At 43.6% G+C, this 144179-nt stretch overlaps 7 protein-coding genes across 11 annotated transcripts in view; 3 read left to right on the top strand and 4 right to left on the bottom strand.

Annotated features, from left to right (window-relative positions):
* Positions 1-2166, bottom strand: part of cog8 (component of oligomeric golgi complex 8) — a 4797-nt gene extending 2631 nt beyond the window's left edge. Inside the window, exons 1-3 of the mRNA XM_084360497.1 lie at positions 1623-2166; positions 911-1118; positions 1-651 (exon numbers count right to left, since the gene is read on the bottom strand). The exon at positions 1-651 is cut by the window's left edge and continues 174 nt beyond it. Of these exons, the coding sequence (XP_084216623.1) occupies positions 1-651; positions 911-1118; positions 1623-1990 (1227 nt within the window). The 5' untranslated portion in view covers positions 1991-2166. The remainder of the gene's footprint in view (positions 652-910; positions 1119-1622) is intronic.
* A 507-nt stretch (positions 2167-2673) lies between these two features.
* On the top strand, positions 2674-13411 carry katnb1 (katanin p80 (WD repeat containing) subunit B 1). 2 transcript variants are annotated; one of them, XM_084351883.1, is made up of 20 exons: positions 2674-2823; positions 4186-4359; positions 4749-4879; positions 5017-5134; positions 5215-5315; positions 5511-5552; positions 5832-5915; positions 6503-6618; positions 7514-7585; positions 7670-7820; positions 7934-8124; positions 8381-8529; positions 8688-8738; positions 8992-9056; positions 9628-9861; positions 9992-10141; positions 10245-10321; positions 10475-10549; positions 11582-11698; positions 12277-13411. In XM_084351883.1, exons 2-20 carry the CDS (start codon positions 4320-4322, stop codon positions 12416-12418), a joined length of 2106 nt encoding a protein of 701 aa, XP_084208009.1. In that variant the 5' UTR covers positions 2674-2823; positions 4186-4319; the 3' UTR covers positions 12419-13411. The 2 variants fall into 2 exon arrangements, with proteins under 2 accessions (XP_084208009.1, XP_084208010.1); XM_084351884.1 differs by lacking the exon at positions 2674-2823 and adding an exon at positions 2867-3015.
* Positions 13412-25298: 11887 nt separating this feature from the next.
* Positions 25299-73520, bottom strand: kifc3 (kinesin family member C3). 4 transcript variants are annotated; one of them, XM_084363248.1, is made up of 22 exons: positions 73258-73520; positions 50289-50409; positions 47454-47596; positions 45795-45942; positions 45183-45271; positions 44414-44479; positions 43990-44133; positions 42732-43013; positions 42421-42594; positions 38004-38151; positions 37782-37912; positions 36762-36873; positions 36194-36375; positions 34485-34589; positions 34196-34326; positions 32769-32892; positions 31706-31835; positions 31009-31238; positions 30646-30792; positions 30181-30310; positions 29004-29050; positions 25299-26334 (listed from the first exon to the last, which is right to left on the bottom strand). In XM_084363248.1, exons 2-22 carry the CDS (start codon positions 50368-50370, stop codon positions 26326-26328), a joined length of 2754 nt encoding a protein of 917 aa, XP_084219374.1. In that variant the 5' UTR covers positions 50371-50409; positions 73258-73520; the 3' UTR covers positions 25299-26325. The 4 variants fall into 4 exon arrangements, with proteins under 4 accessions (XP_084219374.1, XP_084219373.1, XP_084219375.1 ...); XM_084363247.1 differs by lacking the exon at positions 73258-73520 and adding an exon at positions 55410-55492; XM_084363249.1 differs by lacking the exon at positions 73258-73520 and adding an exon at positions 54723-55339.
* Positions 73521-76815: 3295 nt separating this feature from the next.
* On the bottom strand, positions 76816-99385 carry LOC311257061 (uncharacterized protein; the record flags this gene model as incomplete). The annotated part of the gene is made up of 37 exons (XM_084352507.1): positions 99239-99385; positions 98820-98859; positions 98683-98734; positions 98197-98296; positions 98065-98084; positions 96151-96384; positions 95098-95226; positions 94921-95009; positions 94769-94826; positions 94109-94138; positions 93896-93956; positions 93780-93807; positions 91932-92053; positions 91095-91186; positions 90402-90539; positions 90140-90181; positions 87454-87616; positions 87045-87129; positions 86325-86512; positions 86065-86185; positions 84372-84501; positions 83829-83912; positions 83594-83742; positions 83248-83490; positions 82733-82941; positions 82585-82635; positions 82251-82337; positions 81622-81686; positions 81311-81433; positions 80714-80855; positions 80389-80548; positions 80213-80310; positions 79990-80073; positions 79734-79852; positions 79275-79421; positions 77891-78074; positions 76816-77025 (listed from the first exon to the last, which is right to left on the bottom strand). Exons 1-37 carry the CDS (start codon positions 99368-99370, stop codon positions 76816-76818), a joined length of 4209 nt encoding a protein of 1402 aa, XP_084208633.1. The 5' UTR covers positions 99371-99385.
* Positions 99386-106182: 6797 nt separating this feature from the next.
* On the top strand, positions 106183-107787 carry LOC311261005 (nuclear factor 7, ovary-like; the record flags this gene model as incomplete). The annotated part of the gene is made up of 2 exons (XM_084359345.1): positions 106183-106283; positions 106379-107787. The coding sequence occupies exon 2, from the start codon at positions 106396-106398 to the stop codon at positions 107785-107787; it is 1392 nt and encodes a 463-aa protein (XP_084215471.1). The 5' UTR covers positions 106183-106283; positions 106379-106395.
* A 5206-nt stretch (positions 107788-112993) lies between these two features.
* LOC311261014 (annexin A2-like) lies at positions 112994-126124 on the top strand. The gene is made up of 13 exons (XM_084359354.1): positions 112994-113228; positions 116532-116593; positions 117229-117322; positions 118366-118460; positions 118614-118727; positions 119871-119961; positions 120804-120883; positions 121516-121575; positions 121804-121897; positions 123160-123255; positions 123434-123492; positions 123691-123813; positions 125904-126124. The coding sequence occupies exons 2-13, from the start codon at positions 116543-116545 to the stop codon at positions 125961-125963; spliced, it is 1017 nt and encodes a 338-aa protein (XP_084215480.1). The 5' UTR covers positions 112994-113228; positions 116532-116542; the 3' UTR covers positions 125964-126124.
* A 226-nt stretch (positions 126125-126350) lies between these two features.
* On the bottom strand, positions 126351-135431 carry LOC311257050 (protein NLRC3-like; the record flags this gene model as incomplete). The annotated part of the gene is made up of 10 exons (XM_084352500.1): positions 126351-127010; positions 129880-129926; positions 130055-130228; positions 130793-130966; positions 131060-131233; positions 131314-131487; positions 131582-131752; positions 131867-133605; positions 134264-134316; positions 135419-135431. The coding sequence occupies 10 exons, from the start codon at positions 135429-135431 to the stop codon at positions 126352-126354; spliced, it is 3378 nt and encodes a 1125-aa protein (XP_084208626.1). The 3' UTR covers position 126351.
* Positions 135432-144179: the final 8748 nt, after the last annotated feature.

Genomic DNA, 144179 nt, shown 5'->3' with positions numbered 1-144179 from the left:
AGGGGGGATGGTCCCTCCCAGCACCGAGGGCAGGGCGATGAGCGTGTACAGGTTCATGTCCTCCTGGAACTTGTCCACCGCCTCCTGCACGGCTCTGCGAAACGTCTCCACCGCCACCCGCTGGAACATGGGCGCCAGCTGTCCGCGGAAGTCCGCCCCCACCCGGCTGAAGGACAGGCCGAAGTACATGCACTGACCCAGGAGGGAGTCCAGGCGCCCCCCCACGCCCCGCTGCAGGTCCCTCTCTAAAGTCTCCAGGAACTCCGCCACCTTCTGCACCACCCAACCGTGGAAGATGGCGGCCTCGTTCACCGCCACCTGCCCGCCGGTGGGGGGCACCAGCGGGTCCTCGTCAGAGAAGATGGCTCTGTACTGCGTGATGATGTCGAACAGGTGGACTCTGCAGGCCTCGATGGTTTTGGTAATGTGGAAGTAAGGGTCGTCTTCAGAGATGGCGGCGAGGATGGAGTGCAGCCAGGTGCCACGAGCCTGCAGGAACTTCACTCGCAGCTCCGCCTCTGTGAACACGTCCATCCTCCGCAGGTAGCCAATCACACGCAGGCAGACAGGAAGCTGCGAGTTACTGCGCAGCTGCTGCAGCAGCTGGTTGAGCATCAGCTGAGTCGACTGACGCACCTCACGCACGATCCCCTGAAGATCAAAAAATATTTGTTGGTTAATCGGTGAACACGATATAAATCTGCAACTATTCTCATAATCCATCAATGATTTCAGTTATTTTTCTAGAAAATGTCAGCATGGTGGAAAACTGAAGCTCAAAGTGACGTCTTCAAGTCCAAAACCCAAAAATTCTGTTTAATGATGAGATGCTTTCATCGTCCTCTGAACAGTGTCACTTTCATCCCACTTGAGTTTGTATCTTAAACACCATATTTTCATGCTGACTCACCTGGATGACCGGCAGAGAGGAGTGCTTCTTCTCCAGCCTCTTGACGTACGCTGCCAGCTCCAGAGCCTCCTCGTAGTAGCCGTTGCGGACGCAGGTGTCCATGAGCTGAGGGATCTCCAGGATCTCCAAGATCTCAGTGTGACGGTTCAACGTGAGGCTGTTCATCCGGCGGCTCGCCCCGATCTCCTCCGCCTCCTTCATGAACCCCCTGAACACAAACACATCGCGAGTCGTGTTACAATTTATTCTGTGTCCACATTATGAATCTCAGTCTGGACACGATGCCATGTGGATGAACCAGCGACTGAGGGAGCTCCTGACATGTCATACATGACGATGATGATGAGAAAGAGCAACAAATCTTCACATTTAAGAAGCTGGAAGCAAACTGACTGAAACAACTGATCGATTATTCAAATTATTTGTGATTAATTGTATTTTGATCACTTAGTTTACTAACTGTTGACTCTCTAGCTTTACTAATGTCCTCTACAAGCTGGGGCCCTCAGGGTTAGGCGGTGTGCAGGTGTTACTGTAAGACCCCATCGTTAATTACAGTTAAATCATTTATTTCAGTGTCAACAGACAAACAGCCGTGTTGAAGCACCACGACATGGACCTGGAGCCTGTGGGTCCCTGTTGGTCCCCTGTGGGTCCCTGAGGGCCCAGGGGCTCCCGGGGATGTTGCCCTCCGTCTCTGAGCGGCACTGACCTGCATCTTTCCCCGAAGCTGGGCAGCTTGTCCAGCAGCCGGGACACGCTGCTCTCCACCCGGCCGAAGTCCCGGTAGATGTGCTCGGTGCAGTCTGCGGTGCGGATGAAGGTCTGGTAGTTGGAGAAGGCCAGCTCCCGGGTCTGCTGCAGGATCTGAGCCCGCTCCTCCGCCAGCCGCTCCGGCTCCCGGCTCAGCTTCTCCACCCCGAAGGAGCTCAGCTCGGACAGGTAGGCCGCGAAGTCCGGGTTGTCCCTCCAGCTGTCCGGGAAGCTGTCCTTAAAGATCGACGCTAAGATACTCTCGTCCTCCACGTCTACCGCCGCCATGTTGGACGGCTGCTGGCGGCGCGTCAGAGACGGACTCATTAACGGCTCACTGTGAGCGGGTTGATGTAAACTAACTGACTGTGAACAGTTAATTATGTTCTTTAATCTCTTATGAGCAGCGCCATATATTTATTTATAACTTTATATATATCTATGAGCAGCGCAGCCTGTTGACAACCACTTCCTGGTTCCTCCTCCGACTTCTTCTTCTTCTTCTTCTCTTGCACTGCGCCGCAGTGTTATCGCCCCCTACTGTTGTACTTTATATCGTTGTTTGTAATGAGTCCAGTGTATTGTAAATATTTTTAGCAGTTAAAATGTGTTCAATTAAAATGTTACTTACAAATAGGATGATTTTTGCCAATCAGATATAATTACAATTTATAAATCTGTCCGACTGAACTGGAATAATTTTTCCTTTTTGATAGAATATCACAACAACAGATCACCCATTGTAAACATGTTATAAGTATTTGTTAACTTGATTTAGTTGACATATTCAAATGTAGTAAATCAAACGTGCCTACATTTAATATTACATCACTCTGACGTTTTTCTTTTTTATTAAACAAATAATAAAATACAAATGGACACCATGTGGAATTGGGCAGTCGCCAAAAGATAAATAAAAAGACAATAAAATATGTTTTAAATAATAAAAAGTTAGTAAATAAAGTTTTGTTTAAAAAAATAAGGTTGTGACGTCAGCGGAAGTAGCGGGTTTGTGGCTCAGTTGCTAAGCTGCAGCCGCGGAGCAGCAGCCTGTCAACAAGTTGTCATCAGCCGCTGCGACAGATCAGCTGCCGGTGGTTTAACGTTTAAACTTCATCCTCCCGCTGCTTCACATGACTCACGGCCGCGGGCAGACGAAGGTAAACTGACCGCGACGTGTTTTTGTGTCTAACGTCACCGCTCAGTAAACACCTAGCCTTAATTAGCTATCCTTTGCTAACTGGCATTAGTTAACTGCTAGCTAACCTTGGCTAGTGTTCGCCAGCGACCGTCGGTTCAGCTCCCGGGCCGCGACCAGTTTCACTAAAAACAGTCGAGGGTTGTTAACTCATGTACGTTATTCAGCTGACTTCACTGACCCAGCTTCTTTTCAGTCTCTTACTTTGAGCCGTTGTTTTTTAGCGTTAGCTAATCTGTCGTGTAAAGTGACGCTCGATTAATTAGTTTAATGGTGTTTCTTAATGAGCTTACTGAACAGTTACTTAGCATTAAGTTAGCTTAAGTTAGCTACGTTATAATGACTTGCTGGTGTTTTGCTGAAACTTCCCTCAGTTGCACAGTTAATTCTGTGACCTGAGCTTCAGCTGCTGATCAAATACTTGATCATAATAAAAAACATGTTATACATATATGTATTCAGATATTAGAGATTCCCAAGTTCTGATATTAGTTCCAGTACTTGTGTAGTGCGTGTACTTCAGGTGTGTCTGCAGAGAGTAACAGCTCTTCAGACTTCACATCCTCCTGCTGCTGTGCCTCAATAACAAGTGTTACCTAATCACTTTGTACACGTTCATTTTCATGTATTTATGTCAAATAAAATAGACAAACAACTACATTACATTATTATTAATATTTAGTAACCAAATGATTCAAGAATGTATTTGAAAATTGTGTGTTTGGTCTTCATCTGTGTTTGGACGATTGATTTGTGTCCAGAACCACCGGGTCCCCAGCAGCACATCACACTGTAAGAAGATGATCAGTGTATGTTCGTCACTCACCTGTCAGTGGGTTTAAAGAGGCTCTGTGTAACTATTTGTATTAATTTACATGTTTTAATCACCTTTTTATTGGCCATATGTGAGTGGATTGTATTGTGACGTGAAAAATGAGACCCTCCCGGTCTCTCTTGGTTGTCTATACAAGCCTGTGGAGACTTTGTTAAAGTTGTTTAATGCTGCTGGACTAATTAGTGAAGGACTCATGTTGGATTTTCCACGACAGCCCGAAGGATTTTATTCACATTCTCGAGTGCCTCGTCTCAGAGCCTCTCTCCACTCTGCTCACAGAGCAGCAGTAGCTAACTAAGTTCAGAAATGAAGTTCGTTAACATTAACAATCAGCTTCCAGCACAACAAGAAGCTCCACAGAAAACCTTAAGTGTTGTGGCTGATCAGCTTGTGTGTGTGTGTGTGTGTGTGTGTGTGTGTGTGTGTGTGTGTGTGTGTGTGTGTGTGTGTGTGTGGTGTCGTATCATCATGTGTTTTGTGTCTCTGCAGGTGGAGGACGCTCAGTGCAGAGAGTGAAAGAGCAGCTGATGTCTGTCCTCACTGATCCTGACTGAACTTCATGAATTAACCTCAGCAGTCGACCAGCAGTTCAAACAAAGCAGCGAGTGTCCAGTGTGACCAGTATGGCTGCTGCAAACACCACCAAGATCTCATGGCGCCTGCGTGAGTCCAGCCTCCGTACATCAAAACACTGATGTAACAGTGAGATATAAAAAATAAACCTGATGTTGTGGCAGAAATACATTTTTCTGATTTTCTTTCCTGTGAATCGTCTCATGACACCTCAGATTTGTATGTGACCTCTCAGTTCAGTCTGACTTACATTGTGGACAATGTTGTAAATCACAGAGCAGGTCGGGTGAATGGCAGTACTGTGCTCTTTAACGCTTTAATCCTGCTGCTTCAAACACAGTACACAAAGAAGAATGTGACGCCGCCTCGTCTCTGTATGAACAAGTTACTGTATTCGAGTACATAAACGGTCAGTCAGTGCAGCTCTGCAGTAACACCAGCAGTAGAGCTAAATTTGTCCCTCGTGTGTTGTTGCACAGACGAGTTCGAGGCTCACACCAGCAGTGTTTCCTGTTCGGCTCTGGGGAAAAGCTCCGGCCGCCTGCTGGCCACAGGAGGGGAGGACTGCAGGGTCAACCTGTGGGCTGTCAGCAAGGCCAACTGCATCATGGTGAGACGTCCTGATCACCTGCAGACAGCTGACTGTGATCTGAACTACGCCTCTAACAACAATCTGTTTATCTGAAGCTCATTTTCTGAGAGGTTTCCATCCACTTTGCATCCTGACTGTGTGTGTTTGTCTCTCAGAGTTTGACTGGTCACAAGACCCCAGTGGAGTGTGTGCAGATCAATATGTCAGAGGATCAGATCGTCACTGGTTCTCAGTCTGGATCAATACGAGTCTGGGACATGGAGGCTGCAAAGAGTGAGACCCAGTTATTTCTCCGTCTGATCCCTGGTGCTCAGTGAAAGTGTCTGTCAGCGTGACTCTGTCTTCTTCTCCAGTTTTAAGGACTCTGACGGGACACAAAGCCAACATCACCAGTCTGGGCTTCCATCCGTTTGGAGACTTCCTCGCCTCGAGCTCCATGGACACAAACATCAAGGTGTGTGTGTGTGTTTGTTTGTGTGTCTGTGAAGAGAATGAGGGTGTTTCAGTGTTTCTCCCTTTGGGACGGACCTTCATTGAACTTGTTTGAGGGTTAGGACTTTGTTTTCAGGTTGTGACGGTTTATGTGAGGAGCTTGGGAATGAATTATGTCACTGTTGATGAAATGTCTCTCTTGGTTCCTGTCTGTCAGCTGTGGGACGTCCGGAGGAAAGGATACGTCTTCAGGTACACGGTAAGAGCTGTGTGTGTGTGTGTGTGTGTGTGTGTGTGTGTGTGTTTGTGTGTGTGTGTGTTTGTTACTGTGTAGCACATTTAAAAAATATATATTATATATATTACCTTAAATATTATATATATATATATAATATTTAAGGTAGTTAAAGCTCATGTCACACTTCCGAAAGACGTCAGAGCTTCTACTGTGTAGTGTGTGCAGCATCAGTCGTGTATTTCAGAATAAAAGCTGTGAACATCTGTGAAGGATGAAGTTGTGTTGGTGTTTGTGTTGCAGGGTCACACTCAGGCAGTGAGGAGCGTGGCCTTCAGTCCAGATGGGAAGTGGTTGGCTTCAGCCAGCGACGACGGCACCGTCAAGGTACAATCTGATGATTGATGAGCTGCTGATGGAGCTGAGTGTCAAACTGTGTCTGAAGAACTGAACATCAGAAACTCATAACTGAAATGTTTGGTCAGATTTGTGATCTCAGTCTTTGATCAGATATTTCCTCATTTAAATATTTGTTTCTAACTGAAGACTTAATTTTAAAAACAAAAGTTTTGCTTGTGTTCCAACGTTTAAAGGATCAGTTCTGATTTATTTCAAGTCTCTATAAACAACACATTCGATCATATTCTATATTCTCTTCGTCATCGGTGTTCAGACTCAAACCAACAGTGAATGTATCTCCTGTGCATCAGGGCTGATCAACTAATCCAGATACTGATAAAATCACAATATGGCCAGCTGCAGTATCCAAATCAACAAACGGCGTTATAATGAGACGTCCTGACCTAAAAAGACCCCACAACTTTTACATCGTCAGGATTTTAATAGTTTTCCAGTGAAAATGAAAACAGTGGTGTAAATAAGATCATTCCCACTGATCATGAATCATATTGTAGTCATCATATCTGTCAAAATAATCACAATATGAAGATAATCTGAGTGTCTCCTCTCGTCAGCTGTGGGACCTGATGCAGTCCAAGATGATCACAGAGTTCAGATCTCACACTGCAGCCGTCAACATCATCCAGTTTCACCCCAACGAGTACCTGCTGGCATCAGGCAGCTCCGACAGGTACGGCAGCACACCTGAACCTGCTCTCCACGGTCTGTCAGAGAGACAATACTTTGTTGTTCATTGTGAGTCAGTGGCAGAATCCTGAAGGATTGTGTGACTGAGTGTCGACCAGCACCGTCACAATTTCAATTCTAAATCAAAAGCAGGACCAGTGATTCTCCGCCGCCGCCGCCTGCACTCATCTCAAGGAAAACATTTAAAACTTTAAAGAGGACACAGCTAGCTTAGCGTTAGCCCTCAGCTAGCTTAGCGTTAGCCTGCAGCTAGCTTAGCCTGCAGCGTCACTTCCAGAATCTTCTCCTGTGTGATGAAGCCGATCAGCTGACTGGTACCAGAGGAAACTCATGTTGGCTTATTTTCTTCTTCAGAGATCCTTTATTGATTTGTTTGTGAAGAGGGTTCACTCTGGACAGATTTAAGGAACTGAACTTTGTAACAAACTTTCACAGTTCTATCTGTTTATTTTTGGTGATTATATGAATTTACAAATCCAGATGCAACAGTGAAACAGTGGCAGAGCAGTCAGTGTTGGAAAGTTTAAATGGAATCATGACCACAACAGTTATTAATAATGAAATGATTAATGAAGTATTTAAATTGATATATTGGACTGATCATTTCCGCTCCGTCTCATTCTGTGAATAAGTTCCTGATTTTCTCAGCTCAGTTGTTGTTTGTTGTTTCTGATGTCTGTTTTGGCTCATGAGTGATGTTGATGCTGTTTTATGATGAAGCTGTTCCTGTGGACTGGAGATAATTTCCCCTCAGAGTTTGATTATGTTGAGGCTGGTTGTTGACGTTGTTGACGTTGTTGACGTTGTTGACGTTGTTGACGGTGTTGACGGTGTTGACGGTGTTGACGTGTGTCTCTGTGTCTCTGTGTCGTCTCCAGGACTGTTAAACTGTGGGATCTGGAGAAGTTTACAATGATCGGCTCGATGGAGGGAAATACGAGTCCAGTCAGGTGAGTTTCTCACTTCAGAGTGTGACAGGTTGGGGAGCATGTTGCTCTCATGTGACCTCTGACCTCTGACCCCTGTGTGTTCAGGTGTATCTGCTTCAGCCTGGATGGCAGCTGTCTGTACAGCGGGGCCACAGACTCTCTGCGGGTCTTCGGCTGGGAGCCCGACCGCTGCTTTGACGTGGTCCCAGTGGGCTGGGGGAAAGTGTCCGACCTGGCAGTGTGCAACCAGCAGCTGGTGTGTAGCGCCACCTACAGGAGAAAACCTGTTCATTATAAAAGGTCTTTACAGGAAGCCTCCAAACAGCATCTGAAACCTCTCCTCCTCCCCCTCCTCCTCCTCCCCCTCAGATCGGTGTGTCTCACCAGCTCTCCAGTGTTTCGTCCTACGTGGTGGATCTGAAGAGGGTGAAGAAGAGCGGCGGCTCTGTGATCCAGGGAATCATCCAGGACAACCAGCCGCTCACTGAGCCGAGGGATCCTAAAGGAGCCGCACTGCGCCGGAACTACGAGAGACCCACAACCACCTGCAGCACACAGAGGTACGACGGCCTGCAGATGTTTGAATGCACAACAACATCTGCATCAACAGCAGCTGAGAACAAGAGTTCTGCCACAACACCAGGCTTCTTACCAAACAACATGTTAATCGTCCGTCTACACAAATGTATTTTCTGTAAATTATTATTTAGGATCTCCGTTAGCTTCTTGGAATAGAAAACTCCACACACAACATTCAACAAAAAAGAATTTTCTCACGTCATGATGTCACTAAGTCACATGTTGTGATGTCATCAGGGTGAAGCAGAGGTCAGACACTGATAGGCGGAGCCCTGAAGGCGAGAGGCGGAGCCCCAGTGAGGACGAGGCGGAAGAGAAAGTGTCGTCAGCTGAAATCCACAACGCAGAAGATTATAAAGAGATCTTCCAGCCCAAGAACGCCATCTGTAGGTCGACTGTCAGCATCACACCTGCAGTCACATGATCATCTCTGAATATAAATATTAACAGTTTGGATGAGATTATAACTTCAGTTTGTTTTCATGTGGATCACCTTCTGTTAGTATTTATGTACGTTTACTGACTCAGTACTTTTCTCTGTCAGCTCGAACTCCTCCCAAGATATCTGAGCCTTTCCCTGCTCCTCCAGAGGACGGTGAGTGCATCACAGAACACATCACACCGCAAACTAGATCACCGGCCATGATGGACGGATAAACCGTTAATATGATGGTCGTTGATCTTCTCTTTATGTTTTCAAGCTGGGAGAGTAGCTCACGTCATGTGACGGCTCAGTTTAAAGTCTGAGAGTAAATGAACATGTTGGAAACATCAGCCTCCAGATGTCTCGTGTGTCATGTGAGTCACGAGGACACTGAAGTCACTGTTCTGCTTCTTCTTCTTCTCAGAGACGATATTAGCGATTGGCCGTCAGCTAAAGGACATGATATCTCCTTTTCCTGACAAGCAGCAGGTCAGTGAATGCAGCAGTAGTTTGTCTCTGAGGTTCAATATCAATAATATGTACTTCGTTTTTTTTCTTCTGGGGATCCAGTTTCTAAGTCTGATCTACAGTAAATAGTTGATGGAAACAGATTTAGCAGGAAAATCTTCCTAACTTTAATAATTTTTTTTAAAAAAGAGTAAAGAAAAAATGTCTGTTTTTGTTTTTGTATGAAACTTGTATGAAAAACATGTTTCCATGTGTGGGAAAAGAAAAGAAAAGAAAATCCACCTGTTTCACATGTGAGGGGAAAATGAGTTTCTTGTTTAAAGAAAACATAAAAAAAAAAAAAAATGTTCTCACTTGAACTTTTTTCTGTTCTGAATTTCATGTTTTCACAGATGAAAAAGAAATGAAGGAAGTTTTTTGAAGGACAGATTATCCTGTAATATATCCTGTATTTGTTCCAGTTCAGTGCTGTGTCACAAACACAGGACAGAAACTCATTTAGATCAGACGTAGAAAATGCACCACCAGAATAAAAACATCTTCACTTGTCCCTCAGGGCTTCCGTAGTCATGTCAATTCATGTGTGTTACAGACGCCTCCGCTGGCCTCCTCCACACCTGTCCAGAGGGTGGAGCCTACAGTGGTCTCCTGTGTGAAGCGTCCGGCCCCCTCAGCTGTCGGCCCCGCGTCCTCCAACCCCCCCGGCCCTGCCCCCGCTCCGCCTCCTCAGCCTCCCGTCACCACGGCGAAGTCTAAACCACAACCCAAGATCATCCTCAGCACCCGGAACGAGCCGATCGGACTGAATGTGGCCGACTTCCTGCCTGTGAGTCAGAATAAACACACACACACACACACACAAACACACACACAGACTTTGTTTAGTTAAACTAAACCTAACAAACTGGAATTTGTGTGTGTGTGTGTGTGTGTGTGTGTGTGTGTGTGTTCCTCAGTCTTCACCCAACAACAGGGGCGGAGCTCTGAGCGACGAGGAGGCTCTGTCTCAGATCAAGAAGGGTCACGACACCATGTGTGTGATGCTGAGCAGCCGACACAAGAACCTGCAGACGGTCCGAGCCGTGTGGGCCCGAGAGGACATCAAGGTGAGACAACAGGTGTTACAAAAACAATCAGCTGTAGCCAATGAGAACGCAGCTCTGTAGTGGACTTCCTCATCTTCACTTCCTGTTTCCTTCCTCTCTACAGAGCGCTCTAGACGCTGCCGTCTCCATGAACGACCTGTCGATAGTTGTGGACATCCTCAACATCATCAACATCCAACCGTGAGTCTCACACACACACTCACACACACACACACGTGTGGTTTGTGTTGACGAGCTGGTTCCGACGGGATAAAGTCAAATCTAAGTAATAAATGAGTTCATGTTTTTAATGAAGACTCTCGACCTGTTTTTAAACAGTAACTATGTTTTCAGGTCGCTATGGAAACTGGACCTGTGTACGACGATTCTTCCTCAGATCGACAAACTGCTGCAGAGTAAATATGAGAGGTGAGCGGCTCCGTTATCGTCTTTATCAATCAGTCGGCTGGTTAGTGTCTCACTGGACTGACTGTTTCCTGTAAAGTGACAGAAACCCAGAAATATTCAGTTTACAGTCACATGTGACAAAGAACGGCTTTGGATCCTGATAACTTTTGGCAGTTTTGCTTGAATCAGTTTATCAATTATCAAAAACATTTTCTACACTAGTAGTGTTATCTGAAACAGCAACATGTTGGATAAAAGTAAAGACATTTCATTTTAAAAACACTAAATCTGAGTCAGTGATGCAAGTTTTTGTTCACATCCGACACATAGACAAGATTTTGAGTCTGTGATCATCAGATCAACTTCACATGAGACGTTTTAATTCAGAATGAACACCTCATTTCATAACTGCAAAGAGTTGAGATGAAACTTGTGAACCTGAATCATAAAGTCTCTACGGAAGTCCAGAGGGGCAAGTGAAGACGTTTTAATAGTGATGACTGGTGAAAGGATCATCTTTCTAAGTTCCCCCATGTGAAACAGAAAAATAATTTTATTTTTCATGTGTAAAGTCAAGAGGGGATAAAAAATATTTTTGTCAGGTTCATTTTTCTTACTGTTCTAAAAAAAATCACTGTTTCACATTTGAAAAAAAAATGTATCCTGACAAAAAAAAAAGTTCTATCCTGATAAAAATGTACATCTGAAAAGTTTTTCTCTCCTGAAAAAGATTTTTCACGTATGAAACTATCCTGACAAAATGTTTTTTCTGTCCTTTTCACTGTTTCACACATGAAAATTTAATTTTTTTTCTATCCTGTTTTCAATCATTCTGACAAAACTTATTTTTTCACACATGAAAAAGAAAAATCAGTTTTCAAGTCGTAAACACATAAACACAGGAAGAAAACAGTTCAGATCAGACTTAAAAAATGGATCACCAGGAAAACATGTCCTCACTTCTGTAAATCACAAACAATCATTATCTGTATAAAACTTGTGTGTGTGTGTGTGTGTGTGTGTGTGTGCGCGTGCGCATTAATGTGTGTTCAGCTACATGCAGACCGGCTGTACGTCTCTGAAGCTGATCATGAAACATTTCTGGTTGCTGATCTCTGAAACACTGAAGGCCTCGCCATCTGTCGGAGTGGACATCACACGAGAGGAGAGGTGAGTCACCGACTGCGTTTACAAGCTCAAAATATTCTGGACTTTGCCTCGATTCTGAAAAACACAATATTCCCACTATGTTGTGTTCGTGGCTAATGAAAATGATTATTCGACTAATATTCTTGTTTACATGCAGCGGTGGATAATCTGAATCATATGTTGTTTATCGCTGACAGACTTGTTCGACCAAACGAATACACGACTCGTATCAAATTCTGAATATTGTCACACTTGGGATAATAGTGGAAAGTGATTGTGCATGTTCAGGAAGCATTTCGATGCCAAACGATATATTAAACTTCATGCTGATGGTTTTGGTTCATCTGTAATGTGTAACCGAGTGGAATTTCTTTTTTCCAGAGAGTTTTTTTGTTATTAATAGATGTTTTTGGTGTGAGAAATTACGAGGTTACGCAAAAGTATTTCTAAAAAATTCTCTCCATGACCTTTTCAGGGTCTGTTGTAAGTCGCGTCGTCTCTCGTCAGTTTTGACGTCTGTCAAACTGAAACTTTTGTCCTCTGCAGCTTCCTGTCAGTGAACTCGCTGTTCATCTGATCTGTTGTTTTTGTTGCTGCAGACACCAGAAGTGCCGAACGTGCTGCAAGCACCTGAAGAACCTGAGCAACATGGTGAAGAACAAGGCGGCGCAGGTCGGTCGTCACGGCAGCGCCTTCAAGGAGCTGCAGCTGCTCATGGCGCCGCTCGACGACTTGCTCTGAGACCAAACACAGCAGGCGGCTTGAAACTGCTGACAGACAGCAGACTGAGATCATCAATACATGATCATCAATACATGTATCAGCTGATCAGCAGCAAGACGGAGCAGATCGATGCTACAGAAGCTCGTTTGAAGCTTCAGATTTCTGCACTTTTTAGTCACCAGGCCTCCAGACTGTGGGAGTAATGAGAGTGTTAATTAAAGACATTCTTCTTCTACTCTGAAGGAACACAGTGACATGTTGAGGACACTCAGAGTCAGAGAAGAAGAACGATGTCAGTTTGATGAGCAGTCTGACGACCGCCTCGCCACATGATCATCAGTCAGGGCTGAGCAGCAGGTGTGAATCCTGTCTGGACCGTCACTTCTTCCCCCCGAGAGAGACACAGACAATTAAGAAAAGTTTGGACGCGTCATCGCTAACTGAGTGAAAATAACACTGTCGTTAAGGAACAGTGCGGAGAGTTTAACTGTCACGTCTGATAAATGTGAAGCTCAAGCCGACAGGAAACTGAAGAAGAAGAAATAATTTAACACACAAACATTTGTTTTACATTATGTCCAGTTGAAACAATCCAGATACGACGTCAGTGAACTGTGGAGCTGCTGGTTTGTGGATTTTATTCCCTTTGAACAGAGCCATGCTGCCTCCTCTGTTTCCTGTCTTTATGCTAAGCTAAGCTAACCAGCTGCTGGCTGCAGCTTCAAATTGATCAGACGGTCTGAACATGTAACTCATCTACGAACTGTTCCTTTAATGAATCCAGGAGACTTGACTCGTCTTCACAGGAAAACTGAAGTAAAGTGATGAAACTATTATTAATATTTAATAATGAGCACGTATGTCAGTCTGGAGTCAGGTGTTGAGTTCACCTGAGACACTTTTAGTCCGTCAGATTTCACTGTGGTTTTCTACTTTCTCTACTGTTAGGCCTGTTTTAAATGTCCTGTTCTTACTGTTTATTTAAATAAAGTTGTTCATGTTGGGATCAGAGGAGAGTCTGTTTTGTACCAGCAGGGGGCAACAAAGACTAACTTTACATGACTGTGGAGGTAAACAGAGGCATAGGTGAACGCTGAGCAGGTGTGATGTTTACAGGTGGAAGCTCAGTGTCGAGTGGCGTGGCCGAACCTTCAGCCTTTGATTGTTTGTTTTGAGTTATTAATGTGCTGAAGATTGTGTAGATTGACTCAGGCTTTATTGTAAACAAACCAGATGAACAAATGAACACTGCAATTTGGATCCATGGACTAATTTCTGGCCAACCTACTTCAGGTAAATACTTTTATTTTCCTGATATGAATGTTTCCTATTGAGAATGTCAGGTAGTTGAGCACTGCAGCCCCGTGGTCCTGAAAGAATGTGTTTTTTCTGTCCTGGAAAAAATAGTTTTTTTCCTGATACAGCCCCTTGTGGTCCAAATGAGTTTTACACAAACCTGCAAATTAAAAAAGATTATATCCTGGAATAAATTTATTTTTTCTATCCTGGAAAAAAAAAAAATTCCTGATATGAATGTTTTCAGTGCTATTGAGAAGGTCAGGTAGTGGAGCACTGCAGCCCATCGTGGTCCGAATGACTTTTACACAAACCTGAAAATGAAATAAAAAATCTATCCTGGAAAAAATGTGTTTTTTTCTATCGTGGACAAAAAAAAAAAAAATCGTCTTGAATCTTCGGAAAATTGCGGAATTTTTCTGGAAAACTGCGGAAATCTTCACTTCACAAAAAAATGTCTGTATTGAAAAATGAAATCTTCATATTCCCCCCCCCCCCCCCGCAGTTTCTTTGGAAATTGAGGTTCAAGGACTTAAACTCACATCTCTAATCTCAGCACAATTGCTTATCTCACTGAGCTACCTATGCAGCTGCTTTGATATATATTGTTGTGTTTCTTATATTTCACACTTCTGAGGAGAAAACATGGAAAAGAGAGCACACAGAAGCTGGTCTTGAACACACAAGTTCAAAATCTACCAAGCTGGGTGCTTACTTGTTAAGCTATGTGTTTAGGAAAAACAATAGATGTTTTTTTTTTCCCTGATATGAATGCTTTCAGTGCTATTGAGAAGGTCAGGTACTGGAGCACTGCAACCCCTTGTGGTCCAAATGAGTTTTACACAAACCTGAAAATGTAATAAAAAATGTATCCTGAAAAAAGTGTGTTTTTTTTCTATCGTGGAACCCAAAAAAAATCTTCGTATTGTTCTAAGGAAATTCTGTGGAATTCTTAGGTTTTTCTGAAATTCTTTGGAGCTCCTTAAGAATTTTCGGATTTTCCGGAAATCTTCGGAAAACTTCGGATTTTTTCGGAAATTTTCGGAATTCTTCGGATTTTTTCGGAATTCTTCGGGAATCTTAGAATTTTTCGGGAAACTTCGGAATTATTCGGAAAATTTCGGGTTTTTTCGGAAAACTTCGAAAAAACTTCGGATTTTTCCGGAAAACTTCGGGTTTTTTCGGAAATGCTTTTTACCTTGGTTTCACTTCATAAAAATGTCTGTATTGAAAAATAAAATCTTCATATATTCCCTCTGCAGTTTTATTGAAAATTGAGGTTCAAGGACTTGAACTCACATCTCTAATCTCAGCACAATTGCTTATCTCACTGAGCTACCTATGCAACTGCTTTGATATATATTGTTGTGTAGTGGAGCACTGCAACCCCTTGTGGTCCAAATGAGTTTTACACAAACCTGAAAATGTAATAAAAAATGTATCCTGAAAAAAGTGTGTTTTTTTTTTTAGCTCCTTAAGAATTTTCGGATTTTCCGGAAATCTTCGGAAAACTTCGGATTTTTTCGGAAAACTTCGGAATTCTTCGGGAATTTTCGGAAAACTTCGGGTTTTTTCGGAAATGCTTTTTACCTTGGTTTCACTTCATAAAAATGTCTGTATTAAAAAATAAAATCTTCATATATTCCCTCTGCAGTTTTATTGAAAATTGAGGTTCAAGGACTTGAAAACTCACATCTCTAATCTCAGCACAATTGCAATAAAAAAATTTATCCTGAAAAAAGTTGTTTTTTTCTATCCTGGAACCAAAAAAAAAATCCTTCGTATTGTTCTAAGGAAATTCTGTGGAATTCTTAGGTTTTTCAGAAATTCTTTGGAGTTCCATAAGAATTTTCGGATTTTCCGGAAATCTTCGGAAAACTTCGGACTTTTTTCGGAAATTTTCGGTTTTTCCCGGAAAACTTCGGGAATCTTCGGAAATCTTCGTCTTTTTTCGGAAAACTTCGTTTTCTTCGGAAAACTTCTTTTTTTTCCCCCCGGAAAACTAAGCTGGGTGCTTACTTGTTGAGCTATGTGTTTAGGAAAAACAATAGATGTTTTTTTCCCCCTGATATGAATGTTTTCAGTGCTATTGAGAAGGTCAGGTACTGGAGCACTGCAACCCCTTGTGGTCCAAATGAATTTTACACAAAACTGAAAATGTAATAAAATATGTATCCTGAAAAAAGTGTGTTTTTTTCTATCGTGGAACCAAAAAAAAATCTTTGTATTGTTCTAAGGAAATTCATTGGAATTCTTAGGTTTTTCAGAAATTCTTTGGAGCTCCTTAAGAATTTTCGGATTTTCCGGAAATTTTCGGAATTCTTCGGATTTTTTCGGAATTCTTCGGAAAACTTCGGATTTTTTCGGAAAACTTCGGAATTCTTCGGGAATCTTCGGAAATCTTCGGCTTTTTTCGGAAAACTTCGGAATTCTTCGGGAATCTTCGGAAAACTTCGGCTTTTTTCGGAAAACTTCGGAAATGCTTTTTACCTTGGTTTCACTTCATAAAAATGTCTATTGAAAAATAAAATCTTAATATATTCCCTCTGCAGTTTTATTGAAAATTGAGGTTCAAGGACTTGAGCTCACATCTCTAATCTCAGCACAATTGCTTATCTCACTGAGCTACCTATGCAACTGCTTTGATATATATTGTTGTGTAGTGGAGCACTGCAAACCCCTTGTGGTCCAAATGAGTTTTACACAAACCTGAAAATGTAATAAAATATGTATCCTGAAAAAAGTATGTTTTTTTCTATCGTGGAACCAAAAAAAAAATCTTTGTATTGTTCTAAGGAAATTCATTGGAATTCTTAGGTTTTTCAGAAATTCTTTGGAGCTCCTTAAGAATTTTCGGATTTTCCGGAAATCTTCGGAAAACTTCGTTTTTTTTCGGAAATTTTCGGAATTCTTCGGATTTTTTCGGAATTCTTCGGAAATCTTCGGGAATCTTCGGATTTCTTCGGAAAACTTCGGAATTCTTCGGGAATCTTCGGAAAACTTCGGATTTTTTCGGAAATGCTTTTTACCTTGGTTTCACTTCATAAAAATGTCTATTAAAAAATAAAATCTTCATATATTCCCTCTGCAGTTTTATTGAAAATTGAGGTTCAAGGACTTGAGCTCACATCTCTAATCTCAGCACAATTGCTTATCTCACTGAGCTACCTATGCAACTGCTTTGATATAAATTGTTGTGTAGTGGAGCACTGCAACCCCTTGTGGTCCAAATGAGTTTTACACAAACCTGAAAATGTAATAAAATATGTATCCTGAAAAAAGTGTGTTTTTTTCTATCGTGGAACCAAAAAAAAATCTTTGTATTGTTCTAAGGAAATTCATTGGAATTCTTAGGTTTTTCAGAAATTCTTTGGAGCTCCTTAAGAATTTTCGGATTTTCCGGAAATTTTCGGAATTCTTCGGATTTTTTCGGAATTCTTCGGGAATCTTCGGGAAACTTCGGATTTTTTCGGAAAACTTCGGAATTCTTCGGAAAACTTCGGATTTTTTCGGAAAACTTCGGAATTCTTCGGGAATCTTCGGAAAACTTCGGATTTTTTCGGAAAACTTCGGAAATACCTTTTACCTTGGTTTCACTTCATAAAAATGTCTATTAAAAAATAAAATCTTCATATACTCCCTCTGCAGTTTTATTGAAAATTGAGGTTCAAGGACTTGAGCTCACATCTCTAATCTCAGCACAATTGCTTATCTCACTGAGCTACCTATGCAACTGCTTTGATATATATTGTTGTGTAGTGGAGCACTGCAACCCCTTGTGGTCCAAATGAGTTTTACACAAACCTGAAAATGTAATAAAATATGTATCCTGAAAAAAGTATGTTTTTTTCTATCGTGGAACCAAAAAAAAAATCTTTGTATTGTTCTAAGGAAATTCATTGGAATTCTTAGGTTTTTCAGAAATTCTTTGGAGCTCCTTAAGAATTTTCGGATTTTCCGGAAATCTTCGGAAAACTTCGTTTTTTTTCGGAAATTTTCGGAATTCTTCGGATTTTTTCGGAATTCTTCGGAAATCTTCGGGAATCTTCGGATTTCTTCGGAAAACTTCGGAATTCTTCGGGAATTTTCGGAAAACTTCGGGTTTTTTCGGAAATGCTTTTTACCTTGGTTTCACTTCATAAAAATGTCTGTATTAAAAAATAAAATCTTCATATATTCCCTCTGCAGTTTTATTGAAAATTGAGGTTCAAGGACTTGAAAACTCACATCTCTAATCTCAGCACAATTGCAATAAAAAAATTTATCCTGAAAAAAGTTGTTTTTTTCTATCCTGGAACCAAAAAAAAAATCCTTCGTATTGTTCTAAGGAAATTCTGTGGAATTCTTAGGTTTTTCAGAAATTCTTTGGAGTTCCATAAGAATTTTCGGATTTTCCGGAAATCTTCGGAAAACTTCGGACTTTTTTCGGAAATTTTCGGTTTTTCCCGGAAAACTTCGGGAATCTTCGGAAATCTTCGTCTTTTTTCGGAAAACTTCGTTTTTTTCCCCCCGGAAAACTAAGCTGGGTGCTTACTTGTTGAGCTATGTGTTTAGGAAAAACAATAGATGTTTTTTTCCCCCTGATATGAATGTTTTCAGTGCTATTGAGAAGGTCAGGTACTGGAGCACTGCAACCCCTTGTGGTCCAAATGAATTTTACACAAAACTGAAAATGTAATAAAATATGTATCCTGAAAAAAGTGTGTTTTTTTCTATCGTGGAACCAAAAAAAAATCTTTGTATTGTTCTAAGGAAATTCATTGGAATTCTTAGGTTTTTCAGAAATTCTTTGGAGCTCCTTAAGAATTTTCGGATTTTCCGGAAATTTTCGGAATTCTTCGGATTTTTTCGGAATTCTTCGGAAAACTTCGGATTTTTTCGGAAAACTTCGGAATTCTTCGGGAATCTTCGGAAATCTTCGGCTTTTTTCGGAAAACTTCGGAATTCTTCGGGAATCTTCGGAAAACTTCGGCTTTTTTCGGAAAACTTCGGAAATGCTTTTTACCTTGGTTTCACTTCATAAAAATGTCTATTGAAAAATAAAATCTTAATATATTCCCTCTGCAGTTTTATTGAAAATTGAGGTTCAAGGACTTGAGCTCACATCTCTAATCTCAGCACAATTGCTTATCTCACTGAGCTACCTATGCAACTGCTTTGATATATATTGTTGTGTAGTGGAGCACTGCAAACCCCTTGTGGTCCAAATGAGTTTTACACAAACCTGAAAATGTAATAAAATATGTATCCTGAAAAAAGTATGTTTTTTTCTATCGTGGAACCAAAAAAAAAATCTTTGTATTGTTCTAAGGAAATTCATTGGAATTCTTAGGTTTTTCAGAAATTCTTTGGAGCTCCTTAAGAATTTTCGGATTTTCCGGAAATCTTCGGAAAACTTCGTTTTTTTTCGGAAATTTTCGGAATTCTTCGGATTTTTTCGGAATTCTTCGGAAATCTTCGGGAATCTTCGGATTTCTTCGGAAAACTTCGGAATTCTTCGGGAATTTTCGGAAAACTTCGGGTTTTTTCGGAAATGCTTTTTACCTTGGTTTCACTTCATAAAAATGTCTGTATTAAAAAATAAAATCTTCATATATTCCCTCTGCAGTTTTATTGAAAATTGAGGTTCAAGGACTTGAAAACTCACATCTCTAATCTCAGCACAATTGCAATAAAAAAATTTATCCTGAAAAAAGTTGTTTTTTTCTATCCTGGAACCAAAAAAAAAATCCTTCGTATTGTTCTAAGGAAATTCTGTGGAATTCTTAGGTTTTTCAGAAATTCTTTGGAGTTCCATAAGAATTTTCGGATTTTCCGGAAATCTTCGGAAAACTTCGGACTTTTTTCGGAAATTTTCGGTTTTTCCCGGAAAACTTCGGGAATCTTCGGAAATCTTCGTCTTTTTTCGGAAAACTTCGTTTTTTTCCCCCCGGAAAACTAAGCTGGGTGCTTACTTGTTGAGCTATGTGTTTAGGAAAAACAATAGATGTTTTTTTCCCCCTGATATGAATGTTTTCAGTGCTATTGAGAAGGTCAGGTACTGGAGCACTGCAACCCCTTGTGGTCCAAATGAATTTTACACAAAACTGAAAATGTAATAAAATATGTATCCTGAAAAAAGTGTGTTTTTTTCTATCGTGGAACCAAAAAAAAATCTTTGTATTGTTCTAAGGAAATTCATTGGAATTCTTAGGTTTTTCAGAAATTCTTTGGAGCTCCTTAAGAATTTTCGGATTTTCCGGAAATTTTCGGAATTCTTCGGATTTTTTCGGAATTCTTCGGGAATCTTCGGAAAACTTCGGATTTTTTCGGAAAACTTCGGATTTTTTCGGAAAACTTCGGAATTCTTCGGAATTCTTCGGGAATCTTCGGAAAACTTCGTGTTTTTGGTTTCACTTCATAAAAATGTCTGTATTGAAAAATAAATCTTCATATTCAGATTTTTCCGGAAAAATCCGAAGTTTTCCGAAGATTTCCGGAAAATCCGAAAATACTTAAGGAGCTCCAAAGAATTTCTGAAAAACCTAAGAATTCCAATGAATTTCCTTAGAACAATACAAAGATTTTTTTTTGGTTCCACGATAGAAAAAAACACACTTTTTTCAGGATACATATTTTATTACATTTTCAGGTTTGTGTAAAACTCATTTGGACCACAAGGGGTTGCAGTGCTCCACTACACAACAATATATATCAAAGCAGTTGCATAGGTAGCTCAGTGAGATAAGCAATTGTGCTGAGATTAGAGATGTGAGCTCAAGTCCTTGAACCTCAATTTTCAATAAAACTGCAGAGGGAATATATTAAGATTTTATTTTTCAATAGACATTTTTATGCAGTGAAACCAAGGTAAAAAGCATTTCCGAAAAAACCCGAAGTTTTCCGGAAAAATCCGAAGTTTTCCGAAGTTTTCCGAAAAAAACCGAAGAATTCCGAAAATTCCCGAAGAATTCCGAAGTTTTCCGAAAAAACCCGAAGTTTTCCGAAAAAAACCGAAGAATTCCGAAAATTCCCGAAGTTTTCCGAAAAAACCCGAAGTTTTCCGAAGATTTCCGGAGTTTTCCGAAGATTTCCGGAAAATCCGAAAATTCTTCAGGAGCTCCAAAAAAACCCACACTTTTTTCAGCATACATATTTTATTACATTTTCAGGTTTGTGTAAAACTCATTTGGACCACAAGGGGTTGCAGTGCTCCACTACACAACAATATATATCAAAGCAGTTGCATAGGTAGCTCAGTGAGATAAGCAATTGTGCTGAGATTAGAGATGTGAGCTCAAGTCCTTGAACCTCAATTTTCAATAAAACTGCGGAGGGAATATATTAAGATTTTATTTTTCAATAGACATTTTTATGAAGTGAAACCAAGGTAAAAAGCATTTCCGAAGTTTTCCGAAAAAAGCCGAAGTTTTCCGAAGATTCCCGAAGAATTCCGAAGTTTTCTGAAAAAATCCGAAGATTCCCGAAGTTTTCCGAAGATTCCCGAAGAATTCCGAAGTTTTCCGAAAAAATCCGAAGATTCCCGAAGATTTCCGAAGATTCCCGAAGAATTCCGAAAAAATCCGAAGAATTCCGAAAATTTCCGAAAAAAATCGAAGTTTTCCGAAGATTTCCGGAAAATCCGAAAATTCTTAAGAGCTCCAAAGAATTTCTGAAAAACCTAAGAATTCCAATGAATTTCCTTAGAACAATACAAAGATTTTTTTTTTGTTCCACGATAGAAAAAAACACACTTTTTTCAGGATACATATTTTATTACATTTTCAGGTTTGTGTAAAACTCATTTGGACCACAAGGGGTTGCAGTGCTCCACTACACAACAATTTATATCAAAGCAGTTGCATAGGTAGTTCAGTGAGATAAGCAATTGTGCTGTGATTAGAGATGTGAGCTCAAGTCCTTGAACCTCAATTTTCAATAAAACTGCAGAGGGAATATATGAAGATTTTATTTTTTAATAGACATTTTTATGAAGTGAAACCAAGGTAAAAAGCATTTCCGAAGTTTTCCGAAAAAATCCGAAGTTTTCCGAAGATTCCCGAAGAATTCCGAAGTTTTCCGAAGAAATCCGAAGATTCCCGAAGATTTCCGAAGAATTCCGAAAAAATCCGAAGAATTCCGAAAATTTCCGAAAAAAAACGAAGTTTTCCGAAGATTTCCGGAAAATCCGAAAATTCTTAAGGAGCTCCAAAGAATTTCAGAAAAACCTAAGAATTCCACATAAAAATGTCTGTATTGAAAAATTAATCTTCATATTCAGATTTTTCCGGAAATCTTCGGGTTTTTTCGGAAAACTTCGGGAAATTTCGGAATTCTTCGGGAATCTTCGTATTTTTATTATTTATTTATTTTCGGAAAATTTCGGGAATCTTCGGATTTTTCCGGAAAACTTCGGAAATCATCGGAAAACTTCGGGAATCTTCGATTTTTTCCGGACAACTTCGGAAATGCTTTTTACCTTGGTTTCACTTCATAAAAATGTGTATTGAAAAATAAAATCTTCATATATTCCCTCTGCAGTTTCTTTGAAAATTGAGGTTCAAGGACTTGAACTCACATCTCTAATCTCAACACAATTGCTTTATCTCACTGAGCTACCTATGCAACTGCTTTGATATATATTGTTGTGTTTCTTATATTTCACACTTCTGAGGAGAAAACATGGAAAAGAGAGCACACAGAAGCTGGTCTTGAACACACACGTTCAAAATCTACCAAGCTGGGTGCTTACTTGTTGAGCTATGTGTTTAGATAAAACAATAGATGTTTTTTCCCTGATATGAATGTTTTCAGTGCTATTGAGAAGGTCAGGTACTGGAGCACTGCAACCCCTTGTGGTCTGAATGAGTTTTACACAAACCTGAGAATGAAATAAAAACTCTCTCCTGGAAAAAAAATATTTCTTCTATCCTGGAATTCTTTTTTTTTTTTTTCCTGATATGAATGTTTTCAGTGCTATTGAGAACTTCAAGTAGTGGAAGACTGCAGTCCACTGTGGTCCGAATGAGTATTACACAAACTTGAAAATAAAAAAAATGATTTTATCCTGGAAAAAACGTTATTTTTCTCCCCTGGAATAAATATTTGTTGTCTATCCTGGATTTTTTTTATATGAATGTTCTCTGTCTCATTGAGAACGTCAGGTAGTGGAAGACTGCAGTCCCTTGTGGGTTGAATGAGTTTTACACAAACCTGAAAAAATATTTTTGTGCAAATCTCATTTCATCACATCAGGACCACAGTGGGCTCCAGTCTTCCACTACCTGACATTCTCAATAGGACTGAAAACATTCATATCCCATCCTGAAACTTTCTTTTTTTCTGTCATGACTGAAAACATGTCCTACTGAGAACGTGAGGTACTGGAGAACTTCAGCCCCTTGTGGTCAGAATGAGTATTTCACAAACCCATCCTGGAAAAAAATATTCTATCCTGACAAAAATACTTTTTTTCTATGCTGAAAAATTGTTTTGTTTTTCTATAGAAAAGGATGTGCCAGGACGTTTGTGTAATATTTAATTTATTATACTATTTTATTCCCACAAGGGGAAATTCTTTTTATCATTCATATAATGTATAAAGGGGACTGAGTGAAAGGGCTGCCACATGCAACGTCGCCCAATGAGCAGTGTTAGGAGTTGGTGCCTTGCTCAAGGGCACCTCAGCAATGCCCAGAAGTAGTATTCTCCATTACTAGTCCACATCATACTTTTTTGGTCCAAGTGGGACTTGAACCGGCCACCTTTAAGTTCCCAAGCCAAGTCCCTACGGACTGAGCTATTGCCACCCCTAATACTCAAAATGACCACAATGGGCTGCAGTGCTCCATTACCTCATGTTCTCAATAGGACTGAAAATATTCATGTTTTCTTCCAGAGCAGTTTGAATTTCTTCGTTCACAATTTAATCTTTCTCCATTTCAGACACTTTGAAAAAAAAATCTCTTGAATTTTTTTTTCATGTTTTCTCAGACGGAAAGAAATCTAAGGAACTCTTATTTTTTAAACCGAGGAAAAATGTCTTTAGGGCATTTTTTTGTTGCGTACACAAATGTGAAAAAAATGTTCCTAGAAGGAGAGTAATTATCCTTTTCTGACCACAAGAGGCAGCAGTGCTCCACTACATTTTTTTTCTTATGCCAAAATTTTATTTCTCTGTTTCATGCTTGGAAAAAAAAAATGAGGAAAAAAAATAAAAAAATAAGGAACTAAGAAAATTTTCCTGGCAAAACTTTTTTTTCCACCAGTTCTCAAGTCATAAACTCAGGAGAGAAAACGGTACTTTAGTACTTTATTGTGATCTCCAGAGGCTTTTTAATTAAACTAAAAACTGGATTATCACAACAACAAAAAATCTGGTAAATATTGAACAGTTCATCAACCAGGTACGAGTCTGCCAGGGGAAGGGAGAGGCAGAGGCTGGTGCAGGAGGAGATGCGAGCTTCAGTTGAGGAAGAGCGAACCAGCAGAGCAGTGGCCATGAAGCAGCAAGGTGCTTGGATGAAGTGGGAACAGGCGGTGGAGCGGCGCATCACCTGGAAGGACATCTGGCAGTGGAACCCCCAGAGGATTAAGTTCTTAGTCCAAGGGGTCTACGATGTCCTCCCAAGCCCATCTAACCTGTGCACCTGGGGCAAGATAGAAACACTTGGTGGAGAGGAGGAATGTCGGCGGAACGGTTGGAGGACCAAATGCATGCCAGTGGAGGTGGGCAGTCGGGGATTTGCCAGCCACTCCCTGAACAAGGTGTACGGCATACTAGGCATAACAGGGGCAAACCGGAAGAGAGCCATGAACAACAACGCTGAGGCTGCAGAGAAAGCATCCAGGTGGCTCTGGCTGAGGAGGGGAGAGCGGTGGGGGCAGTAGAATGCTACTTGGACACAGGCCGGGGTCTAATCAGCCTTGGTCGGGTCGCCTGGTAGAGGGTGTCTGTTGTGAGACCCGAAACACCCAGTGACTCCAGGAAGCAACACTGATGATGTGTCCAAGTCAGTGCATCAGAGGATGTTTTGAAAACTGAAACTGAACAGTTGACAATCATTTGAGAACATGAGGTAGTGGAGCACTGCAGCCTCTTCTGGTCAAAATGAGTATTACACAAACAAAACTACCAAAACCTTTTTCCCTACTTGGTGTTACACACAAACAAATCTCCTGAATTTTTCTCTGAAAATTTCTCCTGAAAATAAAAAAAACAAAAACATTTCCCTTCATGAGAACTCTGCCTGGGGGAAATACATGGAAATGCATGGAAAAACTTCAGGAGAACATTTTTGAATTTAAAAAAAAAAAAAACTTGTTCCTGATATTTTTTTTCATGCGTTTTCATGGATGGGGGGAAAAAATGAAGGAAGAGAGATTATCCTGCAAAACTTTTTTCCACTAGTTCTCAAGTTGTAAACGGTTGAGATTTAGAAAATAGATAACCAGAAAAAACTTTTCTTCACTTGTCCCTCAGGGCTTCCGTAGAGTAGCTACAGGCTGGAGGTGTCAGCAGGATTAATGCCCTCTGAGGTGTCGTCCTTTAATTCCTGCTAACGGACACCTTGTCAGGCACTTAAACATTTCAGCAAGTCAACATGGAGGCCAGAGTCACACGTTAGTTTCAAGTGTTTATTAAAAAGGAATACAAAAAAAACAAACTGTAGAAATCTACAGCGGAGACAAAGCAAGCAGACAGGTTGATCATCAGGTCAACGACACACAGCAGCTCATTCCTGTTACTACAACTACAACTAACTACTTGCTCCACCTGCGTCAGCACCGGGTCAACAGCTACAGGTGTGTTCTGTGTGAGGTCAGAGGTCACCTGTGGTTTCCTACATTTGTTTTCTACAGAGGTGACGAGACGACAGCAGGAGCACACCGACGAGAAACGGTCGAGAAACTGAAGATCTGAGCGAGTTTTTGTTCAACGAGCTGAAGAAGCGTCTTCATAAATCCACAGGAAGAGAAGAAAAACAACAATCATGTACACAGGAGAGGATTCCTCGTATTGCTCACGTCTTATTGGACAGCTCGGGATCAGTGGAATACCCTGATTGGACAAAAGAGGACTGTGAGGACACAAAGACAGCCTCCATTAGAGAACTACAGGTGAGGATTCAACACGCGACTACGTGTGAGTAATTTTCATCTCGGAATATTAAGATTAACCTCAGAAAATGTTCACGTGGCCTCCAGCAAAAAGAAAAAAAGAATAAAATCAAAATTAAATCAAAATGAAACAAAAACAAGATTAAAGCATGTCAAACATAAATATATAATAACCATATTATGCATATATTATAATCAACCACATCTGGAATTGTGGGCTAGAAAATAATCTAGAAGTTTAAAGTGCAACTTTACAAAGAAACAGAAGAAATACTGTGATTGGAGTCGATACTGTTTGTCACAAATGATCAGAGGTTTCAGTTCTAATGTCCATCATCACTCCAAACATTTGGCTGTGTCCTCTGCCGACACACGACAGAGATTAAAGTCCGTTTCAGTTTGAGATTAGCTCGGTAAAGTTCCCATCAGTCTCTGCTCCTTCAGCGGTGGAGGAGGTGGAGGAGGTGGAGAGGCCTCAGGGTGCTGGCAGACACCCCACGCTCGTCTCCGGGTCTCTCAGGCCGTCAGCTTCAGTCGTCCTGCAGAGAAAACCAGAGCGTCAGACGGCAGTCATGTGACCCGGCTCACTGTCAGACCATGTCCACACTGCTGCCAACAAACAGTTTGTATCCACACCAGCAGACTGTAATAAACTCCTCCTGTAGCGCCACCATCAGGTCAAATCTGTCATCTGTCTGATAAACTAACTCCAGCCTCAGCTGCACTCGCTTAGTGCTAATTAGCAACATTTAACATGCTAACACGCTCGGGTTAAACACGGAATTCAATATTTTTTATTGTTTATGTATTTTTCATAAATTCTTTTGAAAAATCTGAAGTATGGAAGTAAATAACGGACATATTGAAATCTTTCTAACTGAATATTAAACATTTGAAAGAGGAGAATTCAGAGTGAAACATCAAGTTGTAATAATTATTTATTCAGTTGCTTAATGATTAAAATGTTTACGTCGATATTTGTTCCACGTGTCGTCCTCGGAGACACTGACAGTGACGAATGACCCGACAGGAGCAGCAGACGAGCTCGCTGTGTTTGATCCATCAGAACGTGGCTCAGAAAGAATGGAAGGAAAAACTATCTATAAAAAACTCTCAGGTCCCTTCAGGGACTCCGTAGTTTGAATTGAGGATAATCTAAGTAATAGTGCCAAATAAATTTAGGGGAAAAATATCAGGAGAATTTTAATGTCATGTGTGAAACTGGGTGAAAAGATTTTTGACAGGACACATTTTTTATTCAAAAGCTAATTTTTCTAAATGTTTTTGTAAAACTAACTTTGACCTCAGTTTCACACATGAAGAAAAAATGTTTTTTATCCTGAAATTTTTCCACGTTTTCAAAGATTATATATTTTTGGGAACTTTGAAATATTATCCTGGAGGAGGAAGTGAAGAACGATTTCCGGTGAACTGGTGGAAAAAACAACAACTGTCAGGATAATTTTATAAAGTTCCCACATAGAAAAAACTATTCAGGAGACTTGATTTGTTGTATGAATCTACAAGAAGTTTTTTTTCCATTTGTGAAACTGAGTGAAAAAAAAAGTTTAGGCAGGAAAATATATTTTTGTAATTCTCATTTTGACCACAAGAGGCTGGTCAAAATGAGTATTAATAAAAAACAAAACAAACACTTCACAGATGAAAAAAAATTAATTTAGAAAGATCATTCTGGCAAAAGAAATTCTCACCAAGTCTCAAGTCATAAACAAGAGAACAATTCAGATCGACAGAACATTTTTTATTTCTTCATTGCCCGTCAGCGTCTGTAAAGTGAGGACAGGTTTTTTTCTGCTGACGCGTTTTCTATCTGATCTGAATTGTTTTCTCTCAGTTGTACTTGTGAAAAAAGGTTTTGTCAAGAAAATCTTTGTAAGTTCCCCAAAATCTTTCATCTGTGAAAAAAATGTTTCAAGAACTTTTTTCCCCACAGGTGTGAAACAGATCTAATGTTTTCAAAGAGGATTTTTTTTTTCTTTTAATGTGAAAAAAAAAAGTTTTGGCAGGAGAATTTTTTTGTAACCTTAAGAAAAATAAATGAGCCTTTCACAAATTAAACAAAAGTTATCTTGAGAAAAAAAACAAACTGTTTCACACGATATATATATATATATATATATACATATACACACACACATATACATATATTCAAATTTTCACACATGGAAAAAAAACTTTCTGTGTAACTTTTTGTTATTCTGACGTCACTGAAGCGTCGGGACGGGGACGGGGACGAAATCAAAACACACCTCGTCAGTTGCTATGACTGTTGCTATGGTGACCTGCGGCTAGAAACTGATTTAGAGTTAAACTGTTGGAGTCATGTGACACGAGTCAAACACACAGCAGCCGTGTTTTCACATTCGTCAGTGTGGACATGGAGGTAACAATTCCCACAATCCTCGGCTCAACAGCAGGACACCAGGCGGGGAGGGGGAGGGGGAGGGGAAGGGGGAGGGGCATGATCATCCAGACGCCAACACACTCACAACACCCTGAAGTCACAAAGAAGAGATTCATGATTAAAAAAACTACAGCTGTTTTAAATCAGTGTCATCTGTGTGTCCAGGACAGAGTTAGCCTAGCTTAGCATAAAGACTGCAAGCAGAGGGAAACTGCTAGCCTAGCTCTATCAGGTGAAACAAGTATCTGTATTCCAGAGTCTGATTCACACGTCGTGTTTACTGAGCAGGTGCAGAGTCACAGACGTGGAGACTTTGTGGTTTTAACTCACAACATGTCAGTCAGACCTGGACCTTTTCTGTTTCAAAGGAGCTAAGCTAGCAGTCTTCATGCTAAGCTAAGCTAACAGACCCTGGACCGATCAAAGATGAAACACGTGGCCGCTCCTGAAATGTCGGACTGTCCCTTTAACTGAAACGTGAACTTTCTTTGTGACTTGAACTCGTTTCTTCACAGAAGTCGAGCTCTGATAAGAAACAAGACTTCAGCACTCGAACAGGCGACACAAACAGCACGACCCGCTGTGGGCCCAGCGGGCTCAGCGGGCTCAGCGGGCCCAGCGGGCCCTGCTCACGGCCCTGCAGGCGCACACAGAGAAGCTGGTGGAGCTCTGTGGGGGTTAGAGGTGGGGAGTGTTAGACAGATGGAGGGAGGGGGAGGCACCATGCCATGCTGAGCGCTTCCATGCCAAGCTATCCACCAATCAGCATACACCCCCACCTACCTGCCCACCGTCCACCACCAATGGGCTGGCTCTGTCTACCTGTCTGTCTGTGAACCAACCAATCAGACCACAGAATGAGGACACAGAAGAAGAAGAGGGACAGACTGACAGCGGCTGATGATCCTCCTTCATCATCACGGTCAGCAGCTCTTCATTTTAATTTAATTCACCTGCTTTAATCTCAGTTTCTGCTCTCCTACATTTCCCATAATGCCTTCAGTCAGCCTCCAGCATGTCAAAGCTTTAAATACTTTAAGAAGTTCACAGATAATCAATTAGAGTCAATTTGAATGATTAGTTGTGTTGCATTAATAAAGTTACTGGTAACATCTCAGTAAAAACATTCAGAGCAGATTAATTGATTAACTTCATAAACTAATCTCAAATTAAGCTGCTGTCAGTAAAACTATAAACTTGCTGCAGGCGTTGATTAATAAGTGTCAAAGCAGAACGTGTGACACAGCGATGATGTGAACCAGAAGAGGAGGCGACTGTTTAAATGAACATCAGACTGAATCTATGATGACGAACAGTAAACATGGAGGACGAGTCGAGTTTGGATCAGAAACAAATGAAAAGACGCAGAACTGACTGAAACAAACAAATATCTCTGCAGCTGAGGTCAACAAACACATTACTGACTCTGTGTGTGTGTGTGTGTGTGTGTGTGTGTGTGTGTGTGTGAGGATTATATAAATGTTTACTTCAACCTCATTTATGATAAATATATTACAGTTAATAAAAGTAGAGTTAATATAACTGCGTCTGGGTTTTATGCCTCTGTTCCTGAGCGGTGGTGTTGAATAAATGATGATGTCACAGTGAAGTTGACCTTTGACCTTTTGGAAATAAAATGTTTTACTTCATCATTTTTACATTTAGACATTTGTGTAAAATGTTTTGTAATTTTTGTACAAATTCTTGAGTTATGGCCAAAAACATAATGTGTGAGGTCACAGTGACGTCTGACCACCAAAATCCAATCAGTTCATCTTTGAGTCCAGGAGGACGTCTCCTCAGTGTTCCTGAGATCTCAACGTTCACAAGAACAGGACGGACAACCAGAAAACAAAATGTCCTCCGACCACGACGCCAGCGCAGAGGCATAAAGGTTTGTATTTATACTGCAGTTATATTGATACCTGTACATGTATTTATACTGCAGGTGTGTTTTTACCTGTGGACAGTTGGGACTGGGACCTCCTGCGGGAGCTGCTGGGGGTTCTGGAGGCGGAGGAGAGGGTGGAGCCGGCGCTGCTGGCCCGAGAGATGGGGAGGGGGACGGGGGTCACCGGGGGGGAGTCCAGCTGAGGAGGTCAGAGGGCCACATGTTGACATCTAAATTAATTCTGGTTATACTTTAATGACTTACACACACATTACTTGTCATTGCTTATTATTATTGTAGAAAATATTACAAATAATCTTTTTGTATTTTAATTGACATAATAAATAAATTCAATGTGTATAATTAAAACACATTTTAAACATCAGTGCCAAAAAAAGATTTATGAGTTTCACCAAAAACCTGTCAGTGAGTCAGCTGACAGATATAAATAAAAACAACAGACACAAAACAGGAAGTATGTGATGGACGCTATGTGTGTGTGTGTGTGTGTGTGTGCGTGTATGTGTGTGTTACCTCGACGCTGTCGTGGGTCGGCGAGGATGAGGTGGACGAGTTCTCGTGTCTCCTGGAGGACGAGGAGCTCAGCTCGACGCTGCGAACACGCTGAGCGAACTTCAGCGAACACACCGACTCGCTCATGTTACTGGGCAGAGGAGACACCTGAAGACAAGACAGAGGGGACAAATTAAAGGCAGGAAGTGTCTCACTCCAACACCAACAGCATGATTTTATCTTCCTGTCTCCTGTTTCACTACAACACCAGATGGATTTCCTTTCAGGAGGTTAGAAAATCAGCCTGAAAGCTTGAATGATGAAAACACTCATCATAAAGAGCCATCACAGATGTGAACCAATCAGAGACAGCCGTCTGTTTACCTGCACCATCATGAGTGTCTTGCTGTCTCCGCTCAGAGAGTCCTGCAGCAGGTAGGTGAGGCGCGAGTTTCTGAACGGGACGTGGGAGTGTTTGCTCCGCAGCGCGTTGATGACATCACCGAGCGCCGACAGTGATTTGTTGATGCACTGAGCTTCTCTGAGGCGACTGCCCTCCGCCCCCGACTTAGCGATCCTCTCCGAGCCCGCCAGGTCCACCAGGTTCAGCTTACCTGCAGCCAAAACAGATGGAGACACGGTCGACATGCTCAACACACCTGAATATACTGATATCACACCTTCTGGACAGGAAGCAGCGTCGAGATATTTAATCATAAACAATAAAATCCAGCAGAGTTTTAATCTACACTTTTATGCAGATGATACGATCTTATATGTTAAAAGCTCCTCTTCAACTCACAAGCTGCTCTGTGATGCTGCTGTCAGCTAAAGGCTAACATTAGCACGCTGACATACTGATGTTTAGCAGGTATGTTTACCATGTTCACTGTCTTAGTTTAGCATGTTAGCATGCTAACATTGGCTAATCATCAGTAAACAGCTGAGTCCAGCTGAGGCTGATGTGATGTTATCAGTTCTGCAGGTATTTGGTCATAAATTTAAGTATTGGACACATAAATTAATAAAATAATTAACAAGGTGTGTGTGTGTGTGTGTGTGTGTGTGTGTGTGTGTGTACCCTGTGTGCGGTTCCCAGTAGCAGAGTTGAATCCGGACACGGTGATGATGAGCAGAGCGTGTGAACGAGAGCTGTGTTCGTTCAGGTTGGTGCAGGCCGTCGCTCTGTTCATGTGACCCAACTCGAACACCTGAGGACAGGTCCACACACACACACACACACACACACACACACACACACACACACACACACTTTATACAAAGGTATTTCCTCACTCTTCTATTAGATTTTTTTTTTATATTGCTCTATATTACTCATTTTATACTTATATGTTGCTCCTTTTTCTATAATGTTGTTTAACATTTAAACTGATTTTTAATTGTTTAATCGTTGTTTGTGCTTCGTTGTCTCTCATGTTATTTGGTGCTGTAAAACACTTTGTAACTGTATTTTGGAAAAAAAAAAAATTGTTTTCTTTCCACGTTACATTTATCTTCTGCAACTCACCACTGTTTTCATTGTTAGTTCATCTGATTAATTAATTTGATTAATCAACTAATCATTTGTCTACAAAATGTAAATAGTATAAGAATTTCCAACTTTTTTAATCTTCAAACGTCTTGTTTTTGACCAAAACTCAGAGATTCAACTTAATACCAGTAATAAAATGTTGGGATACTGAGGTTCTTCTCATTTTGTGTGTTTCAGACACAAAGTGAGTTTATATTTACAAAAATAATCAAATCAAACAGTTTAAACATTAAATGTCTTTTTGCTGTATTCAATTGAATTTATGTCAAAAAGAATTTCCAAACCACATTTTGGTTTTATTTCGTCTCATTTGCGTTTCAACTTTTTGGGTCAACAGAAAATAACAAATATCCACATTTGAGAAGCTGGAACCATTTCATTGAAATATGATATAAACAAATAATTTATTATAAATATAGGTAGAGGTTTACTTTTGGTAAGTTTTTATTTCTTCTCAAAAAAGTTTTCAACATCTGAAATCTATCTGCCAAACTTGTTTTAAAGTTGATGTTACAGAATAAGACCAGAGAGCAGCAGCAGCTGCCTGCAGGCATTTTACTCTGAAAGGACCAGTGCAGCAGGAAGTCCTCACCTTGTTTATGTCCTCAGGACTCTGGACGTTGAACTCCGTCAGTCCAGGGACGTAAAGCTGTCCGCTGCCGTCAGGGTTCATCTTGATGTCCAGCTTGTCGGTGGGATTCTCCCCCAGCAGGTTCCTGATCAACAACAGAGACGTTTACAGCCTGCAGGCCACACACACACACACACACACACACACACACACACACACACACACACACACACTAAACTCCTCCCCCAAACAGTGACTGTCCAATCACAACCAAGGATATTTACACACACACACATTATTTATGGTCTTCATGTGAAACTTTGAGATTTTGAATCAGCTTTAAATAACGTTAGCGAACGTTAGCTCAACATGTTTCCAGCGACAGATTAAAATCCATCTTCTGTTTTAAAACTTGTTTCTGTTTTAAACTGAGCTTCTGATAATCTGAGCGTTTAATCTGACTCAAGTTCTCAGAGTTCTGCTTCTTTCTGCCAAAACCGTCCAGATGTTGAGCCCTCCGGGCCTCAAACAGATGTGCTGTTACACAACAGCTGGACAGATAAACAGATGACTTTTAATATGATCCACTTTTATATAACTGCTCTCAAACTGCAGGAGATCAGAAGCAGTTTGTAGTTTCTGACCGACATCATCAGGCTGCAGCGTTCATCGCACGCCAGACAACAAGAAGACAGAATAAATATTCATCACAAGAAGAGAAAAACTGTGAAACTGCGTTCGTCCTGATAAAAAGTCCCAGAGTTTGTACGGTGGCCTTTCAGGGACATTTCAGGTTCAGCTCTACTCTGTTTTTAGGCTCAGTTTTAAGTTTAATGGAAACGCTGTCAGACAAACTTTCTTATGTTTTAGACGTTAACAGTCGCCACAGATGTATCATCACACTACATTACCCACAATGCACCTCTCCCCGTTACATTAGTAGCAGTGGAGATGAGGAGCAGCTACAGACGTCTGTTCAGCTCCACTACAACACATTTATTCTGGCAGGAGATGCAGCAGGATCCAGAACACCTGGACTGTTTTCTGTTGTTAAAATCATCCTCCTCCATCGTATTTGGGTAATTTCATGCCAACTCACCCAGAACTCAGAACTTTTCCCAGTCCAGGTCGTGACTTTTCTTTAAAAGATTAACATAAAAAATTCTATAACATTCATGGGAAGTAGTTTCAACGGTTTTTATCTTTGTGTGATACCTTCAACAAAACTGTGTCTTCGCTGAAGCTCCACACACACAAAATCTCACAACGTCAAACTTTTCTACATTAATGTCGACACATTTCCCTCAAACTCAGCCGGAGTCTGTGCTTTTGTAAACTTTGAGATCTTCACTACATTTTAAGTAAAGTTTTGTGGGTTTGTTCTGACAGATTTATTATAACAATGTGACGTATCCGACTGACTGAGATCAGCTCGGCTCGTTTCTCACCGCAGCGTCTCGTTGTAGATCTCCACCATGCTGACGGTGATGTTGTAGTCCCAGTCTGGAGCTTTCTCCGTCACCTCGGAGAACAGCAGGCGGAGCGCTCGCTGGTTGATGCCGGGGTCGTCCACCACGCCCTACACACACACACACACACACACACACACACACACACACACACACACACACACACACACACACACACACACACACACACACACACACACACACACGTGTAATAAAGGACTGTTTGGTGGACAGCAGACAGTGAACACAACACCAGAACATAACTCACCTCCATGGTGTAAGTCTTTCCGGAGCCGGTCTGTCCGTAGGCGAAGATGCAGACGTTAAAGCCGTCGATACAGGAAGTGACCAGAGACTGGACCTCCTGGAACACCTGATGGACCAATCAGAGAGAAGGGAGTCAGAACGTATCACTGTCAGAATCTATATATATAAAAACATATATAAATAAACTAAGTCTCATTATCATTAAACAATTCATATTGAAACAACAGTAAAAATAGATTTTTTAGTGATGTGATATCGCTGGATGATAAAATCTCTTTTATCTTGTTTTTATAATATTTTTCACGTCAGCTTTTTTTACGCTTCTTGACTCGAGCACTTTCTCTATATTATCTCGTACTTTGTTTATTGTTGAGTAATATACTAACGTACGCTCCTTGTATATGAAAAACTTCTTGACTTCTGTGCTGTGATTGGCTAGTGCTCGTTGCCTGATGCTAGCTGTTAGCGTTAGCGTCCCTCGAGATGTGCCGTCAGTGTAGATGAGGGTAGTTGTGTTATTAACACATGACTTCACTAAGGAGATTTATTATTTATTAGTGGTGGACTTGATTAAAAAAATTAATCTAATGAATTAGAGGCTTTGTAATTAATTAATCTCAATTAATCGCATATCAATATTTGACACGAGAAGCAACATTTTAAAATTTGAATGGATTTTGCTCTATGACTGAATCAATGAACAGACACATAAATGAGCTTAAACAACAAAATCGTGTCTATTTTCATCACTGAGTGTTAACATAAAGTGCAATAGGAATAAAGAATATTCGATTGCATTGTTCACAAGGCACAAATTTAAATTCAAGTTAGCTTTATTCAAGCTTTTTCAGGACTTTTTGTAAACTTTCTGTCTTAAACACTGTTGTTTTTGTTTATTAAAATAAAATACAACACATTCCAGAAAAGTGAATCAGACGACGCCATCTGTAGCTTCTAGCCCCTGATCTTCTACCACGAGAGTGACCGACAGTCCACTGCAATCCACTTTGCCAGTGCGTTTGTTAATTAGTCAGTCGTGGACTGACTCATTTTGGCTCTGAACCCTGTCATCTTCTCATCTCGTCATCTCGTCAGTGTGGATCGGGACACTGCCTGCTCGAACTAGGAGCGTTGTCTGTGCTGGCTGCAGCATGTTTGGCACTGAGGTGGTAGCGGAGGCTGGAAGTGCTCCGGTGACAGGCAAATTCTTTCTTGCACAATTTGCACACAGCTGTGCTTTTATCCAGGTTTCCACCGGCAGTTTTTTAAAAACTAAAGTTTCCGCCCACCGCACCCAGCAACGACTTCTCATCGGTTTCCATTTCTCGTGTTGTGTCCTGTGCATCAGTATTACGGGTTTGCCGGGAACTCGTGCACCGAGCAACGTTCCGCGCTGTTCGGAGTGCAAAAATAAATTGCGATTAAATGCATAATTTTTTTGTCGCGTTATTTTTTCTGTAATTAATTAATCGTAATTAACGCGATAAAGTCCCAGCCCTATTATTTATATATTTTTTACTTCAAATGAATAAAAACAAAAGATTTCCAGGTTTCAGTCACAGTTTGGTTTAGTATCCACACGTTAGGAAGGTTTTCTAGCAGCCACAGGGACGACTCGAGGCAACGAGCACTAGCCAATCACAGCACAGCAGGGGCCGTGTTTGTGTTGTCGTGTCAACACTTCCTGTCGTGCTGTGAGGAGCCACCCACCTCTTCCTGTGTGGCCTGAGGAGAGAAGACTTTGTCCAGTTCAAAGGTCATGATTTTGCCCTTGTTGGAGAGGTAGAGGATGGCGTCATCTTCCGAGTCGAAGCTCAGCATAGTTTTGGCGTCGGCGGAGTCCTGCTCCTCCTGACTGACCGGCCGGACGCGGCAGAAAACACGGATGTTACCTTGGAAACAGACAGCGGGAACATGAGTACGTCAAAAACCTTCTGCTGTTCTGTCCTGGAGGACGTGTCCTCTGAATGCACTCTGAGACTTTTGTTTTTCAACGGTTCAAACACGTTTCAGGCTGATTAAAGTGTTTCTCCATCATACTCATATTTCTGGTGTTGTGGAGAAACAGCTTGTTTTCTTTCATGGAGGAGAACAAACATTTTATTTTATGGGTCTGAAACATCCTGAGAAGCTTTCTGGAGAGAATGAAGATCATCTGATACTAATCACACCTCAGTGTTTCCTGTCCTGCAAACTTCATCCAAACTTTAATGTGAAGTGAACACGTTCAAACAGAAACACAGATCAGCTGATGTGTGAATGTGAACAGACGTCAGACCTTTGAGTCGCACCAGCTCGTTGTGACATTTCTTCCTCAGGTTCATCTCTCTCTTGTATTTACGCAGCAGCTCCTGATTGGCGCTGCTCACCTCGCTGATCACCTGACAGATCTGACACACACACACACACACACACACACACACACACACACACACACACACACACACACACATTATTAATTAATTAAACATGAACAAACATCTCACATGTAAAATTCTTCACATACATTAAACATTTTTTCACTTTCACTACTCTTGTATATTTTTGAAGCTCGGTCGTCGAGTTACTTGAAGCATTTTTGTTAAATTTAAATTGCATCTATGTGTCAGGACGTTGTTTTGCACCTCGCACAGGTTACGCACACAGATCCATCTCGTGTATGCAGCATTAATATTCTATTTTATCTCATTAATTGATATATAGATAGATATTTTTACTTTATTCTATTTAATTTTTCTCCGACCTCGCGCTGCTACTTTTTGTTATTATTTGCACACTTAATTTCTCCTACAGGGATCAATAAATCTACATCTGATCTGATCCATGTTCGTTGTTTATTCTCATTATTCTTAAGAAATCTGTCCAGCAGATCCTGTAGACGCTTCAATTAACTTCACTTTAATGCACCTCCATCAAATCCTCACATCGAATCTCAAGTGTTAAATAATTTAATATTATTGATATGACAACAACAGGAGGTGACAAACAAAATAACTTCTTTGTCCTTTTTTATTGAAACGCTTTCATGTGTTCTTCCTGTAAAATTCAAAGTCACGTGAGCTTCGACCGATCACATGACGTCATCCACCGTCAATCATCTTTATCTTTAAGTAGTGAGCGAGTGTCGGAGCGGCGCCGCTAGTGACCTCACTGATGATAATGCTAATAATAATAATAATAATAATGATCCGGATCACACTTTATGAAGACAGTGTTTTGCGGCTGCTCTCCCTGAGGCCTCGCTGAGTTTCCTGACGAACAGCTTCACGTGTTACTAAAGTAACCCGAGCTCACTGACCTCCTGTTTGGCCTCTGTGATCGCTTTGTCCAGCATGAAGGGGAAGTCCTGCACCTGCCTCTTCAGACAGTTGTAGTCGCAGGTGAGCGTCCTGAGGGCCGGCTGCAGGCTCAGCAGGTTCATACGCACTCCTGAAACACAACAACACACACACACACTGTGAACACACCGAGTCCAGACACACACCATCACACACCACACAAACAGGAAACAGCGTCTGACCCGCCAGGTTCTCGTGGACGGCCTTCATCTCGCTCTCGGCTCTGATGAACGCCTCCTCGATGACCCGGTTCTTCTCCTCCTCCAGGTTCTGCATCTCAGCCTCCAGCTGACCCTGAGCTCGCTCCATCTCTCCTTCATACACCAGGATCTGGAGGACGAGGAGGACAAGATCAGAGACGGCACACAGACACACAGACATACAGACACACAGACACACACACACACACACACACACACACACACACACACAGCTGACAGCAGGTGAGACGGTCACGCCGTTCTGCTGCTCACCTGCTGATGATGGAGGATAACATGACAACTTGATGATTATAATAAATGACATCCTGTCTCAACCTGTGTTCATACAAACACACAGACAGTAAACGACTTAAATATTCATCAGATGTGTTTTTATACAAATATGTTCTCGTCTTTTCCTCTAGAAACCTTTTAGATTAAATCTCCAGATTCATTCATATAAAACCAGAAACGTCCAGTTCTCAGTTCTCAGTGAACAAAAGTCACCTTCACAAATTCGTTAACATAAAAACTGTCATCACATTTAACATGAAGTCAGATGTTTTCTCGTACATGTGTTTGTAAATATTTTCTTTTTCCTTGTATTAATTTTTTCCTGTATTTCATTGTTATCATTTGTTTTTCGACTGATCTAGTTTTTCTGCTTATTGTGTGAAATTTGCCTTTTTCCCCCGTAAAAGCCAGATGGCTGACACATGTTATTTTTTCATCAAAAACCAAACGTACGAGTATTACAGTTATATAAAGAGACAGATTATCAGACCATCGATATCTGTTTGTCTAATTTATGATTAAATGGTTGACACACGTCAGGAGTCCAGGAAATCTTCTAAATATTGAGAGTTTCTCAAGTCACCAAACTCTCATCAGCCCAGAAATTAGACAGACGTCAGGTTGATAATTAGCAGTGTGTTTTACAGTCGGTGAGGGAGCTGCAAATTAAAATAAATACACATAATACTGTATTAAATACATTAATAAATCTCAGCCGATAGAATGTCACTTTACCTTTACATGATTAATACATGAAGAGATCAAAACAATCTTTAATGTAACTTTAATAATTCATCATCTCTCGTCCAGACACATAAGTAACAACACATAAATCATCTTCACGTCTCTGGATTCTAGTTTTCTGAACAGTCTAAACTAAAAACATCAACACATCAGCAACACAAACAGCAGAAACTACAATGAGGCAGCTAGTTTCACTGGAGGACACAGGTGGATCTGATCACAGGTGTACAAGGTTCAGGGGGCGGAGCCTGAGACACAGGAAGGCTACGTTCACGCTGCAGGTTAAAGTGACGTTTGTGTTTGTTTCAGCAGATCAGCTTCATCTGTGTCCAGAACATAGACAGGTCCAGGAGGTGTTAGCCTAGCTTAGCATAAAGACTGGAAGCAGGGGGAAGCAGTTAGCTTAGCTCCATAAAGAAAGAAAGAATCCACCTTCCAACCCGTCTGTTGAACAGGTGTGCTGTGGTGTTAGCAGTTAGCGTTTGAGTCACACTGAAGTTTAAATACTTGATCGTATCCGTTTAATTTATTTATTGTAAAGAATAATTAAATGGCGGGAGGTTTGTAAAGGCAGCTTGATGTTGTCTGGTGTGTTTGAGGGAAACAGAGTAGCTAGCTTGTTTGCTAACTAGCAATCATGCAAGTTAGCAGGACAGAAGTAGCTTATTTAGGCTGTTTAAATGGCAGCGGTGGTGACTGCACAGCTAAGTGAAGCTAACAACAACATACAACATGTAAATTAGACGGACTAGCAGCTAGGCTAACAGTTCCCCTCTTCTTCCGGTCTTTGTGCTAAGCTAGGCTAATAGCACATCGTGGCCACGTTGATGAAATAAAATGTGAATCAGCTTTAACTGTTGGCTGCAGAGTGAAGGAGACCACAGGGAGCACTGGGACAGATTTACTGGGTTCATTAACAGTAACTGGAGTCTGACAGGCTGCAAAGCTCCCAGTTAAACCAGTAAGACCAGTTAAACCAGTTCAAACCACATTCAGTCCTCTTCAGTGATAAACTCAATTCATTTATTCACAAGAAACAATTCAGAGAAAGAAATCTTCAAATTATTTCATCTCACTTTCAGACTAATTCACAGATTCACTCCTTATCTTTCCAAATGTCTCTTCATCAGAAGTACTAGTAGTTTATTGAAATGCAATTTAGACTTATGTTCTATATATAATTACTCAATTATATTAATCTATTTTATTCAGCCTTTTTTCCACTCTTGCTTCAGGATTATTTAAAGTAGATTTTCTTACTAAATTCTCTCTGAACTCTTCTCACTGTCTGAACATCACGGTCCAGACAAGAGATCTGAGTAATTGTATTTTATGAGCTGCGTCTGTTTTTATCTGGAGGTTTTTTTAGACAGTTGGCTGCAGACACTACTCAGGGATGAAAAATCTATATCTATATTTTAATTCTAAAATATAAAAAGTTAAATGTCAGGACGCAGCTGTGTCTTAAAGGCGTTATAATAAAAATGATAAATAGATTTACAGTCAAGATGTCAAAGTTACATTTTCAGTTTTTACAGAATGTTTTTAACTGTAATTTGTTGAGTGCGCAATTAATCTTAATCAATAATATTTTGTTTGATATTAAAATTATTTTACTTTATTTTTATTCTTATTATATTAAAACTATCGTGCGTCCGATCACTGAAGTCTCTCTACATGATCAGCTGGTTGTGAACGAGCTGGGTCTTTGTGGTTCTGGAGCTTTGCAGCCTGGACTCTCAGTCAGCACAGGGCCTCGCTCTCGCCGTGACCTCAGTGATGTCACAAGGGAAGGGAGGGGGCGGGGCCAACCTTGGACAACCTGCGAACCACCTCGCTGTTGCCCCGGCCGACGGTCTTGGAGAGGAAGCCGCACAGACGGCTTCGATCGGTGACCAGCTGCAGCCGAACGCATGCAGAGAGAAGAAGAAGAACTGCAGAGGTGAGGAGGTTAAAGTGACCTGAAGGATGACATCACATCATCACCTGCACCGCAGCTCAGTCACACCTGATGACATCACCACATCATCACCTGCACTGCAGCTCAGTCACACCTGATGACATCACCACATCATCAGCTGAACGGCTGCTCAGTCACACCTGATGACATCATCAGCTGCACCGCAGCTCAGTCACCTTTCGGGTGATTTTCATGGTTTCCTATAATCGTGGATGTCGTGTTGACTTTGTTCCCTTTGAATTTTCCAAATAAACATTTTATTTCCTTGAATCAATCAAAACGTTTGTGTCTGACAAAGTAAACACAGGACGCAGACGCCGTTATGGCTGCAGAGGGAACCAAACCCAGCTCAGCTTCAACACCGGGCAGAAAAATAATTCTGATTTTTCCGACATCATCAGCTTCCTCACTTTCAACCACAAGAGATCACCATGGTAACCTGAGTAGATCACCATGGTAACCTTAGGTTAACTGCAACTTAATTTAATCAAAACCTGCCAACAGTCGACCTCCGACCAATCAGATCACTGGAAAAAAATGAAGCCGTCATTTGTTTGTTTATCAAAAAGATCCAAAGTTTCAAAATCGATAGCAACATTTTAATAGATCGACCGTGATAATCTGTAACGCTGATTTAAATCTCAGGTAAAGAATAAAACGTGACCTCTGTGGATTTAAAACTCGGCTCCTAACAAACAGCGAAGTCGTTCACTGACCCACATTATTAACAGACACAAAGGAGATTAAAGCAGCTTATTAACTGTTAATTAGTGTGTTAATGAGACCGGCTGCAGGTCGTCACAGGCTGTTTGACAGCAGAACAACTGACCTACATATAAAAATATCCTGATTTTAAGACTTCAGGGACAGAAAGAGAAATAAAACAGCTGACATACAGAATACAGACGTTAGTGAGGCAGTGAAGTGAAATGAGGGCTTAATGGAGCATGATGGGAAATCAGGGTCCAGGTCAGACATGGCTCCTTCAAAAATAGACTTTCCAACAACTCTGACACATTCAGAGCTCCTGGAGGTGTGTTTTTAGTCTACTGGTGGAGTTAGAGGCTAACAGTTCCCCTCTGCTGCCAGTCTTTGTGCTAAGCTAGGCTAAACACACCATCTCTGCACTGAACACACAAAACTGACACCAGTCTGAAACGTCCGACTCTGGAGACACCGAGAACAAGAAGATGGTGTACAGGTGTGAAACAGACAGGTGTGAAACAAACAGGTGTGAAACAGACAGGTGTGAAACAGACAGGTGTGAAACAAACAGGTGTGAAACAAACAGGTGTGAAACAGACAGGTGTGAAACAAACAGGTGTGAAACAGACAGGTGTGAAACAGACAGGTGTGAAACAGACAGGTGAGCTGCAGCAGAGTGAGTTCCTGTGATGTTACCTGCGTCCTGAGCTGAGCGCAGGTCCTCTGCGACTCGTGCAGCTGCGTCTCCAGCTCCCTCAGCAGCTGCCTCTGAACAGACAGCTGCTCCTGCAGGCCGGCGTTCTTCGTCTGCAGCTCAGCCAGAGCTTTCTGAGAGTCGGCCGACTCCACCTCCACCGTGTGCGTCACGTACTGAAGGACGAGAAACATTCAACACGATGGTTTTAATGTCCATGTGAGACTCTTCACACTGCAGCACCAGTCTCCACGCTGAGCCTCACTATCACCTGTCATGTAGTCCCTACACCTTCTGACCAGCGCCTCCTCACCTTGACTCTGGGGGGCGTCGCAGCCTGCCTGGCGAGCTCGTCCTCACACTCCTGCAGACGGAGGCTGAGTTTCTGCTCCGTCTCCCCCTGCCTCCGCCTGGTCTCCTCCAGCTGCCTCCGGCCGTCGTCCAGCTGTCGGGTGGACTCGTCCAGCTGCAGGCGGAGGCTCTCCACTCTGGAGGTTTTCTCCAGCAGCTCTCGCTCCAGCTCAGCCAGCCTCCGCTCCCTCTGCCGGGCCTGGTTCTCCCAGCGAGACACCTCCCTCCGCAGGGACTCGGCATCCTGCAGCACACAGACAGGGTTTATATGAAGGCATGTGTGTGTATACCTGTGTATACCTGTGTATACCTATATATGTGTATATATACACCTGGCTGTGTGTGTACCTGGCTGTGAGTATACCTGGCTGCGTGTGTGTACCTGGCTGTGTGTGTGTACCTGGCTGTGTGTGTACCTGGCTGTGAGTATACCTGGCTGCGTGTGTGTACCTGGCTGTGTGTGTACCTGGCTGTGAGTATACCTGGCTGTGTGTGTACCTGGCTGTGAGTGTACCTGGCTGTGTGTGTACCTGGCTGTGAGTATACCTGGCTGTGTGTGTACCTGGCTGTGAGTGTACCTGGCTGTGTGTGTACCTGGCTGTGAGTGTACCTGGCTGTGAGTGTACCTGGCTGTGAGTGTACCTGGCTGTGTGTGTACCTGGCTGTGAGTGTACCTGGCTGTGTGTGTACCTGGCTGTGAGTGTACCTGGCTGTGTGTGTACCTGGCTGTGTGTGTACCTGGCTGTGAGTGTACCTGGCTGTGTGTGTACCTGGCTGTGAGTGTACCTGGCTGTGAGTATACCTGGCTGTGTGTGTACCTGGCTGTGAGTGTACCTGGCTGTGTGTGTACCTGGCTGTGAGTGTACCTGGCTGTGAGTGTACCTGGCTGTGAGTGTACCTGGCTGTGTGTGTACCTGGCTGTGAGTGTACCTGGCTGTGTGTGTACCTGGCTGTGAGTATACCTGGCTGTGTGTGTACCTGGCTGTGAGTGTACCTGGCTGTGAGTGTACCTGGCTGTGAGTGTACCTGGCTGTGTGTGTACCTGGCTGTGAGTATACCTGGCTGCGTGTGTGTACCTGGCTGTGTGTGTACCTGGCTGTGAGTGTACCTGGCTGTGAGTGTACCTGGCTGCGTGTGTACCTGGCTGTGTGTGTACCTGGCTGTGAGTGTACCTGGCTGTGAGTGTACCTGGCTGTGAGTGTACCTGGCTGTGAGTGTACCTGGCTGTGAGGGCAGTGGCTGCAGCTCTCTGCAGCAGCGTCGAGGCTGTGAAGCTCTGAGCTCCTGCATGACTTCAGCTCCTGCTTCAGACGCTGGTTCTCCACCACCAGCAGCTCCAGCTGCTTCTCCAGGTCTGTCGCCCCCTACAGGACACACACACACACACACACACACACACACACACACACACACACACACACACACACACACACACACACACACACACACACACACACTAAATCAATACCTGTAGAGTCTGTAGCGAACATGTACAATCAGTTCATTTACGTTCTTGCATCCATGATACCTGAAGGCGGCTCGTGTGTGTGTGTGTGTGTGTGTGTGTGTGTGTGTGTGTGTGTGTTTTATATGAAGGCTGTGTTTTTCCCAGGGTTCCTCAGGAATGTGGTCCGGCAGTCTCACCAGTTCAGAGCGAAGTCTCTCCACCTCCTGAGTCTGATCCAACAGCTTCTCCTCCAGCTCCTCCACCTGCAGACACGCCGACATCACATCGAACTAAAACTCCTTCAACACGTCTTTGTGTTACAGACACGTTTTTCTGAGAGCCTTTTTTTACTCCATGCAAAAAAAACAACATTTTCAAAAAGAGACTTTTGTGACAGAGTGGTCCTGTTTAAAATGTTCTCTTATATCTCCACTGCTCTGAATACAGATGAATAACAGCAGCAGTTTGATGACATCAGTGAAACAAACCTGTTTAAGTGTCAAACTGGTTTCACGTGTCGTACTTATATGCAGCCTGACAGTTCCTGACATCACCTGTAGATTTACCTGTCAGAGAACGTCGTTACACACCCTCGACTCTAAAACTGAATGTTTGTTCACAGAACCGAAACAGAGACGTCAAACAGACTCAGCTCACACTCGACTGACTGACGCTGATCCATGTTCAGGTCAGGAACTGTGAAGACGCTGAAATGTTAAAATATTAAAATGCGAACAACTTCCTGAAGAACTACTGGAAGTTTATAGAGAAGTGATGAAGACGTGATGCGTCTCCTGTCAGCAGCTCTACATGTGTGATGCGTTTCCTGTCAGCAGCTCTACATGTGTGATGCGTTTCCTGTCAGCAGCTCTACATGTGTGATGCGTTTCCTGTCAGCAGCTCTACATGTGTGATGCGTTTCCTGTCAGCAGCTCTACATGTGTGATGCGTTTCCTGTAGACGTACCTGTGTGCGCAGCCGAGTAACGAGCTGCTCTTCCTCTGGACAGCTGAAACGATCTAAAGGTTGTTCACCTGGCTGCAACACCCTCACACCTAAACACACACACACACATACACACACTTATTATCAGTGGTTCCCAGTAAAATTTAGTTTTCATGAAAATAAGCGAGCAGACACTGAGAAGGAGAAGAAGAAGACTGATACGTTCGTTCGATCTCACGGCTGAAATGAAAACAAACTGTTTACAAGAAAACTTCACGGAGCATCTTCAACATGTTTGGTTTCTGATGATGATGATTTCTCGTCATCAGTGACCCACACAGTGCTCAGCTGGGTTCTGGTGTCAAATACAACTCGACCAGTTCTGAATATTTTGTCCAACTGTAATTTTTACAACAAACACAGGTTTCTTTCAACGACTCAGACCTAGTTTGACATTTCTTGTAACTGATCAGTTAACATTTACACTGACCTGATGTGTTTGCATTAAGATCATTTGTTAGTGTTTGTCTGACTTGGTGATGAAGACCAGAGGACAGCACGTGTTCTCTGTTGTGTCTCTATCTGTTCTTAACTCATGGTCCACATCAGAACCTCGTGCAGCTGCGACCTCACCGTTGGGCGGAGCAGACGTCTGAAGGCCTCCGACAACACTCGTCTTCTCCTGGACGCTCTGCTGCTGCAGCTGCTGCAGCAGAACGTGACGGGTCACTTCTTCAGAGCGGAGACGAGCCTGAAACTCACACACTTTGTCCTGTAGAGTCTGAACACACACACACACACACACACACACACACACGATGATCAACCGTCATGTGGACTTCAGACTAAGCTGCTGTTTCTAAACACCTACAGCTCTACGACGTCAGAAGAGAGGAGGGGTGACAACACAAGGACGCAAAAGGACACATGAGCTCTGAGTGAAAGCTGCAGCAGCTACGAGACAGTGAGGAGCAGAATGAAGGTTTTTACGTTGACAGGAGTCCACCAGCAAGACCAGGTGACCCTCTGAGACGGAGGACAGCGTGGAAAAGGGGAAACATGGAGGACAGAATGAGACGAGACAAATGAAGACAGAAACGATGATGAGACAGTGAAACATTTAGTACAGACAAGATGTTGGTTTGTGTTCGGCTGCTGAACAACGAGTCAGTCGTGTTTCATCCAGACGTGTCACACATTTTAACCAAGTTTCAAGAAAATTGGCAAAAGAAAACGTGAACGTTTGTTTCCATCCACTGCCGTCATGCGGTTGTTAGGAGAGATCAGCAGCAGGTGGCGCCAGATCGCCTGTCGGAAAACCATCACAACGTGCTGGAAATTTGCGTTTGTTTCATACATTAATGTGAAGATGAAGCCGTGAAGACGATTACATCACGGGAACAACAACAAGGTCCACACAGCACGAACAGCTGATCAGTCGCATGAGTTAAATGATCGTTAACTCTGGTTTTTAAAGTTCGTCGTGTCAATCAACTTTTTTCTAAAGCGATACTTTAAAAGATGAATAGGAACACGTGGATGGAAACAGCTGCAGTGACGCGAGGTGAACGTGAGCGAGGACCTCCGAGACGTTCACGTCGGTTTATTTTATACTTTTAGGTCGTCGGTTTGTTTTCGTCTCTGTCCACCTGCTTGATGTGCACTCAGGTGTGTGTGTGTTAACCCTCACACACTTCTCTGTGTAGGGTTACTAAGATGTTTACATGAATCTCCATGGAAACATAACTTCAGCTTTAGGTGTGTCAGTGAGACGCGACCGTGAGTCACCTTCAGCAAACAGTCAGGTTAAGTTTCACTGTGTTCAACAACTCGGGTGTTTTTATTGATGGAGGTATCAAACAGGGACGTTTCTGAATGTTCCTGTCGACGCACCAGAGTCTGTTTTTCATCTGTGGTCCAACATTTAAACTGTCATGAACTCTTCATCCAACATGAGACTGAACTTAAGATCCCGATGCTGAATAAAGGCTGAGAGGTTAATGAGACTGAAGACAGAAAGTAACGCAGTTCATTTCATCCTCGCAACGCGTGACGACACCGAGAGCTCGATGAGCAGCCAAGGTCGCCGTCACCACGTGAGGATCCACTGAACATCACGCAGTCGCTAAAACATCAGAGTGGATCAGCAGTGATGTCACAGATGTGATGGGCAGGTGACAGGAAGTCTCCCTGAGGTGTCAGAGTCGGTGCTGATGTCAGCTGAGAGTCAGCAGTCTGTCACTGCACACGCACACGCACACGCACACGCACGGCGTCCACCCTGTGTGTTACCTGGATGAGCAGCTGCTGGCTGGGTGCGTTTGTTTCGTTCAGCTCTGCGGTCAGAGAGGGGCGCTGTGAGAAGGCGGCGGTGGGCAGAGACAGGAAGGAGCCGTCGTCTTCACCATCACTCATCAGGAAGTCCACTGAGCTCGCTACGGACACACAGGAGGGACAAAGTGAGCAAAGGTTTGGCAGGAAGCCGTCCGTAGAAACTCGATCTGAGCTGAAACTGATTTTTTCTATTGCCGAGTTCAAAGGGTGAAATGACCTGAGGAGTCTTTGTCTGCGTTATATCAGCCCACATCATGCTGCACAGAAATACACGAGCTTCATTAACAGCGGCTGGTTGAACTCCACATACCTCCTGATGTACATGTGGACGAGGTTAAGTCTCCTAATGAGCAGAATCCATCAGCAGCTCAGTGATTATAATTAATGAGGTCAGAGAACGAAGCGACAAATAAAACCTGAACTCGACCCTCCTCCTGTTCCCCAGTAAAACCTGCACTCCTCCTGAATACCATGGAAACCAGTCCGCCCAGATCACAGGTGATAACGGCTGCTGACACATTAACCTGCGTGTGTGTGTGTGTGTGTGTGTGTGTGTGTGTGTGTGTGTGTGTGTGTGTGTGGGGTCACAAGTTTTCTACGAGGCCTCAAATCTTATCAACCTGAGAACAATCTGCACTCTGTGAGAGAAATCTGAGCATTAAAGACTTAACTCACACACACACACACACACTCACACTCACACTCACACACACACATACACACACACACACACATACACACATACACACATACACACACACACACACACACACACACACACACACGAGAAACCTGTTTTAAACTAAATACTGTTCTGACCCGAAGCGACACACTGACAGACTGTAAGACTGGATTATAAACACACACGCAGGAGAAAATGCTGCGTTTGCGTTCTGTAGATGACACAGTGAATGTTGACTCTGCTGAAAACATCTCACACACACACACACACACACACACACACACACACACACACACACACACCCCCCCCCCCCCCCGGCAGTTTCTATAATTCATGTTTTTTTCAGTCAAACTCTTCAAAGAGCTGCGTCTGTTCTTCTTCTACTGTTTCTTATCAAACAGCCTGAAGACGTCACTTTGGAGGACTGTCGTCTGATCAGAAATAATCAATAACTGTCAAGGCTAATCAAGGCTAATCAAGGCTATTCAAGGCTAATCAAGGCTGGATGATGAAGCTTTAAGTTGAGCAGTTAGTTCTGACAGTACCAGTCAGATTTCTCCTGACTGAAATCGTTCACGTCGTCTTTTATTAAGTCAAAAATGTGGAGCAGCCGTTTGTGTTCAGTTTCAATTTTAGCTTCATCTGATAATTGATAAAAAGGTCAGGGAGTTAAATAATCAATATTTTGGTATGAGACTGACAAAAAGTGGTCCAGTAAGTGTTTCACATACTGCAGGCAACAGACTGTACTTGTTAGAGCAGCTGCAGAACGTACCGACAGTACTGTGATCCTGAACGCACCCTCAGTCATTATCTACTCATCCCCATGCTGAGGAAAACTAAAAGGCTCCATTCAGCTCGTAATCCAAGAGGTCTGCAGAAGCCCTGAGACCCCTTTATTAAAGAGGAGATCTTCTCTGTAGCTGCTGAGCTAACAGTGTTAGCATGCACCCCGTCTGAAGTGGGTGCACGAGCTCGACCGCAAGTCGAGGGAGTGAATAACGTCTCCTCAGATCAGGTCGTGATCTCGTCTCTCCTGACTGTGATCACAGCAGACGAGCTGAGTGGAGACGTCTGATGTTTCTTTGGTTGTTTTTCCGTTTTAAAACAAGTCTCCAGTTACTCCACAGCTGTTTTAAAACTTCACCAGACTCCATTATAAAAACCATCAATTTAGTGAGTTGTTGAGTCAGAAGAAACTTTATAAACTTTGTGAACACTGTTCCTGACAAAGTCTTAATTATTTGTGACTTCTTGTAAATTCAGCATGTTATAGCCTCGTGTTAGGGCGCTGCAGCCTCCTCACGTCCCCAGATCCTGCGTCCATGAATTAATAATCCACGATAAGTAAAAGACTGAAATTTAACATAAAATCTCCCATTAAAGCTCTGTTATCACAAATTATCTGCATTTGATTTAAAGGAAATGTTCAGTGAATCTGCTCTCTTAATACAATCAGGATCAATCCTCCACAAACGGTCAGAAAACGGCCAAAAAATCTCCAAAGTGACGTCTTCAAATGTTTTGTTTGGTCGGACCAACAGTCCAAAGAGAAAATCATCTCATTTGAGAAACTGACAGCAGAGAAAAGTTTAACATGTTTGCTCCAGAAATGACTGAGAGCTAAAATCATGAAGATCGTAGCAGAACGATCGTTAAACAAACCTGAACGTCTACAAACGCTGAAGTAAAGCTGGACAGAGAGAAAGAAAGAGGAAACACAACGTGAAGGAAAAACTCTGCCTGACTAAAGCTGCAGTGTTCAACTGATCTGTCGTCTCCTGAGACTGAAACACGATCAGCTGAGACACAAACACGCGGACACACACAGACGCACACAAACACACACAAACACAGACAGAAAATTATCATTAAGCTCACCTGGTCGTCCCCCTGACACACACACACACACACACACACACACACACACACACACACTCACACTCACTCAGGTTTCCTCTCCCTGTCCAGCTCCATTCATTACTAACAGGTATGACTCAATACACACACACAGACACACACACACACACACACACACACACACACACTGCTGTCATGCCAAAAATGCAGCCACGCTGGTGTTTTTTTCCTGCGACAGACGTGCGACTCACCGTCCAATGAGATGTCTTTCTTCCAGAAGTCCTGCAGGCAGGGGGCGTGGCTAAGGTCCCAGGTTTTTCTTGTGCTGAACATGACCGCCGGGCTGAGCAGAGCGCTGGACCGCTGGACCGGCTGCACACACACACACACACACACACACACACACAGGAAGAAAAGAACATTAAACCTGAGTTTTTCACAATAAAACAGAGGAATTACAGTTGCGAAATTAAAAGTTTCTCCTTTGCACGCGAGTTGTTTTTGTAATTTCACTCTTTTGTAATATCTAACTAATATCTCTGTGTGGATCACAGCCCGACAGATCTTCTTCCTGTGTGTCCGAGGCTTTCACAGTCCGAGCCCCCTTCAGGCAGAACCAGGACCACCGCGCCTCCAAACTACGACTTGCATAAAGCTTCCTGATGTAAACCAAGAAAACAAGAGAGGGACGAGTCATCACGTCACTGAATCTCTGGGTCCAGACTGTGGTGGCAGCTGTACTGAAGTCTGCAGGAGCTGATGGAGAAACAATAAACCTCAACACATCTACGTCGTCCGACTTGTCCGAGACAATCAAAGAGCACTTCAGATCCCAGAAAACGTTGACACTCGTTAGCTTTAGCTCTGCTTCACACTGGCACAAGACCAAACTCAGGCCAACCTGCTCCGGATCAGAGCCAGCAAGAAAAGTCAGGGTTAGCCCACTTGGCTAACAGCTCCGTTAGCCTGGAGCTCAGGTGGTGCAAAGCTGTTTTAATATGCTGAAGACTGTCAACATTACACCTGCTAAATATTAGCATGTTAGCTCTGTCACTGTGAGCAGGTTAGCATGCTGTTAGCATTTAGCTCAAAGCACTGCTGAGTCAAAGTACAGCCTATCTACGCAGGCAGACAGGTGAGTCTACCTGAGGTGTGAGTCGGTCTTTCTTTACATTAACCTCCCCTGACTCTTCAACAGTCTCTGTCTCACCTGTGTGATCCCACCAATCAGACGGCAGCCTCTGACCTGACCCTGCTCTGTCTGCTCTTACCTGGCGTCCACGTCCACAGTGAGGTTTCCTCTCTGACGGGTGGACATGGCGCTCTCTGTCCAGCCAGCTCTTATTGATCAGAGCTCCCACCCAGCCCAGCATGCTGCCTGCTGCGCACTCACATCCTCACACGTCTCAACTGGTCCCAGTCAGCCGGGCCACAGAACCAGTGAGCTGCTGCACACACACTGACCTGGAGCCAGGTAACACACCTGCAGTCCCTGGACGGGATTATACACATCTGATGTCAGAACAGCTGACGGTCAGGATGAACTTGTGTGTAATCTGTTAATCCTCGCAGCAGATGGCCTCGTTAACCCTCCACTGACCAGAGACGATCTCACTGAGAGCTTCATGAATGACTCGAACTCTCACTCTCCAACATCCACCTGCTGATACTAAGAAAACACACTGTCCACCTGTAACATCAGCCTTTAACTCCACCTGCAGGTCTCCATCACACTGAGTCGTCGACACTGAAGTTTCTGTCTTTGACACAATATCTCGAAAAATATTGATATTTGCTACCATGTTCGATACCACACAGTAAAACTGACATGAAGCTGAGGGTATAAAATATTAGATTTTTATTAAAACTACACTTTATATACTTTAACATGACAACGAGCTGGTAGCGAAGAACAGACTGTAGTTAACATTTAATATCATACTCTTCTCAAACATTAGTTTTTTCCCGCTGATAAAAATGTTAGTCAGCTGTTTATGGACACCGCAGAAAACGGGTATCACTGTTTCAAGGATTCAGATCAATATTAAAAACGATATTTCTGACGGCACTACGTCTGTGCAGCCGGTCTGTGTGCAACAGGGAGATCAATCGTTATCAGGCAAAAAGCATGTGACGCGTTCAGGAACCGATATCGAAGTCAAGGAATTGACATCAAAACGATGCCGAGCGCTCGGTGAGATAAACTGTCAGAGATATTAACACAGGTCGTACATATTGCACCATGGTGTGGGCAGATACTCGATTCTGATTGGCTGCAGGGTGTCAATCTGTATTAATGCACACCATCAGAACGACTTCCTGTTCGCCAGCCTAAAACAACGCGCTGTAGTCGAGATCTGAAATGAGAACACGTATCGTCCTTTAGAGCATCGTCCTCTGATCGCCACAAGAGGGCGCCTGCACCACAACAAGCTGCAGGAAGTAGCCGACACTGTCGCTCTGACATCACACGTGGACGGTCACCTGTTCTGAACATCTTCGTATTGATTGGAGGACGGTGACGTGGCTGCTGCTGTTCGACATGCTCTGAAATTATTTTTACTGTTTGTCGACGCTACACACTGTTGTTGACTCTGAGGTTTGCTAGCATGACGTTAGCTCTCTGGCTAATAGCAGAGCAGATTTGTTTATTTGAGTTGTTTCTACAGTCCGTCCCGTTTCCTGGAGTAGTGACCAACGTGTCCATCACGCCAGAACCTGATGGGGTTGTAATGACGTCACAACCTCAGGTGGTCCAGCTCATGAAATACACATGAAAATATGAATGAACGGTCTTCATGTTGTTTTTCTGGCCTCAGTGTCGTCCTGATAATAAAACACCTCGCTGTGCGTTTTCATCAACGAGGAGAACTGAGAAGAAACACGTTCAGATATTCAGACCCTCCAGGGTAAGAAGGTATTAAAGTGCTGGAGCTGCGCACGCACACGCACACGCGCACACACACACACACACACACACACACACACACACAATGCATTGTGAAAGTGCGGATTACAGCTTTAAGACGGAGTAATATGCTGGCATGCCACACACACACACAGTATATGAAAGTATTATTAGTGTTGACAGCTGCTGACACGTCTCACTGCAGACCTTTCACACTACACACGCACGCACACACACACACACACACACACACACACACACACACACACACACACACACACACACACACACACACACACACACACACACACACACACACACTAAATGTGCTGATTCTGGTCGGCCCGTCGTGTGTTGCAGCTCTGAGGTTTCCTTCAGTTTATATTTTCCTCCTTCAGTCACTGATGAACTCGTGGAACGACGTGTTTTTTCCATCCAGAGTTTCCAACCAGCAGCCGACTGCTTCCTGTCTGTGAAAGCAGCTGGGAGCCACTCAGAGCCATCTGCTGCCGTCTGACACCTCCACGGTCCAACAGAGGCGTCGGAAAACTGACTACACACCTCGACACACACCTCGACACTGACTCTGGATCAGGTACGGTCCGTCACAGAGACACAGAGGTAGATTCACTCACTGACGTCAGCTCACAGTTGGTAAAAGAGCAGTTTGTAAGATCTGGTCTCTGTTCTGTGTTGCAGAGGTGTCTGCTGAAGTTAGCATGCTAACCAGCTAGCCTCCTCACAGCCCTCTGTAGCTCAGAGGTGACAGTCTGACAGCTGGAGATGTAAAAGCAGCCAGTTCACTACTGAGTCCAACAAGTCGACAACATGAACTCACTAAATGTGAAGAAAGAAATATTCTGACATCTATTTTCCTTCTGAACAGAAAAATACAACCGTCCACCGTCTGAACTCGAGTTTCTCTGTGACTGAACTCAGACGAGCTTCATCGCCTCGTTAACTCATCAAACACACTTCATTCAGACTGGACGTGTCTTCTATAGTCCTGGTCAGAGCCGCTGTAAATCGCCTCTGTAGTGTGTCCTCTGTCTTCACACTGACCAGTTGCCTGTTTCTCTGGTGATTCGCTGCCCCCTGTAGTTCTGGACATATTTCACAGATTGTATCTTTAAACAGATGAAACATAAACTTGAGTTCTGTAGAGCAACACGACGCCTCCTGGTGGTGGTTTTATTACTGCGTATTACGTTTGTTCTTCAAAGCAAGTTCACTAAAATGAATAAAGACAGAAATACAATGAATCACTGAATCTCCCCCTCCCCCCCCCCTCCTCTAAACTGGGTCAAATCATCTCTTCCTGTTTTCTTTCAGTCTCCATGTGCTCAGAGTCAAACACTGTGCACACACACACACACACACACACACACACACACACACACACACACTTCAAACAGCATTTACTACGACTGAACCACCCACAGATCCTCTACAGGGGGTTTCTGTCATATTAGGTTAAAATAAAGTGAAATATAAATATAAATCTTCTGTTTTCTGAAGCTGCAGGTCGGTCGAGCTCTCCTCAGGACACCTGAACAGGCGGAGCACAGAATAAAGCCAATAACACAACTGATGACTCTACAGAGCTGACGACAACACACTGACCTCAGTCTGACCGTTAACTCAACACAAACATCAACGAGTCTGATTCTTCAGAATTCATCACAACAACTGAATGAAGCCAATAAATGTGTCACACTATGAGACCTGAGTGTAGCCCCGCCCACACCTGCCATGACAGATGGGACCTGTGAGATACCTGAGCTGCCTGACGATGACGATGACGATGACGATGACGATGATGATCTCACAGTTTCAAATGTTGCATCAATAAAAAAAAATCTTTGCATGTAAAGAAAAACGAGACGTTTCCTTCAGGCTGAAATCTGCAGTTTTCTTGTCCTTCACCTGCAGCAGCTGGAGGTGAGCATGATGTCTGCCTGTTCTCTGGCGTCTGACTGGTTCAGACATTCACCGAGCAGAACCTGCACAGAGACACTCACCGAGCAGAACCTCCTTCTAACGTATTTAAAGCAAAAGATCTGAACAAACGTGCTTCAGAGAGCCACAGAGATGAATCGTACGTGTGGGACTGATGTGATCATCACAGGAGGTCGAATAAAGAACGGAGTCAGAACGTTACCAGACAAAAGGAGGATTATCAGGCCGAGTGAGTGAATCCACAGAGGAATACAAATAAAAATGAAATGAAGCTTCCTGCTGCCGAACACACGACGTGTATTCAGGTCATCGGTGGAAAGACGACTCTCTGCATCAGGTTACAGTCAGAGCTCCATCTCAGTGGATTAACCTCCGTCTCTATTCAACATGTCTGTTTCCTCTGCAGCCTCCCTCTCCTCCGTCCTCCCTCTCCTCCGTCCTCCATCCCTCCGTCCTCCATCCCTCCGTCTCTCCTCTTTGTGTCGCCCGACCGCTCGGTTCTTACCTCCCTCCCTGCGGCCTCGCCGTCTCCATCATCGCCGCATCCTCTTCCTCTCTGCAGCGTCACACCGACACACAGCAGCAGGATCAGTGTCACCACCACCCGCCGACCCCCTCCACACACACACACACACGGCTTCCTCCCTCTCTGTTCCCCTAGCAACAGCACAGCAGCATCACACCTCCTCCAGCCCCGTCTCCTCTCTCCCCCTCTCCCCCTTCATCCCGTCGACGGATAAATATTTCAGCATCAACTGAAGCGTGAGGAGCAGCTCCTCCCCCGACGAGACATTCAACAGCCCTGAGAGTGTGTGTGTGTGTGTGTGTGTGTGTGTGTGTGTGAGTCTGTCTGTCTGCCTAGTGTGTGTGTGTGTGTGTGAGTCTGTGTGTGTGTGTGAGTCTGTGTGTCTGTGAGTCTGTGTGTGTGTGTGTGTGTGTGTGTGTGTGAGAGACTGTCTGTGTGTCTAGTGTGTGTGTGTGTGTGAGTCTGTCTGTGTGTGAGTCTGTGTGTGTGTGTGTGTGAGTCTGTCTGTGTGTGAGTCTGTGTGTGTGTGTGAGTCTGTCTGTGTGTCTGCCTAGTGTGTGTGTGTGTGTGTGTGTGTGTGTGTGTGTGAGAGTGTGTGTGTGTGTGAGTCTGTGTGTGTGTGTGAGTGTGTGTGTCTGTGTGTGTGTGTGTGTGAGTCTGTCTGTCTGCCTAGTGTGTGTGTGTGTGTGTGTGTCTGTCTGTGTGTGTGTCTGCCTAGTGTGTGTGTGAGTCTGTGTGTGAGTGTGTGTGCGCGTGTGTGTGTGTCAGTTTGAGCCACATATTTTCATTATTATTTTCTCGATCTTTTGAGTCGATGTTCGAGTCTTTGTATTTTATTTAGTGTATTTTAGTTTTTGTCATTTTCGTTGTTTCAGCTTCTTGTTTGTTTCAAACTGTTTGTTTTGTCCAAACATTCATTGATTTATCTCAAACAAGGAAAAAGACTTTAATGTCTATTGATGGATAGATTTTGTGAATGAGGAAGAAAAACAGATAAACTTAGATTTATAAAAGCTCTTTTTAATGTCCGGTTCATTTAAAGTGTATGACTGTAAATACATCTAAAAATGTAGTAATACTTTGTCACTCATGTATTTATTTGCTTCTACATGTTTCAGTCTGTCTTTCTCAGTCATCATATGAAAATGATTCTCTGTCGACTGACTGATCGTTTATATTAATCGTTAATCTGAAGTATCAGGAGTCTTTTCTTTACAATCCCTGAAGCAATTTTATAGCATTAAAGCTTCGGCCATTAGCTCAATGCTAACACGTTTAATGGAAATTACCATTAACAAGCTAACAGAAATTAGCATAGTGAACTTAGACTGTATTATATAAACTGTCGATCATCTACAGCATCCTCAGAGGGTCAACACTTCTTTTAAAATGTTATAATGTAAAGTGTCTTTGAGCATCATGAAAAGTGCTTTATAATTAAAATCTATCATCATCATCATCATCATTGTTATTATTGTTAATAAACTGAAAACATTCCCAGTAGCTTTATACTCAGTCACCACCAGGTGGAGACGTTGTGCAGAGGGCAGCACATTCACAGTTTTATTCTTATGTATTATTTACAGTTTATTTATTATCACCAGCTGGATGAGCAGGAACAGCTGCATGTATCAGATTACTTCAAAAAGTATTTGGTGCTGTTGTGACGCTGCAGCTTTGACTCAGTCAGTAGACGTGTATGATGACTCAAAGATTTAAAAAGATAAAAATCGCATTGAATCCTAATATTGAACCACGATACTTTAGAGTTACGATAATCATCGGATCAGGACGGAACCGTTTCGTCCAGCCGCTGTAGAATCTGTCATGTTTCAGAGGTCTGTTGTTTTTAAGACTGTTGAAAGGAGGTCAAACACTGTTCAAAGTGCTGAAACATCAAACTCGCTTCCTGTGTCCACAGGTAGGACTGAGGGACAAAAGCCAAAAAAAAGAAAGTCAAAGAAGAGACATCTGAGAAACAAAAAGTCCTGGAGGAAGACGGGACAGAATCAGAACCACGCAGTCAAACTGCAGCTCGTCTCGGGTTGGGTTAAACTTTGGTGAACAGATACATTTGTGCTGTGGACGAATAACAAGCCGCCCTGATGGACGGAGAGCCAGAGGGTCCAAAACACAGGAAGCTACTGCAGCTTCTTATCTTTGACTGACGCTCGTCGGTTGGTCCGGAGACGAGACGACTTCACACAGCTGATGATGCGCTGTGGACGCGTCAACACAGCGTTTCCTTCACAAACATTCGATTTAAACACAGTTTGTTCGTCGACTGAAACACTGAAGCGTCCTGCAGCAGGAGAGTCTGACCTCCTGTCAGAGCTCAGATTAACATCATCAGATGGTGAGTCTGCGGTTACGTAACTCTGATCTGACCGACAGACACGTAACAGGATTTTAATGTTTCTCGTCATGTGATCAGATGCTTCACAGTCCTCTGAGGAACCAGGACACGTCAGGTTCAACCAGAACAAACCAACTCCTAAAGTTCCCATGAAGATAAAGTCCATGTTTAAGTTTCAGACTGTCTCATCTGCACTCCAGCATCAGGCCGATCAGGCCGATCAGGACGCTCTGTAGACGTTGTTAATGGTTAGTTTCCTCTTCCTGAACTCTGGGTCCATCTTTGAGTCTAACAAACATCCTCTTGATGTTCGTGATGCTGTCATGGATGTATATGTGTGAAGAGTTTCTGTACAAAAACAACTTTAATCACTAATTTTGTGCGAATCTGGATCAGATTTCATGGAGACATTATTCTCTGAAGTCGTCCGGCTGCTCTGCCTCAACTCTGGACCGATAGCTTTAATGTTGCTATAGTAACTGCTAACTGCTGCTAACTGCTGCTAACTGCTGCTAACAGCAGCCTCTAATGAGGTTTTAAATAAAGGTTTAAAAGAGCGTCACTTCTGGCTCGGGGCCGTACACGGCCTGAGAACGACGGAGGCAGTTGGGCTTTAACGGTCCTATTTGGTGGCAGCAGCCCGGCTCAGGCTCTATTCACTGTTGTCAGTCGTGGACCGCTAACAACATGGCGGCGTCACAGCGCACATTTAGCCCCGTTGGCTGCTGTATATGTAATCAATATCCACACGTCCCTCCAAAAAACATCATATGGTTCCTCCAACGGTTTCATGACGATTCACTGACATCCCTCTGACAGCACCTGGTATTCAAACAGGACCTGTATCCGGACACATCACCTGGAGAACGTGATCCAGTCTCCTCTGTTCATTCACACCTGGTATTCATCGTGTATTCTTGTTTGTCACTGAGGTTTGATTTCTGTTCGAGTTGGCAGCAAATCAGCTCCAGACTCTGGAAACTTTATAACTTTGTAAACTCTGTCCACAATAAAACTGCTCCGGTCAAATAATCTACATTGAGTTACTAAATTCTGTGTATAAAATATTGTGTCAGCGTCTCAGTGGAGGCTTCTGTGTCTCCATAGAGGAGCAGATGTATAGTTATCGATTACTCTCACCGTCTCCCTACTTGATGTCAGCTGACACAAACATCTGATCACTCAGAACTTTTACACCCTGTGTTTTTCCTCATCCACATAACACAGATCATATCTAAAGACCCGGAGTCGTCTGAGAGATTCAGATGAGTCAGCGCTGATCAGCTGTGACTTGTGACATCAGACAGTGTCGTGGACGCTAAAGACAAGATGCTGCAGTCGGACACAAAAACACCAACACTGATAATCGATCAATGCTCAATGTACAATCAATCACACGAAAGGATAGAAACAAAAAGCTGGATGTGGATTTTTGTTTGATTAAAAAACATTCATTTAAGCGGTGGTTTGATTTTTTTAACGGTCGACATCACGACGGCAACAGGTTTTAGTTGCATCGGCTGAATTCACCAATACATCAGACTTCAGTGACGTGTCTTTAACTGAGTTCACCTGTTGCCATGGTTACCTGCAGGTTAATTAGCTCTCGGTCAGATCCGTAGTTAAAACTGTCGACCTGAGCTTTGTTTGTTTGGGGTGACCGGACAGCTGTCGACCAATCAGAGAGCAGCATAAAACTTGAACCGCCAATGAAGTTTAATGATTAAAGTTTAGTGTTTGTTTACAGCGACTGTCAGCTGATCACGATTTATCACGTCTTCATGTCTCAACACTAAAAAGTTGTTTGTGTCATCAGTTGTGGATGAAGTACTCTGACCTGTTACTGAAGTAAAAGTACTGATACAACATGTACAAATACTCCATTACAAAGTAACTACATTCAGAGTTTTATTGAGGCGACAGCAACAATAACAGAAAGTATCAAAAGTAAAAAGTGCTGAATGGAGAAAAGTTCCTCCTGCGACTGTTACGGTTATTTATATGATCAGATTATATCAGAAGTTAATTGTTTTGTCTTTATGATGTAAATCTGTTCAGTCACCAGAGACTGAAGCTTCAGACCGTTCAGCTCTGACACTTTAAGGTCCATCAGTACTTACAGTTTATCTGCCTTCTACTATCGACATCTTATTTTATACGTCTGACCGCTGCAGTTGCTGGTGACTTTACAGATTTAGATTTTATAGACAAAATCTGTCTGTAACCAAAAAAAGCGGCACAAGACCTTGAAGAGTACGAAGCAGAGTTAAACTACAGAGTTTAATTCGCCTGCATGCTGATGAAAGCCGGTTGTTTGGAGGCGAGGTGAAGCAGAGTGGCTGACGACTCTCCTCCCGTCGTCTTCTCTCATTAGAGACTTAATGACACAACAGCAAAGTTTAGAAAGCAGCTTGTTTTATCTGTGGGACAACCGGAGTCGTCTCATCTGAGCTCCGATGCTGAACCTCCCAAACTCTTCTTCTCCTCACACTTTAATCAAGAAGAGTTTGTTTCCTGGTTTAATGAACCAGGGTGAGGACAGACGTGGGCTGTGAGTCGTTGTATAACGTCTAACTTCCCCTCAAAGCTTTGAATATTCACAGGAAGTCTCACTGAAGCTTTGACGCCCAAAGTGTGATTCAGGATTCAGTGACCCTACTGTGTACTCGAGTAAATGTACTTTTCCATCTGTTTCTCAGCAGCGCGTTTCACTCTGTCCTGCTGTTTTTCTGCAACTTGCTTTTTAAGCTGTTGTAAAAACAAAAGTTCAGATTTCAGTTTAAGTAAAGCACTTCCTCCAGGTGACTCATTGTTTTAGCTCCGTTTGAGATAACTATTATAAAATGATGGTGATACCGTCGCTGGTTCTGTGTGTCTGCATGTCACCAACATGGGACATGGAGATGAGAGCAGCAGAAACTTTGTGATGTCGATGCTGAGAAGATATTTTTTGCAGCTCTACTCAGATTTGAAGTTGAGGAAACTACTCAGTCTGAACCTGATCTCCATCTGCTCACCTGAACTTTCTTCCTGCTGTCAGGTACGTTACGCACGCCGCCTCCTCGCCTCCGCTCCTCCTCAGCTCTGCAGCTCCTCGGTCCTCTGCGGTCCGCACTCTTCACCGGATCGTCTCCACCACCCCGGCCCTCAGGGACGTCTCCGTCCTCGGGCCGACCTCGCTGTCCCGCTGCCTCCGAGCTCCTGCTGGGCTCCACGGCCTTGTTGTTCCAGCTCCTGAGGAGGCTGTGGAGGGTCAGGACGGCCAGGGTGCACAGGACGTACATGACCCCGGCCCACGGGTCCAGATCAGCTCCACTAAACTGCTCAGATCAAAGGTTGTTTGAGGACGTTCAGCTTCATCGTGTCGGTCCAGTCCAGGTGAGAGCTGAGCAGGTGTCCAGGTTACATCCTCAAAGTCTGTTTGAATTAAATTCTTCCTCCGAGCCGAACGAAACTCATCAGCCCAGTTTTAATCCTGCTGCTGCGTTCAGGTTGTATAATCCTCTGCCTCTCTCACTTCATATCTCACCTGCTTCACCTCTGTCCTGAGCCCCGCCCTGTCACAGTCCACATTAGATTTCCACGGAGCTGATAAAAACCTGAACCTTGTCCCGTCCTCTCTGCTGCTGTCGTCACGTCCACAGTTACCTGACAGGTAACTAGAGCCAGCAGGAGGCAGCTTCAGTTTCTCTGCGTAACTCAAGACGCTCTCGACTAACAACACTCAGTGCAGCGACGTCTTCACGTCAGTTTAACCCTCACGAGTCTGATACTGCTGCAGCTGCAGATACGAGTCAAAGTTCAGAGCATCAAAATAAACAGACTCTGACTTTACAATCAGATCTGACATTTCACACTGAACAGAAGCTGCTCTGTGTGAAGTCACACAAAAGGAAATAAAACAACTCAATTCTGTCTGATTTACACGTTTGTTTGACTAAAAAAAACATTTATTAAAAAATGTCACCTGGTAGAAACTGAGTCTGATCTCTGAGAGCAGAGCTCCACAACAACACAACAGATTAATCAGCCCGCGTCAGACAGAAATAGTTTTAGTCCTGTAAAAGTGTAAAAAGACTCCAGAGGATCCTTTTCAGAATCTCTTCGTCTGATTCAAAGTGATTAAAACCAGGAAGAAGAAAACGATTCGTTTCTGAGGCTCGTCATCCAGAGAAGTAAAGATCCAGGTCCTCGGTGGAGTCCGTTAACTTTTCCTCCATGTTCGCTCGACCGTCGTCCTCCTGGAGTTTTGTCTCTCTCCTCTCGCTGGTTCGTTAGCTCGTTAGTGGAGTCTGCGTTCTGATTGGACGAGCAGCAGGTCCAGAACAGAACAGTAACGACCCGTCACGCTCGTCTCTCTGTCCCGTTGTCCTCTGGGACACTCACACAGATTAAAGCTGAGGCCGGTCGGCTCTTCACCTCCATCAGTGACCGACCCAGAGAGAGAGAGCCCTCCACTCTGTGTGCACCTCGCTCGCCCCTCCCCGTCCCGGGACCATCTGTTGTTGCTGCAGGATGAAACTCGCCGCTCGCTGATGATGTAACATGATGATGATGACGATGATGATCCAGATTTACATTTAATACATCAGAGTTTGTTTCATCATTTCACATCTGAATCAATATTTTAATCTGTGTGAGTACTCGAGTACATTTAGTCGATTATACTTTCATTACTTTTACTTTAACTTAGTTATTGTCTGTTTTTTATGACACGGAGGTGATTTATTGTTGCACTTCAATAAAGTTGAGTTGAGCAAAACGAGCAGCAGAGATTTCCTGTCAAACTTCAGAATCACTGGATCCTACATTTCCCATAATGCAATTGGATAACATCTTCTAATACAGCCTGCCTGTTTCCAAGAACTAATATTCACCCAAAACATGATCGTCAACAAGCTTTTAGTCCCAAACTTAAAAAAGGAACAGTTCACCTGGAAGATCCAGTCATCATCTCCTCCCTCCATGATGAGGAACGTCACGTGAAGCTTCACAGTAAAACAGAGTTGCAGAAGTAGATAGAATACCTCCGTCAAAGCCCAACAGTCCAGTCTCGTACTCACTCATCAATACAGTCACATAAATACAGCTGCACCATTCATCCAGAGTCATGCAGTAAACAAAACTGTCACGAAAACATTACGTTTTCTTCAGCATCAGTGATCCAGTGACAGTTGTCTGTACATGCACGAGTTCACTGCAAACAGGAAGTACTAACAGCTGATTCAGCAAAGTTTAAATGGAGTTTGAGTTTCTTTGTTGAAGTTTACATTTTAAATCATCTCCAGCTGCTTCAGGTGTTCAGCAGAACGCTGCAACTCTGTTTTACTGTGAAGCTCCAGAAATGTTCTGTGGACTACGAGACTTCACCTGACTTTATATCATCAGGAGGAGATGATGGCTGAGCCTGACTTTATATCATCAGGAGGAGACGATGGCTGAGCCTGACTTTATATCATCAGGAGGAGATGATGACTGAGCCTGACTTTATATCATCAGGAGGAGACGATGGCTGAGCCTGACTTTATATCATCAGGAGGAGACGATGGCTGAGCCTGACTTTATATCATCAGGAGGAGACGATGACTGAGCCCGACTTTATATCATCAGGAGGAGATGATGACTGAGCCTGACTTTATATCATCAGGAGGAGACGATGGCTGAGCCTGACTTTATATCATCAGGAGGAGACGATGGCTGAGCCCGACTTTATATCATCAGGAGGAGACGATGGCTGAGCCTGACTTTATATCATCAGGAGGAGACGATGGCTGAGCCTGACTTTATATCATCAGGAGGAGACGATGGCTGAGCCCGACTTTATATCATCAGGAGGAGACGACTGCTCAGGTGGACCCAGATGACGCTCGCTGGGCTCACATCAGGACACGTCCAGGTGTCAGATCAGGTTCATGTGTCTCTCTCTGTCTCAAACTGTGTCTTCTGTTTAACTTGGACGAGTTGGACCACACTCTCACTACAACACGTGTCCTCCTGGTCACAGTTGACCTCATTGCTCAGCGTCCTGGAAACCTGGACCGGCCCGTCCTGCATACATGACAGCCGGGGCTCCTGGGAACTGGACTGAGTGGAGCTGACAGTCCGAATCACAGCCAGTGAATCTTGATGCATGGACCAGTTCAGGACCTCACTGTATACAGCTGACCCGTCCTGAGCGTACTGTAACACAGAGCTGGCACTGTTTCTGGAGGCGGTTCTGCAGGGACAAAAGGGGACGTTTACAGTCCACCGACCACTTTCAGGGTCCTAATGAGGGGGGCGGAGTCACAGCAGGAAACACTTGCCTCACGCTCCGGGTCAAAACAGTCACATGGTACCAAGAGTCCAACCACACAGAGGCCTGTAGAGGTTATACAGCGTCCAAGGATCCTGGAGAAGGTTCTGAGAGTTTAAAGAATGTTTGTAGGTTGATGAGAAGTTGTCGGGAGATGAACCAGAGGTGCAACGATCAGTCGATTCATCGATTCATCCGCTTTAAGCTTCAAACTTTGTCTGGTTCAGTCATGAAAACAAATGAGGAGTTCGGGACAAACGCAGAACTTTGAGCTCAGCCTGAGTCATGGACATGAAACGAAGGATTGGTTTAGTTGGCCCGTCCAGGCTGGGTCAGGTGTGTCCACACACACTGTTCATTACACGACATCCTCGGACCTGCAGGTCGACCCGCCAACTCCATCGAACAGTAACTGATAAGAAATGAAACAATAAGGTGTTCCAGACGAAGTCAGCGTGGGCTGAGTCCCGTTCATGTCTCACAGAGAGACCAGTGATCAGACTCTGTGTGTTTCTGATGAAGAGGACGTACTGAAGGTGATGTGAGGGTCAGGTGTGCTGCTGCAGGTGTGCTGCTGCAGGTGTGCTGCTGCAGGTGTGTGTGTTATGAGAGGTGGCATCAGGTGTGTCAGTGACTGTAAGAGGCTCAGACCCTCCGGATTAGAGCAGATTACAGGAAACACGTTCCTCTCTGCAGCGTCTCCTGAGACACAAAATGTCTCCTCAGTTTCATCAACCACAGATCTGTGAGTGTGTATGTGTGTGTGTGTGTGTGTGTGTGTGTGTGTGTGAGTGTGTGTGAGTGTGTCACTGTTAATCTCTGATTTGATCCACACAGGGAGAGAGAGGAGTTTGGATTTAGTGGTTTACAGACTCCCAAAATGCATTGCACACACCCAGTTCAGCTGCATCTGAGCTATTTCAGGAGGAAATTACAGTGTGAGCTGGAACACACACACACACACACACACACACACACACACACACACACACACACACACACACACACACACACACACACACACACACACACACACACACACACACACACACACACACACACACACACACACACACACACACACGAAAAAAAAAGTAAAAGGGACAGAAAGTGAAGGAAACAACTCAGCAGCAGGAGCAGGAGGAGGAGGACCAGGGGGAGCAGGAGGAGGAGGAGGAGGAGCAGGAGGAGGAGGAGGAGCAGGAGGAGGAGGAGGACCAGGGGGAGGAGGAGGAGGAGCAGGAGCAGGAGCAGGAGCAGGAGCAGGAGGAGGAGGAGCAGGAGCAGGAGCAGGAGGAGGACCAGGGGGAGGAGGACCAGGGGGAGGAGGAGGAGCAGGAGCAGGAGCAGGAGCAGGAGCAGGAGGAGGAGCAGGAGGAGGACCAGGGGGAGGAGGAGGAGGAGCAGGAGCAGGAGGAGGAGGAGCAGGGGGAGGAGCAGGAGGAGGAGGAGCAGGAGGAGCAGGAGCAGGAGGAGCAGGAGCAGGAGGAGGAGCAGGAGCAGGAGCAGGACGAGGAGGAGCAGGAGCAGGAGGAGCAGGAGGAGGAGCAGGAGCAGGAGGAGGAGGAGCAGGAGGAGCAGGAGCAGGAGGAGGAGCAGGAGCAGGAGCAGGAGGAGCAGGAGCAGGGGCAGGAGCAGGGGCAGGAGCAGGAGGAGGAGCAGGAGCAGGAGCAGGAGCAGGAGCAGGAGGACTTCATCTCTTCTTCCTGTGACAAACATCCTCGCTGAGGATTTCTCCGATGAGCTCAGCGCTGCCTTCAGTACAAAGACACGTTCAGGAAGTCTTAGCTTAGCTTAGCTTAGCTTAGCATAAAGACTGGGAGCAGAGGGAAACTGTTAGCCTACATTAGCTCCAATCACTAACTGGATAATGGAGGTCTGAACTGAGATGAAGTTTCTCTGTCAAATGTAATCGATAGTCATACTCGAGTAAAAGTACAGAGGTGGTGTTAAGAGATGATATATGAAAAGTACTCGAGTACAAGTCCTAAAGTATCTGGCTGGTCTGTCTGATTGTTGAATCGGTCGACTGTCACAAAAACTAAAGCTGCAACGATCAATTGATCAATCAATCAAACGAAAGATATCAGTTCCCAACTATTAACTGATGGATTGATTTATTTGATCATTTGAGTTATTTTCAAGTAAAAACATCAAACATCGTCTGTTTTAGTCACTTTGGACTAAAATATCAAAAACTGTTTAATTACATTTTCACAGAATCTAAATCAATAACTGATTCACAGTGAAATAATCAGATCAATCGATCATTAAAATAATCGTTAACTGAAAACACCAGCTGACTTTATTCCGTCATATTTATAATGTTTGGATCACAGAAACATTCAGACACATGAAACTGTTTCCTCCCGTCTGAGCAGCGACTTATGATCCTGCAACCAGAAAAGAAACATTGAACTGATCACACCTGATCACATCTGATCACATCCGATCACATCTGTTTACATCTGTTTACACCTGATCACATCCGATCACATCTGATCACATCCGATCACATCTGATCACATCTGTTTACATCCGATCAGCCGTCTGTTCTTCCAGCGGGTTCAAACCTGAACAAGTCGAAGCTTCAGCTGAATGAAGCTCCTCATGTTGTCAGTCTGTGTTTTACTGGGCAGGAAATGAAGTCTGAGACCCCCGACTGTCTCCCAGACGACACACACACACACACACACACACACACACACACACACACACACACACACACACAGCAGGACGCCCTGCGGCATTATGGGAGATCCAGCTCAACAGCTCCACCTGCTGGACTCAACTGGACCAGCGTGACAATCTGCTGCTGCAGTCTGGTTTTAATCACACACACGTTACATAACAGAGTCCCAGCTGAGCCACACACACACACACACACACACACACACACACACACACACACACACACACACACACACACACACACACACACACACACACACACACACACACACACACACACACACACACACACACACCCTGTCATGTTGAGTTCAGTCTCTGTGGATGATGAAGATTTAACGTCTTCATGTTTAAAGACGCTACATTTTACACACCACACCCACAAACTGTCGTCAGTCACGTCTGACGAGTAAATCAGGTCGAGACAACAAATCAAACCCGACAGACAGTTTGATCCAAACAAACACCTGCAAACATTCAACACATCCAACTACATATCAGATTAACTCGAGGGTTAACTTTAACCTTCAAGTCTGACGTTATTTTAAATGTTTCTTAAAGTCAACAAACCACATGTGCAGACGACAACACGTCAGGTTTGATCAGGTTAATAAATAAATATTGATCAGAGCAACAAGGCTGCGTATCAAGCAGCTGCTCTGTCCTTTCATCAGTCACACAGGAGGAGACAGCGACTTTGATGGGGACTATTTTCACTGGCGGATTAATCCACATGTGGCAGCAGCAGCAGCATACAGCAGCAGCAGCATGCAGCAGCAGCAGCAGCATACAGCAGCATGCAGCATCAGCATACAGCAGCATCAGCAGCAGCAGCATACAGCAGCAGCAGCATGCAGCAGCATGCAGCAGCAGCAGCATGCAGCAGCAGCAGCATACAACATCAGCAGCATGCAGCAGCAGCAGCCGCAGCAGCAGCAGCAGCATACAGCAGCAGCATACAGCAGCATACAGCAGCATGCAGCAGCAGCAGCAGCAGCATGCAGCAGCAGCAGCAGCAGCAGCAGCAGCAGCATACAGCAGCAGCAGCATGCAGCAGCAGCAGCAGCATACAGCAGCAGCAGCAGCAGCAGCAGCAGCATACAGCAGCATACAGCAGCATACAGCAGCATACAGCAGCATACAGCAGCAGCAGCAGCAGCAGCAGCAGCATGCAGCAGCATCATGCAGCAGCATGCAGCAGCATCATGCAGCAGCATCATGCAGCAGCAGCAGCAGCAGCATACAGCAGCAGCATACAGCAGCATACAGCAGCATACAGCAGCATACAGCAGCAGCAGCAGCAGCAGCAGCAGCATGCAGCAGCATCATGCAGCAGCAGCAGCAGCAGCATGCAGCAGCATCATGCAGCAGCAGCAGCAGCAGCATACAGCAGCAGCATACAGCAGCATACAGCAGCAGCAGCAGCAGCAGCTCCGCGTCTATAAACCAGGAGCCTCTGAGGTTTTGCCGACTCGTGGGAGCAGCCTGAAACAGCCTGCAGTGGTTCGACTCTGGAGCAGCTCCTTGGTTTCAGAGCAGCTCAGTGACGTCAGCTCTCTGACGTACAGTCACCTTCCTCCCTTTGAATCACAACACACTGCAGCTCATTAAAGCAAATAAACCACGCAGCCCGACCGTCAGACCGCTACACCCATCAGCACTCATTACACCTCATCATGCTGCCTCCACATTCAGACAATAAGACCCAGTAAGAGTCAGTCTGCATGTCAGCGGTTAATGTCTGTCTGTCCTCCATTTTGTTTCACAACTGTGTGATGTTCTGTGTGTCCCCTCAGGATCTAGCGCCATCATCAGGTCAACATGTTGTCCAACAGCAGGACACTGTGTTGGGAGCTAGTTAGCAAATGTTGTCATGCTGACATGTTCAGAAGTCAAGAGTCTCCAAGTCCCTATGTCCATTTTTGATTTCAACATTTAAACGCAGCTCTGCCGTCATCAGACGTCACATCTGGATCAGAACAGATCAACAGATCGCTGGTTTTATGTCCTGACAAACTCGTCTTTAAAAATATATTCTACAACAACAGCACAACTTTATCCTGGTGACTTTTTGAAGTTCAAATAATATTCACCAAAAAATAATCCACCAACAGCAGCTTTCAACAATAAACTACAAGAGAGAGAAATTCAGTTTGTTACAAAGTTCAGTTCCTCAAATCTGTCCAGAGTGGAGCCTCTTCTCATACAAATCAATTAAGGATCTCTGAAAAAGAGAAGACGCTGTCAGAGTTTCCTCTGGTACCAGTCAGCTGATCGTCTTCATCACACAGGAGAAGAGTCTGGAAGTGAGGCTGCAGGCTAACGCTAAGCTAGCTGCAGGCTCACACTGAACATGTTAAACTTCACACCTGAACATCAGTATGTTTGTTTGTCTGTCTGTCTGTCTGTCTGTCTGTTGACAGTGCACAGCTTCTTCTCTGTGCCAGTTATTAGCCTGGCTGTTGTAGTTAAGATGTGTATCAGCTGTGATCACAGTGAAGCTCGACTCTCACTACAACACAAACTCTTCATGTCAGAGAGTCTCTGTCCTTCACGCTCTACAATCTGCAGCCTTTCCCACGACGTCACGCACTCGTCCCTCCTCTGAATCTGATAATGAAGCAGTGAAATCACATTTCCTCAGATAAAACGAAACCTCGTGCTGCTGCGCTCTGCTCTCACCAGACCGACTCCACGTCTCAACTTCTGACTGCAGTTAGAAACTCTGACACGACACAGAGAGAAACATGAGAACAGATTCAAGCCTGCAGATATACCAGCTCACATCAGCACCTCGACCCTGAACTCAGTTAATGTTTAACCATCAGACTGCTGCTGGAAACGACCGAGCAGAGACACTTTAGTCCAACACCAACAAGTCGCAGGTTCACAGCGACTGTAGACTGAAGACATGTTTGCTGGGAGTTAAACAGAACTGCTTATCAGATAAACGTCACGGCCTGCAGACTGAGAGGACGGGGGAGGACGGGGGAGGAAGGGGGAGGAAGGGGGAGGAAGGAGGAGGTTGAGTCTGGAATGTAACTTGAGGCTGGACGACCTGCTAACTGAACCATTAGCCGAGCTGCTCCTGTCAGCAGTTACATGTTTGTTCTTTCATTATACAACTAATGTGACCGACAACAACCACAGAAGAACCAACAACGACCTCACAACACGCAGAAAACATCATACTGTGATTATATTTGATGGATATGAGTCGTGATGTCAGTGAGTGGAAATGTTCATTTTTGCATTTCATTTAACTACAAACATAAAAAATGACAATATACCAAAAAAGCCTGTTTCTGTTTCCTGATGTCAGCAACAACTGCAGCAACGCTTCAGTTAGAAATGACGACTTTATGACAAAAAACACTGCAGCTTCTGTTGCACGTTTAATATTTGTGAAGCCCAAGCTGTCAATCACATCAAATACTAGAGGTGTCACGATTTTCAATTTGACTTTCGACCAACATTGTTTCACACTGACGGCTCTGCGGCTGTCAGACTCTCACATGTGGGTCAGTAAAGATCAACAGATCGACATCCTGACAAACGTCTGGACAAAGATATGTTACAACAACAGCTCTCTGTGTCGTCTGTGAGGCGAAGCCGAGCATGAAGTCACAGGTGGAGAATAAAAACTACTGAGAGACTCAGTTCAGTGAATTAATCTTAAAGTTCAGATGAATCTCAGGAACTGGACACAAAGATGATGTCGCCTCGCTTCAATCAAAATCTCTCACTGAGCCTTTAAGTCGTGGATCTGTAAGAAATCTGGATCCAGTCTCGGAGGTGGAGCCGTCATTCCTGTGAAGCCAGAAAAGTTGACCTTCCTGGGTCAACACCGACCCGGACCTTCCACACAGCCTCTGCAGCCGACAGAGGTCCACACTACAACCCTCCTCCAGCTGAGCAGCTGACTTCAGTCCAGCTGAAAACAGCAGCCATGTGCTGTAACACAGAACATGGAGGATGTGATATATTGATTATGTCACAGCTGCTCTGACGGTCGTCAGTTTATATTCATTCAAAAAGCTGCAATATGTAAAAATCAATCATTGATTCCCAACAGAGGCGTCATATCGCCAGAATAACTGAACTGTTGCTAACTGTATTCTTTTCATGCATCCATGACTGTAGTCTCTGTTAGCTTGTTAGCTCAGTTAGCTGTGCAGCTAGCCAGACTACCAGGGATAGTGTTGGTGCTTACACCGCTATCACAGGAGCTTTGGACCGCTGGGAGAAAGAGCTTTTCAGGCCTGAGGCTAGCTGGTTAGCATGCTAACTTCAGAAGATTTCTCATCAACACAGAAAATCAGGAATGTTATTTTTCTTCACATTGTGTTTTAATTATTGTTGGAATGTTTTGAACTGAAATTCTTACATATTGCACCTTTAATTATTTAAATATATATTTCTGGCGAGCCTCAACACAATGCTGACGACAAAAGCAGCAACGTTAAGAATCCTGAATGTGTCGGAAACAACCAGCGAGGAAACTGAACACTTCAACACTTTAACATCAGGTGAGTCTCAGTTCAAATCACTGGAGCAACACGCTCATAGTCTCGTCAACAAACACTAAAGGAACACAGAACCAGATGGAAGAACTTTGGTAGGTTCTGCTTCCCGTCAGTATAACGATCATCTGTCCTCATGACGTGGCCGCTCGGACTCACAGATACAAGAGGAGGAAAAAAAGCTGCAGACAAAACCAGAATTATTTATAGAAAATCTGCTGCTGGAGCGGTCAGTCGAGCAGACACACCCAGAACCAAACACACTGATGTTACTGTAATCATCAGAGCAGTGACTCAACCCACAACACTGCACACACACACACACACACACACACACACACACACACACACACACACACACACACACACACACACACACACACACACACACACACACACACAGCATGAACAGGAAACCAGCGAGAGTGTCCCAGATGTCCTCATGAGGACAGGAAGACGATCGTGCAGAGCGAGGACGTTGTTAAAAGTTTAGTCTTCGGATCAGAATCAGGACCGAGTTTTAATCAGGCGTGTAATTAAAAAGGAGCCACACACGTTCAACATCTGCTTCTTGAAGACGGTTTTACAGGCTTGTTTTTTTACTTCAGAGTCTGACAGTTCAGCTCACAACAGAAAACTTCTCAGAGTCAAAAACAGCTGCTGGACACAGGAAGTGAGCTGCAAAACCAAAACAAGGAGCCAAAACAGGCTGAAAAGCTCAACTCATTATTTACAGCCGCCTAACACATAAATAAATGACAATGACAAAATGTCAAAGCAGCCACATCAACTACAGTCAACAACATCATGGAGACGAAGAGGAAGAGAAAGTCACCAGACTCCCTTAACAAAACAGCTAATTTTAGGAGTTGTTGAGTTAAAACAAACTTTGTAACGTAGTGAAACTCTGTCTCTGACAGATTCTGAATCATTGTCTCCTTCTTGTAACTTCAGCATTAAATGAAAACAGTAAGTTGTTTGTTTCCTTGTAAAAAGTGTCAGTTTGTGGCAGCATGGCTGTACCAGCCTGTCTGCTTCTGTGTCTAAAGTGCTAAAGTCTTACCTGCCAACATTTAGCAGCTGTTTGAACACACTGTTTACACTGATTTCACCATTTACACTCAATTTATGAAAGAAGAAACATTTTATTGATCTAAACATGTCACATTTTACAAACACACTAAACAGTAACCAGTATAGGTGACTTCTTTGTCCCCAGACTCCCTTAACAAATGTGTCAGTTTAGTGAGTTGTTGAGTTGGAGACACTTTATAAACTGTGTGAAACTCTGTCTCTGACTGATTCTGACTTATTTGTTCCTTCTTGTAAATTCAGCAAATGTTCTGCATGAACTTCTTTCTGTCTTTGAGCAGAAACATGGAGTCCGTTCGTCTCAGTTATTTGAATGAGGTGCATCACACTTATCAATTATCATCATCAATGCATGTTTACTGCATGAATAGTTATCAGTCTCCTGGATTATTAATAATCAATCAATCCATAATCAGTATTGGCCCTGATAGAAGCCTACTGTTACCTTCCACCACTGATATTTTGTTTGTTTTCTGCTTTTCACTGTTTATGATTCATATTTTATTGAGTTTCAGCTGTTGGACAGTTTGAAGACTCAACAATTCACCAGTTATCGATCAATATCTACAGTTTCCTGCCCTGCAATCACCATCACCATAGAAACACAAACGTGTGTGTGTGTGTGTGTGCTGACGGACCAGGTGAGGTCCTTTGTTGGGCCTGAAAAGCTCTTTGACTCGGTGGAAGCTGCTGGACGGCCGCATGAAAGGCGTCGGTCCTGAATCAGATCTGCTGTGTGACACTTTCAGCTGGTTCATTTAAAGGACAACAACAGTGACAGTGAAGCTGACAGGAGAGCAGCGTCATCACGAGCCACAGCCCGAACCAAACCACACGAACCAGAAGTCTGAGGAGCCGAACTTTCCTTACCTCTGGTCCCGAGCAGCGCCTCCTCCTCCTCCTCCTCTTCCTCCTCTTCTCGTCTCTCCCTCGCAGTAAATGTCCTCCAGTGTCTCTCGGATAAAGAGTCCAGGTGTTAAACCGTCAGTACAAGTTAACAGCGGCAGTATGAGCCGGCGGTGTGCGGGGCTCTGCGGGGTTTGTGCGGTGGAGGAGCTGTGTCGTCCCGCCGCTCAGCTGCTCTCCGCCTCTGTCTCTGTGCTGCCTTCACGGGCCGTCCGACATGTGGGGACTCAGAGGGTTCAGCGCGCATGAGCGGGAAAACAACAAGAAAATTTATAGAGCCGAGGGCGGGACAGTGCGCGTGAAGCCTGGAGGACAGAGGCAGCGAGGGCACGAGGGCACCGAAGGAGGCCGGAAGTGCAAAAGTCTTCAAATAATACACAAATACATCTTTAAAGAGCGACACGTGCGAGTTTCAGTTAAAACTTTACAAAATCAGAATCAGAATCAGAATCAGAGTCGCTTTTACTGCCAAGTGAGTTCACAGCAGGAGGAGTGTTTCTGTCCGCAAAACTACAAATACTACAGATACTACAAATACCACAAATACCACAAATACCACAAATACTACAAATACTACAAATACCACAAATACTTAGAAGACATCATGAAATATAAAACATAAAGAGGGTGGAGGACTTTAAATCAGGCGCAGACTGTCTGGACCCATCCAGGAGCTGGACCTGGACTGTGTGATGTCACAGCTGATGGCAAGAAAATGTTGTTATGGCGAGAGGTTCTGGTTCTGATGGACCGCAGCCTCCTGCCAGAGGGGACAGTCTCAAAGAGTTTGTGAGTGGACCGGACGGGTCAGCAGGTACCTCACCTGCACTGATCAGCAGAACCTAATGATGATGAGACCTGTGACCACCGGCAGAACCCCCACTGACCCACGCTAGTGACACGTTCAGCCTCGTCGCCTCCTAGTGGTCGTTTCAAAAACTGACATCAGAGCAGCCTACACACACACACGCACACACACGCACACACACACACACACGCACACACACACACACGCACAGAAAACTTTATTAACAATACATTTTATTTCACATCTAACTGGACCTGAGCGATCTTCACGGTGCTGTGAGTCGCAGTGAGCAGCAGGCGGCTCTGTCAGCTGCTGTGGGCCGACCCGGTTCCTCCTCTTCTTCTTCTTCTGTCAGTAATCAGCAGCGATGACGCAGCTTCCTGTTCGGCAGCGGCTCTCAGCTCTGCATTGTTTCTGTTTTCCCGCCTTTTCTTGTTTCGTGTCTTTCCGCTGCTCAGACCGACACAATGAGCGCTTCCTCTGCTTCCTCCGGCTTTTCCTGCACGTTTAGACGTGGGAGGTTCTGAGTCCAAACCAGGCAGCTGCAGCTCCGGTTCTTCTTCAGACAGCCCGGCTGAGCAGCGCCATCGAGCAGCAGTCACCATGAAATTATTCTTCATGACACCAGAAGGGTTAGAGGCTATCTGGCTAATGATAGTTACTTTCTAATGATAGTTACTTTTTAATGATAGTAACTTTCTAATGATAGTTACTTTTTAATGATAGTTACTTTCTAATGATAGTAACTTTCTAATGATAGTAACTTTCTAATGATAGTTACTTTTTAATGATAGTTACTTTCTAATGATAGTAACTTTCTAATGATAGTTACTTTTTAATGATAGTAACTTTTTAATGATAGTTACTTTCTAATGATAGTAACTTTTTAATGATAGTTACTTTCTAATGATAGTAACTTTCTAATCTCAGCATTTTGTAGTTTAGGAACATGTGAGGACGGTTTCAGTCTCCTCATCAGGCCACACACATCTGATGTTCACACTGGAAGATGAAGATGAAGGTGATGATGAAGGTGATGATGAAGGTGATGATGATGATGATGTCATGTTTTACAGACACAATCATTTAGCCTGTTTCTCTTTGACACCTCAGACACCAGTAAAGTAACTTAACATGTCACATTTTACAAATACAGTAACCAGTATGCTACTTCTTCACCAGACTCCCTTAACAAATGTGGTGATTTTAAGAGTTGTTGAGTTAAAACAAACTTTGTAACGTAGTGAAACTCTGTCTCTGACAGACTCTGAATCATTGTCTCCTTCTTGTAAATTCAGCATTAAATGAAAACAGTCAGTTGTTTGTTTCCTTGTACAAAGTGTCAGTTTGTGGCAGCATGGCTGTACCAGCCTGTCTGCTTCTGTGTCTAAAGTGCTAAAGTCTTACCTGCCAACATGTAGCAGCTGTTTGAACACACTGTTTACACTGATTTCACCATTTACACTCAATTTATGAAAGAAGAAACATTTTATTGATCTAAACATGTCACATTTTACAAATACACTAAACAGTAACCAGTATAGGCGACTTCTTTGTCCCCAGACTCCCTTAACAAATGTGTCAGTTTAGTGAGTTGTTGAGTTGGAGACACTTTATAAACTGTGTGAAACTCTGTCTCTGACTGATTCTGACTTATTTGTTCCTTCTTGTAAATTCAGCAAATGTTCTACATGAACTTCTTTCTGTCTTTGAGTAGAAACATGGAGTCTGTTTGTCAGTGATGGATGGGTTTGTTTCACACAGAGCAGGAAGTGACATCAGATCAGACGCAGGTTAATGTAGCTGTGAACTGGCAGACTGGTGACACCAGGTGTGTTCAGGGTCTAAACCTTCGCACTGACCCTTTAATAAACTCTGCTGAGTGACGGTCTGAGCTGAGGATCGATGGTCACACACACAGATGATCCTGTGTGACCTGGAAACCAGCTGAGCGAAATCATTAAACGTCATTAGTGAGTTATCGAGCGGTCGACGGTGGAAACAGGAAACACATGACAGGATCACAGCTGGATGTTCACAGTGTTCACAGCCTCGTCACACTGCAGAGCTACAACATCTGCTACACGTCTACCTCACTATTACACATCTCAACCATAATCAGTCCACAGCGAGTCAGCGGCTGCACGACAGAAGCAAAGGACTCTGGGAAACTGAGTTTCATGAGCTGAAGATCTGTAGCTGATCTGAAGTAATGACTGAAGTTTACTGTTTGGGTGAACTGCTCCTTTAATTCAAACACAGAGGTAAAAAACTACAAGCACATCAGAACTAATCATGTTCTGTGTTGTTGTGTCGTTATTATATCACGTTAATTATCTGGACATCACTTAATGTTTAAACACAGTTTCCATGGCGACAACAGACTAGTACAGGCCGACTGAGAGGACAGGTGGTCTCCTCGGTCTCCGTCCTCGCAGCGTCAGCAGGACGGACTAAGACGTGAGCAGAAGACGCTCGTGAGGGAAACGATTAAACAGCAGAAGAAGAAAAAAATTGAATTAAAAAAATATTTGTGCGATGTTTTAGCTTTTTGCTGACTGGTGTGTTTTCAGTCACATTTCATCCACCAGAGAAGAAGAAGCAGCCGGACAGAGACCAGAATGCACTGGGGTTTGTCCTCCTCTCTCCACCTCCACCTGACACCCACCAGGTCGCTGAAAGGCATTCTGGGAAGCAGAATCTGTCCCGTCAGATCACTCCTCCCCCGTCTTCTTCTTCTGCTCCTCCTCTCCCTCCCCACGCGTCACCTCCACAGTCAGCACCTCCTCTCCTTCCTGTCGTGGCGTCATCCTGATGACCACCGAGCTGTCGGCGGTCTCCGACACGGCGTCGTCGTCGTCCCGAACCGGAGCAAGAGGGATCGGAGAGCGGCGGTGTGTCGGAGAGGGAGGAGGGACGGGAGCCTGGGAGGGACAAAAGGGATGGAGGGGGGAAAACATGAAGAAGAAGAAGAAGAAGAAGAAGAAGAAGAAGAGTGGCTGTCTGTCCTTTCTTTCTTTCTTTCTTTCTTTCTTTCTTTCTTTCTTTCTTTCCTCCTTTCTTTCTTTCTTCCTTTCTTTCTTTCTTCCTTCCTCCAGAGTAAAACTTCCAACAACACGCTGTGTTTTGTTGTTACTACAACTACAAACTTAAACGTCAGACATCATCTCTTTGTTTTATTAAAAACTGTGGTGCCTTTTAACATATTTTGAGGATTAATAATAAAAAAGGCAAAGAAGTCTGATTACACCTGCGTCTGTAACTGTTTCACATAATGTTACATTTCTTTATTTATAAGAACTAAACGCACTCGTGACGTGTTGTGTCTCGGTGACTCTGACTCTACCTTTAACTTTTATAGTCTGAATTAAATTAATATGACGTGAGCTTCAGTTAGCTTTGACCACAAATGTCCTTCAGAGGGAGACGTTTTACTCTGATACTCTGAGTACATGTCAGAGCCTGTACTCTATTACTTTTACTGGAGTAAAATATCTGAAAGTATCTGAACTTCAACCTTTAACTCAAAACTGGAATAAAACGTGTTATTGTGTCGTTAGATCTTCAGGGATCACGACGACACAACGAGACACATTAATCAACGTTAGCTACATTCAGCTAATCCTCAGCTTCAGTTCTGACTGATCAAACTAATAAAACACACGAGGTCGATGAGTTGAAGCATTAGTTACTGTGCTGCCTCTCTGCACGTTAGCGCCACCAGCTGTCCATCAGTGGAGGAACATGAAACCACCAGCAGGTAATGAAGCAGAGCGGAGGTTGTCTCACCTCTCCGTCCTCAGATTGTTTGTAGGTTTCTCTCAGTTTGGCGAATGTTCCCTCGATCCGTGAGATTTCCGTCACCTTCAGAGCCGCCTTGAACATCTTGGGTGTGTCCGGTCTGGGCGGGATCACCTGGATCGCCTCTCTACCTTCCTTCTCATCGGGCTTCACGTCCTTCGTCAACATCGTCCTGCACAGACACAGAGACACAAAGACGAGTTCAGTCCAGAACAAAGAGCTCAAAAACATCAATGTGAAACACAAACAGACGACAAAAACTCTGGAGTTTCCTACCAGCACCTACAGCACATCCATCCAGTCTGCTGCAGCACCATGATGTGACTGAGGAGATAACGGATCAGACCTGACCCGCTTCTCTGACCGTCTGCAGCGCGAGCAGAACGACCTGAGTGAGCAGATTAGAGGCGACTCTAATCCTGTTGAGGACGGACGACACAGATCAGACGGGAGGAAGACGACGAGGGAGACGAGACGGAAGCAGAGCAGAGCGACAGGAGACGCTGACCGGGTCGGCTCCCGATTCAGATATGGATCAGTTTATGGCTTCAATCAATATTTGAATATTTGAACAGTGTTAATGAGACGTTTGGGTTTGAACACAAAGTGTCACACGGACTTAAAGATGTATGAATGAGACGGCAGAGACTGACTCAAAGCAGCTGGGGGGGGCAGAGCTCAGCTGAGTCTTTATCAGCTGCAGCGAGAAACTAATGAGACAGAAAGGAAACGACTCAGAAGAAGAAGAAGAAGAAGAAGAAGGAGAAGAAGAAGAAGGAGAAGTGGAATAAAATGGAGACATCTTTGTTTCTGCATCAGTTTGGATCTTTGTGTTAAACCGTCGTGAGTCCGACTCAGTTTTAGGAGTGAAATTAAAAATCTGTTGAGAACTTCTGATGGGTGGAAAGTTGCCGTGGGATGAGATTATAAAACAACGTGACGCATCAAAACATTTTATTTCTATATATGATTTGTTTTGAATACTTGCGACTTTTAAAACTCGCCGTGTTTGTTTAAAATAAACAGATGACTTCACGTCCATCATCCCTGCTGACGCTCAGTCATCCTCACCAACACTCAAGAAGTAGCCTAGCTTAGCATTTAACGGCAGGGCTTTGAGAGTCCGCCACCTGGTGGTCGGACGTGGTACTCCATCATAAATGGTCAAAATGGCGTCCTGTAGCGGAGACATGTCATAACGGTCTGGAGAAAGAGACACTGAGGTCTTTGATCCTCTGGAGGACATGAACGTCTCTAAATATCAATAATGTACATTCTGTGTTTAACAGGACAAACAACTGTGAGCTCCACGCTGCCCTCTGACTCTGACCCACGAGCCAGGCAGCAGCTCGGGGGGCGGTCCGTCTCTTACTTTGCCTTCTTGCGGAGGAGTTTCTGGGACTCTGGGTAGTGAACCAAGATCTCAGCCAGGTCCTTCTTATCCAGGATGAAGAGGTTAGCAAATCCATGCGCCTTCACGTTGGCCGTGCGTCTGTTCCCTCCGCCTCCCGCCAGCAAACTGACCAATCACAGACGAGAGAGAGGAGAGAGAGAGAGAGAGAGAGAGAGAGAGAGAGAGAGGGACGATGTTAGCATGCTAACATGTTAGCTGGTGGAATATTGTACTAAAGGACAGTTTTGAGGGACGTGAGTCTTCAGGATTTATCCTGATTGGCCATCGTCCATCTGATAGTTGTCAGAATAATAAAGTGTTGCAGCGACAGAGACGTCATGGATGTGATCATCAGCGTATTGATCAGTTGACCAGCAGGCTGCTGCCCCACATCCAGCCTGTTAATTGGTTAATAGGATGACAGGAAGCAGCTCTGACCTGATCTCACCGAACACCGAGCCGGCTCTGATGGTGACAAACACCGTCTGCAGGTCAGGACCGCCCACCACCTGGACCTCCCCCTGTTTAATGATGTACATCTCCCTGCCGATCTCCCCCTGCAGCGCACACACACACACACACACACACACACACACACACACACACACACACACACACACACACAGAGCAGGTCAACACACACGGCTGCAGCAGCGCTCGTTAGCAGCTTCAACAGTTCAGACAGGTGTGTTACCTTTTTACAGACGAAGTCTCCGGGCAGGTAGACGACAGACTTGAGCCTCGTCAGCATGTCGAACACCATCTGTCTGTCACAGCCCTGAGACACACACACACACACACACACACACACACACACACACACACAGATTTACATCACACATTCACCTCTTCTTAAAGTGAAGCAGAATAATAATCTTTCAGCTCATCGTGTCATCGTGTCATCGTGTCCTGCTGACCTGAAACAGGGCGACTTTACTGACGATGGCGTAGTTGACGTCCACGGCGATGTCGAGCCTCATCTTAGTAGGAAGCTGCACCAGCAGCTCCTGTTCATCTGCACAGACAACAAGATGAGCTGCAGCCACTCGTGGTAACTCGTTACACTTCCTGTTGTTAGACTCCTGTTTCTTACCCAGCATGCCCTGGCTCTTCCAGGTGTAGTCGTACCAGGTCTTGATGCGGTTCTGGACCTCGTTGGGGATGTGGTAGGAGTTCATGTACTTGACGGTGCTGTCCATGCTGGCCCGGTAGTAGTTCTCTCCGGCTGTCGCAGCTCCGACGACGTCTCTCATCTGAGACAGAAGTCACATCACAGATTCAGCTCGAGCTTCATCTTTAGTCTTTAATTAACTTTTATTTGTTTTCCAGTGAAGCACTTTGTGTTTGAAAGGTTCTGTTTAAATAAAGTTATCATGATAATAATAATAATTATAATAAACAGCTGGTTGATAACCGACCTGACCGATCATGATGGAGAACGCAAAGACGCCAACGAAGTAGTTGATGAGCTGGAAGCAGATCTCAAAGACGGTGGTCGGGTCGGGCAGTCCTCCGATGGTGATCAACGTCTTCACGGCAAAATAGTAACAGCGGATGTAACTGAGGGAACAAAGTAATGTGATTACTAATGTACGCAGGGAGTCCAAGTAAAGTTACTTCACCTCGCTGCTTTAAATGAAACATCCTGTTCACAATGTTCAGGAGGTCGATCTTCGAAAAGCTCAATGATCCAGTTTTTACATCAAACATTAAAACATCTGACATGTCGAGGTCACTGAGATCTGATCTGCTTCTACATGACAACAAAAGAGTTTCTGGGTTTTAACAAATTATTGATTTAACCTTTTTCTCTACATTCATTTCCTCTTCAGGCAGTTTCAATCTGATTTTTCTTTAATTATCTTCATAAGATTTTATTACTTTTATTGTTTATTGTGTTACTGAGTTCACACATTAAACTCACTGATGAGTAACAAGTTTAAGTCTGAATTTCTTATTTCAGTCGTCTTTTTATCTTTTCATCTTTTCATCTTTTCATCACGGCGGTTTCTTACGCGTTGCCTTTCCCGTTGTAGACCCACTTGGTGGATCCCAGACCTTCGTAGTCTGAGCCCCAGTAGAACAGACAGGCGTTGATGTGCAGCGAGTACAGCAGGTAGGTGGAGGTCCGGATCACCCTGACACACACACACACACACACACACACACACACATGGTATCCTCAGTATATATACATCCTCAGTGTCTCTGCTGTTGTTTGACTCAACACTGAAGAGGAGAAACTGCACATCCTGACTGACGTTTCAGAGGACAGACCCGCTGACAGCGCCCCCTACAGGTGTCTGTGTGGTGACTCTGTCCTCACCTGTAGATGTACGCCTTCTTCATCACGGCCTCCATCCTGTCGTTGAACTCAAAGAAAGCCATGTACTGAAGGGAGAAGACGAGAGAGACGTCAGGATGTAGAGGACATTTTAATACAACAGCGCCCCCTGCTGCTGCCTAATGTCACTGAGCTTACATTACTGTTAAAGGAGCACTTTGTAGTTTTATAGAAGAAACTCAAACTGAGACTTTAACATTTACAATATTAATGAGGTAATAACACAAACTGTGTCCATCAGTGAATAAACCAGCTGTTCTCGGAGGAAAATAAGATCCCACAACACTGTTTGAAGCTAGAGAGGGGCAGGGTCCGCCACGTATAAACAAAGCAAAACAGTATAAATTGTGTTGTCCTTTAAGGTCAGTTTGTTTAGTTTGTTTAGTAAAAAAAAAAAAAAATCAGCCAATGAGGATCTTTCTCTGCTCATTAACATTTCTTCAGCAGAACTACGGACTGCTCCTTTAAACTCAAATAAAACAAAATGCAGAAAGTCTCGGCTTCAACTTAAGACTTAAAAAACAAAAACAGGCATTTTATTTTTACTGATATAAAATAAAACATGCATGAGATCATCTCTGAGTCAAACATCACAAGAGTCTGAGGAGGACCTTCAGCAGACGAGGGAACCTGAGCAGAGAGTTCACGCCGGTGAAGTAATAAAGGATCTCCATCGGAAACAGACTGATGATGTCCATCTGAAACACACGACAAGTTATTAACGTTCAGAGACGAGTTAAAAACACATTCAATCAATGAAAAGCTTGAAGTGGTTTCTGGGAGGTGAACTGGTTTAATTATTGTTTATACTGCTGAGGTCTTCGTAACTTTATTTTGAAAGGTGCTTTATAAATGTAGCTGTGATTGTCGTGACCTCAGATCCATCCAGTCACAGCCTCGTCCGACACGAGTCTAAAGTATTTCATCTTTTAGTTTCAGTCTCACCTTAAATCTCTCGGTCGTCATGTAGTTTTCTCTCATGTCTTTTTTTTCACACTGAAATAAAAACGTTTCAGGTTAAAGACGTCGTTTCTGCTCAACTTAAATCAAAACACAGATGGTTGTTTTGGACATTTCTGTTGAGGACACCGACCACGATGTCTCCTCCGCGGACGAACTGTAGTCTGGGCTGGAAGACGAGGATGTCGGTGATGTAGACGAGGTCGCAGGTGTAGTCGGCCAGCAGCCACAGGTGGATGTTCTCGGGGGTTTGGTAGGGAAACGCCCATCGGACCGGGATCAGCCACACGTTCCAGTTCCACGCCGCCACCACGAAGAAGAGCCAGATGACGTAGATCAGATCTGAGGGGACACAGCGTCCTGATCAGGTCCACTGACAGAGAGTAACTAAGTACATTTACTCAAGTACTGTGCTTCAGTACAATTTGGAGGTGTCTCGATATCTCGATATATATTTAAATGCCAGGTGACAAAATCGAATATCACAATATTTTGAAGTCGTTCCTTCGGTTTTGTTCTGACTTGATTCTGTTGATGGTGAAATACACGTTTACAAAAACAGACTGAGCTTAAATATCGATCTTTTAATGTGAAAATCGATCTGGATTATGGGATGTTTGGATACTTCTGTATGGATCTGCTGCTCACCGGTGTACGGATCGATGCTGGAGGGGAAGCGGTACTCCACGATGACTCGGAGCCAGTCGGGCAGCACGGGAAGTTTGGGCAGTTTGGGCAGTTTGGGAATTTTTACTGGTTGTCCCAAAATTGTAAAGGGGAGCACGAACTCCTTCTCCTCCTCCTCTTCTTCTTCTGCTGCTGCAGGAGCTTCATCCTTCTTCTCTTCTCCTGCAGGAGGAGGAGGAGGAGGAGGAGGAGGAGCGGCAGCAGCTGCAGAGATCAGACAGAAAATGAACGTGTTGTATTTTTAGCGTTATTCAGATGATTCGTCACAAACATCAAGGTAATATGAAACAAGCTGCAGGAGTCGTACAGGCTGCGGGCTCCTCTTCCTCGGACTCGTCCGGGTCCACCAGCCGCTCCCGCTGGCGGTCCGTCCGACCTTTAAAGAGCCCGACGAGCTGGGTCAGACGGTCCTGGATCACCACGCTGCCCACGCTGGCTGCTGACAGAGGACGTGTGCTGCAGGAGGACAGGACGGAAAACATGGAGGACGGAGGAGACAGAGGTGTGTGTGTGTGTGTTTGTGTGTGTGTGGCGTCTCTCACATGTCCTCTGCAGTCAGCAGGTCTCCCTGACTGATCCTCGTCAGCTCCACCTCGTCCTCGTCTGCAGACAGATCACCTGAAGGGCTGAAGGACAACAACATGACGTCACACTGCAGGTGAACACACTCTGCTGCTAAAACTTCAACATGGACTCATGAAGCTTCTCCTGTCGGCCTCCTGAGAACGATTCTGCCAAAAGTTGTTGTTTGTTGATCCTCAGACTGTGACATTAATTATGTTTCTCTCATCATTATTTTGAGTCAGCAGTGTCTATTGAATCTCTACAGCTCAGTTTTTTAAACGTTAGTGTTTTTAAGAAACACACATGAATGACACAAACTACTGAAGTACAAAAAATATATAAAAAGGAAGAGATGAAATAAATAAACATAATAATTAGAAATATCAATAAAACTAAAAAAGCTGCATGGACTCCACAAGTTTCTGTTTTGGATCTTGATGGTTGCATTTTTGCATTCAGAGCTTCCACAGTGTTGGATGTTTCAGCGCCGCCTCCAGGTGAGACGATGACGCGTCTGTTACCTGGGCTTTGACCGCTGCACGTCGGGGACAGTTAGAGTACTGGATCCTGGTTCTGGGGTGGTGATTATCTGGGGGATGTTCAGGCCGTCCTGATCCACCTTCAGCCCTGGAGCTCCACCCAGATCTCCACCTGGAGAACAGAGCGGGAGAAAAAAACTGTTGGACGACAGGAAACAAGTTATCGTCTAACAACACTGCAGTTCAGTTTATCACGGCTGTGAAACATCATTAATGTTTCGTACAAACAGCCGGCAGCCTGTTTTTGGATGAATGTTTCAGAAGTTTATAAAAACGTGTGGACGCTGAAGACGACCACGAGAGGAAGCTGAAGCTCCGACAACCAACAAACAGATCGTCTTCTACAAGTGATACGACTCTTTTCGTTTTAAAAGGAGGGACAGCAGCTTTACTCCTTTTCAGACATGAAACTGATTCATGCAGAAACGTTGTTGCTCGATGCTGCGTTCAGGTCACGTTGGAGTTATCAGCTTCCAACCTACAAACATCCACCACGTACAAGTAATATATTTATATTAATATTGTTAAAAATAACAGTATTTTTAACCCTCACGTGACCATGAACACGAGACCCCTCGTATTAATATTAAAAACAACTCTTTGTTTTGTAGTTTCTGTGGTCGTATTCACAGAAACGTCCTGAGAACCGTCTCCGAGCTGCTGACGTGAACTAAAACCTGCTGACAGAACAAACAGGATTTAGAAAGTTTGATCTGTGATAGATTTAGAAACATTTAGGAAAAAATGCACTCATTAAAATAAAAAAGGGTCTAATCTCAGATTGTCGTCTCTGTTAAGAGAAGGTGTCATGATGAATATTATTCTAAGGAATTAAAATCTCTTTTGAATGAACTGTAACCCGTCTGTGGTTCTGATGCTTCATAGGAAGACTGTCCTGAGTTTTGAACCCAGCTGTGACCGGGCCTTACTATGTGGAGCGCTCGCTCCGGTTTCCCCCCATCAGAACATTAACATTTAGACAGCTAAGATCTGGACCTGGTCTGGACCTAAAGATTCTTCTTCTGTGTTCCTGTCTTCATCTGAGTCCAGTGTTTAATGTCGTGATCACCTTCGTTTCTGTCATTACTGTGTTAAAGTGGGTTTTCATGTAAATGAGTTCTGTCCTCTCCGGACTGTCAGCTGTTTGTGGTGATGTCACTGTGTCCCTCTGTCTTCAACAAATGTCCCTTATAATCTATAAAGTACTGAACGGTTTCTGATCTGCAGCTATGTTCTGATCCATCCGGACCTCTGAGGTCGTTAGGTTCAGGTCTGCTTTAGAGTCAGAACTAAACATGGAGCAGCAGCGTTGAACCAAGCATCTGGAACAAACTCCCAGAAACCTGCAGGTCCACTCCAGCTCTCAGCTCTTCAGATCGAGACTGAAGATCTTCTGTTTCACTGGAGCTTCGGACTGAACTGTGACTTTTATTCTTCAGACTCGTCTCTTTTAAACCTTGTTTCAGCTGACTTCCTGTTTCTTAACTTGTTTAGATGTTTTGTGTCTCGATGTCTTCCTGCTTGTTTTTAATGTATTTTAATGTAGTTTTTATGCTCCTGTAAAACTCTGTGAGTTGTTGTGTCTGGATTGTACAAATCAACCTGCCTTAAAGCTTAAACGTGTCTATGAAGCTCAGCCTATCACAGCACAGACATCCACCTGATGGAGCTTCACCTGCAGCGTGGCGAGCCGGCAGCTCGTGGTGAAGCGGTGCGGAGCAGCAGAGCATGATGGGAGTGATGATGAGGAGGGAGTCGGGCTGTTGTGGTTTGTTTGGCACTTTAAAGGTTTGGATCTACACAAACAGGAGGCGTCTATGAGGTTTCTCTCTAAGGGTCTGCTGCAGGAGGGCGGGGCTAAGGCTGCTGAGGATCCTGGGAGTTGGAGTAAAGGCGTCTGAAGCGGCTGGCGATGCTCATGCAGCAGAGTCGGGCCTGAGCGTGGAGCTGCGACAGCTCCTGGGTCAGCTGGGCGAGCTCTGGCGGCAGGGTCGGCACGGACAGTTTGGGAGGGGTGAGGTCGAGGCCGTGGTCGCGCATCAGCTTCCTGCAGCTCTCCAGACACTCGGCAGCGTGAGGGAACCGAAGCAGGAAGCTCTTTATCGGAGAGCAAATGTCGGGAACTGGACGGAGAAACAGTCAAAAGTCAAAGACGAGATGACAGGAAGCAAGAAGAAAGTCTTAGACAGAAGATGACGTGAGCACCAGTGTGAGTTCTGAGGTCTGGTTCTGTTCATCAGAATCATTAAAGGCTTTTTGTGACTTTATTTACCAAGTGAACCTTCAACATGTTCGTGTCAGGGTCACTACACGTAAAATCATGTGCTCGTATTAAATTCACGGGACTCTAAACATTTCTTAAGTTATGAATTTTAAGTTGTGTTTGAAGTTTGGACCTCTGAGCTTCATTTCTGCATGTTCATCTGTAGGATTTCATTGAATTTAATCAAAGGTTCAATGATGAGTTTCTTGGAATGAGTCATAAATCCAGATAAATCGTTACTGAAACTAAATCTTCAATCAGTCGAGTTTATTATGAAAAAGAAAATGTGCAACACATCCGTATGTAAACAATCTGATTTGTAATCTGTCGCTCCTTCAGGTGTTACGTTGGTCAAAAGAGCCGTTCTGAGAGAAGTTACTTTCGGCTCTCACCTCCTTCTTCTTCTTCTTCTTCTCCTCCTTCTTCTTCTTCTTCTTCTTCTTCTTCTTCTGCTGCTGCTGCTGCTGCTGTACTGGCCTGAGAGAAGAAGAAGAAAGGATGTTTTATGGACTCTGATCCTCCTGTGAACCTGTGGACCTGCACACTGAACAGCAACCAAAACCCAAGTATCACTTATTTATATGTTTTGGTGAATGTGCTCTTCAAATGTGACAGAAGGTGGAGGTGTAACCTGAGGAGAGAACATCTCTCTCAGTGTGGTGAGAACAATGTTTTATTTCTGATAGACGTGATGATAAAAGCTTCATGAGACAGAAGACTTCACAGCTCCAGACACGAGGACGAGCTGCAGGATGTTTGAGGAGCAGATGAGTCAGAACAGAAACGTCTGAAGTGTTTCACCTGATCTGTGTCGCTGCTCGGGGCCTCTGGAGTTTGTGGTTCTGGTTGCTGGATGACGGGTCGGGAGACCGGACTCTCCAAGTCTCTCCTCTCCGAGGCCGGCTCCACGTCCGTCGATGAAGGACTGATGTCGTCTTCAGCCGGACAGACGTCCACCAGACACCTGGTGAAGAAGAGCAGGAGTCAGGACAGAATAAAGTCAAATCATGTTTGGTACAAACACAGTTCTTTGAGTCGACCCAGAAACAGCAGCTGAAGACAGATTCTGATGGACGACAAGGACGAAGACTGAAGTCATTCATCATCTGGTGAACATGATGTTTCATGTCATGAAGAAGAGGTCAACATGTTTTATTGGTTATTTCCAGCTGCTCCTTCAAACCCCAAAACACCAAACAGTCAGTTTAACTTCCTGAGTCATAAAGTATTTAACTCACTCAGGTTCTGTTGGAGGAACCAGCTGGAAGTGGATCCGGATTCTGTCATGTTTGTGTGAACTTTCTCTGACTGTATCTAACGACCTACCTGTTGACGTTCGCTCTGATTCAAGTCGGCAAAAAGCAACAGAGAATAAAGTTTAAATATTTAACAGGAGACGCTGAGAGAAGAGAAACACATGCAGCAGCTGTTCAGCAGCGGTCCTGCCTGAGTTTACCAGCTAACCTAAAGCTAAAGAAGCTTAGCTTAGCTTAGCTTAGCTTAGCACAACACACTCTGACTGCTCGCCGAGCGGTTCTATCTTTTTAGCGGACTGTGCAGGGAAGAGTTATCGTTTCTATCGTGTTTAACGTTGTGAAAGTTTTATCTGAAGGCAAACAATGTTTCCCTGAACCGCACAAAACAAATGGAGAATCAGAACTGGACTGGACTCTACATGGGATGACTCCGGTCTTCAGATGAGGTCTTCAGTCTCTGATCAACACCTACATGATGTGTTCACTGCTGCTGAGCTCAGCCTGCAGCAGAAACACTGACTGGAGGTCTGAGTTTGTTCTACGGAGCCAGAACATGATGACGCTCCGGTGGTGAAACAGTGGATCAACTCTTGTGAAGATACTGAAGGATCGTGTGAGTTCATCTGTCCGGGTGCGTTTGTTTTGTGGTTCTGAACCCAGCGAGTCTCGTGAGGGAGGTACTGCAGGGTCCCCACAAACCATCCATCTGGTACCAAGGACGTGAATCATCCTGATTATTTTGTGATTTTCATGGACAGAATCTGTAGCTGCAGCAAAGGAACGGTCCGGTTCTGACAAACAGCCTCTATGAAGAGCAGCAGCAGAGCAGAGCAGAACTTCAGCTAACTCTACAAAGCCAGAAGAAGTAGAAAGCTGATGGTCCTGAAGAACAAGCACAGGAAGTGCACAACCCATACCAAAATACTTTGGGTTTCTTAGAGGTTCTTACAGAACTTTAGAGCATCATGTAATCTAACATCAGATAGACTGGATCCAGTATGGGTCGGTCCCTCCGTCTCACTGCAGGTACAAGCCTTCATCTATCTATCTGAGCTCACTGGTCTGTTTGTGTCTCGTCCTCTACAGAAGTTCTCTTATGTCCTTCAGGACTCATATTGTCTTCACTGTCCTCCTGCAGGTTCTGCAGCCTGACGGTGTGCAGCGAGGGACAAACAAGACAGAGAGACGCTTCAGCTCATCATGTCAGAGAGCAGGTGGAGCAGAGAGCTACAGACTGTCAGGGTACGAGCATGGCTTGCTAATGTGAGCCTATAAGGGAAGCACCGAACCGGGCTGACAGAGCCTTCTCAGGTGCTGCCCCTCCGTCTGGACCTCCTCCCCACACATCAGAGGCTGTGCAGACCTCACTACCTTCAAAACACTCACCTTCTTAAAACTGTGTTTATTATTCTGCTTTTTAACCTGCAAAGTGTCTTTGTGTACCATGAAAAGTGCTATACAAAATACATGTAGGATTATTATTATTATTATTATTAATAATAATTATATACAAATACTTCATTACTGTCCTTCAGTACATGTCTCAGGTATCTGTCCTGTACCTGAGTATCTCTGTGACTTTCCCTCTCTACATCTGAACACAAACACATCACGCACAGCAGACGCAGCGAGACGACACAAAGACGTAAAAGACGTGAACAGACAGAGAGGGAGGCTGAATGGGGAGAAAAGGCGTTAGTGTCTCGTATCTGCAGAGAGTTTCTTATTTTCTCTCTTTGTTGCTGCTCGGGACGCTTTACCAACCCAACATGTGGCTATTTGACGTCCTGGGAATGAGACTCAACTATCAACTATCTTTGTGGTGCGTTCAGGAACAGCTGGGACAAATCCTGCTGACTCTACCTTTAACTTTAATAGTCTGTGAATTATATTAATATGACGTGAGCTTCAGTTAGCTTTGACCACAAATGTCCTTCAGAGGGAGACTTTTTACTCTGATACTCTGAGTACATGTCAGAGCCTGTACTCGATTACTTTTACTGGAGTAAACAAGCTGAATCAGTACTTCTACTTTTACCACAGTCTGTTTTTACACAAGTACCTGAACTTCTCCTGGAGGAAAGAAATATAATAATATACGAATAATAATAATACAAATATCTGACAAGAATCTGACTCAGCCACGTCACTTTCAGTCGACGCTGCAGGAGAAGCTACGAGCAGTTAGTACAGTAGCTGAGACGGCAGCAGGTCGGTGGGTCAGAACTTACTCTGGGTCGTCCTCATTCTCCTCCTCCAGGATGTTGGGCAGCCTGTCGGGAACAAACAGCAGGACAGTTACTGTGGTGAACTTCATACACACTGCAAACATAGATCTCATCGTGTCGTGAAAACTGAAGTTCATGTATTAACAGTTTGTGCTGCATTACCCCAGAGGACACTGGACTCTGAGGAGCTGACAGGGTTCTGACAGGGTTCTGACAGGACAGTATTTGTATAAATGAACATATGTTGTGTGTTCATGTCGCTTACTGCTCGTTGGACTCTGGCAGTGTTTCTATGACGATCTTGGCTGAATGCTCCACCTCCAGCTGTCGGACCGCCTCCTCTGCTGCCTTCCTGGCCATCTCCTCTGCCTCACGGGCCGCCTCCAGACGCTCCTGCTGCAGCCTGAGAGACACGGACCAACTCAGACACTCCACAAAATTCAAAATTACACCATTACATTGCAGATTTTATGTTAGCCGACAAGCCCTTCAGTCAATATCTCACTGACGCCTCGTTTCCACACAGTTCAGTTTTGGGTTGTAACGACGGACAGACGCTCCTCGTGTTCTACGTTAGGAAATACATTTATTTACGGACAGACGCTGATTGTCTTTGTTTTACATGCACATCGAGCATTACGGACAAAAACAGGACCAGTAATCGTGGCGTCCAGCTGTTTTGTGAAACAACGTACGAACCGCTGACGTCATGCATGCACTCTAGATGTCACACAGTCTGTCAGTTATCTAGTTTGCTTAACTTCCTGTGGTACACAGCATACGATCTGTCTGAAATCCACCACAACAGTTCAGTTTTTGGAAACACATCAGATCAGGGAGGTTCCTGTAGAGAGATCAGAGCTACTGTATGTGGAAACGAGACGTTGGTGCACCTGTGGGACCAAATGAACAGACAGAAAAACAATGACGAGGACAACAGAGTTCATTAGTCGCTAACCTTTCCTCCATGTGAGCTAACACTGCTTCTCCAGCCTCCTTCTTGATGCTGTCCATCAGTGATTGGTCCATCTGGGTTCCCGCATCTTCTGTCTGCAACCAATCACAGAGAGGGAGCTCACTCGAATTATGTTCACATGGAAGAATCTGTCACATAATATTATTTTATATACTCTATGTATATATATATTATTGTACCTTTTTAAAATATAACCGTACTGATGCTATTGGCTGCCTCTGTGCTGTGCCATGTAGCTAACATGGTAAAAGTGCCATCGTACCACCCTCACTACCATGGTGCCACCATAGTACCCTCGATGAACTCTGGTTAGCATTGTGAACAAGAACTGGATATAAACATGCTATAATTAGCATGTTAGCAAGCTATGAAGGTATTATGAGTGTTGAAGAGGTAGAGTCCACCTGAAACTCCCAAACCACGAGTCTTCATTCTAGCTATAATAGCTAACATTAGCTAACAACAGCTAACATTATCTAATGTCAGCTATAACAGCTAATGTTAGCTAACATTAGCTATAACAGCTAATGTTAGCTAATCTCAGCTTTCACAGATAAGGTTAGGTAACACCAGCTATGACAATCTATTGTGACCTGATGTCAGCTAATTTATTATATATAATAAATTATATATAAATTTAATTTTTAATGTCTTTCAGTTTCAGGTCCAATCTAAATCTAAATATGTCAGGTTTGGTTCTGAATGACAGGTTGTATTTCCTCTCACCTGTTGCATCAACACAACAGAACATGTTCTGATTTAATCGTGACACAATGAGCCTCTGAAGCTCCTTCAGACGTCCTGACAGTGAAGACTCACCTCCTCCTTCAACGGCTGCAGCTTCTCTTCTGACTCCTCCTTCACCTCCTGCTTGAGCTCCTTGTTCTTGTCCGGTTCCACGTCCTCCAGCACCAGGTCCGTGTTCTGCTGCACGATGCTAACTGAACACCACATGGCAGGAAGAGCACGGCTGAGGGTATTCTGTGTGTGTGTGTGTGTGTGTGTGTGTGTGTGTGATATTGTTCAGGCTCATTTTATTTTTTATCAAAGAATTAATGAATTCATCTGTTTTGAATCTACATTTTGTCTGTTTTGGACATTTAACGTCTATGTGATCGACTCATTGATTGATTGATGTCTTCTCTGCACTTTCAGGTTTACCGACCAACAAAACAAAAACACTCAACAAAGCAGAGTAATTTTTCTTCTTTATTTTCATGAACATGCAGAAAAATGCTTTTAGAGTTGCAGAGTCAGCTGCCTTTAGGTTTTCAGCACAGAAGCCGTAAAAAAGCAAAAGTTGAGTTCAGATCTGCGACTAAACTAACGTGAGTTGGTTCAATCATCGTCTCCTCCTGGTGATATAAAGTCAGGCTCAGTCATCGTCTCCTCCTGATGATATAAAGTCAGGCTCAGTCATCATCTCCTCCTGATGATATAAAGTCAGGCTCAGCCATCGTCTCCTCCTGATGATATAAAGTCAGGCTCAGCCATCGTCTCCTCCTGATGATATAAAGTCAGGCTCAGTCATCGTCTCCTCCTGATGATATAAAGTCAGGCTCAGCCATCGTCTCCTCCTGATGATATAAAGTCAGGCTCAGTCATCGTCTCCTCCTGATGATATAAAGTCAGGCTCAGTCATCGTCTCCTCCTGATGATATAAAGTCAGGCTCAGTCATCGTCTCCTCCTGATGAAATAAAGTCAGGCTCAGTCATCATCTCCTCCTGTTGATATAAAGTCAGGCTCAGTCATCGTCTCCTCCTGATGATATAAAGTCAGGCTCAGCCATCGTCTCCTCCTGATGATATAAAGTCAGGCTCAGTCATCATCTCCTCCTGATGATATAAAGTCTGTCTCTCTGCCTGTCTGTCTCTCTGTCCCTCTGTCTCTTTGTCTGTCTCTCTGTCTGTCTGTCTGCCTGTCTGTCTTCAGTCAGTCTCTGCTGTCAGTGTCAGTGTGAGCGACTCTCCCCAGCTCTTCCTTCTCCTTTTATTTCAAGGGGCTCTTGCCGCCTTTCCCCCCTGAAACAGAAGGAGAAGAGCAGCCCGGTTAGAGTCCGCCTCACCACCGACACCAGTACCTGCCAGTCAGTACACAGCTCAGAGAACCCATCAACCAATCAATCAGTTTATCAATGCATGTGTTTCTACAGATGCAGTTAGAGAGTAAGTTTAAACCACTGGAGGTCAGAAACAAGACGTTCACCTTCTGTAGAGACTTCAGTTAAAAACTAACCATCAGTGTTTGAACATCATGACCACCTGACTGTCATTGTTCAGCTGCTCCTTCACAGTGACATGAACCAACACGTCACGTCTGTAGCATCTGTTTATATCGTATATATTATCTGTATATGTACAGAAGGAGTCCCTCTGATGCCCAGAGATCAGTGCTGGTGATCAGTGCTGGTGATCAGTGCTGAAGATCAATGCTGATGATCAGTGCTGGTGATCAGCGCTGGTGATCAGCGCTGGTGATCAGCGCTGATGATCAGCGCTGGTGATCAGCGCTGATGATCAGTGCTGGTGATCAGCGCTGGTGATCAGCACTGATCATCAGCGCTGATGATCAGCGCTGATGATCAGCGCTGGTGATCAGTGCTGGTGATCAGTGCTGGTGATCAGTGATGTTCATGTGTCAGTGGAGCTGTGGCCGGTCGTACTTACTGCTCTGCACCTCGTCACCGGCGGCGTCCTGCAGGAGGAGGACAGATGTACCGACATGTTCAGTGATGACCTGTGTTGATGTTATAATATATGAGAGATGAATTACAGCAGCTCACCTGCTTCTGCACAGGCTGAGGCAACATGCGGCCAATCTCATTGAAGATCCAGCCGACCACACTGTCAACACACACAGCAGGTGTTAACCCAAACACAACTCGTGCTCTGAAACACTCACACATCTGAGCACAGTGTCACACCAACCAACAGTCAGTGTATCAGACATGACGCTGGCTGCCTGTGTGCTGTGTGATGGACGTGTTTCCACCTACTTGGGCTGCGGCTCTGTTTCCTTTGACGACCTGCAAATACAACAAAAGACAAAAGTGTCTAACTGAAGTCACTTTGCTCAGGATGAGTTTGTCTCCTGAGTGTGTCTCTGTTTGTTAGCTCCCTCTACTGTGAGGCTTCAGCTCAGTGGCTCAGGAAGTAATCAGATACTTTACTTTGATAAAAGTCCTGAATTCAAAATGTTTGTGAAAGTATGGAGGTAAAATGAGGAACAATAACTTCAAGTATTAAAAGTAGTGAGTGCAGGAAAGTGTCCCTGCAGACTGACTGTCGTTTCTTCTCTCTGATGTCATTAACGTAAAGCAGGATTTTACTGTTGAGCTCATTTCTAACTGACTGATGATTATTTTCTGTTCGTTACAAACATTAACTCTGAGCCCAAAGTGACACCTTCAACATTAAAATGGTTAAAATAGTTCAGTTTCCTTTAAATCAGCTGCTTCTTGTTGAATGTTGCTGGATAGTAGAATTTATTACTGACATCATGTTTTATTAACTGTTGGAGGAAACATAAATCTAAAGTTCATTAATAGCATTGTGAAAGAGTCCAGTCTCCTTTAAATAACTAAATAACTCGTCCCTCTCATCTCTCAGACTACATCTCAACATCTCCCCTCTGGAAGTATAATAACTGATCTTACTTCTCAGTGTCAGCAGCTGGTTTTGGTGCCGGAGGAGGTTCTGGTGCTGGAGCCGCTGCTGTTTAAAGAAGCAGGAGACAGTTAGAAATGTTTGTTCTGTCACACCAGAACATCAGCGTGATGATCTGAGGCCCACACGGAGCTGAAGGTACCTTTAGATGAAGCAGGAGCGTCTGTCTTTGAGTGGATCTCCGGCTGAGGAACCACCTTCTCTATTCCCTGTTTGATCCAGTCGATCACACTGACAGACACACAAACACACATCGCTTCAGACATCCACATGCAGGCAGGTTTTCTTCCATCGCACTGACATTAATGATTTATCACACCTGGGCTGAAGAGGTTTGTTGTCCGTCTTGTCCTCTCGCTCTGGTTCCACCTTCACAGCGCTCACCTGAGGCTCTGCAGCTGAAAAACAGACCAGCCTCTTATTTAACGCCTGATCTGAGTCTCTGGATCTTTGTGTGACACTAATATTCACATCTCAGATCCTCACCTGGTGCAGCTGGTGCAGGTGGTGCAGGTGGTGCGGCTGGTGCAGGTGGAGGAGCTGGTGGAGCTGGTGGAGCTGGTGTTGGCTGCACCTGAGGAGAAACAAACACATGAGGTCACGTGCATGGATGCAGGAACTAGTGGTGCTGAGGGGGCTGTAGCACCTCAGAAACAAGACTATAACACACCGAAGTCAAGAAAAGGCCCAAATAAATAACGATATGTCACTGAAAGTGTTTCACAGAGATGAAAAAGTTTCTCTGAACTCAACAACTCACTAAATTGAACGTTTTTTTAAGGGAGTCTGGCGAATTTCTCTTCCTCTTCATCTCTTTGCTGTTGTTGACTTGAGCTGATCAAGTCAACATGAATGTCACGCATCATTTACAATGACGTCATCATATAGACTGACCCGTCAGCGCCGTCACCTGTGACGGACCTCCTGCGTCACATGACCAGCAGACGGGACGGTGACAGGTTTTTTTTTTTTTAACACCTCAGTTCTTGTTCAGGTGTTCATGTATTAATTAGTGAGATTTAGAAGTGCTGGTTGTTGGATTTTGTTATTTGGTTTATATTCGTGATATTTAGCTATTTCCTGGCTTAATGCTAAGCTAAGCTAACTGGCTGCTAGCTGTAGGTTGATGGGAACATCAACACTTAGAAAGTAAATTAGGAAACTTTTCCTTTGATGTCCACACAGTACAGTCCTACAACACCCTCCAAAAATAATTTATTTTATTTATTTATTACATGTAAATGTTATAACTAACTAATCTACTAGATATGTTTTACTTTTATCAAATAATATCTGATTTATAAACACATGAGGTTGATGTAGAAGTGTGAATTAATTCAAATAGAAAGTCGGGCTGGATCTTTATATCTGCGGCTGGACGTCCTGCAGCGGCTGGACGTCCTGCAGCGGCTGGACGTCCTGCAGCGGCTGGACGTCCTGCAGCGGCTGGACGTCCTGCAGCGGCTGGACGTCCTGCAGCGGCTGGACGTCCTGCTGCTCGTGTACCTCAGCAGGCTGATCGGCTCCTGATGGCTCTTTGCTCTTCAGTTCAGGCTTCGGAACAACTTTCTCCAAACCCTGAGCGATCCAGGCGATCATCCCTTTCCTGGTAGAAAAACAGAAGAACAGAAGAGAGTGATGTCTGAACGCTGGAGGACACATCAGCTGCTCAGACCGGAGATCAGGTCGAACCTCTGAGAACAAATATGATGAGGATCATGTGACCAAATGAAGCAGATGAATCTGAAAGTGATTATTTATAAAGGCAGGAAGTTTTAATTGAATGTCTATAATTCTGGTCTGCAGGGTCACATTATGAGTTATATTAGGATGGAAAGAAAAATGATCATCTCCTCAGGTGAAGTTGAATCTATCAGGCCTGACTCCAGGAAGTTCACTATTTAGTCATGATCAGGCGGATGTGGTTTCAAAGCAGGAGAGAGTCCTAAAACCTAGAAATCATTCAGCATGTTAGCATGTTAGCACGTTAGCACTTCCGGTTCCCTCGTCTCAATGTCTGTGAGAGTTTTTACAGGTGAAATAAGGTGTGTTACAGGCTGAACATAAAGACGGTTAGCGGTTGCTAACAAGTGTCTGAATGAGACTACAGAGGTTGTCGGGGACATTAAACGTCCTCACAGCGAACACGGAGACTCGTCTCCTCACTAGTCCGTCTTTACAGGCCCACTTTAGTTACACACTGTTCTCACTCTGACTTTACAAGTTGTACATTGATCAGTTTATATAAACCTGGATAGTAATTGTGCAGTAAGACGCTCAGTGGTGGAGACGTTTAAGTCATGTGACCATGATGTCGTCTGTTTGTAGCCTAGCGTTAGCTTCTTACTGCTACACATTTAATTTACGTTCATCTGTGGAGATTATCTGGATGAACAGAACCTGAAGGATCATAAACTTCAGATTATTTTCTGTCATAATCTAAATAAATCTCACAGGATTTTGTGGAGGGAACCAGAGATGCTAACTTCAGTTAGCTACAATAATACATACTCCGCAGCTCTCTATTTGGCAAGCTTTATGCTGATGTGTGTATGAAGCAGCTCACTATTTAGCATTTTGCCTGATGTGGCAGCTGTGGCTCAGAGGTAGAGCCAGCGACTTGTTATCAGAAGGTCGCTGGTTCAATTCCCCTGGTCTGCATGTTGAAGTGTCCTTGGGCAAGAGACTGAACCCCAAACTGCTCCTGATGTGCTGGTCGGCACCGTGCATGGCAGCTACTGACATCAGTGTATGAATTACTGTAAGTCGCTTTGGACAAAAGCGTCTGTAAATGTAATGTGTGTTTAAAGCAGCTCACTATTTAGCACTTTGCCTGTTGACATGTGTATAAAGCAGCTCAGTATTTGGCAGGAGGTGGTCTCCTGTCTTTACTCACTCGTCTTCAGGTTTGCTGTCGTCCACAGGAGGAGGACATCGATCAACACACAGAATATTTGAATTGTTATCAAGTTGTCTTCTGTCAGTGGACCATCACACAGATATCAGAACCAGTCAGAACCAGTCAGAACAGGCTGGTATCAGAGCACTGACACAGGAGCAACACGAGTCTGGGTTCAGTCAAAGACTTGAGATCTGACTTGTTGTCTATCATCACTGTCCAGTGGTTCAGGTCCGAGTCAAGTCTCAAAGCTTAGTGAACCAAGTCTCAGTTCTATCAGAACAAGTCCGAGTCAAGTCACGAGTCTCTCTCTCTCTCTCTCTCACACACACACACACACACACACACACACACACACACACACACACACACACACACAGTAGTTACCTGGGTGCTGGACTCTCCTCCTGGTGGTCGGTGGTGATAAAAGAAGCAGAAACATGGTAACTATCATCGTACAGGAGACCTGACTGAGTCTCAGCTGTAGAACCTGACCCGGGTCAGCGGGTCTGATCTCACCTTGGTGGTCGAGCTGGATCGACTCAGCTTCGGTGAGACTGGTTGAGGCAGAGCGCCGCTGATCCACAGCAACACACCGGGCTGAGAGCCAGCAGCCGGGCTGAACACACACAACAGTTTAACTGTGAACTTTTATATTTAATGTTTCTTTGTACGGAGACACTTGAGGTCCAAACGTCTGAGACCACGAGCCAGAATTATTATTGATGATGAAATCAGTTTAACAGTTTGAGTGAAAAGTTGAGTCTTTGTCCATGAATGTCAGAATATCTCAGCAGCACTCGAGGACTCGTGGACTCGAGGACGACTTGTGCTGAGTCATTTCCAGTCACTTCTGTTGACACGCATGTTAAACAGTGCAGCACATACACACAATATAATAATATGGCTGCACTGAGGTTTGTATTTAAGCCTCTAACTCTGTTCATCAACATCCTGTCTTATTTCACTTTGGTTCTCATCACATGTTGAGTCAGTAAAACTCACCCGTTCTCCTCTGATGCCTGGGCTTCCTGCTTGGGTTTGTCAGCTTGCGGTGCTGTCAATAAACAGTGATATGTGTGTTAGTGTGAAGAACAGAACCAGAACAGAACCACGTGTGTTCACCGAGCGAGCGATCTCACCTTCAGCTGTGCACTCATCTTGAAATTTCACTTTCTTCTCCTGTTGAAAAGACAAAATAACGTCGTCTTACATCCACTAAGAATAATACAGAATCATTTATTAATGTAAAACACATGTTACATATATCAATATTTAAAAACCCTTATTTCTAAACTCAGTAAAGTCACTATAACATTTTACAGTAACATGTTACATGTTATAGTAACATGCTACTATAACATGTTACTATAACATGTTACTGTAACATGTTATAGTAACATGTGTGGTGTTTAGTGAAGAAAATGTCAGAATATCTAAAATGTTTAACGTGAAAACATTTTTCTTCAGCGGAGTTTTGACATCAGCAGCTGTACAACTGAAAATAACAAAAGCTCTGATCTGATGTTTCATGTTGAATCCAAAAAAAGGCGTGGTTCACCTGGGCAGGGGGCGGGGCTACTGCAGGGGCAGGGGGCGGGGCAGCGGCCGGTTTCTCCTCCTTCTGCTCATCGAGTTTTTTGGTCGGGGGCTCAGGCGGCTGGGGAACGACTTTAACCACCCAGCTCAACATCCTGCAAGAACAGACACACAAACTGAGACGTCACTGAACTGAAGATAGATCCAATAGTAAAAACTATTTTTTGGTAAAACAAAGACGCCACACGGGCCACTGATGACTTTCACGAGTAAACTCATCTGCTGTTGAAGACCTCATAAGACTGAAGGCTCCAGTACAGCCTTGTGTTGGACACTTTTGTTGACCCTGAATCAAATATTTCAGGTTTCCATCAAATGAAAATAAATCCACAAACAGGCAGAAACATTGTGGACAACGTCTCAGGTGAGGACGTACGTCTGTTGTGTCTTTAAAATAAAATCCTGTGTGTTTGAACAGTCGAGTTGATGAGATTTAATATCAAAATAAAACTGATAAGTTCTTGGACTAATAGAAAACAAAGCTAATTATCTTGTTTCTGTAGCATTTACAACTGACCCGCTTCACCTAATGGTGTTTAGCTCACGTCTGGCTGAGTGTCAGCCTCAATTAAACTGACTGATCATGACCCTAATCCACCTCAGGAGGTCTGGCGGCTCCGTCACTGCAGAACAGTTCATCCTTTAATACTGGTTCAAGTCTGTCACTTGCACTTTCTAGTTAGCTTTCAGTCGATACTCATCAGCCGGATAACCAGTCGGTTAGTTAATGATCAGCCTGTTTGTAACACGTCATTCAGGTAAACAGTTGGGTGTTAATGATGAACTCAGGTAATTAGACAAGTCTGTCATCGAAAGGTAAACAGCCAGGTAGACAAATGAGCTAATGAGATGGGTAGTCACAAAATTCAAATGGGTTGACCAGCCAATCAGCAGGCTGATCAGTCAGACAGGTAACGCTGCAATATGTAAGAATTTTAGTTTAAAGTGTTAAAAATGAACCAAAATGATCAACTGTGAAGACGTGAGCGTCAAAGACGTCTTTGTATCATGCTGCAGAGATAGCTACCGAATTAGCATGCTAACCCGCTAGCTCTGTGCCTAAAAACCTCAATCCAAAACTCCTGTGTAAGCGTCGCAAACACCAACACTCCCCCAATAGTCCGGCTAGCTGCGCTGCTAACTGAGCTAACAGTAGCTACAGGTCTGGAACAGAACACAGTTAGCAGCGATGACTGGTTTCTCTGGTGATACGCTGCCCCTGTTTATGACAGTATGAATTCTTACATACTGCACCTTTAACTAGCTGGACAATAAGCTAACCTGTTAGCTAGCTAGTTAGCATTTTGCCAGCTAGCTGGTTAGTGAATTAGCCAGGAGGCCATTTATCCAGGTAACCAGTTAGCCAGCCGGCAGTTAACCTGATCGCTCCATAGAGACTCTCAGTATATCGATCAATTAAATGGGTCCAGTTTGGTTGTGCTGAGTGTCGACAAACTCAGTTCTGTTCCAGTGCTGGAGGCCAAATGTGAGCCGGTGCTGGTCCATATGGCTTCAGATTTTAGCTCAGAATGACGTCAAGTTTGTCAGAATTAAATGCGGCAGTTATTATTGATTGATATGTTAAAATTTGTACATGTCATTGACACAAGACTGACGTTTGTGCAACACGTGTCATATCACATTCACATTACATGTTTATGACCTGACCTTCATCACAGGAGATGGACGGGATGGTGGTGCAGTTACAGCGAGGCAAGATGGCTGCCAGGCCAGTTTGTTTAGAGGTGTGAAAGCACAGGATCATTTTAGCAAGACGTCGTGTTTGTGGCGTCAAAAACAGGAAACTGAAGATAAAACGTGATCTTCTAACCCTAACTGAGCGTGTTTGTGCCTAAATCTAACCGGACCACAAGCACAACGTCACTGCATAAAACTAAACCTAAAGAAACGAACGACTGCAACTTAACGAAATATAAAGTTTCTACAGATTTTGCAGAAACGTACATTGTGAACATTTATTCTGGTGGTCGGGTTGAGTTTGCAGCACTTTGGTCACCTGTGACTTGGACCGTCATCTCTCATCACACGTGTCATCAATTTTATTTATACAGACAGGAATCACAAATCATATCTTTGCCTCAAAGGGGTTTAAAATCTGCACAACATACAGCAGCTCCTATCGTTACAGCTTTGATTCAGATTAGAAAAAAACTAACTGAGCTTGTGATTGGTCGTTATTATTTGGGTTTCCTGTAGCTCGGAATTAAATAAACGCTTCTATTAAACCCAAAACTGGAGACACTTGGGTGGATTATCAGATGATATTAATGCTGCAGATCGTCTGTAGATCATCAGAAAAACATCACAAACATTTGAAATGAAGCGTTTTATGGACTCTGGGCTGTAAACACTGCGGCTGAGTCAGAACTTCTTACAGTCGTTTGTTTTAACTTCATGGGAACGCTTAAAAAAACCTGCTGCGTCACAGGATCATTCTTAAGACTGAAATATAATTTACGTTTGTTTTAATTTGTATCTGACCTCTCCTGCTCTGCCACATCTTCTGGTTAGTCCATCTGTTCAAACTCATTAATTAATCAAATTTAACTAAAAACATGGCAAATTACATCTTCAGTTATTATTTGTACTTTAATCTCTGTTTCTAAAAACTGACATTAAATTCCCCAAAACACAACCAACAATCACGTTTCACGAAAACCAAGCGAAACAGTGTAAAAAACCCCAAAAACTGAAACTAGTCCTCTGAACTCTGCAGCATTTCCACAGCTAACAGCAGCACATGAAGCTGGACTTCGGGATGCAGCGTGGGGGCAGGTGTGGGTGTGGTCTGAGTGCTGGTGGTCTCTTGTCCTACCTGAGTTGTTCAGTCAGGGTCCAGCAGCATCCCACAGAGCTGCGCTGAAGAAGCTGTGAAGACCTGCAGGGATCTGAACACTGTGGGAGGATTATGGAGGAGCTCTGCTAACAGGATTACTGAGGATATGAAGGGCAGAGCGAGACAGAGGAGGGTGGGACGGGGGCTCAGATTAGACTCTCAAACCCTGAAACATGAAGGGAACCACAGGATAACAGAACTACGGGTCACAAAAGTACTGATGGGTCATCTTAGAAGAGAGAAAACCAGAGGATCAACAGAAACACTGAAGACGTCCTCCTCTATCGCTCCAGACGAACAGTAATAATTTCATCAGAACAGCTTCAGTCCTCGAGCGCCCAGGAAGAGCGCCGGGCGTCCAACCGACACTCGTAGTGGCCAAACTGTGCAATTACATCGTCATGTGAAGCAGAAAGACTTTTTCCCATAAGCTTACATTGAGAAAGAAGTGCTACATGGAGCGTCACAACCCCCGAGACATGACTCGTCTCATAAGTCCAAAAACATTCGGAAAGTCTAGATGGGACACACCATTAAATTATTAAACTCTATTTAAGTTAGCCGGGCGCTAAACTGTGAATTAGCGGGCTCAGTCGATGGAGGTCTCTAATGTGCACACAACACAGAAGATCTGGGTCATTATAGAGCTGGAAAGTTGATCTTTTTTGGCTTCATGCTTCACTGAGCAGCTTTCATTAACCGGGCTCTGCCTCCAACACTGGGTCCAGATGTTAATGTAATGTCCTTGTATTGAGCCTGTGAGTCTCTGAAGTCCACTACAGAGGGATGAACACCATTCTTCCAAAAGATATTCCCTCATGTGGTGTTTGGATGATGGTGGTGAGGTCCAGTCAGCGCTGGAGAAAAGTCTGATTCTCCTTCTGGTTCTGAAGCTGAGCTGTTAACTCCTGGAGTCTAACTTCTGCACTTCTTCTGTACTTTAGATCCTCTTTATCTCATCTGTTTTCCCATGTGTGGTTTGTGATGATACATCTTGTGTGAGGCCTGTTAAGGGAAAGAACGACGGCCTCGCTGTGATCCTGCCGGGTCCTGCTGAGGGAGGAGCAGCAGTCGTTTGAGTTCGAGGGATCTGAAGAGCCGAGTGTTGTTTTAATGTAGAGATTGGATTAAAGCTTCAGTCCTGATGGTGTGACTGAAGACTGACGAGGCTCAACAGCTGCAACTTTATTTGTTTTGCACAAGTCAATCTAAAGCCCTTTAATGAGAGGGAGCAGTAAACCTCATCCTGACTGGTTCATGCTCTGACTCTCTCATCATCACCTGCAGTAAAGAGAATAATGTCTCTTTAGTTTTGACACATTTTCTGATACGTGGATGTTTTTTTACGTCGCAGCAGTTTTGAACGTGTGTCTTGTTTGCGGTGTTGGTGCCAGCCGCTCAGCTGGGAACATATTGCAGCAGCTCCAGGTTAAAGCTGTTAATGTGGCCCGAGGAGGATTATCTGCTAACGGGGTTAAGTCCAGCGTCAGCGAAACAGAGGATTGGAGCTCAGGTGCTCCGGCTACCTGAGCCAGATCTCAGACCTGAGAACACCTGAGAGCAGGTTTGTATCCTGATCACTTGTTTTAACTTGACTTCACTTTATTTTAGTTTTCTGTTCAAGCAAGTACTGAGCGAAACTGATGGATTTGAAAATAATATTCTGACAAAGATTCTGGGATTAAAAAGTGATAAAAATAATTTAGTTAGACAATTTACAGTGTTGACTATCAGATATCCTTACTGAGGTGCTTTAACTGATACAGTACTAATACCACAAAAATACTGCGATGTAACTACTAACATTACTGTGAATACACACTGCTACAAGTAAAAGTCCTGCATTAAAAACAGTAGCAATAATAGAAGAATGTAAGTGTAAACTATTTTGTAATACAAAAAATATGTACACTAAAATAATTAAAAGAAAATCATAATTCATTTTCTGAATGATTTATCAACTAATCATTTCAGCTGTACGTTGATAAATTGTATCTTAAAAGTAACTTGTAACTAAAGCTGTCAGACAAATGTAATGGAGTAAGAAGTATTTGTCTCAGAGAAGTATGAAGTTACATAAAATGGAAACACTCAAGTACAAGTACCTCACATGTAGCGCTGACATAGGCAAGTTTATTTGTAAAGCACAATTCAGACACAAGGCAGCTCAAAGTGCTTTACAGGCGCATACAATTACAGTAAAAACATTTAAAATACATTAAAACAAAACATTAAAACAAGTTGAGAAATAGGAAAGTAGGCTAAAATAGAATAGATTTCCCACGCCAGCTTCCTGGTTTTTTGCTAAATTTACCTCCCATTGTTCTACTTGTCACTCGTCCCAGTGCACTTTATATTTATCCTTAAGACCCGGTCGTCACCGTGAATTCAGTTTGTTTACGCTACAAATTCGGAAAGAGCAGCCAACCCCAGAAATCCAGCCAAAATTACTATTCACAGTAATAGCAAACAAAAGTCACAGAGAAAATAAAAGTTACAGTGCAGTTCAAAGCCTTAACATTGCTTCGGTGAAAGGCAGTGGCAAACAGAAAGGTCTTACTATACGAAAGCTGCAGTAAACAGTAATGTTTTCAGCCCTGATTTAAATGAGCTGACAGTTTGTGCACACCTCAGGTGTTCAGGGAGTTTGTTCCACTGGTGAGGACCATGGAAGCTAATACAGTACATATAGTACAGTACTCGAGTAAATGTACTCTCACCTGTACCTTTTTGTTTCCTTCTCTTCTACAGATTGTAAACTGAGGATCTGAAGTAGTCAAGACCAGAATGTAATTATTTAAATATAAATAAATATAAAATAAATATATATTTTTTACTTTATTAAATGTTTCTGGTTTATTTAGTTCATAACTGTCACTTCATGGTCGAGGTGATTAGTGGATCTGAGGTCCAATGAGCTCCCACTGCCCTCCTGTGGAGAAGCTGTTAACTGCAGCAACAGTGTGTGTGTGTGTGTGTGTGTGTGTGTGTGTCTGTGTGTGTCTGTCAGTCAGTGTGACTAAACTCTCTGTCTCTTACTGAGTCAAATGAATATCAAGTGAACAAAACAGACTCTGTGTTAAAGTAACTGGTCAACAGAAACACCTGTTTCACTGCTTCCTGTCTGTCAACACAACAAATATTGTGATCTAAATATCTCAGCGTGGCTCAATCTGAATCCTTTCATAAAGACAGTAATCATTTAAAAGTCTCATCTCATCTCATCTCTCATCTCATTTTCTTTCCGCTATTTCCCTATTGGGGTCGCGGGATGTTGCCGCTTTTATCCCCCCTTTCAGGGGGTTGCGGGGCTACTGGGGCCAAATCCAGCACTCACCGGGCGAAGGCCAGGGCACACCCCTGGACGAGACGCCAGTTCATCCAGGGCCCTCTGATGGCAGCGGCTGCCTTGCAGCTTGCAAGGTGCCAACTGCACATCAGGAGCAGTTTAGGGGTTCAGCATCTTGCTCAAGGATGCTTCGGCATGTAGCTCAGTTCCGCCCAGGGGAGCTGGGGTTCGAACCAGCAACCTTCTGGCTGCTGGTCACCTGCTCTACCCACTGAGCTACAGCCGCCCTCATTTAAAAGTAGTTATGTTAAATAAACGTTTGTAAGATGCTTTTGGATCGAGGCTGGACACAAAACAAACAGAACATGAAGATACTGGAGCCCAAATAAATGTGATGATATTATCAAGTTAATATATTTTGAGGTAAAATTTCCTCTTGACAAGTTTCAGAAAATGATGAACCTTTAATATAAATAATGATATAATAGAGAACACTACAGTTCAGGCAGTGCTGGCGCTGGTTCTGATGGACTACAGCCCCTCCAACAACCAGTGTATCAGATTACATTTCCAGCAGTGAATCAATACTTTGGACTGAAACACTGAGTCACATGTGAACCAATCAGCATTCAGCAGAGGTCTGACAAAGCTCCGCCCTCATCCAATATACATGAGACTAACCAGGAAACAGTTTGTCGGTGTGTGTGTGTGTGTGTGTGTGTGTGTGTGTCTTTAATACAGAACCACAAACAGACGATCAGATTCACCTTCAGACTGAACTAACAACGTCCTCTGAGTGAGTTCATCTACAGGATAGAGGAGGAGGAAACTACAACACTGCAGACGCTCCACACACTGAAGGTGAGTCCGACCAGAACCAGAACTGAAAGTAAACTTCAGTGAAGTGAAGGAGGAAGTGGAGCTGTGACTGACTGTACTGTCTGCTGTGTTCCCAGCGTCAGCCAGAGACAAAATGGCTTCCAGGTTAGAGGAGGATCTCTGCTGTCCTGTCTGCCTCGACATCTTTAAAGATCCTGTCATCCTGTCATGTAGCCACAGCTTCTGTAAAGACTGTCTGCAGAGCTGCTGGGCAGAGAAAGAAATCAGAGAGTGTCCAGTTTGTAAGAGATCTTCAAAGGACAAACTACCTCCTAACTTGGCTTTAAAGAACCTGTGTGAGACCTTCTTACAGGAGAGAGACCAGAGAGCTTCAGAGGATCTCTGCAGTCGGCACTCTGAGAAACTCAAACTCTTCTGTCTGGACCATCAGCAGCTGGTGTGTCTCGTCTGCAGAGACTCAGAACAACACACCAACCACAGGTTCAGACCCATCGATGAAGCTGCACGACAACACAAGAAGAAACTTCAGGAAACTCTGGAGCCTTTAAAGAAGAAGTTAAAGGTTTTTGAAGAAGTTAAAGTGAAGTTTGATCAGACAGCAGAACACATGAAGGTCCAGGCCCGACACACAGAGAGGCAGATTAAGGAGCAGTTTAAGAAGCTGCACCAGTTTCTAGAAGAGGAAGAGGAGGCCAGGATGGCTGCACTGAGGGAGGAAGAGGAGCAGAAGAGTCAGATGATGAAGGAGAAGATGGAGGCTCTGAGCAGAGAGATAGCAGCTCTTTCACACACAGTCAGAGCCACAGAGGAGGAGCTGAGAGCTGAAGACGTCTCATTCCTGCACAACTACAAGGCTGCAGTGAAAAGAGTCCAGCAGCGCCCCCTGCTGGAGGATCCACAGCTGCCCTCAGGAACTCTGATAGACCAGGCCAAACACCTGGGCAACCTGAGCTTCAACATCTGGAACAAGATGAAGGACATGGTCTCCTACACACCTGTGGTTCTGGACCCAAACACTGCTCATCCAAAACGCATCCTGTCTGAAGATCTGAGCAGTGTGAGACGAGGAGTGAGACAGCAGCTTCCTGATAATCCAGAGAGGTTTGATTATTGCTGCTTTGTCCTGGGCTCTGAGGGCTTTAACTCAGGGACTCACAGCTGGGACGTCGAGGTTGGAGACAGTTCAGACTGGGTACTGGGTGTGTTAGCAGAGTCTGCTCAGAGGAAGGGTTACATACAGTCTGGATTCTGGGTAATAATGTTATATAAAGGTGAATACTTTGTGGGGTCGCCATCAGACCCAGACACTGTTCTCGTAGTGCAGAAGAAGCTCCAGAGGATCAGAGTGAATCTGGACTGGAACAGAGGAGAGCTGTCGTTCTCTGATCCTGATACTAACACACACCTACACACCATCACACACACTTCCACTGAGAGGATGTTTCCAGTCATTAGCACTGGGGATCAACTCCCACTGAAGATATTACCCCTGAAGGTGTGTGTGACAGTGGAGCAGAGCAGTTAAAGAAGTGTTTCGTCTCTGGAAAGACGTCCTTAAATAAAAATGTCTCTCTCTGCAGCAGAAAGACAAATACTTTTGAAATTGATGCTACATGAGCAGAGAAAACAGAGTAAAGGGGCTGTGGTGTTCACTTCTACTCAAAAGGTAGAAGAACTACAACACCCAGAGTGTGTGATACTATTGGCTGACAAACCTCGTTAGAAGCTGAACCGACAGAGATAAACAGAACAATTAATTTGGACCATTTATTCACAATCATAATAATGTTTTTAAGGAATCAAGAGACTTTTGTTCTGCACCGTTCTACGAGCTCTGTAGATGTTTTATTTTAAAAATGATTTGTCAACATAAAAATGTCGTCAACATGTTGTTTAAATTAAAAATCACAGAATTCAACACATTAAGCTGCAGCTGCTCCTCCTGCTGTCTCATTATTAACAATACACATGTTGATTTTTCTGTTGTTTTTTGTTTGACAGTTTGCTTTGTGTTTCTATTATCAAGCTTTTCATGAGACTGTGTATGTGTGTGTGTATGTGTGTGTGTGTGTGTGTGTGTGTGTGGAAGTCCCCTGTTGGCAATTCCTTTAAAAAAATGCACATTTGAAGTAATATTTTAGTAAAAGACGTTAAAAGAAGCTTTTCTATTCTATTTTTGTTTTTTCAAACTGACCAGAAACAGGTCCCTGCTTAGGTAGTGTAGGAATGTAGTGCCCGGTTGGTGATATTGATGTGTATGTGTGTGTGTATTTGTGTGTGTGTGAGGATGGGCACAAATACACATCAATTAATAACTGCATGTTTTGTTGTTCAGATCCAAAAACTTGTTTTCAAATTCTAGTCCAGATTATAAAGTTTACAAACAATAAATCAAAGTTTTTTGTTACATCTATGAAATGCTTGTAATAAAATGAATCTATTGAATGATCCAAAATACTGTAAATGTACCTTTTTTCCCCCTTTGATGTAATAAAGTCACAATGATTGTGATTCTGTGTGTTTTCAGTCTCCATCAGTTGAACTGTCAGTCGTCTGTTTAGTGAGAGGACGGTGGACGTCTCAGTTTGGGTTTATGTGATGTTGTTGACTGAAGAACTGAATCTCTCTCTGCTGTTTCTCCCTTCAGAAAAGGTCAAAACTTCAAATATAAATATGAGAGAACAAGTAAAATAAGCAAACAATGAATAAAGACAACAGAAGGAATGAAAACAGAAACATAAATGAAGTGACAGTGAGGTCCAGACATGTTTGAAAGCTGCCTGGATGTGATGAGTTGTGCAGCCTGCAGGAGGCAGCAAACATCAGCTCTGGTCACATTTACAGCTCAGAATGATCTGTTAGACAACTTGTTGATAGTTTGTGTTGAGAGATGCAACAAGGATCAAAGTCAGAGTCTATTTTTGTTTTTTCAAAATGACCAGAAACAGGTCCCCTCTTAGATAGTGGAGAAATGCAGTGCCCTGTTGGTAATATTGACGTGAATTTGTGTGTTTCATAAATCAGCTCTTTCTTCACATATCTCTGATGATACACAGCTTTTGATTGTGTTACCGTGGCAACACAAGGTGTGTGTGTGTGTGTCAGTCCAACACACCTCTGAGAGTCCAGCTCACATTCCTGTGGGTTACACCACTTTACAGCCCTGCTCACCCTCTTCATCAGAGATAATCAATACCTGCGACACACACACACACACACACACACACACACACACACACACACCCCTGCTGTGGTTATCTGTGCAGCTCATAAAGGATCGTTTATGTTTTAAGAGCTCAGTATTGGACCTTTGACTCAGCCTGAGACGACTTTATACATGAATGTTCAGGTGGTAACGAACTTCGTCTTCACACAGCTGATGTGCTGAAATGTGTGAAATAAGGTGTGTGGTTACCACCGGCTGAACATATTCACACGTTTTATTCATCATTAAATGTCCACAGTTTAATTATAAAGCTCTTCATGTGTTAAAAACTGTTAGCGGTTGCTAACAAGTGTCTGAATGAGACTACAGAGGTTGTCGGGGACATTAAACGTCCTCACAGCGAACACGGAGACTCGTCTCCTCACTAGTCCGTCTTTACAGGCCCACTTTAGTTACACACTGTTCTCACTCTGACTTTACAACTTGTACATTGATCAGTTTATAGAAACCTGGATAGTAATTGTGCAGTAAGACGCTCAGTGGTGGAGACGTTTGAGTCATGTGAGCGTGATGTCGTCTGTTTGTAGCCTAGCATCAGCTTTTTACTGCTACACATTTAATTTACACTTCAAACATCACAGAGTGGAGTTCATCTGTGGAGATTATCTGCTGAACAGAACCTGGACGGATCATAAGGTTCACAAAAGGAGCATATTTGAACTGTATTTTGGATTATTACAGAAAATAATCTCTGTGACAAACACAAGTTTATGATGCTGTGATTAAACGCTGTGATGTGAATTTCTTTTTCAAAATATCAACAAACTCACAGACTTTGAGACAAAGGAAGAGTTTAGACTAACGTACCCAACATTCAAGAAAACAACCTGTATGATTATGATTGAGATAAAACCCTGCACCCTGTGACAATTTAATGATGACACATCCAGATTGTACTGCCTGTTAGAGATAAACACTGTGTCATACAGTGTCATTGGCCAGATACTAAAGATGATCTCTCTATATGATTAAATTGAACCGCTGTCCCCTTTAATCTCATGAATGATTTCACTGCCTCCATTTTCTTCCCAGCAGACGAAGAAATGAAAAAAAGTCAAGGAATCCTTGAAAAATGAAAAGTTGCAGAGCTGGCACATCGTAACAATCAGCACGATCAGGCTCTCAGCATATCTTTAAAAGTGAGTGGAGTCTGTTCCTGCTGCTGGCGGAGGCACCAACAAAGAGAAAACAATGGAGCTTTCCGTTTCCCATTAACGTTTCTGTCCGCAGCAGTTTCCTCTGTAAGTGTTTCGTGTTACGTAACAGAGGAAAGAATGCAGAGTCCGTCCGACCAGAGCAAACAGTCGGAGGTTCACCGTGTGACGGCAGTGTTGTGATCGGCCGAGGAGGAAGCAGAGCATGGAAGTGACTCCTGAGGATGAGCAGAGCAGAAGGAGACCAAACAGAAGTGATTCATTCATTAATGGTAGAACAGACGTCTGTTTAAAGGAGCAGTTCACCCAAACTGTAAACTCCAGTCATCATCTCCTCCCTCAATGCTGATATAAAGTCAGGTGAAGGCTCGTAGTCCACAAAACAAACAGATGTCTCCATTGGCTCGTCTGCTGTCGTCACAAACCCCAGATTGTTTTGAATAGTTGTTATTTAAACCCTTTATTAAGCTGAACTCTTCACTGTAGCTGAGCTAACAGTGTTAGTGTGCACCTCGTCTGAAGTGGGCGCACAAGCTCGACTGAGCTGAAACATGATATTTTCTAAACTCCCGAGTGGATTTTGATCCTAAACTCATCCAGAATCTGAGGCTCTCAGGAGTGAACCTGTTGTTGATGTGGAAAAACTGCACAAACTCTTCAGATCTACATCTTTACATCTCTAATAAACTCGTCGGGCTGATTCTGCACTGAGCGGTCCTCTGAGTCTCTGAAACTCTGCCAGAGGTGTGTTGAATGACTTCCAGCAGTTGATCTGATTGTGACTTCCTGTTTTGATCCAACGATCTGACCTGAAGTTCATCAACAGTTTCTCTTCTGTTGACTGATTCAGTCCAGCGAACGTTTTCTGTCGCAGCTCCACATGAACGACACACAATACTTCAGCAGCCTGTTTCCTGTTTCTCTACCTTTAGGTGTTGAAAGGTGAGGGTGGTGGACGGGACGAGCTTCACTGACTTCTGTTAATATTCACCTACAGTGTGTGATAAAGTGGGAGCGGTGAGGTGGAGGGACAGAGGACCCACCCACCTTTACAACCACAGCTTCAGGTGAGTCACTGCAGGAAGTGACATCACAAGTGACACCAACGAGAGCAGCTCGTCATGGTACTCTGCTATGATGTCACCCAAACCGTATGACTATATTATACACTGTTAACTATACAGTGACGGAAGGTAACTAAGTACATTTACTCAAGTACTGTCTTTAATGGTCCAGTGTGTAGTATTTGGAGTATTTAGCGCCATCTAGCAGTGACCTAGGCTGAAACACTCCCTTTCTGAAGACGTTGGAGAAGCTCCAGAAGCTACGGTGGGGAGAGGGGGACATATTTATTACAGTCGGTTGTAATCTTTAACGTTACTCTGACCTGTCAGCAGACAGCAGAAAGCTTCACTTCTCTTCATCACAGATTCTTGTTTCATGCCGTCGCTTGTTCCAATCTCGTTTGCCGTCTTTTGCAGAAAATAAGTCTGATCATCCATCCTGCACCAGGTTGTGGTTTCACCTTCTCAATATACAGATTGTTTGGCAGGAAACAGCAGCCGCTCTCTCTCCTTTGTTGTCGCCGTCGCCATCTTCTTCTTCTTCGTCTTCTTCTTCTTCCACTGTATTTCTGGCAGCCACCCACTGAATTTAAAAACATGAAAGGCTCCCACTTGTGCCGGGTTTGTCTGTTCTGGGCTCCTGTAGAAACATGGCGGGGCAACATGGCGACCTCCGCGGACGAGGACCTGCTCTCTGTGTCGACAACAACGACTCTTACTTTCAGGTGATCATAAACTAATTAAAACAAACTTATGAATATTATATTCCATTTCTGCTACATATTAAACTCTGGACCTTTAAGTGCATTTAATATCAGATACTTCACGGATACATACGGCCGACGGTTTCTTTTTACTTTACTCAGGTTTTACTTTTTGGTACTTTTACGACACAGTAACAGATTTCTCTGTTTGCAGACAGAAATCAGAGTCAGAGCTGCGTGAGCACAACATTTATCCTCTGAGCCTGGTTATGGGAGCTATGTGAGTGTGTGATGCTACAGTGACTTCCTGTTTACAGAGCTGACTGTTTATTGGATGGAGCTGCAGATGTTTCCAGGCAACAGATTTACACGTTACACAAGTGTTTTAATCAGCTGAGACGTTTGTCCAGTTTTAATCACAGCTGAAAGTTTCCTGGTGTCCTCGAGAGTCGTTGTCAGTGCCGTGTGAAGTATCTGTGCTGTTGCTATGGATACCATCACACTTTGATTTAACAGAGGTGCTTAAACTGTTTCAGATGTCCGTGTACACTACTCTAATGGACACCTGCCAGCCAATCAGAAACCAGTATCGACTCTGACCAGGCGAGGCGATCTGAGCCTCAGTGAGGAATTTATGTCCATGTGTTCAGTGTGATGTGTAAAAGACCACTGAGTCATCCAGCGTGTGTGTGTGTGTGTGTGTGTGTGTGTGTGTGTGTGTGTGTGTGTGAGAGTATTTATACACCACACCCTGTCCTGTCCTGGATCATAACGGAGCTGCTGCTGCTCGCTGCCTCACTGCTGCTGCTTCTCTGAAGGTAAGACAACATGACCATCATGAACATCTCACCTGCTGCAGTTTGTTTGTTCAGATTTCAGCTGAGAGGAAACAGGACTGGATGATCAGCCTGGCACCTCCAACACTGTGAGGAGTTTATTTTTTGGTACTTTAACTGTGAGAAACTTCTGTCGAGAGTCAATCAGAGTCTATTAAAAGCTAAATCTCACCCAGGAGACTGACGGGTGTGGTCGGGTTAAAGTCGCTCTGCTCTCCGCTGGCCTGTAATTACTACGGTATCATGTTCATGTCACTTACTGAGGGAGGATCACAGAGAGGTGATGAAGCACTGAGCTCGTTATCATGTTCACAGTTCATGAGACGCTGCAGAGAGAAGTTCATTTCTTCATCTGGAGTCCTGAGAAAAGACGTTAAAGAGTGAATCGCTCCACAATTTAACTTTAAAATATTTAAAAAATGAGCTAAAATCAATCAGCAGAGAGTGAAGAGACAGCAGTGTTGATGTCCAACACGTCTTTGTTCTGTGTTGCAGAAGTTAGCATGCTAACCAGCTAGCCTCCTCACAGCCCTCTGTAGCTCAGAGGTGACGGTCTGACAGCCTGTAGTTTCAGCTGGAGATGTAAAAGCAGCCAGTTCACTACTGAGTCCAACAAGTCGACAACATGAACTCACTAAATGTGAAGAAAGAAATATTCTGACATCTATTTTCCTTCTGAACAGAAAAATACAAGCGTCCACCGTCTGAACTCGAGTTTCTCTGTGACTGAACTCAGACGAGCTTCATCGCCTCGTTAACTCATCGTCAAACACACTTCATTCAGACTGGACACAAACTGAACCACAGTCACCAGAACAGTGTTGGTCTGTCGCCACAGTCACCTCTGGTTCGGTCCAAATAAATGACAGAGTAACATGTGGAAATATTGTCCCCCGCCTGCCGTGTCTTCTCGTCCCCGGAGTCATAGTCCCGGTCAGAGCCGCTGTAAATCACCTCTGTACTGTGTCCTCTGTCTTCACACTGACCTCCGTCTCTCTGAGTTCAGTCCCAGTCTGCTGTCCACACGTCTTCACTCAGTCCAGCACACCTCCCTTCAGCTAACGGGGCCACTTAGCTTCATGGCTAACTGGGCTACTTGCTAACAGCAGCTAGTCGCTACAGCCAAAGAGTACACTGAGCAGCAGTTAGCAGTTAGGCTGTCCACCATAGCTTTAGCGCTCGCTTTGAATTCTGTCCGTTCCTGTCGACAGTGTTTAATCGACATTAGTTATTAGTTATTATTGATTAGTTTCTCGACTGAAGGCTTTTATTTTGAAACCTGCTGGACGGAGCTGCAGATGATTCATTAAGAAGCAATTAGTTGCTGCTTGTGACTGAACATTAACTAACAAACCTGCTGAATTAAATCATGCAGTTAATCCCCTAAACCTTCAAAATAATGTGTTGAGCAAAGACGCTGGGATTTTAATTTGAAAATCTGTTATGAGGGAGTGAATGCTGGGGGGAAACACAGCAGACATTTTGACCGACAACATTATTATCATCGTATCGTGTTAAATGCTGGATCGTCAGTGTTGTTGGTTCCATGTGTGCTTTTCCCCTTTAAACAGCCAACACCAGAACAATTCTGCCTGTCGGACAGAACCTCAGCTTCAGGACTGTTTGTGTCAGCTGTTGCTAGGTGATGAAACGCTGACCCTCACACACTTCCTGTTGATATTTTGTAAGAGGGTCAAAGGTTGTCCAGTTCTTCTAAGATGTATTAAAATCAGCAGAACTTCACAGTTCATGGGTCAGTTACATCTAAACTCTGTACAAGAGGCTGGTTTGATTCAATTTAGTAATTTACCTGAAGTGTGTCTGTGTGTGTGTGTGTGTGTGTGTGTGTGTGTGTGTGTGTGTGTGTGTGTTACATAACCGGCTCCAGACCTCTTCAGATCTGTTTGCTTTGTTATCAATTCTCCTTATCTGCAGCCTCTCCTGCAGACGCGCCCTCTGGCACGTCCCAGGCAATAAATCAAACACACCTACCTGCAGCTCTAAACGTTAACAGACGTTTGTTTGCTCTATTTTAAGTTCATGTGAGAAGAAAGGAAGTGAATGGAGGAGGAGGAGGGGGAGGAGGATTAAATAAATATTAGGGATTAAAAATATACCCTGAGCATCTTTTTCAGCATCAGTATCTCTAAAAATAAAGTCAACGTATAACCTGAGACTGATCGATATGTTGGTCAGACTCTAACGTGTACACAAGTCAGGCTCAGCCATCATCTCCTCCTGATGATATAAAGTCAGGCTCAGTCATCGTCTCCTCCTGATGATATAAAGTCAGGCTCAGTCATCGTCTCCTCCTGATGATATAAAGTCAGGCTCAGTCATCGTCTCCTCCTGATGATATAAAGTCAGGCTCAGTCATCGTCTCCTCCTGATGATATAAAGTCAGGCTCAGTCATCGTCTCCTCCTGATGATATAAAGTCAGGCTCAGTCATCGTCTCCTCCTGATGATATAAAGTCAGGCTCAGCCATCGTCTCCTCCTGATGATATAAAGTCAGGCTCAGCCATCGTCTCCTCCTGATGATATAAAGTCAGGCTCAGCCATCGTCTCCTCCTGATGATATAAAGTCAGGTGAAGTCTCGTAGTCCACAGAACATTTCTGGAGCTTCACAGTAAAACAGAGTTGCAGCGTTCTGCTGAACACCTGAAGCAGCTGGAGATGATTCAAACATCAGATGTCTCCATGCAGCTCGTCTGCTGTGATCACAGAGATCACAACCTGATCTGAGGAGACCAGATTAATCTTCACTGTAGCTGCTGAGCTAACAGTGTTAGCATGCACCCCGTCTGAAGTGGGTGCACAAGCTCGACCGCACTTTGAGGGTGTAGATAACATGTTCTCAGCTCAGTTTGGGATCTCTGGCTTCTGCAGACTTGGATTACACTCTGTGAATCCTGCAATTGTATTTTGTTAAGCAAAGAATTTCTTGAGGGCACAAAGTCCAAACATTTGTTTGTTTCAGGTTCACAAATGTGAAAGTTTGCTGCTTTTCTTCATGTTAGATTACATCAAACTGGATATATTTGAGCTTTGGACGGTCAGAGAGAAACAGGTTTTTAGGATTTAGTGAGCTGTGACGGGCATTTGTCACTTTTCTCTGGTGTTCTGACGAAGAGACGATTAATTGATGAATCAAGAAAAGAATCTGCAACCGTTAGTTGCAGCCCTGATTGGATTCATAACTGTTGACGTTTCACTTCCTTAAGTTAATCACAAATGCTCTGTCTGTCTGTCTGTGTGTCTGTCTGTCTGTCTGGACTCTGCAGGTCGACTCAACATGGCGCTGGTGTCTGAGTTTCTGGGCCAGCTGACGCTGTCATATGGAGGGGTGAGTCACCTGCTGACATTACAGGAAACAGGAGACTCTATTTCTCAGAAAGATGCTGTGTTAATTATGTCAGTATTAAATTAATCAACCTCCAACATCCTGATTCAGACGTCTGTGCACGCTGCTCTCATGTTAATCTTCTTCAGACTGTATAACTGTGTTGAGGATGCACAGTATCGGGGCTCTGCAGGGTTTTACTGCCGTCATAAAGCAGGTAAAGGTGTGTTCGTTCTCCAGACAGAGTTCATCTGATACACTGGAGACGAGGCCGGCTGATCAATAATCCAGATCATGTCCGAACTTTCAGACGACACATTCTTCGTGGCTGCTTACACTTTGAAAATAAAGGCACCAAAACTACTTGGGCAGGAGGGGACGACATGCAGCAAAGGGTCATGGGTTGTAATCGAACCCTGTCTGCCAGGCGAGCTGCCAGCGTGGCCCACTTGGTCAGGTTTAGTTAGTTAAAACTTCTTGTGGTGCGTTTGAGTCCCTACAGACGACAAAACATGAAGAACCATCAAACAGATTTCATCATCTTCTTCTGGATGCTTTAGGTTTTTTTCCACAGGGGCCACCGTACATATTATTAGCAGCAGACTGTGAGGTAACACTTGTCCTTCTGTCCTCTGTAGGAGGAGGAGCCCATATTCCCCACCGTGGTGCCGGTGCTGGACTTCGACCCGGACAAAGACGCTGCCAGGATCGAGACGGCCATCAAAACCAAAGGTGAGCGCGCAGCCTGCCACCTGCTGGAAGTCTCCACACATTACAGTGGGTCTCAGCTCAGAGAGTCCGGATCACTCGACAAGAATTCAAACTCTTGACTGTAGGATGGATATGAACCTGCTGAACTTTCCCCTCAGTTTTCTGTTGTTTCTCTTTTCTAAGAAGGAGCCAGAAGTCTGATTTCATCCCGTCACAGTCAGATATCAGATTACTGTCTGGCTTCAGTCCACTGTGAGCTGCTCAAACCATAACAGCATGTTTCTGCTCAGATTAGAGGCTGACTAAAGCTGCTGGAATTCACCCGGAGATGTAACGTAGTCCCAGACTGTGCAGCAGCGACGGGAACCTGTGAGGCAGACTGGACAGTGTCTGTGTTCACACTTCCTGTGATAAAGCAGGACGCCCCGCAGCAGACTGAAGGTTTTCTGATGTTTTCTGATGAGAGACGGAGACAGCTGCTGATAATGAACGAGTTTAACACGAGGAGGTTAAATATGAACAGACAGATCCAGAACCGTTCAGATGAATGAAGACATGAACTTTTCCACATGAACAGCTGGGAGAGTTTAGTCATATTATGTGAGACAGAAGAGCTTTGATTTTTATCTGTTCATGAAGGAAACTACAGTCAGGAGCCGAAACATCTGCCAGAACTACAGAACTGACATGAATCTGATCTGACTGTTACTGGAGGTGTCACTGAACTGAAACACATAAGTCACCTCAACCAGAAAACGTTTCACAGTTCATGTCGTGGATTTTCTAGAAAAAAATCACATTAAAACTTCTGTTACATCCCACAGCTGAACTCCAAACACTGTCTGAGCTAAAGTTCATCGTGTCAGTGATCGTTTGTGTTCTCAGCCTCACCATCGTCTTATTTTTCACTGGGTTCGGTTGAAATTTGTCCTGAACATCACAGAAACCCTGAAGATCATTTACGTACATTTAAATAGCTGCTGCTGAAAGTTTACACAAGTTTGAAATCATTACAGAAGATGTGTGTTGAGCGAAGGAACTCAGATTCATATTGTGCCCTGCAGGTGTAGATGAACAGACCATCATCGACATCCTGACCCGACGCAGCTACGAGCAGCGGAGACAGATCGCCTTCGAGTACGAACGACTCGCCAAGAAGGTTCAAAATGTTCCTCCATATAAACTCTGATGTTCACAGATCATTTCACCTTGAAGACGTAACTGCAGTACAATCTGCTTCACTGCCGACTGATTGTTACTGAGACATTTTAAATGTTTGAGCCCTCAATGAACGGATTGTGTGCCTCCTCAGGACCTGATCACGGCCCTGAAGGCGGCGCTGTCCGGCTCTCTGGAGGCTCTGATGTTGGGTCTGATGAAGAGCACCGCTCAGTACGACGCCTCCGAGCTCAAAGCCTCCATCAAGGTCAGTGTCCCCCATGGTTGAATGTAACTAAATACATGTTCTGTAATTAAGTACAATTCTGAGGTGTGTGATGTCTCAGACGTCTCGTACGAACTTCTGTAGTCCACAAAACATTTCTGGAGCTTCACAGTAAAACAGCGTTGACAACTGAAGTAGCTGGAGACGTGTTTTAAAATGGAAAAACAACCAAAGAAACATCAGATGTCTCCATACAGCTCGTCTGCTGTGATCACAGTCTGCAGAAGATCACACACTGATCTGAAAAGACGATATTTAAGTACCAATGTGAGACTAAAAGATGTCAAATTATTATTTCACACAAAAATTAAAGATAAAATTCAAAAAGTAAAAGCTGATACATTTCTGGACTCAACTCACCAACTTCATACAAAGTATTCAAAGTGTCTCCACCTCGAGCAGCTGCAACAGTAAATGTTGCTTTAACATTGAAACATATTGATAATGTAATGACTGCATCATTCCCCTGTGACTGATGCAGTCATTACATTATCAATATGATGATTTCCTGCAAGACTACGACCACAGGCGGTGGGTGAGTCTGAGGATAGGGAGGGCTAATGTGTATAAAGTTACGTTAATAACTAAACTGCATCACAAACAAAGCTATTTATTTACATGTATTAATCAGAGCATTCACAATAACCACTCAAAATCAACAGCACAGTGTGTAGAAATATCTGTTGAAGGTCTTTTTTAGGGGCAGGGTCCGCCAAATATTTCCATGTGTGCAGTAACGTCACTGTAGCAAATGTTGTTGCACATTTGACAGGACGGAGGAAACGCTACAGAGGAAGCAGAATTCATTTTTAAGATTCTGAAATGAATATTTTTAGACAGCTCTGATGGAGCTCGGGATTCATCAGGATTGTTCATTTTTATGACCAGAACAAGTAATGTTAAATACATTTCAGTTACTAGTAATGGAGTATTTCTACATGTTGGTACTTTTTGTAAGTAAGGATCTGAATATTTTTATACCACTACACACATTAATGTAGAGCGCCCTCTACAGTTCTGGTGAAGTCACCACATCATTAGAAACACTGACAGGTGGATAATGAAGGTCTGGCTGGAGGTGATGTACGTACTTTGTCGTGGCTCTGATGGTCTTTGTGTTTCCAGGGTCTGGGAACAGACGAGGAGACGCTCATCGAGATCGTCTGCTCCAGAAACAACGAAGAACTGGCGGAGATCAAGAAGGTTTACAAAGAGAGTGAGTTTAGAAATCTTCTTCTGATAATATTCAATAAATGTGAGATAAATGCTTTGAATCTCTGTTCTCACAAGTTTTTTTAAATATTTGAAATGTCAGAAAACCGTACTGCCTTTTATATGTCAATTAATCAAATGTAAACAACACATCAGACCTTAACGACTGGACATGTCGATTAGCAGCGATTCACAAAACGACATGACCGCTACAGCGTTAGGACCTTTGTCGCACCCTCGCTGTTCGCTAGGTTTAGCAAAACTTTGTGACATTCTGAATTCTATAAGGAACGTAACATGTTACATATATAACTTAAGTTTCATTTTTGTACAAGACGTTACTTCACCACATTAGTAAGTTTAAATAACTCAACGTTGACTTTTGGTTTCACCCTGGTTACATGAGAAATGTTTCACTCAGAAATGATATTACATGTTAAGTTTTTTTACAAGTTTCATGTAAAACACAATCTGTAATTTACTACATTAATCAAAAACACATTTTCTATTAAATAATTTTACCAATAATGGATTCTGGTATCTTTAATGATGCAATATAAAATCACATAATGTAAATCATGATTGAGAATGTGATCAATATCGTACATGTCTCCCGATAAACACCTAGCATTGAAGTTAGCATGCTAACATTGAAAGTTAGCAGTTGTTGTGTGAACTGACACAAACACTACTTCAAAACTTCAAACATGTTTGTAGCATGTTAGCTGGCAGATTTGTTATGTAGGATCAACTAGCTAGTTAGCATATGTGGCTAACATTAGTTTCATCAGATTTAATAACATGACAGTTGTTTCTTTGTGTAACATCTTTTACTTCTCTCTGAAGTGTTTAAGAAGGAATTGGAGAAAGACGTAGCGGGAGACACATCAGGAGACTTCGCCAAACTGCTGCTGGCTCTGTTTCAGGTAGCCTAGCTTTGATGCTACAGGTTGCTAACTGATTTATCTTCATGTACAGTATCTTCACAGCACATCAAATATACAAGTACAGCTTAAGGTATTAATCAGTTGGTCGATTGACAAATTTTAATTGCCAACTATTGTGATAACATATATATATATATATATATATATATACACAAATATATATATATATATGTATGTATGTATTGTGATAACATATATGTGTATATATGTATATATATATAAATATATATTTTATATGTTTTAAGATTTGAAATTAAAAAAAGAAAAAATGGGATAAGTTCAGAGATCAGTTTTGATTTTGGTGAAAACATATTTTCTTGATTTTCATCATGTATAGGTAGATAATGTAATGTGTTAATACATTTTGTAATTTTTAATAATGATGTCATACATTTTCTTATAAACAGTAAATGGTCTATTTTTCTTTTGTATTGTGGAGGTAGTGACTCTCTTGAATGTGTCAGGCTGTAAAATATTTTTAGGTTAAATTCCTCGATAAGAACAGATTTATGTTTCATTTGTGTCACTGAGCTCGTAAGAAAAATTGATTCAATAATGAATAATTCATTTTAATTGTTAACACTGACGTGAATATATTCATCGATCTACAGACGAAGAGAGATGAACCCTCTAATGTGGTCGACTATGAGAAGATTGATGAGGACGCCAGAGTGAGTCCAAACATCCAGATATATATAAAACGTTTTTAGACTGATTTCTGAAAGATTAACATCACAGTGCTGTTCTCTGTGGATTTGTTTCAAACTCAGTCATCAATAATTTATATCTTAAGAAGAGTCCATCAATCAATAAACCTGAAGTCCCTCACCTTCCACCTGACACGTCACTCCACAGTGTTGTATTGACTCATGTTCGGCTGTCATGTGTGAACCTCTCAGTGTCTGTATGAAGCCGGAGTGAAGAGGAAGGGAACCGACGTGGGGACCTGGATCTCCATCATGGCGAAGAGGAGCGTCCCCCACCTGCAGAAAGGTGAACTGCACCTACAACACTGCACACGGCGAACGTCCTCACGTACAGGGTCACGTCACACCTCATCACCTGACAACCGCTCAGTGCCGAGTGTTCAATATTCAATATGAACATTGTTAATGTTCAGCGCTCTGTATTCTCTACGTTTAATACTATTCAGTGTTATTTTATGTTCAGTGCTCAAAGTTTTTGTGTTCAATGCCAAAGATTTTACTTTAAATAACAATGTTTTTAATTTCCAGTATTAGCATTTGTTTGTGCTCAATATAAATATTTTTTATACGTTCAACTTGAAATGTTTTTATCTGAAATGCCAGTTGCATTATTATTCATACTGTATATCCAATGACAATATTATTTCTATTCAGTTCCTTGTATAAGTCCAGTTACATTCATTTGTTTACATACATTTTATATTAATATTTTGCATCCAATGCAAACGTTTTTTTATGTTTTTCTTTTCCAATACCAGAATTTGTTTTTGCTCAATATCAACATTTTTTATATGTTCAACTCAAAAATTGTTTTTCTGACAAATGCCGTTTTTTTTAAAAACAAACATCCAATGACAAATATATTTTTCTGTTAATAAATTACATGTTTTTAAATGTTCAATATCACAATAATTTTCATTAACAATGTCAATATCTTTTTAAGCGCAGTTCTAACATTTATTTTTACATTAAATGCCGATGTTTTAAATATAATGCCAGCATCTTTTTATATCCATTTCCAACTGTTATATATATTATCACAGTATTTTATTATTTCCAGATGCCTTGTTGAAGTCCAGAGGCGACATTATTTACATGCAATTTATTTTTGTTATTTTTAGTATCACAATTTTTTTACGTCCAGTTATTCTAACATATTCTGCATTCAGTGAATGCAACACCAATTTCCAATACAATAATTAGTTTTTGCTCAATATCAACATTTTTTATATGTTCAACTCAATTTTTTTTTTAAATTCTAAATGCAAACATGTCCAAGTCTTTTTATATGCATTACTAAATGTTCTATATATATGATGACAATTTTGTTTTTAATTTCCAAATACCTTGTTGAAGTCCAGAGGAAACATTTTTTAAATTCTTGTTTTTCTGACATACCTGTAAATGATAATCCCAGTTTGGTTAAGGTCAGGCAGCGACTGTGTGACAGTTAGTTAAGTGGTAACGTCTCTGATGGTCAAACAGAACGCTGGTTTTGATCTAATTTTAAAATCTGTCTTCTGATGTGTTTGTGTTTCGTGCCGTCAGTGTTCGAGCGGTATAAGAGCTACAGTCCATACGACATGAAGGAGAGCATCAGGAAGGAGGTGAAGGGAGATCTGGAGAGGTCTTTCCTCACCCTGGGTAAGAAACGCCACACCAGAAGTTTTTAAAGGACTATTCCACTGTGATTTTAGGTATTGGTTATCTGTGCAGCAGTCTGATCGTCAGTGGATTACTCCTTGGAGATGACAGGACAGTTGGTGGAGACATCAGGAAGTCATCCGGGTTCATTAACTGTCCGTCTGTCTTCTCTTCACAGTCGAGTGCTTCGAAAACAGGCAGCTGTACTTCGCCAACAGACTCAGTGAAGCCATGAAGGTACGCTGTCACAGTTTGTCCGGTGGAAGAAGTAATTAAGTACATTTACTTAAAAATTACAATGAAGTAATATTATTATCCTGTAAATGGGCATGTTACATAATGATAATTTACATATTGTACGCACCGTGTGCTGTCAGTCCGTCTCCTCTGATGTCAGTTTGTTGTCCTCCATCTTGTTTTTCTGTGTCTCTGCAGAGTAAAGGAGCGAAGGAGAAAGTGGTGACCAGGATCATCGTTTCTCGCTGTGAAGTCGACCTGATGAAGATCAGAACAGAGTTCAAGAGGCAGCACAAAAGATCCCTGTACCAGACCATCGCTGTGAGTACCACTCTGTGTGTGTGTGTGTGTGTGTGTGATAGACAAACTTACTGTAATCTCCCACACAAGAAATGGCCAGTGAACACACCAGAGAGAAGTTCAGTCCAGACACAGTGGGAAATAATCATACAGAAACATGTGTTTTTATTTTATTTCCTAAATTAACTCTATAACACTATAAATAAACACTATGTAAATAAAATAAAATTAACTTTAAATATTTTAATTTCCATCTGTGCTAAATAACTGTGATGAAAAACTTCATATGCATTTACTCAGGTGCTTTTTTGAGATACTTCACTTAAATATTTACAATTTTATGGCACATTAATTTGAAAGAAACACAATTAAAAAATATGATTCAGTTTTATAGATTGAGCTATTTCATAAAATCAAACATTATTGATCCCAATAATAACAATAGTAATAATAATAATAATAATAATAAAAATAATGATAACACAGAAATAAGAACACTCAGAGCGCAGAGCTCAGCTATTCGCCCTTTTCTATGATAACAGAGCAGCTTGAGTCACCACTATACAGACCATGTCCAGATGTACTTCCAAAACTATCACAGTTATGTAAAAACATGGTTCTGCCCAGCAGAAGTCTTGAGTTTGATGTGAGTAAGTATAATTGATATGATATGTATTTGTTTCCATAGCAACACCTCAGTGCGAGGAAAGCGTTGTTACATAATGGTGATTATTGTCGTGGCAAATAAAAAACAGTCGCTTGTCTAGTGCAGATGAGAGTTGGTCAAAACACCAAGTTCAACACAACATTTCTTTTCCAGAAGTCCTTTATTGCTGCAAGCGAGAGTCAAACATCAGCAGCACGTAGATGATGACTGAAGAGAGGCCGCCTCTCCTCGTCCTTTATAACAGTAGAAACCAATACACACCATTGCAGCAGTCACAAGGTTACATGTGAACTCACTTAAATAAAACACTCCCACTATCTCCACATCCACCACAGGTTAACATAAATCTAACATACAAGTACATCCCATAGTTTATGTGTCATACATCAACCATTGTCAGAACACATATCCCCAGGAGAGGTTACACAAATACTCTTCAGGATGAACTCATTAACTGAGTTCTTATCTATGTTATGTTCTACAGCCCTCTATAGCATCTATGCTCTTACAACGATATAACTGTCACAAGACAGAAACCATGCAGGAGGCCCACAGACACAAGTTTCCATCCTACACTTGTTAAGTTTCACATGCAAGAATAACATCAAAATAATAAAATGTCATGAGAGAATTTCCCTCACATGACGTAAGGCCGAAGATATTCTTACGTTTAACAACGCGTTCACGTATGATTGTCGGCTGCCTCGCACATACGGCGTCTGATTGGAGCGTCAGGTGTTCACGTCCTCAGAAATCAACAATACGCAAGGCGCAATACGTAAGTGAAGGATCGGGGGTACACTGCACCTCAGTGTAGCGTCACTATGAGGATGAGATAGGGTCAGGGGTCAGTGAACGCGTCAGCAGCAGCAGGTGACAAGATAACGTGCGCCATCTACAGGTATCCTCCAGTAACACCCACAGTATCAATTGGAGTATGTGACACTACGTTCACGCAAATATGTGGTTAAAAAGCAGCTATATCTTCGGCCTTACATTTGTGATTTCATCTATTATTATTATTCCTGACTTTTTCTCAGAATTTGGAGTTTGTAACATTACAAACATGTTGACACTGTTATGATGTGTGAGTTGTGTTTGTAGTCAGCACCTACGCTACATCTGACAAACTGTGACAGACCTGAGATTTGTTATTACCACAGTGAAACTCTGGGGGGCGCCAAATCTCACAAAATGACAATTTCATTTCAAATTTCAAAGACATAAAAGTCAAACAGCTGCAATAATAACATGTTTCCTACAAATGAACAAATCAGTTATAATACAATATTTTATAACATTTCTACATGAGTGTCTTAACTTTTGGTAGCTGAAGTACATTCTGCCAGGAACACTAATAATAATGAAATGATGTGAAACGAGGAGCGTTTTGATAAAAACACGTTAACTTTAACGATCCTGATGATGTGTTTGTGTTTTTCAGGAGCACACTAAAGGAGATTACCAGAAGGCTCTGCTCAGTCTGTGTGGAGGAGACGACTGAAGCCTCGACTGACTCGATTTCCCAGAAGGCTGCTGGGTGTTTTTTTTGAATATCTGCTGACTGCAGATCTTCGTACAGTATTAGAGCCTTTTTGTTTTTACTTCCATATGAACACATCATGTCACCTCCGTCTGTCTGAGCAGCTTTAGTCTGTGAAATAAAAACGTTTGACCCATTTGTGTTTGTTTGCTGTTTGATGAAATGACCAGCAGGGGGAGGCAGAGATACACTGTGATTTACTGAATTCATTGAAAGCATTTAGAGACGTTAGAAAACTTGGTGAACTCTTCAGGATTGTTTCAAGAAATATATGAGAATTTAATTCAAGGTACAAAGAATGTATCATTGAGTATTTCCACTCAAACTGATAAAATGTTGATAATCACAGTCATGGAATCAGACACATGACTGTGCAGAGTCCCTCCTGTCCCTCCTGAAGTTGTGTTTTAGAGACACTGAACTGAGGATAAAGTGGTTCAGTGAATGTGGTTTTGAAGGTGTGGAGGTGGATCAGTCTGTTCAAGAAGAGTCTGTAGAAGGACACAGTGCCAGCAGGCCAGTCCACATACACTGCTACTCTGCGATGGAGAGCGTCGTAAAGGTATTCAAAGAGGAACAAGAGGACCCAGGAAAGGAGGGAGAAGAGAGGGTTGTATATGCAAAGGAAAAAGGAGAGGAAAATGAGGAGGAGGGAGAGGAAGACAATGACGTTAATTGTGGTGGAGAGTCTTGAGCAGCTGTGGGGGCGGGATGTTCTCCTCATATTGTCCCTGACAGAGTATTCACCAGATTCAGAGCGAAACAGGCTCCAGGTCTGACCGTTCTCCCCCCTGTAACCCACTGACACATCCACTACTTTATGCCACTCTACCTCCCAGTGACAGCGACCAGTCACACCATTAGTACACAGCAGCCGAGGCTCGTTGAATCTGCCTGGATGATCCGGATACGGCTGATCCTCCGTCGCATACACCACCTTCTTGTTGTCATCAGACAGTTTGAGTTTTCTGTTGATTTTGTTTGTGTCGACTTCCAGTTCACAGGCATCTGATGGAGGGAACAAGACACAGAACAGCTGCAGGTTATCACCATTCATTTATTTACAACTTGACTAATGTCTGGGACACACAGGAGACTATCAGGGATAATTGTGAATTATAATAAATATTAAGATCTAATTTACATTAGATCGCCTCAGGACCAGCAACACCTGAAGAAGGGAAATGATGGCCATGATGCGATAATTCAGTCTCATAAGAGGTACTAAACTGTCATTTTGTAACTCTGAATAATTAATTTAATAACTAAAACCAAAATTACCATAACAGCTGTAATGGTCAAAGGATTTTTGGAGATCTTGACAGAGTCGAGGTTGGCAACATTCACTCTTGTACAATATTAAATAGACAGCATGAAGGTTCAAAAGCCACTTATTTAACACAAACATGAAAACAATCTAACTAACATGTACTATATATAGCGAAACCAATAACCTGACCTGAGAACACAGTAACACCGAACAGTGAACAAATGTATAGATTGAACAGATGTGCATTACATCAACCAGATTTTAAAAAAAGAGTTATGTGCTTAGCAATGCTATGCCATGCTGTGTGCTATCTAGGCCCAGTTCAACGTTACCAGTTTTTGTTGAAAAAGGGCCTGGTGGTTCCTTGGCTGATGAGCCAAGCTGGGGAAAGTTGTTGAACAGTGCCATCCTGTCCGATGAGAGAAGGCAGAGAAACTGTTTGCTCCTGTTGTTCCTCGCGGTTACACCCCGCCTTTCTGAAACCCCGCTGTTCCGAAAATCGACTTCTATTCTTCGTAATGGCGGGGTTCCCCATTTCTCTAAAGACCCTGCTATTCCGAAAAGTGCGGCCGGAAGTGGGGATTTCAGCACCACGGACAGCGCGTGTAACAAGATTTGACAAACGTTTAAATGTGTTTGCTGCAAGTGAAAATATACATAATAAATGAAGATAGTGACATAGCCTATTAGCAATACAAAACAATGAGTTGCGTGAGTGCAGCCGGTGAGCAGACGGCAGTGTTTGATGTAGAACGTAATTTGAACTTGAAAATCAATTTCGGTGTGTGTGTGTGTGTGTGTGTGTGTGTGTGTGTGTGCGTGCGTGAGTGCGTGTGTGTGTGTGTGTGTTTGGGTCGGGGTTGGAACAGCGGTGTTTCGGAATGGAAGGGCGCTCCTGTTCCTCGCTAAGTTATCAGCTCTGTACTAACTTGCTTCATGTACCTCAGATTGTGGAGTTAGCTGGCAAGTTTTGTGTCACAGCTGAGCCAAGCAGGGGTACTGAGCTGGGGTACTAGCAGGACCTTGTGTCACTGCTGTGAGGAGAAGTTCAGAGGGCCTGCTGTGGAATTGCAGCTGGAAACTCTCAGCACCTGTTAAGGCCAGGAGGGTCCAGGAGAAGAGCTTTTTTTTATTCTTAACGCTGTAGCCGTCGCTGTTTAAAGTCCCATAAACAAGCTTACAACACATCTCATCTCATCTTCTTCCGCTTATCCGGGGTCGGGTCGGAGTGGCAGCCGGCTCAGTAGGGAGCTCCAGACCTCCTTCTCCCCAGCAACACTTTCCAGCTCCTCCGGGAGGATCCCGAGGCGTTCCCAGGCCAGATGAGATATGTAATCTCTCCAGCGGGTTCTGGGTCTGCCCCGGGGTCTCCTCCCAGTTGGACGTGCCCAGAAAAACTCCAAGGTGAGGCGCTCAGGAGGCATCCTGATCAGATGCCCGAACCACCTGAACTGGCTCCTCTCGACGCGAAGGAGCAGCGGCTCTACTCCGAGTTCCCTCTGGATATCTGAGCTCCTCACCCTATCCCTAAGGCTGAGCTCAGCCACCCTACGGAGGAAACTCATTTCGGCCACTTGTATCCGCGATCTCGTTATTTCAGTCACTACCCACAGCTCGTGACCATAGCTGAGGATTGGAACATAGATGGACCGCTCAGCTCCCTCTTCACCACGACGGTCCGGTACAACGCCTGCAATACTGCAGACGCTGCACCAAGCCGTCTGGTCCACCTCATGCTCCATTCGACCACGACCACAAAGTCTATCATCGACCTTTGGCCTAAGGTGGCCTGGTACCAGCTACACTTATGAGCCACCCTATGCTCGAACATGGTGTTTGTTATGGATAATGCATGGGGCGCAGCCCCACGTTATCCCTTTGGGCTGAGCCTGGCCGGGCCCCATGGGCCAAGGCCCGGCCACCAGACACTCGCCGGGTCTGGCTCCAGGGGGGGCCCCAGTGCCCCCCTACCGGGCGAGGTGCTCTTTCCCTGTAGTTGCCGATTCATAGGGTCTTCTTGAACCGCTCTTAGTCTGGTCCCTCCCCTGAGACCAATTTGCCTTGGGAGACCCTACCAGGAGCTAATGCCCCGGACAACATAGCATCCAGGATCACAGGGACACACAAACCCCTCCACCACGGTAAGGTGGCGATTCTTCGGAGGAGAGCTTACAACACGTAGTGTGATAAAAGCACAACACTCACCATCAACATTCAGTGTTCAGACGATCTGCTCCCACAAACTGACTTTTCTGTCTCTGTGAGAGAGTTTCCATCTGATGAATCTCAGGATAAAGATTATTATTGGCCACCAGCACCTTTCTGAAAACCAGATTTTTAACTCGAAAAGCTCAGAGCAGCTGCACAAAAGACGCAGAGTGTTCTGAAAAAACATGCTTGCGGACACGGATACTTAGTCTTCAGCAGCAGCCCGGGTTCTGATTTGGAACTAGTCCTTTGCTGCAAGTCTTCCCTGGCTCTCTCTCTCATTGTCTGTCATTCTCTAAGATGTCCTGTCAAAATAAACACTAAAAACATGCTTGGTGGAAATAATCAGCACCCTCTGCAGCTTTGTTCTCATGAATCAAACTTAAAAAAAACACTCACATCTGCTTGGAACACGTTTCAGTCTCTGTGGTCCGCCATGCTCCAACCTGGAGGAAGAAACACACTCAACTTCAGACACGTTCACTCAGTCAGTCAGAGGGACTGAGAAACAACATATGAGTTACTGTCTGTCCATCTGTCCATATCTGAGAGTGTCCAGTCTGTCTGTCCATACCTGAGTGTGCCCAGTCTACAGTGTGGATCCTTCAGTCTAGCTGACAGCCGCTTCCCTCCTGAGTCTCCTGGATGGTTGTAGGTCAGGTCCAGCTCTCTCAGATGTGAGGGGTTGGAGATCAGAGCTGAGGCCAGAGATGCACAACCGTCCTCTGTGATCAGACAGCCCGACAGCCTGCAGACACATACAATGTGTTTAAAGTGTTTAAATCAAAATTAGTCCAATTTTAGACTTTCACATTATTCCACTGTTTAAAAGTTATAAAACAAGCGTGAATTCATAATAGCTGTAACCAGCCAACCACGTAGGTGCATGCATCCATGTGTTCATGCTTTCACAAACACAACCTCAAAAATATGGAAAATAATCATATTCATAAACATAAAAAATAAAATATCAAGAGATAGCTTTGGGGTGTCCATTGATGGCCTCATGATTGCACCTGGTATTTTGTGGATAATCTGGTTCTTCAGTTAATTTCTAACCTCTGGGGGTAGGGCAGTTTGCTGCTGAGTGTGAAGAGGTGGGCATGAGGGTGATGCCGAGATGTATATGATTTAAGGACTGTTGTCAACATGCACTTTAAGTATAAAATTTAAGTTATACTACTGTTATAACGTGTCAGCTAATCCCTTCACCAAATACTGCTATTACAAATAATGCAGGATCATACAAAACACTTAAAAGCCTCAATATCTAACATTGTAGATGGCTCTTTACAAACGTATTAACCCTGACCTGAGAGTCTCCAGTGTACAGTGTGTTGTCTCCAGTCCAATACACAGCTGCTTCACTCCTGAATCCTTCAGGTCGTTGTTATTCAGGTCCAGCTCTCTCAGACTAGACGACTCAGAGCTGAGAACTGAAGACAGAGCTTCACAGCTTCTCTCTGAGAGGTTACAGCCACTTAGCCTAAAAAAGGATTTTAGTCAGTCAATCCATATAAAATCTAAAAAGTAAATAAAAGCTTGCTGGGTTAACTTCTACAATAGTCTTCAGCCTGACCTGAGAGTCTTCAGTCTGCAGTGTGGACTCTTCAGACCAACTGACAGCTGCTTCTGTCCTGAATCCTGCAGGTTGTTGTTACTCAGGTCCAGTTCTCTCAGAACCGATGACTGGGAGCTAAGAGCTGAAGACAGAGCTCCACAGCTTCCCCCTGTTAGTTCACAGCCAGTTAATCTGAAAGTAAATTCAAAAATTAAATCTATAATATCTTTGAAGCTTATTGGGCAAACTTATATAAATAGTGAAATCCTGACCTGAGGGTCTGCAGTGTACATTGTGGACTCTTCAGTCCAACAGACAGCTGCTTCACTCCTGAATCCTGCAGGTTGTTGTTACTCAGGTCCAGTTCTCTCAGAACAGATGACTGTGAGCTGAGAGCTGAAGACAGATCTTCACAGCTTCCCCCTGTCAGTTCACAGCACCTTAACCTGAAGATGATTTTGAGTAAGTCAATTCAAAAATTAAATATATAATATAATTTAAGCTTATTCGGCAAACTTCTACAAATAGTTAAATCCTGACCTGAGAGTCTCCAGTCTGCAGTGTGGACTCTTCAGTCCAACAGACAGCTGCTTCACTCCTAAATCCTGCAGGTTGTTGTTATTTAGGTCCAGCTCTCTCAGACGAGACTTGGAGCTGAGAACTGAAGACAGATCTTCACAGCTTCTCTCTGAGAGGTGACAGAAACTCAGCCTGAAGAGGAAGCAGTATTATAGAAGAAAACGATTAGAAATAACAGATTAATAGAATTTTAGGTTTTCTTGATTTAAAGAAAAAGTTAACCTGGATATCTTTGTGTGTACATACAGAGCTTTGTTGGAGGCTTTGACCACTGGCAGCAGCCTCAGAAGAGCCTCCTCTAAGGCAGAGTATTTCTTCAGATCAAACGCGTCCAGATCTTTTTCTGATGACAGTAAGATGAAGACCAGAGCTGACCACTGAGCAGGAGACAGTTTATCTGTGGAAAGACGTCCTGATCTCAGGTACTGTTGGATCTCCTCCACTAGAGAAACATCATTCAGTTCATTCAGACAGTGGAACAGATTGATGCTTCTCTCTGGAGACAGATTCTCACTGATCTTCTTCTTCATGTCCTTCACTGTTTCCTGATTGGTCTGTGAGATACTTCCCACTTGTGTAAGCAAGCCATGTAAACACTTCTGATTGGTCTTCAGTGAAAGACCCAGGAGGAAGCGGAGGAACAAGTCCAGGTGTCCGTTTGGACTCTGTAAGGCCTCGTCCACAGCACTCTGGTAGAAACGTTTTTTAGACTTCTTGGATGTTGTTTGTTCTTCTGCCAGCAGGTTGACTCCAGAGTTGATGAACGTCAGATGGACATGAAGAGCAGCCAGAAACTCCTGAACACTCAGATGGACGAAGCAGAACACCTTGTCCTGGTACAGTCCTCTCTCCTCTTTAAAGATCTGTGTGAACACTCCTGAGTACACTGAGGCTGCTCTGATATCGATGCCACACTCTGTCAGGTCTGGTTCATAGAAGATCAGGTTTCCTTTCTGCAGCTGCTCAAAAGCCAGTTTTCCCAGAGACTCAATCATCTTCCTGCTCTCTGGAGTCCAGTGTGGATCTCTCTCAGCTCCTCCATCATACTTGACATTCTTCAGTTTGGCCTGAACCACCAGGAAGTGGATGTACATCTCAGTCAGGGTCTTGGGCAGCTCTCCTCCCTCTCTGGTCTTCAACACATCCTCCAGAACTGTAGCAGTGATCCAGCAGAAGACTGGGATGTGGCACATGATGTGGAGGCTTCGTGATGTCTTGATGTGGGGGATGATTCTGCTGGCCTGCTCCTCATCTCTGAATCTCTTCCTGAAGTACTCCTCCTTCTGTGGGTCAGTGAACCCTCTGACCTCTGTCACCATGTCAACACACTCAGGAGGGATCTGATTGGCTGCTGCAGGTCGTGTGGTTATCCAGAGGCGAGCAGAGGGAAGCAGTTTCCCCCTGATGAGGTTTGTCAGCAGCACATCCACTGAGGTGGACTCTGTAACATCAGTCAGGATCGCAGTGCTGTGGAAGTCCAGAGGAGGTCGACACTCATCCAGACCGTCGAAGATGAACACAACCTGGAACTCTTCAAAGCTGCAGATTTCTTTGGTTTCAGTGAAGAAGTGATGAACAAGCTCCACCAAGCTGAACTTTTTCTCTTTCAGCACATTCAGCTCTCTGAAGGTGAATGGAAATGTGAACTGTATGTCCTGGTTGGCTTTGTCTTCAGCCCAGTCCAGAGTGAACTTCTGTGTTAAGACTGTTTTCCCGATGCCAGCCACTCCCTTTGTCATCACTGCTCTGATTGGTTCATCTCTTCCAGGTGAGGCTTTAAAGATGTCTTTACATCTGATTGTTGTTTCTGGTCTGTCTGGTTTCCTGGATGCTGCTTCAATCTGTCTGACCTCATGTTCATCATTGACCTCTGCAGTCCCTCCCTGTGTGATGTACAGCTCTGTGTAGATCTGATTCAGAAGGGTTCGGTTTCCTGCTTTAGAAATCCCCTCAAACACACACCAGAACTTCTCCTTCAGACTGGACTTCAGACTTCAGACTTTGGAGTTCAGCTCGGCACAATGCAGGACCAGTTCCTGAATAAACAAACAACAAATTAAATCAGAGAGTGAATCCGACTGAAAATCTGAGAATCTGAACATTTAAGTGTGTCAATGTAGTTTTTCCTTCACCACCAGTAGGGAGCAAATTTACAGGGTTGGAAACATAAATCTCTCCCATGTTGCCTCCTTTTCATCTCTCCATAATGAAATCTGTTAAAATGCTCTTACTCCTCTGCAGACAGTCAGGCGACTCCTCCTGCTTCATCCTCCTCAGGGAGGGCTGTGATCTGCTGCTCCTCGTCTGATCTTCATCCTGACTCTTGCTCTGACTGTTGGATGTGATGATTTAAATGAAAAGACCAAAACAATATAATCAACTGAGGATACCTCACAAGCAGACAGTAACAAGATAAACTTAAATTCCAGAAGCAGATGTGACATTTGTACGAAAGAAATGTATTGTGGTCGATATGATGTCTCATTTTAACTGATTATTTGACGAGTATGAAGGGTGCTGGTTGAAAAAATGACTAAATATCGACTTAAGTCAGAAACACTCACAGATAAGTGAGGATAACTCGGTTAATGATGCACAGCAGCAGCAGGAAACAAGCATGACTCAGCTCTAGACTTTCCTCACTGTCACTGAGTCATTTATAGGTGTGACCTTATTAAACAGCAGCCAGGGACCAGCTGATACACATCAACAAACACAAAATACTAGAAAGCACAATAGTGACATTATAGTGATAGCATTTGAAATTATAGGGACATCACTAGGGCAGTAAAAAGGCCAGGCGTGTTGTGGTTTGAGTTTGTGGTTCAGTTTCCTGTTTTATTTTGAAATTCTCTCCCCATGTGTCATGTTTTGCTTTTCATTTCCTCCCTTTGTCTTTTTCCCATCAGTTAAACACCTCCTGTGTATTTAAAGGTGCAATGTGTAAGAACTGACCACTTATTGCATTCATACTACAATCAAATAGGGAGCATCATATCACCAGAGTAACTGCTAACTGCTGCTAACTGTAGCTGCCGTTAGCTAGTTAGCTCAGTTAGCCGTGCAGTAAGCAGTCCGGGACTGAAAGTGGAGTGGTATTAGCATGAGGGCTGGGCCATATATCTGAACACTGCATCATGACAAAATGTGTAATTTCAGTCGATATCTGAGTCGAGTTCAGTTTGAAATCTTACCTTCCATCAGCAGGTCGTCCACCTTTAAATTCAATAGGAAGATCTATAGACCGATCACTCTTCATGGACACACAGCTGGGCTCAGGAGAGGCTGATCTCTGCTGCTGAGTCCTGAAACAACTAAACACATATATGTATATGGGTGTTTAGTGGTGTTGTAACTGTCTGTTGTCTTCATATTTGAAATCTACATATTATGTTAACAATATGCATAGCAACTGGTGGAAACCTGGCTATTGCAGTTGAATTTTTCCATTAGCAGATTACATTAGACCTTGTCTCACCAACCTCCCCTCACCTCCAACCCGACTAACATCTGCAGACTGTGGAGAGGAGCATCAGTGAAGAAGTGATTGAGCAGTTAGATAAATATGCCTTTGGTAACAGCCCAGTCACCAGGATAATGTTGACAGCTGATGTTTCTGCAAACATTCACACATATTGACATTCCTATGAAAACGTGTCATATCGCTTCGTCTTCGTTGTGGTGATATTGTAGAATCTCTGTCTGAAAATGGCTTCAGACGTCCATTCTGCCTCCGTAACTTTCATACAGACGGCAGCAATAATGGCACAATACTCCCGGGCCTTGTGATCCTCTCACCTCTGAGCTTCATGTTCCCCACACAGAGGCTTTAGAGGGACGGCCTCCCTCCTCTCTGTCCTCACACCGACTCATAGCAGCATCCACACCTGCTGGGAGAGACGCAGTGCATCATAACAACAACAACAGTGACAGTAATGTTGGTTTGGATGAACTCACATCCACGCACACACACTTTGTAGCAGCAGACACACACACAGAGGAGATGCTGCTGATTGTTCATCAGTCTACTGAGTGTTCAGCTGTGGCTGCAGGTGAACAAACACAGTTGTATCAGCAAGTTTCTTTCCAAGGAAAGTTTAAAGTTGGATAAATATTCTGGCAAACATGGTTTCTATGGACTCTATGCACAGCTCCACTACTTCCTGAACTTAAGGCTGCTCCTTTATTTCCTGTCTTACTTTATTGGACAAACTGATTAATCCAGGTGTGACTGATCATTGTGACTACTCAGTTACACCTGGATTAATCAGTATGTCTAATTATTTAAGACAGGAAATAAAGGAGCTGCCTTAAATTCAGGAAGTAGTGGAGCTCTGCATAGAGCCCATTAAGTTCCACATCATGTTTTGTGGAGAAGACAGTCAAGTCAATTTTGGGCGTATCTCCATGAAATACGTGTCTTTTTGCACAGTGACACACACACACACACACACACACATATATGAAGAATCACATCAGGTCAATAAACAAGTCGTGTGTTTATGAGAGAAGTCTGGTTCATTGTTTCCTGTTTACTGCTGCTCCGTCTACTCGGCCCACATGACCTCAGTATTTATTAAACCTACATTAAGAAAATGATCCACCTTTAAAGATGCTGCTGCTCTTTGTGAATTCATTCATTCCCTCCAGTTTGAAACAGCTTAAAAAATCAAAGTTCACCATGTTGTTGTTAAAAATAACAGTGACAATAATGTAACCGTGTGTGTGTCTTGGGTGTGTCCCGGTCCTTTAACAAACAGCACTACAGGCCCGGTCGAGGCCCGCTGTGATGGCCCTGAACACGGAGGCTAACCGTTAGCACAGAGCTCCTCTCACCACAAACAGCAGATATCTGATGAAACTAACAGTGAGACCAGAGATCAGCTGAGACTCATTCAACTCTGAAAACTGACACTTACCGAAGCTTCCACATGGAGAAAAGATCTGCGCCACACCGAGGAGACAGTGAAAGTGAAACTGCTGACACACACTAAAGATTACTGCAGGTAAAGGTAACCAGGAAATACCACGAGACAGAGAGAGAGAGATAAACCTGTTTTTATACTTCAGAAGCATTTCACTGGTTCTCTGACTGCTCAGGTATTTTGCTGCAGCACACTGAGGCCAACATGTTGTCATGCTGTCGACCACCAGAGGGCAGCAGAGACTCACCCAGTGTCTCAGTGTGTCTCTGAGTGTCTCAGTGTTCAACCTGCTCACTGTGAGTTTTACTGCAGGAACACAGACAGGAGCTGACAGAAACAGAGGTGAACTCCTCTGAGATGTTTACTGACGGGTTTACTCTGTAAAAAGTCTTTTACAGATCAAAAAGGTGGAAGTTATAACTTCACCTAAGTTTAAAGATGATCCAGGTTTTACAGGATTGCATCATTAAATTACATTTACACTACAGAGTAAAGAAATTAAGAATTAGTTTTTTACTTTCATTTACATGTTTTCAGCTGCTTTAAATGTGGATGACAAATTTCATTTTCCTCCTAAAATTAATCCTATTAATTACCCCAATTTTTCGAAAAACAAAAAATTAATCCATTAAATCTGACAACGTTCAAGATTTTAGATGTGTTTTGTCACTGCGGTCATAAAAGTACACTCGTCGAGACGAAACAGTAAATAAGTTAAAATAATGTACAGAAAATAAAAACGATAAAGATGAATAAAAACAAAATAGTTCTGTTTGAAATTCAACTTTGTCATGTCTGAAACACTCTGGACGAGGAAACCAGTGTTTCATCTCCAGCTTCAGTTTCTGTTTTTAGTGTAAAATCTGAAACTTGACTTTCAAACCTCTTTATTAAATGTATAATTTCACTCATTATCTCTGCAGAATAAATGTGTTGATATATTTCTCTACAAAAAGTAAAAATGATGATGAATAATAAAATAATCCATCTTCACAATAAGTTTTGCTGCTCCGAGCTGCAGTCGTCTCTGAGGACGGATCAGTGTTTGTTGGATCAAAGTCGTATTTGATGTGAAAATATTGGTTATTAATTTCTCCCCAGCAGACTCACGTAGACACATATTTGTGAAGGCTGTTTGTGTAAAGTCACATTAATTCACTTTTGATAATTAACTCCAGTGAAAGTCAGATAAAAGATTCTCCGCTGCTCCTCCAGGTTGTTTTTCCTTTAATCGTTCGTATGTTTTGTTTTGTTTGTTTGCTGCTAATTTTTTAATTAAAGATGCTGATTTTACCTCCAGCAACACTCACACACATACACCCTGCTGATCTACACCCTGCTGCAACTCACTGATCTACACCCTGCTGCAACACTAACTGATCTACACCCTGCTGCAACACTAACTGATCTACACCCTGCTGCAACTCACTGATCTACACCCTGCTGATCTACACCCTGCTGCAACTCACTGATCTACACCCTGCTGCAACACTAGCTGATCTACACCCTGCTGCAACACTCGCTGATCTACACCCTGCTGCAACACTCGCTGATCTACACCCTGCTGCAACTCACTGATCTACACCCTGCTGCAACACTAGCTGATCTACACCCTGCTGCAACACTCGCTGATCTACACCCTGCTGCAACACTCGCTGATCTACACCCTGTTGCAACACTCGCTGATCTACACCCTGCTGCAACACTCACTGATCTACACCCTGCTGCAACACTCGCTGATCTACACCCTGTTGCAACACTCGCTGATCTACACCCTGCTGCAACACTCACTGATCTACACCCTGTTGCAACACTCGCTGATCTACACCCTGCTGCAACACTTGCTGATCTACACCCTGTTGCAACTCACTGATCTACACCCTGCTGATCTACACCCTGCTGCAACACTCGCTGATCTACACCCTGCTGATCTACACCCTGCTGCAACACTCACTGATCTACACCCTGCTGCAACACTCGCTGATCTACACCCTGCTGCAGGAGTACAGAGGAGGAGAGGAGGAGGAGGAGAGGCGATTCAGCTCGTCTGAGTTCAGCCAGAAAGAGAAAGTTCAGACGTTGTGCGGTTGTATTTTTCAATATTTCCTTTGTTGACATTTAGTGAGTTTGTTGTGTCTATTGGTGTAACTGTCTGTCTGTCACGTGTGATCTCTTACATGTGATCTCATGGGGAAGCAGACCTTAACAAACTGGAGATCAGCGTGGTGCAACAACTCGCTGTAAAAATCAAGCAGAAGGTTGGACGAGTCTGGACAAGGAGAGGTGGGGGAGGGGAGGGAGACACGGTCAATACCAGTTTTATATTCTTTAGCATTAACTGAAGGGGAGATTTTGCAGTTCCTGTCTACAATAGCATGCTAGCTAATGTTAGCCTCAAGGTCTAGAATGTTTACTGTTGCTCGGCAACACCGTCAGCTGCTCCAGCGCGCCTCTCTCATTGGTTGTTGTGGTCCGGCTCGGACAGTGTAGAGCTGAGCCCTGACGAGATGGCTTTGTCAGATTAGATCATGATCTCTGTATTTGATGCCGATGCAGCGTCTATGTGGAGGATTTCAGGTTGAGCCTCATTAAACTAAAACGTAAAGAGTTCGTCCTCCAGGGAGCACGAGCAGGACCAGGATATCTAAAGTAAATCAGCAGTAGAAGCTGAGGTGTCTCACTCTGGACCAAAGCCAGCGAGAGACGAATGATTCATCGTGATCAAATTCTTCAGGTAAGCTTCAGTCGCAGCTGCAGGACAGGAAGGACGTCATGTTCTGATTCTGGTACTGAACAGACAGACGGACGGACAGACAGACAGACACACCAGCTGTCTCTCTGAATCACACGGCGTCTTGTTGAGCGCTGAGGTTTGAAGCTTTACGTCAGCAGCTCTTCGACAGCAGCGGATCTTTGAAGGCGGTTTGACGAGGACGTCTCACGCTGTCTCGTTTCTTCATAAACGGTGAGCAGGAAGTGACGACTGGACGTGTTGACAGCTGGTGAAACTTCAGCTGAGAGCGTTCACACAGACTGAAGCTGAACCTGAACTGCAGCTGCAACCGTCAAATCAACCCGGACAGGAAGACTTTCATTATTTCAGACCAGCTGCGATATTTTGATTCGATTCAGACACATGAAGTAAAATACAAACCAAACATTTATTAAAGTCGACTCTGATCAGGTGATCAGATGGTGATCAGGTGGTGATCAGGTGGTGATCAGGTAGTGATTAGTTAGTGATCAGGTAGTGATCAGGTGGTGATCAGGTGGTGATCAGGTGGTGATCAGATGGTGATCAGGTGGTGATCAGGTGGTGATCAGATGGTGATCAGGTGGTGATCAGGTAGTGATCAGGTGGTGATCAGATGGTGATCAGGTGGTGATCAGGTAGTGATCAGGTGGTGATCAGATGGTGGAGCCACCACTTAGAGTTTTTCACCCAACTGGGCTCAGCTGTCAATCATGACACTGTTTTATTAAATCAATTAGCTAATTAGAAACAATTTAGTTAAAATAGGAACGACCTAAAATAACAGAGGCCATCTTTGGGATACCTGCATTAGTGCTTTGAGTTTTTAGTTTCTGCAGCCACCAGGAGGCGACTGAGACGTTTCATGTCGTCCATCTTTATAATCGTTGATGGCTGTGAGACAACAGACACAACATGTTAGCGCCACCTGGAGACATTTTTATTAAAAACGATTTGTGAGTAAACAAACTTTCCTAACGAACCCTGACGCTTTGTTAGTAATTACAATTTACTATACTTTTTAAAAGAACACTAGAATCTAAATAAAAACATTAAACTCCTTTGTAGAGAAACTAAAGTACACTTCAAGAAAACACACACACTTTATATTACAGGAGTATAGTTTCTATCAGTACACTAAGTTATTACTTTAACTATCTGCAATTTATTATCATTTAAAAAGTATACGTGTAAATTTACAATATACTTACAACTAAAAACACTTTTTTAAGTATTGTTGAATTAATTAATTTATTTGAGTTCACTGAAGTTAAAATCTGTTTTGAAGTTACTTTTTAAAAGTACATTTTAAATATACTTTAAAATTAAGCACAAAAATAAATTAAAAAAAATCAATAAAGTTTATATATCTAAATTATATTTTCAGTATACTAATACACACTATTTTTCCACGAGGGTGACTCTTTCATTCTTCTCTCCACAAACTGTCCTGATTAACATTTTTATTTCTTTTTCATACATCAGCTTCTTGATCAGGAGGTAATATTTCTGTGTGTTTACGTTCTGTTTTAGATTTTTCTTCAGATTTCTGTTGATCAGCAGTTAAACTCACCGACTGACTCACAGTCCGGTTATTGTTTGAACACACAGACGGATCGATGTGTTAATGAAGTCGGCAGCCGCTCGTCTTCAGCTCTCCACACTGAGTGTTGATCTGCTGACCTGCACGAGTGTTATTTGTTTAAAGCAGAGCTAATCCTCAATTGTCACGCTCCCATAATCCCATCGCCGGCCTTCCTTTTCAATCCCATCATCCCCCTCTCTCTCTCTCTCTCTCTCTCCCCCCGGACCTTCAGACGGCGAGCAGAAATCACCACGACGGCCACTCCAACATGAACCAAATGTCAGCCTCTCCTTCCTCGTGGAGCCGCAAACCGACGAGATAATTACAGCCGCCGCTCGTTCGCCGCCGGGCGCTCCTCAGCCGCCATCTTCGTCCTCTGACCGCCGGAGCTGGGACGGCAAAAAACAACATGTGAAGGACTGTGAAGGTGAAGCGAGGAGAGGAGGATCTATTAAATACAATAACAGAGAGATCTGAGTTTAACATTCATCCACCTTAAAATCTGAAGTGTTGCTGAAGTCCAGAAGCCACGAGGACAATGTGTCTTCAAAGAAAGTATATTTGCTGATGACGGATAATATTTCACCTCTGGAGTTTCTGACGCTGCTGCTGGTTCATCACAGCTCAGACTGAACGACAAGACAAGAGGTTTCTAAAGAAAGTCTCATAATGTTCATATTAATATCAGATAAATGTTCACCGTCAGTGTTCAGTCTCACGACAGCTGCAGGTTTAGACCAAACAAACACTTTATAAAAGACTGAAGTAGGATTATTGTGTGATTCATCCTCAAATGATCTGCAGTCTGATTTCATGTCTTCTAACATAAACACACTGAAAGAAACGCTCAACAGACTCAGAGATATAATAACTTTAGCAATACAACCTAAAAGTGCATGATGCTAACATGGAATTAGCAAGGCTAAGCTACTCGTACTCTAGCTAACAGGGCACAAGGCTAACGTAAACATAGCCGGACTAAGCTATCAGTGATTCAACATCAGCTAACAGCTAACTAGCATGCTCAGGTGTCATTTAAGGCCAGACAATCAGATAAAAGTTTGTCTGAACACATTCTGCTAACGAGTACTGAGTGTGCAACACTGACGATACGTCCTCGGTGCTGTCGAGCTCCTTTGTTGTCACAACAGCACCAACTGTGGATTAATTCGCCACGAAATATAGTATATAATATACAGACGCACATTTCCCTCCATTTTGTCTGATAAAAACTAATTTATAATATTTTTTAAATTTTAAACTTTTTATTTATTTTTAAAGATCCACGTCTTCAGTAGGAACCAATGAGCTTGCAGCTGAGCAGGAAGTCAGACGGTTTTGATAGACGGACCAACGTGTCGATAAAAAACACTCAACATGTTTATTGTTGTTGTGTCTCACAGATCATCAGGAATCAACTGGAGCCTCTGAAGATTATCTGGCAGCTTCTCTACAGAACCACTGGAGGGGATGGGAGGGTGATGGGAGGTGATGGGAGGGGATGGGAGGGTGATGGGAGGTGATGGGCGCTCCCCCTCCTCACCCTCACCCCGGGTCGCCCCCCGCCCCGTCCCAACCCGCCTCAGGTTTTGTTTTGATGAGCAGAAACAGCAGATCAGGACGGTGAAGCAGAGAGCGAGAGGTCTCGCCTTGTTTCTTTTCCAGAGAAACGTCTTCTGTCGTTCTCCCGTCGACTCATGTGGACGCCACAGGCCGGCGGCGGCGACCGACCAGCGGAGCCACAGAGCAATAATCCAGTTATCATTGCTGACTCACTGAGCATGGACTTCCGGAGCGGCTCAGAACCGGACTGATAACAGATTAAACTCAACTTATATCACCTGACACATTTTACAGGAAGAAGTTAACAAGATGTTCAGAAGATAAAAAGACTGCGACAGATCATTCATGCATAATGCAAACCAACAGATCTCACCAGTGAAACCATTTAGTGGCTTTTCAGCTCATATCAGGGCTTCAAGTCATGAATTAAGATGAGCACACCAGGCTGCCACACGCACTCCCCCGCTCTGTAAAATGAACAATTAAGAAGCGGGCCGCTAATTAAGCGCGGAGATCAAGCGCCTTTCTCTCTTCGCCCTGAAGGAGGTTTTCCACCGGGCCTTTGATCAAAGCGACGCCCAAGGAAGGAGCCCCGCGACGGCACGTTTCCTCTGGCTAAACGCAGATTAATGCTCCGCTCGCAGGATCCCCGTTACAAAAGAGAGAGCCGTGTTTCACAGAAAACTAAAAACTGACACAGGCGGATAACACAACAAATATTTCCTGCTGAACAGGATCCATGAAAGCAGCTTGTTGAATCATCATTACACACATGAAGACAGAGCAGCGACCAAAAACACTTGTTTGTGAGTCAAAACAAAGACGACGTCTCACACTTGTTCTCTGCGACTCTTTCATTCTGCTCTCCGAAGCCAAATGCAAATGAATCCAGGCGCTGGAACTCTAAAATTTTTATTTATGCCCGCCTACTGAGTCGCACATGTTTAATCTTGCCGTTTCTTTTTCTTCTGCTCTTGTTCTTGGGGAATATGCAAAGTTTATCAGGCCTGCATCCTGACTTTCATGTCGGGCCTTGGCTTCTTGACTGAGACGCAGACAGACGCTGAGAGAGATTGAAGAGTCAGGTAGAAGCAGAGTTAGCCTGCAGGGCTGAATCGGCGCGGTGACGCTCGTGTCTGCTAATCCGCCCTGACACGCTCCTGATGCCAGCCCTTCATTATAAATATTTTTAAAGGGGCTCCGACCTTCTGCACGCCCCGTCCGGGACCCGAGCGCTGCGTGCACGAGCCTTTGATTTCTGCTCCTCGGTGGGTTTCAGGCTCGTCATTATGACAGCGCCGCTGACAGCTCCTCATCACACGCGTCTTGTCGTCTTTTGTGGGAAGTTTTGCAACAATTAGCATAAATATTTCATCTGTTTCTGCCCCGCGTCGTCCCTGCTGCTGCTGCTGAAACAGGATCCGGCTGACGCGTCCCAGAGATGTCACCGAGCGCTGCCGGAAAACGACAAACCTTTGTAAAGTGTACTTTTCTCCCCATTAACATACAAAGATGAAGCAACAGAGGCAAACAGCCAAACATATGTATCCTTTGTGCAATCTTTTATTGAACATATTTGGGAGCAAAGCGAGCAGAGTTTGATTACGAGGTGAAGAGCCTCGGTGACTTGCGGCCTGCGAGTATGCAAATCTCTCCGCTGCATTTATGAGATAAACTTGTACACATTATTTATTTCACACCAACTTATTTACATTCGAGATGGAAAGCCATCCG

The sequence above is a fragment of the Pagrus pagrus genome (assembly GCF_965226575.1).
Source record: "Pagrus pagrus genome assembly, chromosome: 1".
Classification (NCBI taxonomy): domain Eukaryota; kingdom Metazoa; phylum Chordata; class Actinopteri; order Spariformes; family Sparidae; genus Pagrus; species Pagrus pagrus.
This window is presented reverse-complemented; position numbering and strand designations above follow the sequence as displayed.

What these genes read in the sequence shown, in the direction of transcription:
- katnb1 (XM_084351883.1), top strand. Translation starts at nt 4,320, where the DNA reads ATGGCTGCTGCAAACACCACCAAGATCTCATGGCGCCTGC. An exon ending in CAGTGTGCAACCAGCAGCTG is followed by an intron (nt 7,821 to 7,933) that starts GTGTGTAGCGCC and finishes CCTCCCCCTCAG; the next exon opens with ATCGGTGTGTCTCACCAGCT. An exon ending in CCAGCCCAAGAACGCCATCT is followed by an intron (nt 8,530 to 8,687) that starts GTAGGTCGACTG and finishes TTTCTCTGTCAG; the next exon opens with CTCGAACTCCTCCCAAGATA.
- kifc3 (XM_084363248.1), bottom strand. Translation starts at nt 50,370, where the DNA reads ATGTTCAGCACAAGAAAAACCTGGGACCTTAGCCACGCCCCCTGCCTG. An exon ending in GAAAGACATCTCATTGGACG is followed by an intron (nt 47,597 to 50,288) that starts GTGAGTCGCACG and finishes GTGTGTCCGTAG; the next exon opens with CGAGCTCAGTGGACTTCCTG. An exon ending in GCCAGCAGCTGCTCATCCAG is followed by an intron (nt 45,943 to 47,453) that starts GTAACACACAGG and finishes GTGTGTGTTCAG; the next exon opens with ACTCTACAGGACAAAGTGTG.
- LOC311261014 (XM_084359354.1), top strand. Translation starts at nt 116,543, where the DNA reads ATGGCGCTGGTGTCTGAGTTTCTGGGCCAGCTGACGCTGTCATATGGA. An exon ending in AGATTGATGAGGACGCCAGA is followed by an intron (nt 121,576 to 121,803) that starts GTGAGTCCAAAC and finishes TGAACCTCTCAG; the next exon opens with TGTCTGTATGAAGCCGGAGT. An exon ending in CCCTGTACCAGACCATCGCT is followed by an intron (nt 123,814 to 125,903) that starts GTGAGTACCACT and finishes TGTGTTTTTCAG; the next exon opens with GAGCACACTAAAGGAGATTA.